The sequence below is a fragment of the Nycticebus coucang genome, chromosome 5, assembly GCF_027406575.1.
Source record: "Nycticebus coucang isolate mNycCou1 chromosome 5, mNycCou1.pri, whole genome shotgun sequence".
Taxonomy (NCBI): Eukaryota; Metazoa; Chordata; class Mammalia; order Primates; family Lorisidae; genus Nycticebus; species Nycticebus coucang.
The window spans coordinates 24,465,160-24,608,633 of record NC_069784.1 but is presented as its reverse complement, the minus strand read 5'-3'; the positions used below and the strand labels follow the sequence as shown (position 1 = coordinate 24,608,633).

Sequence of the window (143,474 nt, the reverse complement as noted above, 5' to 3'; positions counted from 1 at the left end):
TATTAACTCTCTAATAGCCCTATAAGGTAAGTACTATTATTATCCCCATTTGGCAGAGGAGAAACAGAGTCACTGGAGGTTGAATAACCTGTCCCAGGTGACAGTACTTTGTAGGTGGTGAAGCCAGAGTCCAACCCAGATCATCTGGCTCCAGAGTGTCTGCTTTGTTTGCCTCCATGTGCCTCTAATGAAAGGTAAGCTGGGAGAACAGCTTACTCTTCATAAGACTTCCTTGGCAAATAAGGGAACCACTGTCCCGTGAGTCACTGTTATTTAGAATTAAATCATAAGGCTGTTGAGATAATAGGCTAGATGGATGGTGTTAGCTCTATAAGCCAGAAGGGGCAACTGCAGGAAGACTTGGGTCCAACCAGCCTGAGGCCCAGGGTTACTCAGCCATAGGCAGAATCCCAGGGGCTGCAGTAACTTCTTCACACCCAACTGAGAAGACCTTTCCTCTGCATTCTGCCGGTAGGAGCAGCTGCAGCTGACCCAAGTTGGCCTCAGGAGGTAAGGAGGAGGCAAGATATTGGGGTTTGACCTGGCCAGTGGCTACTCTTCCCCAGAGCAGGGCAGAAACTGCAGCCAGGGCTATGGGGTGGTGATGATCCTACCTGCAAAGTGACTTCTGGGCAGCCTGGAGCTTATGAGATTCCTCTGACTAACCTGCAGAGGCTCCGGGATAATTGTTAACAGGGGGTGACTCTAAGACGCTTATTCATGGTGGCCTGCAGACTAGTCTTTGGATCTGGCCACCTCTGTTCTGATCCTGTCCCTTCCAGTAAGATAATATATCACAGCTAACTCTGGTAACTGTTCTGGCTGACTTCTTTAATTCTAACTCATTTAATTCTCACAAGAGTGCTATGAGGTAGAAAAATAGTTAACCATAATTACCCTGAAGAAAGGCAGCCACAGGGAGTTAACAACTTGCCATAAACAGGGAAGGGTGTCAGGCAATCGGGACTCCACAGAGTTGTGACCTTGACTTGAACCTGTACCCTAAGCAGGCCACGAAGGTAGCTGTGAGGGGAAACAATATTTGAACCATTTTATTCCCTTTCCTCCTACAGGGAAGGGAAAGTCTAAATAAATAATTGACATTAAATAATTGTATTTTGTTTAAGCACCAGAAAGGCTTGTTCCCAGGGCTAGGAGTAGATTTATACACCCACTCCCTGGGAGGTCGGTCAGTTTACCTTTATTTCTTGTACAAGAGAACCTGAAACACACCCAACATCAATGGTACAGGGAAATTGGTCCATGGATCCATAGTTATCACTACATTCCTTCTACCTACCCCTCAAAATGCTGGAGATAGAGATAGTTAAGTACCACACAGCCCACAGAGAGCTACTGCACACAGAAACCCTACACCCTGGGTTCCCACCCAAGTCAAGCTCACCCCCTTTCTCCTGGAAACAATGCTGAATGGAGATGACACCACCTAAAGTCAAACTTCTCAGTTTGGGAAGATCATTGGCTTAATCTGATAACCATTTTTTTTTCTTGAGACAGAGTCTTACTTTGTCACCCTTGGTAGAGTGCTATGGTTTCACAGCTCATAGCAACCTCAAACTCTTGGGCTTAGCGATTCTCTTGCCTCAGCCTCCTGAATAGCTGGGACTACAGGCACTCGCCACAATGCCTGGCTATTTTTGTTTTTGGGTGGTAGTTGTCATTGTCGTTTGGCAGGCCCAGGCTGGATTCGAACCTGCCAGCTCTAATGTATATGCCTGGTGCCCTAGTCGCTGAGCTACAAGTGCCGAGCCAATCTGATAACAATTTAAAGAATATAGAAAAGATGCCTTAAATAGAACCAGATAAGACTTGGCAGAAAGTGAATGGCTGGGCACACTTGTTGAATTTTGGAGCAACTAACCTTTAGGAATGGTGTGTGTGTGTTTTGTTTTTGTTTTTTTAAGAAAATAAAAGATGCTTTTGTTTTATCTGCCACAGTCCTTGAAGATAAGTAAACCATGAAAAAGAAAAGTGCAATGTCTAACAGGCTTTAAAAAATAAAAGCAAAGTATTGCTGCTATCCTAGTTGGAGCCACAGAAATGTTATTGACTCACACATTAATGTAGTCCCCCCAACTTGTACTTTTGCAGTTTATTCTCTCCATTATGAACAGATGGGTCACTTAAAAGTAGAATAGATGTTGTCACCCTCCTACCTAAAAGTCTGCAAGGACTTCCTATGCCACCCAGATAGGGTACCCCATCCTCACAGGGCTTTCGCAGTCCAGCCCTGACTCTTTGGAAACAGTGCAATGTCATGGCTAAGCTCTCCATGGACCTGGCACTCAGCTGAAATCCTGGCTCTGTCCCGTCACCAACTGTATGACTCTGATCCAGTGTCTCAGCTTTTCTGTCTTGTATTGTCTTCTGTAAAATGAGGATAATAGCACCCACTTCACAGATGCTTGGCACATAATGAGCGCTCAACAGCCGGTGGCTGTTTTTATTAGTACTTTTGACCTCAACTCCTCTACACTCCCCACCCACAGCTCCTTACGGTTCAGGCACACCAACCTTCTTTCAGTTCCTCAGATTTGCTACGCTCATATCTACATTTGGACTTTTGCCCTAAAGTGCCTGAATCTGTCCACGCTCCCCATGCCCACCCAGGCCTGCGAGCTGTTGACTTCCTCTCTTTTTTGGTTTCAGCTCAAGGCATCTCCACAGAGAGGCCTTCCCGGACTACCTGCTCTAAACTAATCCTAGGTCTCTGTCATCCTGTAGAAATTCCTGTGTTGATGGAAATGTTCTGTATACCACTAGCCACTAGCCACATGTGGCTATTCAGCACTTGAAATGTGGCTAGTGGGAACTAAAGAACTGACTCTTTCATTTCATTTTAATCAATTTAGACTTAAATTTAAATAACTACATGTGGCTACCATGTTGGATAGCTCTAGCCATTACCTGGCTTTACGGCAGTGGTTCTTAACCTTCCTAATACTACGACCCTTTTTTTTTTTTGTGGAGACAGAGTTTTACTTTATTGCCCTCGGTAGAGTGCTGTGGCGTCACACAGCTCACAGCAACCTCCAACTCCTGGGCTTAGGCGATTCTCCTGTCTCAGCCTCCCTAGTAGCTGGGACTACAGGCGCCCGCCACAACGCCCGGCTATTTTTTGGTTGCAGTTTGGCTGGGGCTGGGTTTGAACCCACCACCCTCGGTATATGGGGCCGGCACCCTGCTCACTGAGCCACAGGTGCCGCCCACTACGACCCTTTAATATAGTTCCTGTAGGTCACGACCCACAGGTTGAGAACCGCTGCTTTACCGTCTGCCTAGCACTTAGCACTCCCCCACCTTGTCTTTCTGGTTCATTTGTTGTTTGTGGTCCGCCTCCCCCAACTAGTAGTGAGCTCAGTGGAAGTGGGGGTTTTGTCTGCCTTGCTCATCACCCTGTCCCCCCATGTCTAGGAAAGCATCTGGGCCTTTGTAGGGGCTCATTAAGATTTGCTGGATAAATATGAATGCGTGGGCATATAAAAGCACTTTGAAAACCAAAACACAAACGCAATACATATTATCATGATATGTACATACAATTTGAAAACCTACCAAGGTGTTTCAATTTTTAAAAATTCCGGGTGTAGTGGCTCACGCCTGTAATCCCAGAACTCTGAGAGACCGAGGCAAGTGAATCACCTGAGCTCACGAGTTCAAGACCAGCCTGAGCTAGAGTGAGACCCTGTCTCTAAATATAGCCAGGCATTGTGGGGGGCACCCGTAGTCCCAGCTACTTGGGAAGCTGAGGTAAGAGAATTGCTTGAGCCCAAGAGTCTGAGGTTGCTATGGGCTAAAAATCCCTAACTCACACACAGATTGGATAAAAATTATTTTATTTCATTTTTTTTTTTTTTGAAACAGTCTCACTTAGTCACCCTGAGTAGAGTGTCATGGAGTCACAGTTCAGAGCAACCTCAAACTCTTGGTCTCAAGCAATCCTCTTGCCTCTGCCTCCTGAATGGCTGGAACTATAGGCACCCACCACAACACCCAGGTATTTTTTTTTTTTTTTTAATAGAGACAGGGTCTCGCTCTTGCTCAGGCTGGTCTTGAACTCCTGAACTCAAGAGATCCATCCACCTCGGCCTCCCAGAGTACTAGGATTATAGGCGTGACCCACCACATAAAAAAGTTGTTTTTTCTGTTCATTAGTATATTTTTTATTTCTCCAAATGAGATCCCTTATCGCACAGATTGTATAAATAACTTGCCTCCTACTTAGAACTGACTGCAGTTCCATTACCAGGTAACTTCTGAGCAGCCCATCTTCACGCTAAGTAAAGCAGGGCACAGATTTGAGCCCATCCTGGCCAGCCCTGGACCATGGACAGCAGGCTCCCTTTACCAGGCTATTTGTCCACTGCCTGGAGATCACTTCCCGGAGACCACTGCCCCAGCTCACCCGGGTTCAGGTCTGAAGCCTCCGAGGTGTGTGGACCACCGCTCTGTCATAAAAACATGCTATTCCTAAGGGGATTGTGGTATTCTGGAAATTAAAAACAAGGTGGGAGCAAGCTGTCGCCTTCCTGTGAGAGCAGCTGGAGCAGAGCTGCACTGAAATACAATGCCCAGGCTCCCGGGAGGGCTGTGCTCTGACCCATTCTGTGCCACTGGGCAGTGTGTGGTTTCTGAAGAGGGCTGGGGCTGTTACCTGACCTCCCGTCTTAATGAAGTGCTTTGACTTCATGTCTGCCGCCAAGAAAGCACCAGGACCGGAGCAGCAGAGTCAAATCAGAGCCCAGGGATGTCCCCACCAGGCAGGGTCTGGGCCTGAGTCCAGGGCCACCATGAACACAGACTTATCACCACATCCACTGCTCACAGGCAGGCGCCAGGTCTGGGAACAAGGCTCAGCTTGCTGTGCCGTGTGGCCATGTTCCCCTGACCCGAACCTGGGCACAGACAGGAGACAATTAGACTCATGTCTTTTTAAGACTCCTCTGCTCCTCTGTGGCCCGTGTGCTTGGATTTCTTGTCAACATGCCTGACTTGCCCTGCCTACATCCAGACCCACATCTTCTCCTCATAACATCAAACCGGATTCTCAGACTGTGTGCAAGGCATGTATGCAGGGGGCACACGTCAGGAAGGGATCTGTTTGGGTGTGGACACACCTGGGAGTGGCAGGAGGTGTCCAGGGACAGGTGTGTGGGCCCTAAGACTTTCCACCTGGGTAATACCATTAGGAAAGCCTGGTTGCTTTGAGTATAGGGCCCCAGGAGCAGTGTGTCCCCTCCCGACACCAGCCTAAACCACAGGTTCCTGTGTGGCTGGCGTGGGTCCTTCAGCAGCAGTCACCAGCCCTTCTCTGTAGCCACAGCCCACGTCTTGCCCTACCCTGAGGGGGGATCTACCAGACAGGTATCACAGTGTGACTGGTGACCCAGGGACACAGGGAGTGAGTCTTCTGCCTCAGGCACCCACTGCCTGACTAATGAGTCACCAGGAGAAGGTTGGCCCCAGGACAGTCCTCCGGATCCTGCCAGGTCCGTAGACACTGAAAATGGAGGCCAAATTGTCTTCCGAGAAGCCTGGGGGTGGGGCCAGAAAGTGGGCAGAGATGGAGACAGAGAGGGCCCCGTGATGTGATGCAGGCCCGGGGCCCTGCCTGGCCCACATGCTGTTGAGTCTCTGCGGTGTCTTTTTTCACAGTGGCTTTATATTTTCTTCACTTTTTATAAATGCTTGCTAGTTTGGCTTTATCTTTTTCAAGATAATACTGTGCCTGAGTGAAGAGGTGTCCTGTGCCAGGACCCTCTGCAGCTTTCCTCATTGTGCAGCAGGCCAACAGGTGTGGGGAGATGGGGTCATGTTTGGCACTGTCACCTGCCAGGGTGTGCCCTGACTTCTAGTCCAGTGGAAGAGAACGTGGCATGGGGTCGCTCATCCCACCCCACCTCTCCCAAAGGCATTTGGCTCAGAGAAGGGCTCTGGCCCCTCAGGGGAAGTGGGAAGGGAGCAGCAGTAACCATGGAGAGCACCGCACAGGCCTCCTTGAAGGAAAGGGGAGGCTCCCACAGAGCTCTGCGTTTGTGGTTGTTCAGTACTACAGGTGCCAGGTGGGTATTGTATCTAATTCCCAAGGGCCCCATCTTACAGGGTTGAAACTGAGCAGCGGAGCAGGGAATTTGCCCAAGGCCACCAGCTTCAAGCGGCAGAGCCAGTCCTCAGAGCCCAGGTTGGCTGACCCCGAAGGCTGTGCATTTAACCATCACACTGTCTGTCTCTCCCCGATGGGGTCCACTGAGGTCACCTACACCCCTGCCCAGCACCAGGTGCTGAGAGGCACAGCAGACACCTCGGGCAGCCCCTGTCCTCCACCGTCTATAAGGGCAATTTATGTCCCTCCCTAAGAGGTGTGAGAGTCAAAATCCCCTCCACTGATGTTGAGTTTCTTCCTGTGGAATTCTTCTGAAAGATGGCTCCCAACTGTGTCTGTTTGTTCTCCATAGGAGAATCCTGTAGGGGAAAGATTATCAAAATATTTGCCGGCCTTGCAGGGAGTATTCAGAGTCATTACTGGAGCACTGCTGGCCGTGAGAGGTGCCATGGTTCCTCCTGGCTTCTGTCATATTTGTGTGCCAAGGAGGGGAGAGGTGAAGGATGTCTGTCTGATCATAGGTAGAATTGAGAAATATTTAGTCTTCTGTGTACTTGAGGCAAGCTCAAGTACAGTGCAGATGTCTGTCAGTGGCACGTCCAGGTATCTAAGGATTTTCTAATTTGCAGTGTTAGGTGGGAGCTAAACTCTGAGCTGAGGGAAGTGCAGTGAGCATACTTCCCATGTCTTGGGTGTGCTGAGTCTGCAAGTGGAAGAAAGGGCCCTGGGTCTGATCAGAAGACCTGACAGCTTGACTGGCATAGCCAGGCTAGTCCCTTGGCTCTCTGGGCCAGTTTCCTCACCTGTGAAATGGGGTGAGGGCAGCCGGGGGTGGGGGATGAGCTTTCAGAGGCACAGCAGCATCTAGGAGCCAGGCTGTCTATGTCCCCTCCCTAAGAGCTGGGGGACTTTGGACAACCTTTCTGGGTCTCAAGTGTTCTCCTTTGTACTCTGTGTGTGAAAGAGAGGATGGAGCTATGTGTAATGTCTCTGGAACAGCTGACTTAGCTGTTACATAATAAGCACCCTGGAAACATCAGCTATTGCTACTTACAGCCCTTCCCTTCTCCCACATTTTATGAACTAAACTGTGGGTCTTGGCAGTCATTCTCTGAGAGCTGATGCTTTGGTTGGGCAGTGGGTTGGGAAGCTGGCTAGAGGAAAGAAGATCCATCCTTGCTGGAGTTTGAAAACAAGAAGGGGGTTGGGGAAGGGAGAGAACCACTGAGGTGCATAAGTAACTGGCTCATGAGTTCTTTTGCCCACCCCTACCCCCCTCATAAGGTACAGCTTTAAGGAGATGATCTCACCTGCAAAAAATCCTTGGGAATAGGGTGGGGGAGGTAAAGAGTGTAAGCCTGGGCCCCTGAGAGTGTCCTGGAAGTAGGAATAGGGAGAAGATTGTAGGAAGATCAGCTTCAAGTGCTAAAGCAGAACTGCTCAAGCTTTTTCTGTTCCTTTTCACTATTTTGAGTTTCTCCCCACAGGAAATGCAGAGTGGGGTTTAAAACACAAAAAACCCCCCATGTGTCAGAGCCAGACAGATGGGGATTTCAAATCAGACCCCTAAGGGTTGCCTGGTGGCCAGGGTTACTTTTTCCTTCTGAGGTTCAATTTCCTCATCTGTAAAATGGAGATGATACTTGTTTTACAGGGTTGTTGGGGAATCAGATATGGTGTATACAGAGCAGAGAGTAGGGCCTCAGAAGAGCTAGCCCCCAGCCCCCGCCTTACCCTCCATCTGAGCCTAAGAGAGTCCTCCACTTGCCTGTCCAGCTTCTGTACCAAGCCAAAAAGACAGGAAGCAAGATTCCCTTATGTTGTGTGCTGTTAAGCTTTTAGAACAAGGCTATAATCTTCCCCCAAGTTCCTAGGCAGGTTATAACCTGTAGGCTGCCATCAGTAGTAGGTGCTGTTAAGGTGAAAATATAAATAGTAATGAAATATGGAGGGAAAACTCAGCAGCCCCTTCTTACTTGGCATTGGCCACAGACTTAGCTCTGCAGCCAAGGTCTTAGCTGAGCACAGTGGTGGTCACGAGAGGGTGGGGATGCTGCCTCTCTTTACCAGGTGTCCTCCACTCCATTCAGGAATGGTCAGTAGAGGCCACAGTCGTGAATACATTGCCTTCTTTCCTCTGGCCCTGAAGGTCTTATGGCTGGGGTAAGCTGGGAGGAGTGGGGTGGGGGGAAGGGAGGAATAGGGCAAAATCATGGGCCTGGGCAGAATCCCAGCGGGCTGAAATCCTAACCCCTCCTCCAGTAGGGTCCTAGGGGCTCCCAAAGATCTTGTCATCTTCTGCCAGATCTTGGGTTCCTCTGACATTCTCCTGAGCTTTCTCATTGCTTCTGGCTGTGTCTTCTCCATTAAGGTTTTGACAATTTCAAACAGTGCCTTTTTGTAGATGAGAAACAGCCACCCTCTTTTCCCAGCAAATGCAGTTCTCCGCCAGTACATACAGCTTGCCATATTGGCGCATAGGCTGGGTTTCACCCCCAGTGGCTTCCCCAGCTGAGCAGTCTTGTGCAGTGAGCAACCCACACAACTGCATGGCTGCCCCCATTTTCCACTCTCTGCTTTAAGGGTCTGGCCTGGCCATGCTGCCTCTACCTCTACTGTAGCCCCTCCCATTAGCAGGGCCAGCTTTTAATGGGTTACAGAAGATAGCCTGGCACTATCAGTTTCTCCAGCTGTCTCTTCGAAGGAGTTTATGATCCATTCCAGGGCTGGGTCAGAGAACATTTGAAGGGCTCCACAGAGTCCAATTTGATATCATTTAGCACTCCAGGAGCAGGTGAAGGTCTGCCCTGAATCCTATGGACAGTGGGACTCCACTGCTTATCCAGAGGCTGAGGGCAGCATTGTCCACTGTCTCCAAGAGAATGTGCCCCAGACTGTGGGGGTTCTGGCGTCCTCAGTGTCAGCCTTCTTACCTGTCCTCCCAGAGGGCTGGCAGGTTGACACAATTATAAACAGCTCTCCTGAAGGCCTGCTCTGACATCTCAGAGTTCCTCAGGTGGTCAGGTCAGGGGCTTTGCACCCTCCCTCCCAGCTGGACTGTTTCCTCATCAGTGACCTGGCCCTCAGGGTTCAGGGGGCCTGAAAACATGGCATATTATGATTCTGTCTTTCCCTTTTTTAAACCTGTGGTTCCTGCCAGAATATCCAGACCACCTGTTTAGATGTGAACGGTTAGAAGCCAAGTTTCTGGCGGCTTTGCCAATAGCCAGGAGAGGCCACTCCCTCTGAAGAGCAGAACTCAAGGTGGGCTGAACCCTGGGTGGTCCTGGAGCTTCACCATGAGAGGCCAAGGGAGGGGAGGGCTAGGTGCAGGGGGAGCCAGCTCTCAGTGACTATGGTTGCAGCCTGGCCTGGGGGAGGCTGTGGAACAATTCTCAGACTTTACTTCTATAGATAATAGCTGAATTTGCCAGTATGAGCTGGTAAGTGCAGAGTGATTCAGGAACGCTTTTGAGGAGCATTAACCCAGCTGGACAGAGCCAGGAAAGAAGTTGTGGAGGATATGACGCCTGGGCTGAGGGAGGAGATTATGGGCATGATGGCTCGGAGGCCTGGAATCCAGGGCTAAGGAGGGGGACCCACTCCAAGGAGCCTGGATTTTAACTGTGTGTGGGAAAAAGCCCTTGAAGGGCTTTACATGGGAGGAGAGAGATCGGGTTAGGCTTGCATTTTAGAAACCTCACTCAGGGGTCTGAGCGCAACACAGATTGGAAAAAATAGGATGGGAGGGAAGCAAGGCCATGGAGGGTCCAGCGAGAGGAGGAGGTAGGAGAGGCTGTGGGAAGAAGAGGAGGAGAATGAGAATTTGAGGACTACTCAGGGACAAGTCCCCAGGCCTTGGTGAAAGTTGGGCTGTGTGTATACTGGAGTGGGGGGAGTGATTGGAGAGATAGAGAGAGATTGGAACCAGGATGGCTCCCAGGGTTCTAGCTTGGCCAACCAGCTGGATGGAGGTGTCCTCTCAATATATTGGAATCTGAGAGAAGGAACTGGTTTTGAGGCGTATGAATTTTGAACTGCCCGTGCCATAATCAACATTTAGCAGACCATTTGGAACTAAAGCTAAAGCTTAAGAAGCAGGTTGCATTAACTCTATGGAAGTGTGTGTGATGACCAGGGAAAGTGGGACAAGTTATACCCATTTTCAAGGTGGTTGAGGAAAGAGAACTCACAAGGAAGACCCACTAGAAACTGTCAGATAGGAGGAGAGTCAGGAGGAAATAATGCCTCAGAGGTCACAAGAATAGAAGCATTCGTGAAAGAGGGGGTGGCCAACAGTGTAAATGTAGTAGAAAGGCCAAGTAACACCAGGTCTGACGCTGTCCACAGCACCACGCACTGGACTAGTGTCATTATCAACCTCAGGAGGGTTTCAGAGAAGGGGCGGAGGCAGAGGCGACTGCAGAGAATTACAGAGCCTTTGGTGATCTCTCTGATGAGAGATCAAATAAGGATGGTAGATAGGGCCCGGGCACGGTGGCTCACGCCTGTAATCCTAACACACTGGGAGGCCGAGGTGGGTGGATTGCCTGGGCTCACAAGTTCAAGACCAGCCTAAGCCAGAGTGAGACCTCATCTCTAAAAATAGCCAGGTGTTGTGGTGGGCGCCTGTAGTCCCAGCTACTTGGGAGGCTGAGGCAGGAGAATCGCTTGAACCCAGGAGTTTGAGGTTGCTGTGAGCTGTGACACCACAACACTCTACCAAGGGTGACAAAGTGAGACTCTGTCTCAAAAAAAAAAAAAGGTGGTAGATGGGAGCATAAAATCAGCAAGATGTTTAGGGTGAGAGAAACTTAAATGGCCCAGCTGGAAAGCCAGCTGAGAGGGAGAGGATGAAGACACAGAGAAGGGAAGGGAGGCGATGGCTAGGGAGGTGGGAATGGGAGGGATGGTATCCCAAACGTCCTGGGTGGGTCCTACTGAACCCCAGGAGTGAGACGTGACCCTCTGGGGTTGAAAGGGTAGGCAGGCTCAGCGCCTGCAGCTCAGTGGTTAGGGCACCAGCAACATGCATCAGGGCTGGTGGGTTCAAACCCGGCCTGGGCCTGCTAAAACAGCAAAACAACAATGACAACAACAGCAAAAAAAAAATGATAGCTGGGCGTTGTGGTGGGTGCCTGTAGTCCCAGCTACTTGGGAGGCTGAGGCAAGAGAATTACTTAAGCCCAAGAGTTTGAGGTTGCTGTGAGCTGTGACACCATACCACTCTACCAAGGGCGACATAGTGAGACTCTGTCTCAAAATAAATAAAAGGGCAGGCAGAGAGGACGACTGTGATGCTGATGCTACATAGTAGGGGGAAGAGGGTGGGGAGGTAAAGCCTGGTGGCCTCAAATTCTAGAGGAAGTAGGGCTCAGCCTAGGTTCCAGGCCATGGACTGGGGGTTGGGCGAGCCTACAGGCTCATGGGGTTTCTCTGAAGATCTGATTTTAGCTCCTTAGGAATAGGAAAGGAGAAGATGGAATGAATTAATTTAAGGTTTGCTGAGTATGGTTCAGGATATGGTTCAGAATGGCAACAAACAAGCTCATATCATTAACCAGGGCTTCCAAATGGGCAGAGAAGGAAGAAGAAAGCTGGCGGGGTGGGGGCCTAATAGACCAAGAAGATGTCCATCCATAAAATTATTATGCTCAGAGGCTGGGTGCCAGGGAGCAAAAATATGGGAGGGTGAAGGGAATGCGGCCAGAAACAGCCAGAAGAATGTGCCTGTCAGGGGAGGGCAGCTCCAGGTGATAATAAGGCCCAGGCAGGCCGGGGAGTAGGCGGGTGAGTGGAGCACGGGCCAGTGGAGCACGGGTGCGGTCACTGACATTGGGAGGTCAGTTTGCTTTGAGTCCGGGGCATTGTAGGCGTTGTCACAGGACAGGAGTGGGTGGCTTTGAGCACTGTGGATGATAACAGGAGGGGTATAGTCCAGTGTTTCCAAATGTGTTTGATCACAGGACATGTGGTTAAACTCAGGTCCCCAGGACTCCACTTGCATCTCTCCAACTCAGACCACTAGGACCAGAGCCTGAGAGTCTGCAAGTTCAAGTCCCTGGGTGATCCTTCAAATCAGGCGAGTTTGAGAAGATTGAGGAAAGCGCAGAGGTATGCAGAGGGAGCTATAGAGAAGAATGGATGGAGAGGTTTGCAAGAGAAGGGAGAAAGAAGAGGCAAGGTGACCTCTTACAGAAGTCACCTGGGTCAGGAGAAGCTGCGGGGCGTGGAGGAGAGAAAGCACACTCTGGGGGTCACATGTTAGATGATGGCTCAGTCACTGTAGCCTGGGCTTCATGGCGCATCAGTCTCTGGAGAATCCTCCTTTCTCCCCTTGGAGATTCATGCAGAGCATCTCAGCATGCTAGAGCTGCCAGCAGACAGACAGGTACGTGGAACTGACAGCCCCCGGCGTGGTGTGATTCAGGAAGACCCTCTCTGCACATTCCTCACCTGGAATTCCACTAGGAACCAAGGAGGGCTGAAGCAACCAGGTGGGGAGGGAAATACAGGGGCTTTAGAATCCACGTCAAATCTGTGCACTAAGGTGCTGATACTTTCTAGACATGTGACCTTGGGCAACTCAGCCTCTCTGAGCCTCAGTTTCCTCATCTGTGAAACAGGGATAATACCCACCTTGAAGAGCCATGGTGAGGATAAATGGGCAAAGCACACAGTGCTAAGGGTAGGGGCAACGGGCAGAGCGTGGCGGTCACTGTCAGTGGCCCTTGGCATGAGAGCCCAGAGCAAATGAGAGAGGCTTGGGGGTGGGAGGAACAGGGGCCAAAAGGTGAGGGCCCTGGGGCTACTGTTGAGTTTCTGCTCCCTAACAGTCACCAAAATCAAGCAACCCACACAACAGTAAGATGCTTCTATAAACAGAGGCATCTTACCTGTCCTGTATTTTAACTTTGTTACCAGGTGGTAACAGTATAATATTTTTATATAGAGTATTTCAAGGGACCCCCTGATCCCTTGTCCCCAGCACCTGGCATTTTGGAGGACACTCTGTAAGTGATAATTATCAGTATCCTCTGAAATAAGAAACAGAAACTAGAAATTTAATCATCCGGATATGGTCCACAAGAAAGGTCAACATGACTCACTTCAGAATACATGAGGATTATTCATTAATTTCCTTCCATGTGGCGTTGTTTGTCACTGCCTGGTCATGCTGTGAGGAAGCATTGCTCTCACTCCCTCCATGTTCATGAACCTGAGACAGACGAGGTCACATGGGGATCACAGGGGCTCACTCTTCCTGGAAATGCTGACATCTGAGGAGTCTGCTCCCTCAGCCACACAGATGGGTTGTGCAGCGGGGAGGTGGGAGCACCCAATGGTTTTAGCCCCTCTCCCCCAAGCCTGGCACAGGAGAAAGGAATTTCCCCTGTACTGCCCGGGGGACAGCAGCTGGCATGGTCCCTCACTGCTGGGTGCTGAGTCAGGCCAGTGCCTCTTGCAGAAGTCACCTGGGAGACTTCTTAAAATGTGGGTTCTGAGTCAGTCGCTCTGGGGTGGGGCTGAGATTCCAAATTTCTGACGAGTTTCTGGGTGATGGCGAGGCAGCCGCCGCACAGCTCAAGGTAGGGGTGGGCTTTGCTGCTCTTACCTGTGAGACATCTGTGTGGTTTCCTGCCATGGGGAAATTCAAGGGTATGTGGAGGCTTGATTGTAGTTCCTGACCCAGTAGAGACCCTCACACACCCCCATCCTGGGTGTGAAACTCTGTTTAAAGTTCAATTCACAAATATCTGTTGAGTGCCTACCATGTGCCAGGCACTGTGCTAAAGCTACCAAACCCAGCCTGCTTGCTTCCTGTAAGACTCTGCCATTCTACACCAGGCCCAGGCAATTCACCCCCAAACTCTCCTAGTGCCTCTGAGGAACCAGGGTTCTCACTGGCAGGTGATATAGGCAGGAGACTCAGGGAATCCAGGCTAGGGGCCTCCACATTCCCACTAGATGAACTTGGTGGTTACTCTGTGTCTTTGTGCCTCCATTTTTTCATCTATACAATGGGCTTAATAGGCCAGGCTCACGCCTATAATCCCAGCACTCTGGGAAGCCATGGCAGGAGCATTGTTTGAGCTAAGGAGTTCAAGAGCAGCCTGAGCAAGAGTGATACCCCATATCTACTAAAAAATAGAAAAACTAGCCAGGTGTGGTAGTGGGCGCCTGTAGTCTAGCTACTTGGGAGGCTGAGGCAGGAGGATCACTTGAGCTTGAGGTTGCAGTGAGTTATGATGGCACCACTCTACCCAGGGCTTTATAACCCCCACCTCTGTGGGGTGGTTGAAAGGAGTAACTGAGATGACACATGCTAAGAGCTCTTAACTCAGCTGGTAAATATAGCAGCTATTATTTAAATTAAGGTTGTGGTTACTCCCTTAGAACCCTTGGTGCTCTGTCCCTCCTTGCAGTCACCTATACCACGTCTAAGGGTTTGACTCCTTATGCTTGACTGTGTTACTATTTGGAAATTATTCTTTTTGAGACACAGTGTCACTTTGTCATCCTGGGTAGAGTGCCCTGGCCTGGTCACAGGTCACAGCAACCTCAAACTCTTGGGCTCAAGAAATCCTCTTCCCTCAGCCCCTTGAGTAGCTGAGACTAAGGTGCCCGACACTATGCCTGGCTAGTTTCTCTGTTTTAATTTAATTTAATTTTTAGAGATGGCGTATTGCTCCTGCTCAGGCTGGTCTTGAACTCCAGAGCTCAAGCAATCCACCCACCTTGGCCTTCCAGAGTGCTGGGATTACTGGAGTGAGCCACCACACCTGGCCTTAGAAGTATATGTGTGTGTGTGTATATATATATATATATTTTTTTTTTTTTTTTTTTTGGAGACAGAATCTTATTCTATCACCCTCGGTAGAGTGCTGTGGCATCACACAGCTCACAGCAGCCTCCAACTCTTGGGCTTAAGTGATTCTATTGCCTCAGCCTACCAAGTAGCTGGGACTACAGGTGCTCAACACAACGCCTGGCTATTTTTCTGTTTGTCCGTGGCCGGGTTTGAACCTGCCACCCTCGGTATATGGGGCTGGCGCCCTACCCACTGAGCCACAGGTACCGCCCTGTTCTTTTTTTTTTTGAGACAGAGTCTCACTACGTCACCCTTGGTGGAGTGCTGTGGCATCACAGCTCACAGCAGCCTCCAACTCTTGGGCTTAAGCGATTCTCTTGCCTCAGCCTCCCAAATAGCTGGGACTACAGGCGCCCGCCACAACACCCAGCTATTTTTTTGTTGCAGTTGTCATTGTTGTTTAGCTGGCCCAGGCCAGGTTCGAACCTGCCGCCCTCAGTGTATGTGGCTGGCGCCCTAACCAATGTGCTATGGGCACCGAGCCAAGTTATTCTTATTATCTGGAAATGTTGGTACTGTCAACAGTGCCATTAAAAGCAGTTCAAATGGCCACTACCCAAAAGGAGTGCCTCACACCCACTGCGTGTGTTGGCAGGGGTGGCAGTGGGGTTCCTGTGAGGAAGGAACCAGGGAGGACAGGGCACACTGATGGCCTCTCCAGCCCTCAACTTGCGACGCCAGCTGCTCTTGTACTGCCAAGCACTTTGTTACTAACAGTGCAAGTGCCACAGGTTGTATGTAAATCGTTTGCTTAAAAAATAAACTGGCAGATGAGAGATTGTCTCTATCATAACACCTCTTTCACTCGCTTGCATTTCAAAGTATCTTTTAAAAATTTATTTTAACTTTTCATTGTGGTATTTTCTGAGCATACCCAAAGTAGAGAGAGAATAGTGTAACAAATTCCAGCTTTAATAGCTGTCACATTTTAGCAATCAAAGGGTTTCCTGAGTGAAAGGTGTGGGATCACATATCTCTGGCTCTCACCCAGGAGTGAGTTGTACAATATTTATGTCTTGTTGGAAAAAAGACAGAGAACTCTGGATCTTTCTTTTTGTTTTTCGAGACAGAGTCTCACTGTGTCGCCCTCGGTCATAGCTCACAGCAACCTCCAACTCTTGGGCTTAAGCCACTCTCTTGCCTCAGCCTCCCGAGTAGCTGGGACTACAGGTGACTGCCACAATGCCTGGCTATTTTGTTGTTGTTGTTGCAGTTGTCATTGTTGTCTGGCAGGCCTGGGCTGGGTTCGAACCCGTCAGCCCCGGTGTATGTGGCCAGCGCCCTAGCCACTGAGCTACCAGCGCAGAGCCAGAACTCTGGATCTTTCCATCTCCAGACACCATCAGTCACCATCTCTTCTCTCTGGTGAATAGGATAACAACTTCTACCTCACAGGGATTGACTGAACCTGAAAAACACACCCCCGGTTGGAGCCTCACAAATATCCCTTCCCTGGCTCCCACCTGACCCTGGTGCTCTGGAGTCAAATGTGAGGAAAGACCAGGCATAAGGCAGGAGGCTCACTACTGAGGGCTATGACCAAAGCCCACTTAAGCCACTTCCCCCACCCGACACCAGCCACCTGCCCATCAAGGCCACCTGTCTCAGACAGGGCAAATTGTGTCCTGCGTGAGGAATGATGACTGCTATAAAAATAAGCGCCATACCCGGCTGAGAGAAAGGGATAGTCATCTGACTCCAGGCTGTGTGGGCTCCACAGGGATGGGTCCGCCGCACTTGCCACTGAGTCAGTTTAGCTATGAAGTGTGAGGGAGCCCACTTTCCCCACTCAGCAACAGCAACATGTAAAGTGATGTAATAGTCCCCCCAAGAAGACTATTATTATTACCACTATCACTTCTATAATGCTTTCCTTCAAAGAGGCTGAAGTGACTGCTTCCCAATCATGACTCCCAACAAGGGCTCAGGCCTTGGGTGTCATGGGAAGAGGGTGGGACACAGCGTTAGAACATCTAACTATCAGTCCTGGTTGTTACATAATTGTCTTGGTGGCCTGGGAAATCCCTGAACCTCCAGACCCTCATTCTAAGAATTTGTATGATTTTAAAACTCTTATAAATGTTTTATTTTATTGGCTTCACTGGATGGGCTTTTAGGAAACACTGTGAAAGAGGTAAAGTGTTAATTTCACATTTTCCGCTTTCTCAGTTCAATTCCTGCTTTTCCCCAAGTCCCTCCTTCCTCAGCCTTGACGCGCCTGATGATGTTAGGCTGCCAATTAAGAATACAACCTGTAAATTCAGTTGCTTCGTTTTGTTGTTGTTGTTGAGACAGAATCCCACCCTATGCCCTGAGCAGATGCAGTGGTATCGTAGCCCACTGCAACCGCAGACTCCGGCTGTGGGCATCCTGCTGTCTCAGCCTCCTGAAGCCGCTGGGATTACAGGTGCTTGCCCCAGAGCCCAGCTGGGTTTTTCTTTTTTTTAATGAGTTGGTGTCTTACTCTTGCTCAGACAAGTTGTGAACTTCTGAGCTTAAGCAATCCTCCAGCCTCAGCCTCCCACAGTTCTGGGATTATGGGCATAAACCACAGTGCCCGGTTGTAAATTCAATATACATTAAAGGGATGGTAATTTGGGCGGTGCCTGTGGCTCAGTGAGTAGGACACCAGCCCCATATGCCGAGGTGGCGGGTCCAAACCCAGCCCCGGCCAAACTGCAACAACAACAAAAAAATAGCCGGGTGTTGTGGCGGGCGCCTGTAGTCCCAGCTGCTCGGAGGCTGAGACAAGAGAATCGCGTAAGCCCAAGAGTTAGAGGTTGCTGTGAGCCGTGTGACGCCACAGCACTCTACCCGAGGGCGGTACAGTGAGACTCTGTCTCTACAAAAAAAAAAAAAAAAAAAAATGGATGGTAATTTAATCTCAATAGAGGAAATAATCTGTATCATCAAGGCCCCTAAGTGCCTGGCTCTGACTATATTTCCCACAGTTCTCACAACGGTGTATGTGACCATTATCCCCACTTAACAGATGAGGAAACTGACCCAGAAGTAAGAGACTTGGTCAGAATCACACAGCTAATTAGCAAAAAATGGATTCAGATGCAGATGTGCCTGATTCTAAAAGCAGTGCTACTGATTTATCTATTCAATCTTTTTGAGGCACAAAGTCTGAGCCAGATGGCCTGGGTTCAAAGCTCAACTCGTTTACATGTTCCCGCGACCTGGGCAAGGACTGTGTCCTCCGTAAAAGGGGATAAGAATGGGATTATTCCACCTCATAGGATTATCGTCAGAATCAAATGAGTTAATGGACTTAAAGTGGCTCTCAGAAGGGTACCTGGCACATAGTAAAATGCAAATTGTTATTAATTATAGAAGCAGTTGGTACCTATCAGAAACAAATTCAAATAGTTTAGAATAACATGAAGGAAAAAGAAGGTCTCTTAGCTGTCAGTTTCACTTCTCAAACAGTTTGATGGGAAGAAATTCTTCTAGACCTTTTGTACATAATCTCACAGAAACACACAGAATTACAGAAGTTTGTTATTTTCGCATCAAAAGGGCAACTTGTCTTTTTCATTTCCTATTCGCAGCCACCTTTGAGTGTGGGTACCTACAGGATTACCTTGTTCGTATTAGCTGCATAGTGTGCCACAGCACAGATGCGCCATGATCATAGCACCTTCTACAGATAAACAATACTGCCGTGAGTGTCTTAGAATGTATACAGTAGCACGTTCAGGTGAGTGAGCACTCAGAAGTCCGACTTTGCTCTCAACGATTGAATGAATACATCCAAGCAAGGCAGGTTTCTCTGTCATTCTGGCTCCTGGTTCATTGGGGAACTGGTGAAGCTTAAAGGCTTTTGTTTCCTGCCTTTCCCTCAAACCCCCCCCCCCCCCTTCTGTACTAGAGCAAAGTCGCAAGGCTCGCTGCCACACCTGTCTCCGCCATAGCTGAAGCAGCCTGCAGCATCTAAACTGAGATCTTTCTCGTCATAACTCAAGATGGCAGCCACGTGGTCACTGCCACTGGGTTTTACATGTAATACATTTGTTTCCTCTTTTTACATTTCCATAGTAAAGAATTTTTTTTTAAAAACTCCTCCCTCTCCTTTGTTTTCATCAGCCTCACCAACATCAGTCTGTTCTCCAGTACTTTCCATCTCTCCTCTGTATTCCCAGAGCACAGCTCTCTGCAGCAGCTGCAGCCTGAGCTTCCCTTTCTCTGTCTGTGCCATGTTCCCTACTGGGATGTAAGATCTGGTAATGCGTTCATCTTTGTATCTATCTAGTGCTAGTGATGCTTAAAGGCTCAATTAACTTGGTATGTTTTCTGATTTATTTTTTATTTTTGTTTTGTTTTGGATTTGTTTTCTAAGTAACATTTTAATAATAACATATTATTATTGCTGCTTACTGCTAGAACAGAATGAAAAGGAGGCCAGGCACAGTGGCTTACACCTGTAATCCTAGCACTCCGGGAGACTGAGGCAGGAGGATTGCTTGAGCTCAGGACTTCAAGGTTGCTGTGAGGCCAACACCACTGCACTCTATCCTGGGTGACAATAGGGAGTCTCTGTTTCAAAAAAAAAAGGAAAAGAAAAAGAAAAAACTGAAAAGGAAAGCTGTGTAAATGAAGAAATTAAATCATCTGGAACTTCTATCCAGACACATTTTGGTGTATTTCTTTCCAATTGTTGAATAAATTAAGAAGCTAATTAATAAAAAGCTAGTAATTAGATTAAGGAAGTAAATGGGAAACAGGGTGCAGAATTTGGTAATAAAAGTCCTCAGATAGGTGGTTTAGATCTAGATAATCATGCCATCTCCAAGATGAGCATATATACACATGTATATATAAGGTTGGACAATAAAGTTCTTGAATTCATCCTGGAAAAAGTGCTACATACCTCATTACCAAATATCACTACAGTCGCCTCTGAAGTACATCCCTTGGGAAGCTATGCACTGATAACCAGGGCCTGGTCTACCCTTCAAAACACTTTTTCTAGGGTTAATTCTCAAACTTAATTGTCAGACCTTGCAGGACAAAAGCTCTAATGGCCATTCTGGAAAAAGGGTTTCAAAGACAAAACCCAATATAGATCTTAGAGTCCATAGAGTAACGGGTATCAAACAGCAGTAACAGGAATGAATGTGTAATTACCAACTGTGCCAAATTCCAGGAAGGAAAGGGTGCTGTAAGGTGCATATGACCAGCAAACCAACCTATCAGAGAAGGTTTTCTAGAGAGTAGGACATTTGAGCTGGGACGGGTTATTTAATTTATGGCAGTTCAGTCTTCTCACCAATAAAGTGAGGGTACAACCCCTTTGACTCAGAGACATTGCGGTAAGAGTGATGATCTGTAAGAACAAGCTTGGAAAATGCTCCCTGTACCTAAAACTGAGCATGTCACCCCAGCCAGAGGCAGCTGTTGTCTGTCTTCTACACCTGTCACCAGGCCAGGCAATTACTCAGTCTGTTAGGTGAAGACCTCTCATTATTCTCTTTCACCCAGCAAGGCAGCTGGGGTTAGACAGAGCTGGGTTAGCCATGGTTCTGCCATCTTCATCTTGTGTGAATTTGAATAAGTTACTTACGTGGTAAACTCACCTCTCTGATTTGTGAAATAACAGCAGTATCAGTTCATGGCTTAACATCTGTAAAACATTTAGCATGGTATTAGGCACGAAGTTACTCCTAACCAAGTGCAGCAATTGTTACTGTAATTGTTATCACTGATAATTATTAATTCTTGCCAGTTATTTCTCGGTAAGAAATTTTGCCCTTTCCTTTCAAAATTTCTTTTAATTTATTATTTTTAAAGACAGGGTCTTGCTAGAGTGCAATGGCATCCTCATAGGTCACTACAACCTCAAACTACTAGGCTCAGTGGTCCCACTGTTAGATAGCTAGCTAGATATGAGCAGAGCAGATGCAGTTAGGATATTTTGGACTGGTCTGGGTCAGGCTGACCTGGGCTGTTATAGGAATGAGGCTGATGAGTATGCAGGGGGTTTGTTATTATGACCTTGCTGGCGGTTTGTTTTGAGAATAGAGTTAATTAAGACCCTGACAGACTTCCCAGAAGCATTTGATACTCCTCAAAGATATATATAAAACCCAGAGCTGCACCTTCTAGGATGCCTGCAGTCGCTAGGATGGGCCCTAGCTTGCTGTGCAGGTCATTAATAAATTCTTTTTTTTTTTTTTGAGACAAGAGTCTTATTATATTGCCCTCGGTAGACTGCCACGGAGTCACAACTCACAGCAACCTCAAACTCTTGGGCTTAAGTGATTCTCCTGCCTCAGCCTCCCAAGTAGCTGGGACTATAGGCACCCGCCACAACTCCTGGCTATTTTTTGGTTGTAGTTGTCATTGTTGTTTGGCAGGCCCAGGCTGGTTTTGAACCCATTAGCCCTGGTGTATATGCGCTGAACTATAGGCGCCAAGCCAATACTTTCTTTTTCTTACTAAAACCTTACTGGTTTTCTTCAGTTATTTTAGTGACTACCTCAAGCTACCCTACAGATCTAACACTCCTGTCTCAGCCTCTCCTACCTAGGACTACAGGCACACACCACCAAACCTGGCTAATTTTCTTATTTTTTGTAGAAACAGAGTCTTGCTCTTGCTCACTTTTGGTCTCTATCAATCCTCCCTTCTGCCCTCCCAAAATACTAGGATTACGGGCATGAGCCCTCCATAGCCTTTTGATCAACGTCGCTACTTTGGCTTTCACGTCCATAATTCATTCTACTTGCTTACAGAGTGAGCTTCCCAAAATAATGGTGCTGCACATATCACCTCTTTTCTTTAATATTATGACTGGAAAAAGTATCTGTTCAGGCCACAAACAGCTAAACTTCTTAATATGGAAAGAAGCCCTAGAAAATTGATAAGAAAAAGAACAGCAAGTGGATAGAAAAATGGAAATACAAATAACAAAAAAGGAAAAACAAAGGGCCACTAAATGTGAAAAGATAAGCAGCCTCATTTTTTAAAAATAAATGCAAATTAATATTATGCTAGAATTCATATTTTACTCATCAAATTGGTAAAAGTTGAAGGTGTTATTAATAATACCTTCTGGCCAGGCCAGGGAAAATAGGCATTTTCTTACATTGCTGGGGATTATAAATTGGTACAACCCTTACTTATAGAACAGCGGTTCTCAACCTGTGGATGGAGACCGTTTTGTAACAATGAAAATACATCCTGCAGGGCGGCGCCTGTGGCTCAGTGAGTAGGGCACCGGCCCCATATGCCGAGGGTGGCGGGTTCAAACCCGGCCCCGGCCAAACTGCAACAAAAAATAGCCGGGCGTTGTGACGGGCACCTGTAGTCCCAGCTGCTCTGGAGGCTGAGGCAAGAGAATCGCGTAAGCCCAAGAGTTAGAGGTTGCTGTGAGCCGTGTGACGCCCACGGCACTCTACCCGAGGGTGGTACAGTGAGACTCTGTCTCTACAAAAAAAAAAAAAAAAAAAGAAAGAAAATACATCCTGCATATCAGATATTTACATTACAATTCATAACAGTAGCAAAATTACAGTTATGAAGTAGCAACGAAAATAATTTTATGGTTGGGGATCACCACAACATGAGGAACTGTATTAAAGGGTCACGGCATCAGGAAGGTTGAGAACCACTGCTTATAGAAGGTAATTTGGTCCATCTCAGAAAGGAGGCAGGAAGAAAAAGAAGATAATTCGGCATTACTTATCAAAATTAGAAAAGCATATACCCTTTGACTCAGCAATTTTACCTATGGAAATTTATCTTACAGATACACTTGCATATTTTATTCATTATAGCATATTTACAATAGGAAAGGATTGGCAATAAGCTAAATGTCCAGTGAAATACCACATCACAAAATGAAGAGGATCCCTTTGTACTTCTATGGGAAAATATCCAAGACATATTGTTCAGTGATAAAAAAGCAAAGTGTAGAATGATGAGGATGGTATATTTCTTTTTCGGTAGGGGTGGGGGTAAGAATAGACACACACACACACAGAAACTCTAAGTTATCTGTAGTGGGAGTGAGACTGGGCAGATGAGAGAGGGGATTTTTCACTGTGTATCATTATAAGTTTTGTGTACCATGTGACTATTACCTAAACAAAAATTATATTAAAATCACTCCCATTACTCATCCATGAACATATTTAGCGCCTACTACATTCAAGGCATGGGGTGGGGGCACACATGTGACTATGTAGTGGTTTGAAGGAAAGACCCACTGAACTTAAAGTTTAAATAGCTGATCCAAATTCCGGATCTGCTGCTGGCTGGTTATGCATCGTGGCACATCATAGGCACGCAACGAGGACGTAAGGGACAAACTCTAACCTTTCTGAATCTGTTTCCTCACATGTAAAATGATAATAAAGAAGCTTCCTATCTCACAGGATGAAGATGAATGCTAGAATGTGTCATCAATTCTACTGACTGCTGAGGAAACCTACTATGTGCCAGGCGCTTCACGGCTGGTATTTCCTTGACTTCTCACAGGAGCTCTTTGAGGGAGATACACATTTACTCACTTGGAAATGGAGGGAGTAAGAGGAAGAATGACTTGTCTGAGGTTGCTGTGGGTGTGACTTGTGTTCAGGTCTATGCTGCTCCACAGTTGACACTTATGCTTAGGGGAATTTTGAAAATCAAGAACAACCAATGTCGTGGTGGCGCCCGTAGCTCAGTGGGTAGGGCGCTGGCCACATACAATGAGGCTGACAGGTTGGAACCTGGCCCGGGCCAGCTAAACAACAAGGACAATGGCAACAACAACAACAAAAATAGCCAGGTGGTGTGGTGGGCGACTGTAGTCCCAGCTACTTGGGAGGCAGAGGCAAGAGAATCGCTTAAGCCCAGGAGTTTGAGGTTGCTGTGAGCTGTGATGTCATAGCACTATACCAAGGGTGACATAGTGAAACTGTGTCTCAAAAAAAAAAAAAAGAAAGAAAACCAATGTAAATTTTATCATTGTTTTCAGTGCCACCGATGAAGCAGCAGAAAAATCAGTACAGTCATTTCTGAGACTTCAATTTAGAAATATACCAGCTGGAGTGTTTGACATTAACTGCATTAAACACTTTGGGAGGCTCAGCACCTGTAGCACAGTGATTATGGTGCCAGGCACATACACCGAGGGTGGCAGTTCGAACCCACCCGGGCCAGCTAAACAACGACAACCGCAACAAAAAATAACAGGGCATTGTTGCAAGTGCCTGTAGTACCAGCTACTTGGGAGGCTGAGGTAAGAGAATCGCTTAAGCCCTAGACTTGGAGATTGCTGTGAGCTGTGATGCCACGGCACTCTACTGAGGGTGACAAAGTGAGACCCTGGCTCAAAATAAAGAAAGAAAAAAATACTTTGGGATACTTCAAACCAAGATTAAAGATTTATGCTTCTAATACTATATTCATAGAAAGATAAAAAACAAACCCAGAAAAACATTAGATAAGGAAAATGTAGAAAGTCATTCTTAAGGGTCTACACTTAGAATCTTAGAGATCTGCCAACAGTTCTTTTTTATATACCTAATATGGCACAATTTAAAAAAACATGTCTTGGGATAAAACATACAAGTAGTCATACACAATTTAATTAATTTTTATGAACTGAGAGACAGTTAACTTTTACTCATTGAGGCACACCCAGCTAACCAGTATCCGAACTAAGAAACAGAAAATTAGCAGCAGCCAGAATCTCCCTCTGGGTCCCCCTCCATCACTGTCTACCCCTCGAGATAACCACCATCCTCACTGTTAACATCTCAGGTATGTTTTGTATCTTTGAAGTTTGTGTACGTGGAATTATATAGTATGTGCCCATCTTTCACTCAATATTGTTTGTGACATCCATTTATCTTGAGCGTAGAAGTAGTTCACTCATTCTAATTATCATGTCGTGTTCCACAAAGTTTATCTTTCTTCTCTTGATGAACATGGGGGGTTGTTGAACACTTTTTGGTGAATATGTACATTTATCTCTGTTGGATATCTACCTAGGGGTGGAACTGCTGAGTCATAGGATATGTGGTATAATAATTTAGCTTTCATAGATAATACCAAGTGGTTATAAAATGTCCTCTTTCTTAAAAAAGTATTTATTTTAATAGAAATAGGGTCTTGCTTTGGTTGTCTGTGCTAGAGAGCAATGGCTAGTCATAGCTCACTGCAACCTCAAACTTCTGGGCTCAAGCAATCCTACAGACTCAGCCTCCCAAATAGCTGAGAGTACAGGTGTACACCACCATGCCCAGCTGATTTATAATTTTTTTGTTGAGACAGAGTTTCGCTATGTTGCCCATGCTGGTCTTCAACTTCTAGACTCAAGCAATCCTCCCACCTCAGCCTCCCACAGTGCTGGGATTACTGGTGTGAGCCCCACTCCAGACCTAAGACGTTCCCTTAGACTAGTAGTATTGTCAGACCCTTTAATTTTAGCCATTTTGATGGGTGTGTAGTGATATCACATTGTAGTTTCATTTCTGAAATGATTAATAAATTGAGAACTTTTTCATATGTTTTTGGTTTTTCCAGACCTGTTTATCCACACTTGAGAAATTCCTGTTGAGATAGTCTGTCTACTTTTTTTTTATTTTTTGGACAGAGTCTCACTTTGTCACCCTCGGTAGAGTGCTATGTTGTCACAGCTCACAGCAACCTCAAACTCTTGTGCTTAAGCCCCAAGTAGCTGGGACTACAGGAAATCACCACCGTGCCCAGCTATTTTTTGTTGCAGTTGTCATTGTTGTTTAGCTGGCCTGGACTGGGTTCGAACCTGCCAGCCTTGGTGTATGTGGCTGGTGCTATAACCACTGTGCTATGGGCACCGAGCCTAGTCTACCTACTTTTAATTGGATTTTCTACCTTATTACTATGTACTTGCTGACTTGTTGGTGTTCTTTATATAGTCTGTATACAAGCCCTTTTTGGATGTATATGCTGCAATTATATTTTCTTTTCTTTCTTACTTTTTTTAGAAAAAAATGTATTTGTTGCTCAAGTGCAATTATATTTTCTCAGTGTGGTTTGTCTTTGTACTGATGGTGTCTTTTTATACAGAAGCACTTAACTGTAATGTTCTCCAGTGATTCCCCCCCCCCCATTTAAATAAATGAGTACTATTAGGGCCTGGCAAGGTGGCTCATGCCTGTAATCCCAGCACTCTGAGAGGCTGAGGTGGGTGGATCGCCTGAGCTCAGGAGTTCCAGAGAAGCCTGAGCAAGAGCAAGACCCCATCTCTACAAATAGCAGGGTGTTGTGGGGTAGCCTGTAGTCCCAGCTACTGAGGAGGCTGAGGCAAGAGAATCACTTGAGCCCAAGAGTTTGAGGTTGCTGTGAGCTGTGACACCACTGCACTCTACCAAGGGTGACAAAGTGAGACTCTCTCAAAAAAATAAAATAAAATAACATAAGTACTATATGTGTTTAATACATCTATTTCTACGCAAAGGTCATGGGGACACTTTTGGATATTTTCTCTCCCCCTCCTTTCAGATATTTTTCTTTGGATATTGTTATTGTTTTGTCTTTAAAATCCATCTGGAATTATTTTTTTTTTCCGGTATGGTGTGAGGTAGGAGTCAAGACCCTTTTTTCCCCCTTGTGAAAATTCAGTTAATCCAACATCATTTACTGGAAGGGCAGACCCGTTTTTTTCCCCCGCCCCGTGCACACAGCAGTACCTTCGACATCCGTGTGAGTCAGGGACCACATAGTGCAGATCTGGTTTGGACTATTCCATGGTCGGTCTGTCTACCCTGGTACTGTTTCTAGGGCTGTATAAATGGGTCTTCTCTGATAGTGCAAGTCCTCGGTGGGCTCCGATTTTTCACCCACCAAACCATCTAAAATTGAAGGGCTATCTCCACTCCCCACTTTGCTTTCAATACGTCCACGCGAGTGCGGCTGTTTCTGTGGCTTGTTCATTTGTGGCCACCTGGGTCTTTGTCCCATCAAAGCCCTTTGAAACTGAAAGCCAGCCAGGTGTCTGCAGGCGAGTAAAGCAGATCTGCCAGGTAATTCAATAACGCCGGGAAGGGGGAGGAGTGGATTAGGCAAGGTTGTCTCTCGAGAGGGGTTCAGAAAGGAAGTGATCGGACTACAGATGAGGACTGGCTTCTCCAGGAGCTTTGAGAAGAGCCAAACTCTAAAATCCAGGAGAGGAGGGCCAGACGAGGTCACCAAATGTAAACGTCTCGGGGGTTTCTGCGAGGCGGCGCGAATCGGCTCGCCGGGGTGGGGCCGCGAAGCCGCAAATCACCAGTTGGGGGCCGGAGCGCGCCGCCCGCCCAGAGCCGCGCCTGCTGCTGCCCGGGCGGGGGCCGGGGCCGGGGCCGAGCGGGAGCCGCGGGGACCATGAGCCGCCCCAGCTCCGGGAGCAGCCGCCGCACGGGCGGTGCGAGGCGGGCGGCGCAGGGCGTCTGAGCCGCAGCCGGAGAGCGGGAGCGCGCGCCGGGAGGTGAGTGTCCGCCGTGCGTCCCGCGTCCCGGGGTGCGGTTCCTCCCGGGGCGACCGGGCCGCCCCCTAACTCCAGGAGGACGGGCTGGGAAGTTTGTTGGACAGAGTTAAGCTCTGGGGAAAGTATAGCCGGCGCCTGTTGGTCTTGTCCCCCAGCGGATTTGGCGTTGGGACCGGAGTGGCTAAAGCGAAGAAGGGGCTTCTGCTGTCCCAGCGCTTTGAACGCGCGGCTGGCACTCCCGGGACGCAGCCCGCGACGCGGGGCTATCTGCTCATTTGCTGTCGAGCGGCATCTTCCCGGGCGCTGGCTTCGCCGGACCCCCTGACCGTCCGGGTTGCTCGGCGGGTCACCCCCTCCCGTCTCATCTCTCCCCGCTGCTGCGGGACCCCCCACCCCGGCCCGCGAAGGCCCGGGGGCTGTGTAGGAAGCCCTGGGCTTGGAGGGGGCGGATTTCTCCTCTAATCTTCTGGGAAGTTTGCAAAGAAAGCGCAGCAGCCTGCCCCGTAACTGTTGACAACCTCTCCTGCCTCTCTCCCTTTGTTGAGAAGGAATGAATAGCTAGTTGTGTCGCTCCCTCTGCGTCTGAGAGGGGACGGGGGGAGGGGAGGGGACTGCAAAGGAAGGGAGGGACGGTGGGCGCGACGGAAAGAGATTCGGATGGCAGCCCATCCTTCCTTATCCGCTTAAGCGGAGGAGGCTTCCACCGCTTTAAAACACTTGGGTCAGGTGTGGACTCGTCGGGGAGGAGGTGGAGCGGGCTCGGAAGCAGCTGGCAAGACGCCGTGTCCCGTGGGCGTTGGGTCGTGGATGAGGTTTTGGGGGTGGCGAACTCTGGGTTTGGTGTTAACGCGCTTGAAGCAAGGTGCAAAAAGGGTAAATAAACGCTTTGGACTAATCTCCTGTCTGCTTTCCCTTAAAGCTACTAGATGAGACGGAAAGTAGAGCCGTGCCTTCAGGGACTCATTTAAACCTTGACTCTTATCTCTGCGCGGAAAGTACATTGGCTGAGGAAAGGTCAGTTTAAGAGCCCTTGATCCCCGCCCGTGTTTCCAGGGACTGAGGCGAGATCCGGCGGCAGGGGGAGGCCTCCCTGCTGGGATTGGGGCTCAGCAGGGCCCCAAGTGGGAAGGGGCTGCCAGGTGAATAGCTGGGAAGCCCACGGGCGAAGTGCTTGTGCGTGAATGTGCCAGGGGGCGTGCTGAGTGTGCCGTAAACACCTTGCCGTGCCAAGGGCTTCTTCGCTGCTCCAATTCCAACGTTTCTGCTGCTGAGAGGCCTGACATTTCCAGAATGACTAACCAAGATCGCAATCTCCTAGTCATACAGAAAGAACTGTTTGTCGAATGGATGCTAATCTTAAGGACCTTATCGTTTCAATCCTGTACTGTGTTGCTTGAAATATGATCTATAGAAGAATTATTCATACTTCAATCATTTGGCTAGACTTCTTAAGTTTATTTCAAAAATAATTAGATACTCTTAATTCCTTAACCCAAGCAAAACTTCCATTTTTAAGTGGATAAGCTAATTTTATATGTGAGCTTCTTCCATCTCCTCTCCCTGACTCTCCAGAACAGATCCAAATTGTAAATTTTCTGTCATGGACATAATGGGGCAGCTGAGGAGGTGACCTGTCCAGAGTTTAGAATATGATAAAAAAAGTTCCTAAGGCCCATAATCATGAGTTTAACTTGAAAATTCCCCCTTTCAGGCCAGGCACAGTGGCTCAGGCCTGTAATCCTAGCCCTTTGAGAGGCTGAAGCAGGTGGATCACCTGAGTCCAGGAGCTGGAGACCAGCCCGAGCAAGAAGACCCCCATCTCTTATGGGGGGTGCCTGTGGCTCAGTGGGTAGGGTGCCGGGCCCCATATACCAAAGGTGGTGGGTTCGAACTGGACCCTGGCCAAACTGCAACAAAAAAATAGCCAGGCGTTGTGGTGGGCACCTGTAGTGGGCACCTGTAGTCCCAGCTACTCCAGAGCCTGAGGCAAGAGAATGGCTTAAGCCCAGGAGTTGGAGGTTGCTGTGAGCTGTGACCCCAAGGCACTCTACTGAGGGCAATAAAGTGAGACTCTGTCTAAAAAAATAAAATAAAATAAAAAACCTGTCTCTACTAAAAATAGAAAAAAAAACTAGCCAGATGTTATGGGAGGCACCTGTAATCCCAGCTCCTGGAGAGGCTGAGGTAAGAAGATCACTGGAGCCCAGGAGTTTGAAGTTGCTGTGAGCTATGACATCATAGTACTCTACCTAGGGCCACAGAGTGTGACTTTGTCTCAAAAGAAAAAAAAGAGAGAGAAGAAAAAATCCCATTTCAGAAATAAAAGAAAAATCCAAATAAGTGGACTGCTTACTTCTGCCTCAACTTGCAAGATAGTCATTTTCTCTGAGACATGTTTGTAAAGGACATGAGTTGGGCTGCTGTTCACAAGCATTTTATAGCACAGCTGCTGACCAGGGTCAGGGCTATGGTAGAGGTTGTCAAGCTGTCCTTTGCCCCTGACATTCACGTAGGTCTCATGTTTTCTTATCGAGGTTGAGTCTTTGACCTTTGTATATATTTCAAGATCTGACGTTAGACCTGGTCAGGACACTGTTTTCCTGCACAGTAGAGAGAAGTGAAGTCAGATGGCCCAAGTCTCACCCAGGCTTTCTTAACAAAGCCTGCATATAGCTCACGTGTGTCTCTGTCCATGTCCAGGGGTTTGGGATCTTTCCATCTATTGTTCTAGGTTTAAACATTTACCTCCTCATCCTTCCCAGCTGCAGTCTTCCCTAGGGGCAGGGATTTCATTTATGATCTCTTACCATAACAGGGATACAGTGACAGACAAGGCAGAGGTGGCCCCTGCCCTACTCAGAGCACTTGCTGTCCATCAGGGGCTCTATAGGCAGGATCACATTTGATTTTTACAAACCCCTGAAATAGGTATTGTTAATTCATTTTTACAAATGAGAAACTGTCAGAGAGGTTGAGTAATTTGTCTTACTCCATATAGCTAGTGGCAGAGGAGAGATCTGAATTTGTAAATATCAGACTCCAAAGCCTATGTTTGGAACCATACCATTTTGATTTTTAAAAATCAAACAATGGGCCTGATTCGGTGGCTCACGCCTGTAATCCTAGCACTCTGGAAGGCTGAGGCAGATGGATTGCTTGAGCTCACAAGTTTAAGACCAGCCCGAGCAAGAAAGTGTGAGACCCCATCTCTACTAAAAATAGAAAAACTAGCCAGGCATTGTGGTGGGAACGTGTAGTCCCAGCTAGTTGGGAGGCTGAGGCAAGAGGATCACTTGAGCCCAAATCAGATGCTACATAAAAAGTATACGATAGCCAGGGACATCACAACAGATACATTTCCAAATAGAAAAAACATGGGAATCAGGGCCTGGAGACTTACGGTTAGTCTTCACCCCTCATTCCCGCTTCAAGGCCTTTGCTGTTGCCAGATCCACTGGCTGAAACTCTTTTCTTGACTGGTTCCTTCTCTTTTTTTTTTAGGTCTCTCTCTTCAAATAGGCCTTCCCAGTCTACCCTAATGTGAAGTAGCTCTCTACCCCCAACCAGTATCTTCCATCATTTCATCCTGTTTTATATCCTTCAGAGTGCTTACAACTTGGACATTACCTAGTTTATTTTCTCTATTTGTGTTTCTTTGTGGTAGTCAGACTCCTCATCACAATATAGACTTCCTGGGAGCAGGACCCTGTCTAATTTGTCATATCCTCAGCCCTGGCATACTGTAAGCCTCCAGAGAATAAAAATTTTGTGAATGAATCTTTATTTTCCTTATCTAGAAAAATGAACTAGGAACTACCAACATGTATGATTATTACTTATTGTTTCATCCTCCATAGAGTAATACTCCATGGAAGACGAACCTCATGGGGAGAGGAACCACCCCCTCTGTCTTGTTTGACACTGTTCCCAACACCTAGCACAGTGCCAGCCACATAGGAATAAATGTGGCTCCATAAATGTACCTGCTGAAGAATGAATGAATGCTTCTATTGATTAAATGATACCTCTCCATCATCACTTAGTTCTGTTACCCAGGTAAACAATTCTGAGAGTAAATTGCTCCAAAGAGACCTGCTAATCTAGCAATTCTCAGTCCTGATTCCACATTGGAGCTTTATCGATGTTGCCATTGTCCTACACACAGATGTTCTGATTTCATTGCTCTGGGTTGAGGGTTGGGTGTCAGGAATTTAAAAGCTTCCCAGAAGATTCTTATGTGCAGCCAGGTTGAGAGCCACCACTTTTCTTTTAGAACTCATTCCTGCCTTGGTCCTTGTAGGCTTGAAGCAGCCATGGTGAGAGACAGCAGAGATATAATTCATGGATATTGTAAGGTTTAAGAGGCACTTTCACATCTGTTATCACACCTGATAATAACAAGCTAAGGGATCTTCTCTCTGGTTTAAATATTCCCTTTATGTTGATGACTCTTAAAAATCAACACTTGCCCTCATTCCTAACTATGCGTCGCAGCAGTATCTAGGCTCCTTCTAGACTGAACTGTCTGCTGGTACTTCTTATGCAGAAGCTCCAGTAACGTGCTTGGGTCCTGCAGAGGCTCCCGGCCAAACTGCTGGGCATGTTACAGCATTGCACCAGCCTCCGGTGGCTGTAACCTCCTTCCTTCCAGCCAGAGACCTCAAGCTCTGATGTCTCCTCATCTGTCCTCTCCCCGGCCACTGGCCTAAGTCACGGTTTCTTATTGTTCCTCCAGGGTTGTCCCTGTCAGCCTCAGTGACCTCCCTACCCACTCTCTCTTCCCTCCAGAATTGCCAGAGTTATCTGCCTGGGTACAGACTGGATTCTGTCTCTCCCTTCTAGATCTTCCACAACACATAAAGTCGTCAAGTCCAGATACCTTGGTAGGGCCTTCAAGACCCTATGGTCTGGTCCTAAGCTGTGCTTCTTCTAGGACGTGCTTCTTGAAGTCTCCACTTGAGCTGCACCATGTGACTTGTAGTGTCTTGAGCCTGTGGGGACATTCTCAGGCCTTTATCCATCTGCCATTAGAGGATCCTCTTGGAGTTCTTTTCCTTACAAATTTCAACCTTTCAAAATGCTTTATCTCCATTGTTGCCCTCTCTGAGATCCTCAAGTCCTTTTATCAAAATTAATTGTTGTTTCTTCCAGCATAAGAGTCTCTATTTATGAATTATATTCTCTTCTAGAGTTCAGAGTCAGGAATTGGTACTTAAGCATCTTTGTTTCTCTGAGTGTCTTATATGAAGTAGGCACTTAAATGTTTAATGAATTTAAGGTAGGAAGGGGAGGTGTGAACATCCTTTGTTATCAGAGAATAAATTGAGGTGTGAGTAAGTGGATGAAGGGCATATAGCTCAATCTTGAAATCTAGATAGATCTTGAATAAGCACAGAGGAAACACTGCCCAGGACACTGGAGCTAGGATAACTTTTGCCCATCACACTAGCTTGGAAACAGACTTAATGGACTACATAGCCCTTTGCATATGAAGGGATTCTACATGCCTCCCCTACACAGGAGTTCTTAAAATTATTCAGGCCTGTCTATGAAGCAGGAAGGTGCAGATAGCTTGAATTGGCAAGTGGTATGCGTGTGTGTATGTACTAGGGTGGAAGAGTCCTAGGCAGTTTACGTCACTGGTGGTCAGGGCAGGGTGGGGAGTTAGGGAGTTTGGTTTCTTTTCTAATAATGATGATTAACACTGAGCAAGTGCTGACAGCGTGCCAGGTACTGGCCAGAACTAGGAAGGGCCTGCCCAGAACTCACCGTCCTGTTGTCCTGCACCTGCTGGGAGCCAGACCTTCTGTGTGGTCCCACTCAGATGTGGAGCAAATAAGCCCCACAATTGCAAAGAACTGAGAACAGGGTTAGATTGCATGCCTTGAGTAAAGGGTCTCCTAGCCCGCCCCAGCACGTGTGTGCCCCTCTTTGTTGTGCGTGGAACAGTGGAGCACATGTGCTGTGTTGCACACGCAGTGTGTTCCTTTGCGTGCTCTGCTGTCCTGCCCCAGTCCCACCTCTGTCAGCTTACGGAGACTTGCGTTCTTTCTTGGTTGTCTTCAAGCCACATCCTTTATGGAACTGACTCTTTCGTGGCGCTATTAAGTGAGGATTTTCACTGAAAGCCCTTCCTGGACTAATGCTATGGAAAGCATGATGTGCAAGGAATGGGGATGGGGCCTCAGAGCAGGCCCTAGAGCTATGGCTGCCCTCCTCGCCAGCCCTGGGGAAGGGCAGCGTGTGAGGCTTCCCTGTCCTTGGTGTCACCCAGACCAGAGTCTGATATAGCTACCAGCAAAGGACAGATTCTGGAGCCTATGTCTTCAGGGCCTAGTCCTAATTATTATTTGGGCTTCTGTTTTTTTTTTTCCTCTGCATGTTGGCCTTAAAAATGTGTTATACGATTTGGCTTAGGTCACAGCTATAGCTTGCTTTTGGGCGGTTGGGAACACTGTGTTCAAAGTAAGCATTTCTACTGGCTGTCATAGCTGGGAGTAATTGTTGGGGACGCTGCTACACACAACCTCACGTGGCATTTTCCTTTCCCTTTCCATGCTCCTTCTCCCCCTACCTTCCTCTTTTTTTTCTTCTTCCCCCTTCCCTTTTTATTCTTCCCTGATTGTACAGGTGCCCATGGGCATTGCCTGACCCTGCTGGTGGCAGGCAGGTTCCTGACCCCTTTAGGGAGAATGTACATAGTGTCCTGGCCCCAGTGGCTTTCCTCTGCAGCTGAGCCCTCTGATATATGGACAGATGCCCCACCTCCTGACCTCTGACCCTGGCCTGTCTTCATTAATTACAGTACATTGATTTATTTACAAGCACCAAGTCTTTGCAGGAAAAATTCTGTCCTATCATTCTGGGTAGCATAACTGAGAGCCGGTCTGGCACTGAAGACCTGCAGCTAAAGAATTCCAGTCATCTCCGCCTGTTCTTATTGATAGGATGGTAGAAATACACCAGCTAAGTATCCAACCATTTATAGCATTTCCTAGCATGAATTCCCAAAACCATGAGTCCTCCCTTAATAATCTTTTTTTTATTAGTTGCGTTTTCCTTTTTTCTTTTTCTTTTTTTTTTGCAGTTTTTGGCCGGGGCTGGGTTCGAACCTGCCACCTCCAGCATATGGGGCCAGCACCCTACTCCTTGTCAGCCTCAGTCATCTGAAATAATGAAATGGCTTATGTGCTAACAACTCTGAGAGATGTGTTTGCCCTGTTGGTTTTGCTGCCAACCCCGGAGAATTCCTCTGTAGGATCATAAAAGGAGGACGATGAAAGCCTGTGTGGTGGCTCAGCCTGTAATCTTAGCGCTCAGGGAGGCCAGGGCAGGTGGATCACCTGAACTCAGGGGTTGGAGACCAGCCTGAGCAAGAGCAGGCCATCTACTAAAAATAGAAAAACTAGTGGGCATTGTGGTGGGCATCTGTAGTCCCAGCTACTCGGATGCTGAGGCAAGAGAATTGTTAGAGCCTGAGAGTTTGAGGTTGCTGTGAGCTATGACACCAGGGCACTTTACCAGGACCACAGACTGAGACTCTGTCTCCAAAAAAACAAACAAAAAAGTTGTCTTCTAATGCTCTGTGAATATTTTTGTTTGTTGTGTGGCACATTTCCTCCTTCTTTTGTAAGTAGGACCTTAGATTTATACCTTCACTTTTCTTTCCCCCTTAGAGTTGAGCGTCATGGCTGCGGGGAAATTTGCAAGCCTCCCCAGAAACATGCCAGGAAATCACCAGTTCCCCCTGGCCTCATCCATGGACCTTCTGAGCAGCAAGACCCCCCTCTCTGAGCATCATCGCACAGACGCCTATCAAGATGTGTCTATTCACGGCACCCTTCCCCGGAAGAAAAAAGGCCCTCCTCCCGTAAGGTCCTCTGATAACTTCAGTCACGTGGGCACCCTCCCCCACCCCAAATCCCCGCGGCAGAACTCGCCCCTGACCCAGGACGTGGTCCAGGAGAACCCGCTGCAGGACTGGAAAGGCGAGACCTTCACCTTCAGGTAACGCCTGTAATTTTACAGGTGAAAATGCTTTGGCTTAGAAGGCTTTTTAATAAGCTTCTCTTTTTGAAAAATGTCAAACATATACAAAGTTGAGCAGATAATTTAATTAACTCCCATGCACCCATCACCCAGCCCAGCGTAGTTACCAACTCAGGGCCGGTCCTGTTTTGTCTGCACTCCCACCTACTTCCTCTCCTCTGGTGTTATTTTGAAGCACATCTCAGATCTTGTTTTATCTGTAAATATTTGGGTATGTGTCCAAAGATAAGGACTCTTATTTTTAAATATATACATAACCAAACTATAAAAAGTTATAACACTCCAAATTAACCATTTCTTAATCTTATCCAGTATTTGAGGGTACTTTAAAATCCATCTTCCTATTTCATTAAGTTCCATAAAAGAAAGCACAAATATTTTGTTTTTCATCATCTTATCATATTCTGAACTACACCCATCCAACTCCATAGAGATGTCAGGATATCTACAAATTAGGACTCGCAGCTCCCTATATTTAATTGTCAAAACTAAATTAAATAATAAAATTTTGTGTATGTATATCATCAGATCAGCTTCACAATACTTTGGAACAAGAATTGAAATTGATTTTTTTTTGTCCGTGCCAGGGATCTGGGCAAATGAGCCTTATGGCTGTAAATGCTTTTTCTCTGGGTCGGTAAGGAGCTTGTCTATAATTGGTTTCTGCCTGTTAGAGCTAGTCTGGAAACTGCACTCCTTTTCTAGTTGGAGAAGATCAGCAACTTTTGATCTTGATGCTATCAGGTAAAGAATGGGGCAGTTTCTTCTTTGGTTTATCTTTTTGTCTAACCCGGTAGCAAAGAAAGCCACTTTGAGCCTAGCTCATTAGTTTGTTTAATACCTTATATATTGATCTCCTATGTTCATTACAGTACATTGATTTTATAAGCCCTAGGGCTTCAGCAGGAAAATTTTGTCCAGTCCTTCTGATTATCTTAACCGTAGGGCTGGTGCAGCACTGAAGACATCCTAATAGCCAAATTATTGCAGTAATCTGCCATTGCCCTTTTACAGAATAGTGAAAATACACTGCTAACGGGGCGGCAATGGAGCATCTAAGCCGTGTCTTCTCAGAGTTTATAATCTATTGAGGAACATGGAAAATAAATACAAATAAATAACACAATTGCAGATTATAGTCAACACTACAGAGGAAATAGGTTGATATGCTGGAGATGTATTGGTGGTGGTGCTTTTGGTCAGGTGAACAGGTGTCTGAGGAGATGATATTTAAGCTAAGACTTGAATAATGAGAGAAGGCAGTTATGGGGCTTCTAGACTAATCCAGGCAAAGGGAAATTGAGTGGAAAATACTGGAAGTGGGAACAAGTTTGGCATGCTTGGAAAACCAAAAGGAAGCTAGCTGTTATGGCCTGGGGCTGGCATGTAGCAAATTAAGAGGAAAATGGTGTAGATGTTGGTGGAGAGCTAGGCAAATGAGGGTTCAGAATTAGTTTTAGTTTCATAATTGCAGTAGTACAAGAAGAAAATAACTAGAGGCCAATATATTTTCTTTAGGAAGTATTAGGAGCCCTAAATTGTTTATGATATCAGATTAGAAGGTTCCCTAGAATATCTTGGAGTTTAGAAGGCCCTAGACTTGCTCTTTAGAGTCTAGGTGAGTGATATGCCAGCTCAGAGAGCTGCTTGCTAATGGAAGTGCATGCCCATGCACAAGATTATCAATATCACATCATTGGCACTTACTGGGCAAGGATGCTGAAAATGACCAGCAAAGACAGATAAGTGTGACCTGCCTTAAATGCCAGGCTGTACCATGTAGTGTCAGAACCAACTGTCAGTTGGCTTACTGGGGACCACTTTGTATTTATTAACTTAAACTCTTCATTGAGTTAGGTATCTAGCATGTGTCAGACACCGGCCAATCACAGACTCAGTCTTTGAAGTTCTGAGGCCCTGGCTGGATGCCATCTCCTACAAGGGGAAACTCCACAGAGGGGGCTCAGGGGAGGGTGGTGGTGATGAAGTCACCCTTTCTTATCTTGAGGAAGTTCTTGATAAACACCCAAAGTCCAAGCTGTCAACCTGCCAGAAGTTCAAAGCTATCAGATTGGAAAACAGAATTGGACAGAGGTCAGATCTCTGTGAAAGATCTTATCGGAGAGTGGGCACAGGTGCTGAGTTTGAAGTTCAGGTGGTGGGGGACTTAACATTTGCTGATGATTCAGACCTACAGTAATCCAAATGCACATCTTTCTTTCTGGACTTAAGATATCTTAATTGTTAAGGATTAATACAGGAAGTTACAAATGCATAGTCTTCACAAATTGTGCTGAGGGAGAAGGTACATGGCTTTGTGTCAAAGGGCTATAAAGTCCTACCTCCCTGCCCCCACTGTCACTATTAATATACTCATTTTCCTAACACATTTTAAAAAATCTCTTGAGGTGTTCTCAAGTTTGAGGAGTTCAAAGTACCTCGTATTCTTCTATTTTCCTTTTTATTTTTTTTGAGACAGAGTCTTACTCTGTCACCCAAGCCAGAGTGTCATGGCATCAGAACTCACAGGAACTTCCAACTCCTGAGCTCAAGAGATCCTTTCTCCTCAGCCTCCTGAGCCTGAGTAACAGAGAGAGACTACAGATGTCTGCCACAATGTGTGGCTAGTTTTTCTAATTTTAGTAGCGCTGGGGTCTCACCCTTGCTCAGACTGGTCTTGAACTCCTGAGCTCAGGTGATCCACCCACCTCAGCCTCCCAGGATTACAGGCAGATTACAGGCATGACCCACCTTTTCTTTTTCCATTGAAATTACGAGCTGCCTCAATTCCTTTATGGAACCAGCCATGATGTAAACAAAGTTTTTATATATGGAAAGCAAGGGACAAATGGCCCGAATGAGAAACCAAGCCTCTAGAGAGGGAAGTTTTGCCTTAGGTGCACGACAGAAATACAGTCAGGGAGAAAGGGTAGGTCTCCTGCTCATTTCTCCAACAGTTTAAAGGAGCTATGAAGTACCAACCACCCACGGCAGCTTACTCACCTCTTTTTTCTTTTCATAGTGAATTCAGGGGTTAATTTCAGTTAACGGTGACTTCCCAGAAGTCGGGTTTGAAAACCTGGCACCTCCTCAGCTTGGGTGTTGGGGTACCCAACAGTGGTGTTGCCTTGCAGGGCCCAGAGCCTCTCTTCTCGGTTACCCAACCTACCTCAGAGGGAAGACCTCTGGACAAGTGCCTCCCTGTCTTGTGAAATATTCTGATTTGTTGAAAGTTTGCTCTTTCCCCAACAAATATGTTTAGATCATTAATCATTAAAAAGTCCCTTTTGGGCGGCCCCTGTGGCTCAAGGAGTAGGGCGCCAGTCCCATATGCCGGAGGTGGTGGGTTCAAACCCAGCCCCGGCCAAATAAAAAAAAAATAAAATAAAATAAAAAGTCCCTTTTATTATAATTGACTATTACTTGAACATCTACTCTGTGGGGTGCCCCAGGTGGTAGCAGGAGAGGAAGTCTCCTTTTTGACCTAAAAATTTCCATTCTTAAGCTGTCACGTGCACGTGTGTCACATATCCCTGATTATTAATATACATGTTAAGGTTTTAAAATATCTTAAAGGATATGTTTATGGTAACCTGTGTGAGAGACAGCACGTTTCATCATGAACAGTATCATCGTCTACAACTGAGAAGATGGATTCAGAGACGTTGAGGCGCCCAAGCTCATACTCTAGCGGGAGACTGAGCAAGGCTCAGTGTGCAGAGAGAGCTAGAGGGCCTTCCCCAGATACTGTACTCCACAGCCTCCCAAGAATGTTGGCACCAGCTGTAGGCATCCTCTGATCCTGTCTTCTTGCATGGGGTGGGTCCCCTGTCTGAATCCAGTGCCCCAGATATTGTCTTTGGGGAGAATAGAACCTTGGCTGCCAAGAGCCAGGCAGAAGGAAGGCCTTGGAGGAAAGGTTGGAGACCGTATCTCTTGGCTTTGTTATTGTCTTGGCTGCCCTTGGATGTACTTGTGGTTTTGAAATGTGGCCAGAGCCGGGCAGCTCTTAAACCTGCTGCATGATGTCACAGAAGGAGCCTTTGTTGTGCAAGTGGATTGGGCTTCTCCAAGAGGCCTGCAGACAGGATTTCCTTCTGACATTAGCATTCTGTTGATGACCCTTTGATTCATTTATCTTCAAGGATGAGTTTGTATTTGAATCTGAGACCTTCCCTGAGCTAACAGGGGACTGGTTCCTGTTGTAGTGGTGTCTGCATTGCCAGGGTGGCTCAGCGCTTGGAGACTGGTCAGGTCTTTTGTGTGCCCGTGGGTGTGTGGAGGCAGGCCTTCCCGGGAACAGCTGCAAGCGCCTAATTCCTTCTGCTGCTTGTGGTGTAGGAACAGGTGGTGGGACAATGTGGCGTTTCATTAGTTTGCATGAGTGGAGCTGACTCGTCACAAATGTTTTAACTGACAGTGGCCAGAAAGTCTGCAGAATCATCCCAAGTTGAAATCCTGTGCACTTTCCCAGGCAGTAAGTAACCTGTCATTTCAGTGTCAGAGTTTCAAAGGTAAAGCAAAAAGGTAGAAGGCCCAGAATCTTTGCAGACTTCTTTTTAAAACACTGACTCAAAGACCTAAGTCTGGGCTGTGCCTGCGCACTCATCTGAAGACTTGTTTCAGTTGTTCCTCTTCAGAAGCACCAAGTTCTAGAACTACTGCTTTAACAAATTAAGAGGTTCCCTCGACTGAGCCTAAGTCTTAGGCAGATAAACCAGCCCTTAGCTCAGAGTTAATCAGAAAGACCTGCAGGGTACAGTGTGAAGGTCTACGTACGTGCAAACACCTGCAATTTAGTAACACACAGGCAGGGCTGCTATCTACGGATTGGAAGCTTTTCATGCACAAAGGGATGGAAAATCTACTAAATAGATTTTAATAGAAGTTATACTTATTTAGTTAGTAGAGTGGACAATGACTTTTTCACAGCCCCAGTTCAAGAATGTCTTTAGAAAGTAATGTCCCATGGGCTGAATTTTTATTTTTAAATTTCAAGTTGAGTTTGACTAACATTTTGAAATGCAGCTGTTGCAGATGGGTTGATGTCTGAATACAGCTGTTGTGGAGGGGTTAGTGAATTCTGAGGAAGGGTGCCTGTCCGGGTCCAGTGGCCCCTGCTGAGGCCGGGGGTAGCTGGGTCAGAGGTGAGCTCAGCCTCTGCATCCCCCGCTGTTCTGGGTTGAAGGAGCCCAGAGAATGGGAAACGCCTGTAGGTCTACCAGCTGTCTGAGGGTAGTCCCAAATCCTGTACTGAAAAGGATGATTTGATCTAAAGGCCAGGATCTGTGCATTCTCAGCTGTTCTTCTGGGGAAGGTTTTTTTTTAACCAAATGCAAACTGTAACCGAGAAAATGATCAGAGAATTACACAATGCAGCCCTTGTTGAGTGGAGCTGTTCACCATCTCCTCTTGCCTCTCTTCCCCCCAAACTCCAGGCCAGACCTGCTTTAAATCTTGTTTTTTCAGGCCTCTCACATGCTATTTGGGAAAGGTGGAATTTTTTTTTTTTTTTTTGGTAGAGACAGAGTTTCACTTTATGGCCCTAGGTAGAGTCCAACTCCTGGGCTTAAGTGATTCTCCTGCCTCAGCCTCCCAAGTAGCTGGGACTACAAGCACCCACCACAACACCTGGCTATTTTTTTGTTGCAGTTTGGCTGGGGTCAGGTTTGAACCCACCACCCTCGGTATATGAGGCCGGCACCTTACCAACTGAGCCACAGGTGCCATCCGGGAAAGGTGGAATTTTTTTTTTTTTTTTTATGTAGAGACAGAGTCTCACTTTATGGCCCTCGGTAGAGTGCCGTGGCATCACACAGCTCACAGCAACCTCCAACTCCTGGGCTTAAGCGATTCTCTTGCTTCAGCCTCCCGAGTAGCTGGGACTACAGGCACCCGCCACAACGCCCGGCTATTTTTTGGTTGCAGTTCAGCCGGAACCGGGTTTGAACCCGCCACCCTCGGTATATGGGGCCGGCGCCTTACCAACTGAGCCACAGGCGCCGCCCGAAAGGTGGAATTTTTAATCTTGAGTTTTTCACATCCCTCCATCAATGTTAAAGAACATTGTAAACAGAAGGTATTATTATCTAGTTACAAATTACTACTCATGTCCTTATCACATGAGGATTTGGGAGCCATCCCAGCCTGGCCAGATATGCAAGCTGGAGAAGTCATTGTCGCAAGCCTGAAAAGTCACTTATGACACTCTTGATTGGAAGGAGACTGTCTTTAGGGGGCCTGGACTAGGTGGCTAGACCAGCTGGAGCTCCAGGGCAGATGGGCCTTCAGTTGACAGCCACCATGCTGCTTGCAGCTTTGTAAGGATATCACCCCGACTGTCCTCAAGAGACTAGCTGCCAGACTGGATGCAGAATTTCAACCTCTCTCTTCTTAAAGGCCCCCAAAGACAGGCATACATGGTCTTGTTTGAAGGACTGTGCTGTCTTTTACAAGATATGGAGGTCTGAGAAACTGTCCATAGTTGCCCCAGCCTTTATGCAGCTTGGATAGTCTGTAGTTCCAGATTCACTTGCAAATATATTAGCTAAAAGTAAAATTCCTCGTGCTATGAAGATGGGAAAAAACAAGACAGGTGATCCAGAGGACTTAGTTCATATCCCTATTTTTCTTCTTATTAGGGTGTCTGAACTAGGGCAAGTTTGAACTATAAAATGGGGGTGAAATAACCCCTCTGAGGAGTGCCGTGCAGGCTGTCACTGAATATGAAGGCGCCACTGACTGTCCCTGCTCTGACTTTCCCGCGTGAGTCTGGTACTTCCTCCTGGGAGTCTGCACTGAGCAGGTCATGTGCCTGCTCTTAGCTTCCACCTGGTCACCAGCAGTTTATTCATTTCTTGCTCAACTCTGATGGGGTACCTGACACCAAAGGCCACTTAAGCCTTTGCTTGGGATGTTGATGTGGCCATGGCCATCAATGAAAGCGGCTAGTGACCACGACACTGGTTCCAGTAGCCACACCTGGCAGCTTTGTGATTTTGGCTGAGTTATTTAACTTTTCTGAGTCTCCAGGTCCTCAAAGAGTGGCTCTGGAGATCAAATGTGACACATGGGAGGGCACCTGGCCTGGAGGAGGGGCTCTGCCTAATTGGTTTCCTTCCTTCCTTCCCTCCTTCCTCCTGGAGGGCTGGAGCTGGGAATCTCCTAATCCTCCTGTGTAACCTGAGATCACATTCAGTGCATGCAGCTTCTTTCCCACGTGTTGATGGAGCCTGGCTGGGGTCCCTCTCTCTGGGTCTGCCCTGCGGCAGTGTGTCTTGGCCAGCGCTCACAGGTTACAGGTGTAACAGCTGCGTGGTGCACTGAATATCAGCACACCGTTGTGCTAATACCCAGAACAGAGCCTGCTGTGTCAGTGACTTGGCCCTGAGCCTTGCTTGGTTATTCTTGTACATAATATCGGTGTCTTTGCTATTTATTCTTCAAGGCATATTTATTCAAGGCTCAAGGCCCTGAGCCTTGCTTGGTTATTCTTGTACATAATATCGGTGTCTTTGCTATTTATTCTTCAAGGCATTTTCAAGGTGTATTTGCTATATATTCTTCAAGGCTTGTTTTATTGTGGGCATTGTGCTACGTACCAGTGGGGAACGAAGTAGATGAGTGGCTTCTGTCCTTAGAGAGCTCCCAGTTTAGGGGCATTCTTGCTCCGGCTGGTCTTGAGCTCCTGAGGTCCAGCAATCCACCTGCCTCAGCCTCCCAAAGTGTTAGGATTTGGGGCATGAGCCACCATACCTGGCAATAAAATATGTTAAAATCAACTTCACTTTTTTTTTTTTAATTTGCTACTAGAAAATTTAAAATCACCAGCGGGGCTCACATTGTGTTTCTGTTGGACAGCACTGGTCTAGATCTTAGTAAGGAGTTTAGATTATCTCTCTGGGTCAAAGAAAACCCTTTAAAGGGTTTTAAGCAAGGAAATGGCATGATCAGATTCTGTTTTAAGAAGGTGGCTTCATCTCTGTGGAGAGCTGATTGAAGGGGAGGGTGGGCAGGGGGTGGTTGTAAAAGCCATAGAGTGCAGGTGGGGTCTGCCCTACGGTGGAGGAAGAAGAGATAAAGTGGGTGGTTTCAGGGTCTGTTCTGCAGGTAGACTGAAGGTTGGATGTGGTGGGCTGGGGGAGAGGTCCCATCAAGCATGGATGTAAGGGGTAGGGCCATTTACTGAGATGGGGAAGCAGGAGAGGGCAGCAAGTCTTCATTTGTTGGGTGCTTTTTCTTGGGGGGTGAAAGTAGATTGCTGGGAATCAAGACTTCTGCTTTGGGCATGCTGACTTTGAGATGCATGCACGTCTACGTGGAGGTGTTAACCAGCCAGGCAGTTGGTATTATGAACTATGGTATGAGTTAGGAGTCTGCCCAGAAATAAAATTAAAGCCATGGGAATGGATGCTGTCACCAAAGGAGAGGTCTAGAGATCTGTGTACAGAGAAAAGGGAAAGGACCCTGAGGAATCCCAGCATAATCTATGCCAGGGAGTCAGTGGAAGAGGTTGAGAGTTTGGCAGCAGAGAGGTGAGGTGGGGTTTGGATAGGGTTAGTGTTCAAAGGAAGATTTTTTTTTTTAAGATGTGAGAAAATAGTAGGAAAAGATTTCATCTTTTAAACTTATAATGTAAGAAAGGAAGTTTTTCCTTACTTGATTTTTTTTTTAGTAAACATGTCATGTTTTTTATTTGATTAAAACAGATGTGTCCCCAGATCCATCCTCCCTGGGGTCTGTGTCAACAGCAGTGATTATAGGTACGCCCATGGTCCTTGCCTAAGGCACTCCAGACATTCCCCAGTGCCCGTGGGCACTGAAGTTGGGAGTCAGGTCTTTGCCTGAGGGGTGATGGCTGTTTTTCCACCATTTGGGTGGCCGCCAGGAGCCACCAGGAGCACGGGAGCCTGCCCTGGAAGGTAGGTCAAGGGTATGTTCCTGTATCTGGTGGGCTAAAGCCTTCCTCTTAGTGGCTGAAGGATGTTACCTCAGAACCATAGCATTTTTTGTCTGCCTTTGAATTAGCTGAGAAGAAACCCGTATAAATGCGCTCTTTTAGGAGAGGGTAAGGAATGGTAGGGGGGTGGGTGGATGGGCTTGGTGGGAGTAGAGGAAGGGAAGATAGATAGCAGCCAAACAAAGCATCTGCTTTTATCAAAAGTGCTGTGTTTGGGCTTTGACAGCCTGAAGCCTGATGATTCACTGGTGCCAGACCCTCTGCGCCTGCCAAGAGACATATTGGCCTTGATACGGTTTTACTTGTTCTTACCCTATTCAATTTGAATGACGGCTGCCAAGTTGAGATTTCAACAGTGGCTTTTAGCTTCATGTTGTCACTAGGATTCTGCTGAGCACAAGTTAACCCATGACTGACTGGGTCGAGTTTTTATTAATGACTACTATTTCTACGAGTACAAGTCTTAGATTCGACATAGACTCACCGGAGGGACATACACAGGATATGTGGGTGGTGCTGTTTTAATTTGATTAGGCAATCTGCCTGAAAATGTGGTTGGATTTGCCATTCTTTCAGCCCAGGTCACAAACGGATTCATCAGGCATGGCTGTATTTTCAGATGAGATAGACACTGATTCATAGGAGCAGGACGTGGCTGTTGAAGTGAAAGAAGCAGGTGTTTCAGAAATCACCAGGCCTCAGAATCTCGGACAGCCGGAGTAGGAAATGTGTCTTTATCTGTGGCATCCTCTGGACTGTAAGAAGAAAGCTTCCCAAAGTTGAGGGCAATGATAAACCTGATTCAGTGGCCTCAGGCTCCAGAAGAGAAACACAGTTCAGGACAGCTGAACACAACACTAACAGTTCAAAAGGAGGAAGGGGTCTGTGACGCTTCAGGTAGCGCCTGTGTTTAAGGATGTGTGGGAAATCCTGCCTCCAGTCTGAGCCGCCATTTAAATGATTCCTCCACGTGGCGTGATGGGCCAGGGCCACGCTGATGTCTTCGTTCACAGGTACACTGAATATCTACCACGTGCCAGGCTTTGTGCCAGGTGCTGGAGAGTCACAGACAGAGAGGCCAAGTGTCTGTTCAGAGCCCTGGGAGAGCCACCTGACCTTTCCAGTACCTGTCCCCTTGCCTACTTTTCCCCTGGCCTGACTCCCCATTCACAGTGGAGCCCTTCGTATAGCCACTAGTTTGATAAGCAGTTGTGCTTTTTCTAACCCGTGACCTTAATATCCGAACAGACCTCACATTACTTTTTCTCCTTGACTTGGTGATTGTGGATGGTACTTTCTGGATGACCCTTCCTTCATAGCCTGCCTCCTCTGTGACCTTGGACCCAGACCCAGGAAAAGTCAGGCCATGCAACCGAGGAAGGCAGCTCTGGGCTGTAAATGAAACAGAGTACAGAGTGAGCAGAGGATTGTGAAAAATGCTAAGGGCAACAAAAAGGGCTTTCAGAAGTTATGTTTGGAACAGTAAGACCAAAGAAGGGGGTGTATGAGAGAAACCAAACTGCTGAGCTTCTGTGCTCTGGCTGGGAAGGGCAGGACAAGCGTGAAGGAAGAATTGCTGGTGTGGAGTAGATGAGGCCATGAGAAGAGGCTCTGCTGCTGCCAGATATGGTGAAGCTCCAAGGTCCAGGAAGACTGAGGGAGGGTGAGGCTGAGGTCCCCAATCAGCACAGTAACGCTGGGGGAGTATTGGGATTATGGGAGCTATAGGCAAAATGCAGGGGGATAAATATTTTAATTTTTTTTTTTTTTTGTAGAGACAGAATTTCACTTTATGGCCCTAGGTAGAGTGCCATGGCATCACACAGCTCACAGCAACCTCCAACTCTTGGGCTTGAGTGATTCTCTTGCCTCAGCCTCCCAAGTAGCTGAGACTACAGGTGCCCGCCACAACGCCTGGCTATTTTTTTTTGTTTTTGTTTTTACAGTTCGGCCGGGGCCGGCACCCTACCGACTGAGCCACAGGTGCCGCCCAATATTTTAATTTTTTAAAAAGGAGCTAGGGAGATGAAGTTAATTTATAAAACGATAAGCTTGACATTGATCTCAGAAAATATTCTAAAAAAAGATTTTTAGGATAGTGACTTTTGAAGACTTAGTAAAAGTAGGCAGTCACCATTAGTAGCTAGCAGGGTTTTGGTAAAATCAGGTCATGCCAGATGAACTTTCCCTCCTGGGACTCCTGGGTTGGAAGTGCAGAGGAATGTTGAGAAGGCATGCGTACAAATGTCAGTCGTTGACACTTTGCTTGGGGTGAGAGAGATCCAGGCTAGATGATAGTACAGGAAGCACGCTGGAGTCTGTGTCCTTAGCCCCCTTTTGGGCAATTAAAAAAAGTCATTGGACAGGCGGCGCCTATGGCTCAGTGGGTAAGGCGCCGGCCTCATATACCGAGGGTGGTGGGTTCAAACCTGGCCCTGGCCAAACTGCAACAAAAAATAGCTGGGCGTTGTGGCGGCTGCCTGTAGTCCCAGCTATTCCGGAGGCTGAGGCAAGAGAATCGCCTAAGCCCAAGAGCTGGAGCTGTGAGCTGTGATGCCACAGCACTCTACAGAGGGTGACAAAGTGAGATTCTGTCTCTAAAAAAAAAAAAAGTCATTGGACGATCATGTTGGTATACAGATCACATATGTGGATGACCTAAATCTGGGAGGGATAACTGACTAATATGTCAGAAGGATAGAAATGAGGTCCTCCAAAAGATCATGGTGTTCTGAAATGACAAACCAAGTCTAACTGGATAAAACTTTATAGGGAGAGACAGAGACATATACCGGTGTCCAAAAACATAACACGTGTAGTGAAAGGATGAGGCTTGTTTTAGCCACACATGAAACACATTCCAAGATGCAGCCTCAGAATAAATCAGCAGCATGCTCTGGCTTTCAAAGAAGCTCATCTGATTTTAGAAATATCACCTGAAGTTTAATATTCAGACCAAGGAAGTGGTCACACATGGCTGCCCCATTGTACCTGGTGAACTGTTTTGAACTCTGGAGTCAGAAATGGAAGATGAGTTAGTTCCTCCACTGCAGAGCAGAGAGCTTCCGTTTAGAGCCCTCCTGTTCTGAAGCAGATCTGTTGGTTTCATCGTTAAAGACTGTCCCTAAAATTCTTCTATATTAGTGAAAAGGGACTTCTCACATCATGTGTTTTTTGGTTATTTTGGTATTTTATTTTATTTATTTATTTATTTATTGAGACAGAGTCACACTATGTCACTCTGGGTAGAGTGCCATGGTGTCACAGCTCACAGCAACCTCAAACTCTTGGGCTTAAGCCATTCTCTTGCCTCAGCCTCCCAAGTAGCTGGGACTACAGGCACCTGCCACAACGCCTGGCTATTTTTGTTGTTGTTGTTTGCAGTTTTTGGCCAGGGCTGGGTTTGAACCCGCCACCTCCGGATTCCTTGAGCCACAGGTGCTGCCCCAAAATTTTAAATGTAAGATTTTTGTATGGTGCTTTCATATCCAGGAACCTTGCCTGACTCCTTATAAGCTGTATTGATTCCTTTGTGTTCTATGTAACCACCATGTGTGAATCATTACAGTTTTGTTCTCCCTTTTACAGTCCTTATACCTTTTATTCTTTTCCTTGTTTAATTGTACTGGCTAAGCCCCCCAGGACAGTGGTGAACAGAAGCAGCAGTAGTGGGCAACCTGGTCTTTCTGATTCATTGATTGATTTTAGTGATGCTTTCACCATTAAGAATGATGCTTGCTCAGGTTTTTGATAGACAGCCTTGGTTGGGTTGAGGAAGTTTTCTTTAGGTCTAGTTCAAGCTTTTTACCCCTGAGATTATAAAAAGATGATTTCTTTTCAAGTGTTCTTCATCATTAGATGCCCTAAATTATTTTTCTCCTTTAATTAGTGAATGTGCAGAATTATGTGTGTGTGTGTTTTTTTTTTTTTTGGCCGGGGCGGGGTTTGAACCTGCCACCTCCGGCATGTGGGACTGGCTCCCTACTCCTTGAGCCACAGGCACCACCCATGAATGTGGAGAATTGTATTAATAGATTTCTCATGTTAGACTGACTCTGTATTCCTGGAATAAACCTAATTTGATTATGATATATTGCTAAATCCATTTTTGGATTCGGTTTGTGAATATTTCGCTTTGGATTTGTTCTTACCTTTTCATGTATGAGATGAGTCTACCCTTCTCTGCTGCCTTGTCTGCTTTTGGTAGGTAAAAATTTTCATTGTTCTGTTTTCTTTATTATGTTTCAACTTAAACTGAACTCTTAATTTCAGTCTTTGTTTTCTTTTTTTTTGTAGAGACAGAGTCTCACTTTATGGCCCTCGGTAGAGTGCCATGGCCTCACACAGCTCACAGCAACCTCTAACTCCTGGGCTTAAGCGATTCTCTTGCCTCAGCCTCCCAAGTAGCTGGGATTACAGGCGCCCGCCACAACGCCCGGCTATTTTTTGGTTGCAGTTTGGCCGGGGCCGGGTTTGAACCCGCCACCCTCAGTATATGGGGCCGGCGCCCTACTGACTGAGCCACAGGCGCCGCCCTCAGTCTTTGTTTTCTAAAAATGAGCATTAGCCCTATATTTCCTTCAAAATACCACTTTAACTATATCCTGTATTCTGAAAACCCATATATGTGTACATACCACAAAGAACCAATCTTGTGTTATACCTATAAAATTCAATGAAAGCCTCAGGAAATTAGAAGTTCTTACTATAGGATTTTCATTTGCTTAATATGATAGACCAGATATTCTGAAAACTAAATAACATTTAAATTACAGATGTATGAGGCTGGACAATTAAGTTCATTACCTCATCATAGACAAAATGCTACAAACTAATACAACCTCTATGGAAAGAAGTATGGAGAATTCTCAAAGAAAGTTGACCTTCCATTTGATCCTCAATCCCATTACAGAGTATCTACTCAGAAGAACAAAAATCATTTTACCACAAGGACATTTGTACCAGAATATTTATTGCTGCTCAATTCCCAACACGTGGAATCAGCCCAAGTGTCCATCAACCCACAAATGGATTAACAAACTGTGGGAAACCATGGAGGACTATTCAGCCATAGGAAAAGATGGAGACTTTACATCTTTTGTGTTTACCTAGATGGAGTTGAAACACATTCTTCTCAGTAAAGTATCTCACAGATGAAAAAAAAGTGTCCAATGTACTCAATACTAATATGAAACCAATATATAAACAATTACCCACAGGAAAGAAAAAAACACAAGTATAGTTTAGTAAAGGGGAAGGGAGAAGGGAGGGTGATTGGCAGGATGTCACCTACTATGCACAATGTAAGAGTGTTCAGCACCCCCGGGGTGAAGGGCTCAACTACAGCTTGAACTTTACCTTAGAGTTGAAAAGAATGTAACCCAAACATCTGTACTCTCATATTTATCTGAAATTTAAAAAATAAATCAATTTTAAAAAAGAAAGAAAAATATTCCTTGGAGATATCCTTGGTGACTATCCCTATGGTCACCAAATGGCCAATATTCATTCTCCAATATCATGGTAGTGATATTCAGCGATGCGGTTATGTAGCACTTTTTCTAGGATGAGTTTGTGAACTTAATTGTCTGAACTGGTATTTTCAAAAACATTGGTGAATTCACAGGAAAATTAAATTCTTAAGCAAAACTCAGAAAATTAAATCCTCAAAAAGGAAGGTCTGTTTTAGTGAGATTTTGAGAACTTCCTAACTCACAATACCAAACGCTTATGGATCAACTGTCCTGTTAAGAGGGAGGAAATTCTCAGTCTGGTTACTGATGAGAAACAAACTACAATAGCAGACATATTATTTCTGTGACTCGACGTTCCTAGATTTTGAACATTAAAAAGTGAGACGCTGGAAAGAATGATATAACCAGGACAGACACAGTGACATTATTGAAACTTAATAAACTTAAAAGCAGAATAACAAGAGAGTCCGGTTTCACCCTGCTGCCTTCGCTGTGGACCATTTGCAGTGGGTCAGCGTGCCTGCCAGGAGGGGCTGTGGTGTCTGCCAGACCCTCCTTGTAAACAGAGACACGCACACCACGGATTCGCAAGGGTAAGGGTTCAGACTTGGCATAAGCTAAACAAAATTATTCTTTTTAAAAAAATCTTTTCATTTATATCGCCAAGTTCTTCTGTTTGTTTTCTGGTGATCTCTCTTGGAGAATATAAATCTGTGGTTCAAGGATTGTTTGCTGGACAGTCTTGTATGAATAATTGGATATTCTATTTCAAATAAAAGGCTGGGGAGATAGGGCCAACTGCTAATGGTTTTCTAGATCTCTGAGAAGGGAGTTTATATGTCTTCTTTCTGGTTACCTGGGATCATTCAGGTGGCTGCATGAGAAAGGGTGTGACATGGCACTTCTGCATTTACATAATTTTAATTTGGTTCAAGGTATTGCTTTTGAAAGCTTTGGGATTTGTAACACATGAACTTGGTGTTAGGCTACTCTCCTTGTGTTCCTTCCCTTGTCTCTTTAAAAAAAAGGAAGAGAAAAATATGAGGATATGTTAAGGATCCCTGGAGCACTGAAGCTAGAATCTGAATATAGGTGTATTCTCCTTTGCTCTCATAACAGAAGGAACAAGCCTCCCTTAGCAGGCCTTGCAGAGTTCATCTGGGGGCAGGGCCAAGAAGGGACTTCAGTTTTATTCTTTTCTTGGCTCGCAGGCCTTTTAGATGAAGAAAAGCAGCATGAGTCTGCGAGAAGTATCAAATATCTCTGTAGAAGATTCTCCAAGTGGTTTCCCTGAATATTTTTTTAGTCTTCTTTACAGAGAGTGCCTTTGGTTTGTCTCTGCTAACAGGTTATCAGGGGGGACTGACTCACTGCCGACGTCTCCCACAGGCCTAGCGAGATCAGTGTTGCCACGGCAGGGAGATTTACTGTGGGTTCCTAAACATGGTATGGTTTCTCTTGGCTTCTTTTTGTTTTTTGTTTTGTTTTAGGTTTTTTTTTTGTTGTTGTTGAAATAGAGTCTCACTCTGTCACCGTGGCTAGTGTGCTGTGGCATCATAGCTCACAGCAACCTGAAACTCCTGGGCTCAAGTGATCCTCTTGCCTCAGCCTCCTGAGTAGCTGAGACTATAGGTGGCTGGCACTATGCCCACCTAGTTTTTGTCTATTTTTAATAGGGACAAGGTCTCACTCTTGCTCAGTCTGTTTTTGAATTCCTGAGCTCAAGCAATCCACACACCTTGGCCTCCCAGAGGGCTAGGATTACAGGTCTGAGCCACTGAGACCGCTCTTGGCTTCCCTTTTTATAAAAAGGGATGAGGAGGGAAGTAGGGTTAAGGCCACTGTGCCGTTGCATAGCCTCAGTGCTGACTAATCAGCTGTACGTCTAACTGACTCCATCAACCAATGTTCCCGAGAACCTGATAATTTGCAGACAGATGGCATAATGCAGTTCGTCAGAACATCTGGCTCAAACCCCAGTTCCTCGTCTCCCTAGCTGGTGTCCTCTGCTTTGTCATCTGCAAATTGGAGATAGTACCACCTTCTTCCCGGTATTATGAAGATAAAACCTTCTAATTTATGTAAATCAGTTTAGAACAAAGCAAGTGCTTGTTAAAAATATTTTGTTGTTTTTTAAAAGATATTGCTTTTATTTTTTAAACTTGGGACCAGGTTTGAACCCACCACCTCCAGTATATGGGGCCAGCGCCCTACTCCTTTGAGCCACAGGCACCACCCTGTGTTGTTGTTTTTTAAAAGATATAGTCTCAATCCTAGCATTCTGGGAGGCTGAGGCGGGTGGACTGCCTGAGTTTACAGGTTTGAGACCAGCCTGAGCAAGAGTGAGATCCTGTCTCTAAAAATAGCTGAGTGTGTGGCGGGAGGTCCCATTTACTTGGGAGGCTGAGGCAAGAGAATCGCTTGAGCCTAAGAGTTTGAGGTTGCTGTGAGCTATAATGCCAGAGCCCTCTACCAAGGGTGACAAAGTGAGACTCTGTCTCAAAAAAAAAAAAAGATACGGTCTCTGCCCTCACACCCTGGCTTTCTCTTAGCTGACAGATGACAGAATGACCTTGTGAAGGCGTTCATCCCATTTTAAGAGGTGTTAGTTGTTGGAAAGCACTTCCCTAAGTGGGACTTAAATCTTCTTCCAGGTAGTCCTCTCTGCCGCCCCAAAACAGAGTATGTGCTGTTTCTTCCACACGGAAACCCTAAGCTGTTAGATGACAGCTAGGTGACAAGCTGCTCTTCCCAGCCTGAATATTCCTCTAACTTTCAGTTCTTCCCCCTCCCGTGTGGTTTCAATACCCTCTCTCTATCCTGGTTGTGGTTTTCTGGACCTGTCCTGGAGAGTCAAGGTTTTATTTACTCCCTTTCAGAGTATAAGTGAATATTCTCCATGAGCTCTGACAAATACCTCCTACCTCCTTTCATTTTGGTGTTTTTGATTTTGTTCTGTTTTTGCTTTTGTTTTGAGACATGGTCTCTCTCTGTTGCCTCAGGCTGGAGTATAGTTGTGTCATCATAGTTCACCGAGCCTCAAACTCCTGGACTCAAGTGATCCTCTTCCCTCAGCCTCCTGAGTAGCAGGGACTATAGGCACCACCACACACCCAGAAAATTTTTCTATTTTTAGTACAGACAGGGTCTTACTGTGTTTCCCAGGTCTCAAACTCCTGGCCTCAAGTGATCCTCCTGCCTTGGCCTCTCAAAGTGCTGGGATTACAGGCGTGAGCCACGGTACCTGTTCTGGTTCTGGTTTTTAATCTTCTGCCAATGTAGCCTAGGATCCCAGTAGCATCTTTTTTTGAGACAGAGTCTTACTCTGTTACCTTGAGTAAGTGTGGTGGCATCATCACAGCTTACTAGAACCTCAAAACTCCTGGGCTCAAGTGATTCTTCTGCCTTAGCCTCCTGAGTAGCAGGGACTACAGGCACACCCCACCGTCCCAGCCAATTTTTCTTCTTTTAGAATAGCCAGGGTCTCACTCTTGCTCAGGCTGGTCTCAAACTCTTGACCTCAAGCAAGAGGAGGATTAACATGCAGATTACCATCTGGGGTTTGAGCCAGATGTTCTGACTTCCTGCTCTGGCCTCCCAGAGCAGTAGGATTATGGGTGTGAGCCACCATGCCCAGCCCATCAGCATCTTTGATAACCACGCTGCTTCACAGTTCAACTTGGTTAACTAAATTTCACATCGTTCCCGCATTTGTCCCTGCTAATTTAGTTGACCAATTTTGATTGTGAAGTTTCATTTTGAATTGGAAGTTCAGAATTTATCAGTGTTCCATTTCGTCTGGTTAGATTTTTCCTAAATTATTTGGAAGGGCATTGGAGAAGACCTAATTAATGTTCTTTAATGCATGGCAGGTACTTCAAACAGTAAGCACCCTTATATTACTTGCTATGTGCCAGGCACTGTTTTAAATATTTTAGTAAATTAAAAATTTCACCTTTGTTCAGTCTCCACAACTACCCTGTGATACAAATAGTATTATTCCCATTTTACAGAAGACAGAACTGAGCCGTAGAGGGATAGTATTCAGATGGTGGGCTGTGTTCATGTTCACACAGTAATAAAGAGAAGTATGTTTGAACCCAGGTATATGGTTTCATAGCCTGTGCCCATAGTTCCTCAGGTAGAGTGCTTGTCATGTGAATGTGGTCACTGCATATCAAGGTTCTCATTTAAGGTATCATAGTAGTGTGAATAGATAGGGAGTTTGGATAGAGCACTTCTGTCTATGCTTAAGGACTTTCTAGGCAATCTGTGGTTTGTTGTTTATTTTTGGTGGGGGTTTGGGGAAGGGCACTAGTTGTTCAGTTCAAAACTAATCTACCTTACTCAACACTCAGTGACTTGGGGTCCCAACTCAGAAGTTGGGGTCATAATAACATCATGATTTAGCTGATAATCCAGATGTAATTTAATTTTAGCATTCCTTAGGTCAACTAGTCTATTCCTTTATCATGAGAGGAAATATAGTCAGATTAGTGGTTGTAAATCTCTTTTTTAGGTGTTCAGCATGTCACTTTTTAAAAAAAAATTTGCCTAGGATCTGCTGTTTTCACCAGACTTAGTTGTAAAATCCTTTTCTTTTCACTGTTTTGTTTCGCAGTCACACACTATTTATTTTTACTTATTTCCTTTCACCTTTTGAAAGTAGGAATGTCCCCTCCCCCTGTCTCTGGATGGGTGCAGTGGCTCACACGTATAATCCTTGCACGCTGGAAGGCTGAGGACAATAGATCGCCTGAGCTCAGGTGTTCAAGACCAGCCTGAGCAAGAGCAAGACCCCTGGCTGTACTAAGAAAATCTAGCTGGGCATAGTGGTAGGCGCCTGTGGTCCCAGCTACTCAGGATGCTAGGCAAGAGGATTGCTCAAACCCCAGGAGTTTGAGCCTGCTGTGAGCTATGACACCACCCAGGGCAACAGAGTGAGACTGTCTCAAAAAAAAAAAAAAAAAAAGAAAGAAACTCGCTGTACACTTCCTGAGTGAGTTCTCAGACTAAATCTGCAGCTGCCCTGTAGAACAGCTGGGATAACAATGTTGGCCAGGCCAGGCACTGTGTGGTTAGCAGTGTCCCCACACAGAGACAGGGTCACCCCGAGGCAGATGGCCTGCCCTCCCCACAACCCTGCTCCTCCACCCAGCGGTGCAGGCACCTGAGAGGGCTGCCTGCACAGCCTTGATGAGCTCCTCCCGCTTCTGTTTGACCTTCACCACAACACACTTCTCCTGGCAGAGGAGAAGGAAGCCAGGAGGTGCCCAGCAGTCTGTCCTCCCTCTGCCCCGGGCCCTCTGCCTCCAGCAGTTGGCTGTTCTCAATCTTCTTACCCTAGTTATTAGATTTTTCTTCTGCTCTTTAATTTTTTCTGCCTGGTTCCTTGGGGTCAGGGGTGGTCTTCCTTGCCCTCTGAGGGTCCCTCAGGGAGGGATTCCTGGGGGAGCTTGGATAGAGACCAGGGAGAGCAGTCTCCCTGGGTTGGGGCAAGGGCTGACCTCAGGGAGGAAAGGAGAACAAGGGTCTTTGGGGTAAGGTGGGGTTTCCAAATAGCTGGTCCTCATCCCTGCTGTCAGGACACCAGAAGTACTGTTAGGAATTAGGGAGTTTTAATCACAAATAGGACAGAAATCTAAGCCAGCACTCACTGATGGTTTATGGGAAGATGATAAGAGAGAGAGCTTGGAAAACAAACTCTAGACCTCTTCGGTCAATTCATGGAAAATTGTTTATTTCCTTCCTTCTTTTTCTTATTATATTCATCTCTTCCATTTAATACCTTGGTTTTGAATGAGTCTCCTTTTGAGTCCTCTGCTTCAGTCAAGCCTCATTAAAAGACCATCCCTTTTCATTTTTTAATGTGCAACTTCCATTTACCAAGAGTAGCTTTTGAAGAGCGACCAAGTTCAAACCACGTAAATGGTACACGTAACACCTCCTTCCTCCATCCACTATGCTTCCCACTAAAGTAGAAGTAAAACCCTAACCTCAAAAGCATTACTGTTATGTTGGCTTTCTGTGTGATTTTTACCAGATTTTAATCATTCATCCAGTGCAACATCCTGTGCTACTTGTCACACATAGAAATAGTCCACTAGCATACAAATATGTCTGAGTTTCAAGTGAAAAGGAACAGATATATTTCAAGAAAATAATATATAGAAACTTTGTCATAGCGCTGGCCTCTGATGCCGTTTCAATGTTTAGGGCGAGCCTGTGGTTGAGAGCACCTCTTCAGTTCTTTCTTCACTAACCGCAACCACGAATAGCAAAGGGAGAGTCTTTGAGGAAGCGGAGTGATATTTAGATGTGTTTTCTCTGAAACATCCAGTAGAACCTCTTCCAGTGTTGGAAATGTTCTGTAATTGAATTGTGTAATGCTGCTAGTCACGTGTGTCTGTTGAAAACTAGCCATGGGCTTAGTGCAACTGAGGAACTGAATTTTTTTTTTAATTGTTTGGGATTCATTGAGGGTACAAAGAATTAGGATACACTGATTGCTTTTGTTAGATAAAGTCCTCATAATTGTGTCCCATCTCCAAGAGGTGTGCTATACACCATGAACCCCCACCCCCCGCTCTCCTCCCCTCTCCTGGCTCCCTCATTCCCCTGCCCCCTACCTTAGCTATTTCTGGGTCTTGGCTGTCGTGAATAACGGTGCAGTGAATAGGAGAGTACAGACATCAGTATGAGGTGATGATTTCTTCGCCTTTGGGTCATAAGGAAATTCTATTTTTAACATCCTTACAAACTTCGTGTTTTCCCTGTTGGCTGTAGCAATATACATTCCCACTAACAGAATCCCAGGGTCCCTTTTCTCCATACCCTCACACACATTTGTTACCTTTTTATTTTTTGATAATAGCCATCCTAACAGGTGCGAGTTAATATCTCAGTGGTTTTCATTTGCATTTCCCTCGTGATAATGGTGTCGAGCACCTATTCATATACCCGTTGGCTGTTTTGGGGTCTTACTTGAAGAAATGTCTGTTCACATCTTTTGTTCATTTTTGATTGGATTGTGTGTTTTCTGCTAGTGAGTTGTATAAGTTCTTTACACATTTTGGATATTATCCCCTTATCAGATACATGGGCTCTGTAGGCTACCATACGGTTTTGTTGATCATTTCCTTTGCTGTGCAGAAGCATTTGGTTTGATGTAATCTCATTTATTTCTTTTGGGGGCTGAGCTTTTGGTATGCTATCCATTGATTGCACATTTTTTTTGGTAAACATATTTCAGCCTTACAGCTAACATATGCGTACTTATTTATTTAGAACAGTGGCTCTCAAAATGTAATCCATAGACCCCTGGGAATTCCTGAGACCCTGTCAGAAGATTCATAAGATCTAACCTATTTTCATGATGACACTAAGATGTTACTTGCCCTTTTCACTGTGTCGACATTTGCACTGATGGTGCAAAAGTGATAGTGGATGAAATTGCTGTGCCTCGGTGCAAAGCAGGCAGTGCCTTCCAACTGACCAGGACTCACTGCATTCCCCACCTCTTTGCTTTCACAGATCTTTTTAAAAAATCAGTTTCTCTTAAGAAAGTCTTTGGTGAAAAGGTAAAAAAAAAAAAAATTGTATTAAATCTCAACTCTTGAGTATACATTTTAAAAAATATTTTGTGTAACAAAATGGGAAGTAGATACGGAATGCTTTTGCTGCATACCAAAGTAAGACGGTCATCTGGAAGGATAAGCTCTTCTGTGCTCGGAGCGTGACCTATCTAGCCACTTTTTTTCATGATCTGTTAAGTCCTTGAAAAGTATTCTTAAACAGCTTGTCTTTCAAAGTTGTCTTCCAACTCTTATGACTCAAAGAACCAGAAAGGAAAATATAATTACGAGGTGGTCCTGAGACAGTAAGGCTGTAGAGGCAGCACAGGCCACCTGCCTCGTGGTGGCCCCTCTCTGTGTGGGCACACTGCTAACTGCAGCCAGCACTGCCTCAGGAACAAAGCACAGCGAGCTGTTGCCTGTCTGCTCCTGAGAAAGGCAGAGGTTTCTCCTGAGAGAATAGTTCAGGGAGTGTGGGGAGTTCTCACAGGCATCTCCAGAGAAAGGGAGGGAGGAAATATTTTGGCTTTTGAAGGGTTAAAGGAAAAGGATTTACAACCTGATCTGGTGGTTAAGGCAGAGATCCTAGGCATGATTGTAAACAGAATTACTAACATCATGACAGGTGGAATGCCTCAAAAAAGAGCGTTAAAAATTACAAATCATGACTATACCATGTATAATATGGGTATTTGATAGATATTTTCCCCATAAATGAATGAAATGAAGCTCAAGGAAAATGTTTGACAGTGTTAGTTGCCAGTGAAAAAAATCCAAGTTTTCAAGTAAAAATTAGAATTTTGGAAGAACTTGTATCTTCTGCCATGAACTTGACAGTTATTAACACAGTCAGCCTTTTGTAAATGAGGGTTCTGCATCTGTGGATTCAGCCAACTGCAGATTGAAAATATTAAAAAAAAATGGTTTGCTCTGTACTGAACATGTGCAGACTCTTTTCTTGTCATTATCTCCTAAACAATACAGTCTGGGGCGGCGCCTGTGGCTCAGTCGGTAAGGAGCCGGCCCCATATACCGAGGGTGGCGGGTTCAAACCCGGCCCCGGCCAAACTGCAACCAAAAAATAGCCGGGTGTTGTGGCGAGCGCCTGTGGTCCCAGCTGCTCGGGAGGCTGAGGCAAGAGAATCGCTTCAGCCCAGGAGTTGGAGGTTGCTGTGAGCTGTGTGAGGCCACGGCACTCTACCGAGGGCCATAAAGTGAGACTCTGTCTCTACAAAAACAAAACAAAACAAAAAAAACCAATACAGTCTAACTACTGTCTACATAGCATTTACATGGATTAGGTAGCATAAGTAATCTAAAGATAACTTCAAGTATATAGGAGGATGCGAGTAAGGTTATATGCAAACACTATACCGTTTTATACAAGGGACTTGAGCATCCATGGATTTTTGGTAACCTTGGGGTGGGGCAGAGGAGGGGACACTGGAAGCAGTCCCACCTGGATACTGAAGGTCACTGTCCCTTAATACCATCTCTGATGATAACAGCAGTTGTATTAAAGTAAAATGGCTCAAAATTTGGAATATCTGCATAACTCAGTAAACCAGTATTTTCCAGAAAACTGGTTACAGAATCAAACAAGGATAAAGCTTCATTCAAAGTGCAAGATATACACAAAAGAGTAAGAAATAGGGTTCTAGGTTCCACATGACACCTAATCTTTAAGAAACTGTCACTTGTTGATTTTTTATATGGTACCAAAGGATACCGTATCAAAAGCCTGGAAGCCTATTCAAATACCCTTTTCTTTTCCAATCGTGTATCTGTGTGAGGATGGATTTTCTTCATTTATTTCAGCCAAGACATGTCACACAACACATTGAGTGCAGACGTAGATATGAAAGTTCAGCTGTCTTAAAAAGCTTAAGATAGACATTAAAAAGCTTTTCAAAAATGTAAAATGTTGTCACACTTCTCACAAAATTTTTGTCATGAAGAATGTGTTTTTCATAAAAATGTCACATAAACATGAAATTCTATTTAGAAAAATGGTTTCTAAATAGAATTAGCATTTTGAAAATTTCTCAGATTTCATTTCTAATATCAATCCTGAATAGATATAACCCAAATAAACAGCAGCTCTTTGGGGGCCCTTAATAACGAGTATTAGAGTGTTCAAGGGATCCTGAGACCAGAAGATTTGAGAACCTTCAATTTGGACAGTACAAACCTATATACATATTTATCCATGTGTTAAGACATAATGTATATGACTATAAAGTACATTTTAAGACATACATAAAAATAGAAATGTGAGGAAGATAAAAAATAGCATTTCAATGATTCTGATATTTTTCTGTATTCTCAGGGCCAGACCACTGGGCCAAACAGTGGCTATAACCTAAAATATTCAGTAGAAAATCAGGGGGTTAAGTACTTAAAGGGGAAGCACAGCTAAAATGCTGCTGACACGATTTTTAGTCACTATATGGTTGGCTCCATGGTTCCAAAGCCTGATGACACGAGTGTGTGCACACGAGGGGGCGAGCAGAGCACCGACACCAAGGAGACCTCTCAAGTTGGGTGACTTGTTGCGCAGACTCCTCTGCTTTGGGAAGAGATGCCAGCTGGAAGGCAGAGTATGCCTGGTTTGAAGACAAAGACTGCCGTATACCCCTCTTTGAGTGCACTCGGAGACTGGACGGTTAAGCTTTTCTCCAACCCCATGGCCCTACAAAAGGATTCTTTTAAGAATAGAAATCTGTCTGCAGGGGGGTGTTTTGGACGCCAGCCCGCCTCTGCGCATGCGCTCGGTGCACAGCCCGGCGCAGCCACGGGGGATGGTTTGGGGTTTGAATCCGTTTCCATCTTGAGATGGGTTGTGTCCCTGACCCGTGGGGTCGGGACTGCGCGTGCCTGAGCAGTGGCCTCGCTATTCTTGTTCAAGAGCGCTGTGGTCCCCCGACTTTGGTGGCTCCCGCCCGAGGGTTTGGGGTCGAGCCGCCCTCGGGAGGGCGCCGCTCGCAGCCGGCGGGGTCCCGCGCCTTCTGCGGGGCGCTGCCTGTCCGCAGCCACCGAGGAGCCCCCTTCAGAGGAGAGACGAACCTTGCCGTGTTAGGAGCTTTTCTGTCCTTTTTAAACGGTCGCACCTCTGTGGGAATGCGTTGATGTTTTTGAGGTCTCTGAAGGCAGCTGTCTTTGCACAGTCCGGGTGGCGGGTCCCTCACCGTAACCCCGCGAGCCTTGAAAACTTACTTTTCCTGGCTCCTCCTCGTGCTCCTTTCACCTTGGTCACGTTCCCTTTCCCAATAAGTCACCCTCCTCGGTGCCACCTCTTATCTTTACTTTTAACTGTGTAGTTAATCGCAGTGTGTTACTATGATAGACGTAAGAGCAGCCATTAGATGGTGGAATAAAGCACAGAGTGCAAAGAAAATCAGGAGGAATTGCTCAGGCTTAGCCAGGAGTGGGCGGGTAACGGAGCCAGCAACAAGCGGGAAAAGCTCCACTCCCTCTGCCTCCACGGCTGGCCACTTGGGGCAGCCACTCTGTCCACCTGAGCCTCTGATTCCCTTCTGTCAGGGTGGGTTGGTCCTGCTGGGACCATTTGGGAGTTAACCTAGACACCATTAATGCTTGAAAGGGCCACACGTCCCCACCTCTGGTCCTGCTTGCCTCCCATCTCTCATCCAAGCTCTTTGCCTTAGACGTTGAGTTTTTATGCTCTAGTAATTCTGTAACTCCTGTGCATAAACAGTCTCACATCCTGGGGCCTCAGTTTGACAGAAGAGCATGTGGAGCTTCCAGACTGGCATCCTGGGGTCTCCCACCCACCCCACCCACCGGAAAACAATCCACATCTGCCTAACTTAAATGAGTAGGGTGATAGAATATTGGTAAAGTAAAGTAACATTTTACCTAATATAAGAGTATGTTAATCTTGTACATCCTTCGGATGGAAGTGGAAGACATTATTCTTAGTAAAGCATCACAAGAATGGAGAAGCATGAATCCTATGTACTCAATTTTGATATGAGGACAGTTAATGACAATTAAGGTTATGGGGGGGAGCAGAAAGAGAGACGGAGGGAGGGGGTGGGGCCTTGGTGTGTGTCACACTTTATGGGGGCAAGACATGATTGCAAGAGGGACTTTACCTAACAATTGCAATCAGAGTAACCTGGCTTATTGTACCCTCAATGAATCCCCAACAATAAAAAAAAATAATAATAAAAAAGAAAACTAAAGACAGAGAAATGGGGCAGGATAAAAGATACAGAAAAAAAAAAAGAATATGTTAATCTTAATTGTTTTCACATTTATATTTTCTCTTTTCAGGGAACCACATCTTATGGACCCAACTCTGGAATATGTGAAGGTAGGAACAGGATTTAACATGTAGTCATGACCTTGTGTGATAGATGGCCCGTTTTTAAAACAGTGTGGCCAAAAAAGCTGTAGTCCACTTTGTGTAGAAAGCTGGCTAGATTGTCTGATACAACCAGGAGGAAATTTGACTCTCTTTAAACCTTTTGTAAGTTTGATATGGTTTCCTGTCATTCTAGTGCAGGTCTAAAATCTTTTTCCCTTTATCTGGTATTTGAAGCCAGATGTGTTTTAAAATTCAGGATTTTTTTTAGAGAAAGGTGATATTGTCCATATATGTAATACTCTCAAAGAGGGCTAGGGTCAGTATCCTGTAATCAGACATTATTTCCATGGTAACATGAATATTCACAGTAAGAGGGATAAATAAATTACAAACGATTTTATGTAGTTCAGGTTATATTTTGCCACCAAATGAGATTGGATTAGTTTTGCTGCCCCATGAGCTATTTCTTTAACTGTTAGTTTTCAGAGTTCTCTGCATTTTGGAATGGTAGATGAGGAATTATGGACACGTGTTTAACTTCTGTGGCGGACTGAAGGTTCTCTGAGATTTTATTAGCTGTCCTCTCTCCACAGCTAATCTGGGACCAAGGAGTGATATGTTACTTTCCAAAGGGGCTGGCAGTCGATGCTTCTAAATATGCAATCCTTCTAAACAATATTTTCCTTCTGGACTGAAAGAAAAGATACTTCATACTGCTTCCCTCTGTCCCTGGGCCCATGCAGGTTGGGGGTGTGTATGCTTATTTTATTTTTGAGAACTATAATTAAATCTGGCACCTCCTACAAAAGAGAGAAGACTTATTATCACATTTAATGTCTTGGATTTATGACAACATATACTGAGGGTGTCAGAAAAATGTATACACATTTTAAGAAAGGAAAAAATCCGTATTAAAATTGTAATACTCAATATATACCGATAACAAAAGATGACTACAAGTCACATTTGAGCACCTCAAATTGCAGAAGTGTAATTGCAAGCGTCAACATTGACTTGAGTATTACAATTTTAATACTGTTTTTTCATTTCTTAAAACATATATACATTTTTTGGCACCTTGAGCATGATTACTTTTTAGAAGGAATCAGGACATACATGAGTTAGGTTTTAAAGAGCTTACCTCCTTAGAAGCCGCCTTCCATCTTTGTTAGTAAAAAGGCAGAACCCAGTGTCAGAGTATTCAGGCTGGTCACTTTTTTGAGTACCCATGCCTTCCCCCAGAGTTTTGGCATTTCCCCCCATCTCTAAACCAGAGGATGGGTGGGAAGGAGCAAGTTTGCCAGTGGAACCTCTTGGTCCTTCATTAGTTCTAATGAAGTTCGTTAGAATGAAGGTGGCTACTATTTTTCCCCTCTGTCTTATACCTGAGTGATATCTGAACTGTGTTTTCATGGTTACAAATGTGTAATCCTACCAGGAGGTCTGCCCCCCACCCTGAACCTGGTTAGAACTTTATAAATGGTATGGCTGCATTCCTCCCTGATGTACCTATGACATACGATTTTGGCCAGGTTGTGCACGGCAAAATGTTACTCACATAGACCACAGTTTGACTCGACTATAACATAAAAAGTGTGTTCTAGAATCATGCCATGTGTAAATCACAAGAACTCTTTAAAAATCACTTTATGCCATGTTTCAGAAATTGGCTGTCTCCCACCACAGGCCCAGTCAGGCTGTGTTCAGCAAGTATACGCCTTGCTTTTTCTTCAATAACTCGGTTTTTTCTTTTACAGAAGTTCAAACCCCTTTTAAGATAATCCAGTGGTGAATTCTAAATTCTAAAGCTAAACAACGATAATTTTAGAATGGCCTGATTTAGTATTATCTAAGCTATACATCTCATTCATGAATATTGATCATTATGAAGTAAATTGTATTGACAAAGAAGGGAATTGGGGAATTGGTAATGACTTCCATTTATCTGCCATTTCCCTGCCTTCTCTTGGCAGTGAGACACAATGGAACTGCTCTTTGGAGGTGCAGAGAGGTCTCTTTTCAAGAACTTTTGAGTTTTTCTGAAGGCCACTCTTTCTTTCTAACCTGCTTTGAATCTGGCCAAGCCTTATAAATCATGTGTCTATGTCCCTCCTGAATGCATCACACATTTTTTCCATTCTCACTTTGCCCTTGGTTTAGAGCAGTGTTATCCAACGTTTCTTATCACAGCACATTTGAACCTATAGTTAAACTTCCATGGCTTACTTAAATCTTAATAAGGGTACATGCGAAATTTACTAAATGTAGAATATAAATGTCTTAACACAATAAGAAAATGCCGTGAAGGCTATGTTAACCAGTTTGATGAAAATATTTCAAATTGTGTATAAAACCAGCACATTGTATCCCATGATTGCATTAATCTACACAGCTATGATTTAATTAAAAAAATAAAAAATTAAAAAAATAAAGAGAAAAAAATACTTACTGTGCTTCGAACTTCTTTCAAAAATGACTTAATTAATAATCTTTAAAAATTTTCATGGCAGGGTGGCTCCTGTGGCTCAAGGCTCAAGTAGGGCACTGGTCCCACATACTGTGAGTGGCGAGTTCAAACCTGGCCCCGGCAAAAAAAAAAAAAAGAAAAAATTTGCACGGCACAGCTAAGATCTTCTCACAGCACACCGGTTGAAGATCTCTAGTTTTTCTGAAAGCATGTTCATAGAGACCTCTGACCTAGAGGTCCAAGGGAACCCACATGTCAGTCTTCTTGGTTCAGCTAGTGTCGGCTGTAGCATTTGTAGACATAGTTGCCCTTTGGAACCTGCTGACCAGTACCACAGAGGCCTAAAAATCAGCGCCAGCTGGTGCCTTTTGGCTGGACATAAATCAGGGAAGGTGAGAGAGTTGTAGATAAAGTATGATGCAGTTTGGCTCCCTTGACTTTGACCTGTTTCTTCCCTGTGATCCTCTTATGTACTTAAAGCCCGTTGGGCATGCAGAAAAGTACAAATTCTAGGCCAGGCACAGTGCTAATCCTAACACTCAGGGAGGCCAAAGCGGGTAGATCGCCTGAGCTCAGGAGCTCAAGACCAGCCTGAGCAAGATCGAGACCTTGTCTCTACTAAAAAATAGAAAAACTAGCTGGGTGTTTTGGCAGGCACCTATAGTCCCAGCTACTTGGGAGGCTGAGGCAAAAGGCTCACTTAAGCCCAGGAGTTTGAAGTTGCCATGGGAGGTGATAGGTGTATGGCAGTCTTGCCTTGCCTGGGACAACAAAGTTGAGACTCTGTCTCCCCACCCCCCAAAATAGAAATTCTATATGAAGAAAGTTACATCATGCAGGGCCCTCTGATAGGGTTAGATTCATTGGCCTAAAAAACAAAAGTCCAAATGTCAAATTTTGGGGGAGTCATTGTGACCCCAGAATGGGGAGTGATCTGATTCCTGCCTGAGTCTGGGCAGTGGAAAGCACCCAGCCATGGCCAGCAGACAGCTGTCCCAATCCTGGCAGGAGCTCCAGTTCCACGCCTGCCTCTGTGTCCCTAAGTGCTACTCTCCTCTCTACCCAGAGACTTTACTTTTTTTTTTTTTTTTTTAAGTTTTTGGCCAGGGCTGGGTTTGAACCTGCCACCTCCAGCATAGGGGGCCGGAGCCCTACTCCTTTGAGCCACAGGCACCGCCCCACCCCCCCAGCTTTCCCCAGATGGAAGAGCACGTCTGGAACAGCCTCCCACATCTTGGGGTCTGGGGGAGATAGGGCGCTGAGGCTGCCCCACAAGGATGGTGGGTGATGGCACTGCAGCGTCGTGCACGGCAGGAGAGAACTGGCTGGAGAAAGAGTCCAAAATTGCATCCTGCCCAGTTTGCTTTCTGTGCCCTCCCAGCTCCCTGTCCTGTCCTGTGCCATTTGTCCTGTAGCACATTAACACTGCCTGAAAGGGGCTGGTTTCTTGGTTGCTTGGTTACAAGCAGTTCTCCTGTGAGGAATGGAGGGGAATGTGGAGGCTGGGAAGCCCCAGGGCCTTTCACCTTGTCCAGCAGGCTGGCTCCCTGCTGAGCCCCCCAACTGCACCAAGACCCTAAAGGCTCCATTTGATGTTTGGATGTGAGAGGAAAATAAATAGATGCAGAGTGGCCCAGGGCTCAGGGGAGCTCACTCTCACTGTTTCTCTTTCATTGCCGTCCTTGGAAAGGAGAGCTTTGTTTTTAGTTTTTCTTCTGTTTTCTTAGACTTCTCTGCTCTCAGGTTTTTGCTTTTTTGTCCACAGTCGCTCAAAACATGGTCATCTTGAAGTTTTGTTTTTAACTCTTTTGTGTAATCCTAGGGTCCTTTCCTGCAATCAGATGTAATTGATTCTCCTTCACCGTATCTGAAGGACTCTTCCAACTTGGAAAGGGGCCCCACCTCCCTCTTGCTGCTTACCGTGCAGTTAGTGACTTTGGCCGGTGGTGTATAGCTCTGGAATTTTCCCCTGCGTACCTAACATACCTACCCTCGATAAAACCAACATTTCTTTTTAATAGGAGGAAATAGTTTTTAGAGCCAGTAACCTTAGGCAAAATTGTGAAGGAAGAGTTTTGTCTTCTGCACTGCTCTACCTACTTATGGCCCCCATTGCATTCGGCCCTGCTTTTACCCCCATTAAAAAGTATTTACTCTGTGTCCAGTTTCTTAGACCTTGCTCCGGCAATTTGCTAGAGTATGTTGTGCTAAAACGTTAATAAACAGTAATAGCTCAGCATGTTACCCTTCGCGGATAGCATTCTAACCCCTAAGAATCCCCCAGGGAGGGGAGCTGGGTGCACACTCTGGTTCTAATTAGTAGCGTGACCTTGGACTTACCACCTTCTCTTTATGGGTTCCGTCTTTCCCACCACTAGAAAACCTTGGGATGGACTGATGTTCCTTCTAGCTTTGCATTTTCAAGATTCTGTATGCCTCTAATAGGCTGGAAGGGAAGGTTTTTTTTTAGCAGGTGGTAAGTTCTTATTCTTACTCTTGATCATAAAATTACCATATTGATTGGAAGGAGGATAGCATTTGATGTTGTAGCTCAGGCACTAAGACCAAAGACATGACATGGTAATTTCCCATCCACCCTAACGCTACTACAGAATGATCCCTGATGTTTCACTAGTGTAAGCCCTTTGGAACCTGTGAAACCTACTTTTACTCTCGCTCATTTATCATTTTTTTCATCCCCCCACCCCGCCAAACTGCTTCTTTGAGCTCCAGGAGCTGCCCCCAGCCCTTGAACTACATTTTATAAATTTATATTGTTACCTGTCTCCTTCCACTTTATACCATCTTCCTTGCAGGCTGAAGACTAATTACTTTTAGCCTCTTCACACACAAACCCTACAGTTATTTTAGTGCGTAGTCTCTTTTCGGGGGGTGGTTTAAAGTTTCTTTTATTACAGAAGGAAGTGATTGGGTGATTTTTCTTTAAGAAGAAATGTTTAATATAGATTTTCTACTTTAAATGGTCCTTTAAAAAGAGAAATTGAAACATGTAGCCAAGTAGAAAGAAAAAAAAAAATCTCAAGATGCCTGTTTGTTCCACACTAGTCGTTAGCAGGCAAGTGCTTTTTTTGTGGCCAGGCTGTAAACAGCAGGCTGTAGGCCTGGGGACAAAGGCCTGCTCCCCAGGCCCCATTGAGGAAGTGTCAGGGTGGAATGCAGCCTTTTGTTCCTGGCCAGGTTCCTAGTGAACAAATATCCTCTCTCTTTTGTAGTCAGCCTTGGTGGATCCTTGTTGGACCCACTGTGAGCTTTAATAAAATGACTAGCAGTCTCTCGGAGCTGCTATGCGGGGTAGGCACAGAAAGGACTGTAGCTGTTGTCCTGTGTTAGGGACCCAACCTGGCCTTCTCACTTCTCCCTCCGGAGTGCCCAGGGGGCAGTCCTCTGTGGGGCTAACTCAAGGATGCCCCTTCCCCAGGGGTCTCCTGGGTCTGCATGCTTTTCAGACTGGGCAATCTCTGGGGATTCAGTAGATTACCCAGCAGACCAAAGGAGTAGTAACTATGGGAATTCCAGCACCAAGAAGTGCCTTGGCTCTTGAGACCCTGGGGGAGAAGGGGCAGCCTGGCCTCAGCTCCCCTTTGTGCACAAGATGGCTACGGCCATGGTCACGGTTAAATAGCTGTCTTTGGGGAAAGCCTTTTCTTCCAGCAGGCCAGGAAAGCAGACCAGTCTGCTCTGAATTAGCCAGCTCACAAAGTCATGAAAGGGGCTTACAAAAACAATGGCACGCTGTACATTCCGTGAGATTTTAACAAGTTCTATGAACCCAGTGATGGGCCGATTGGCTGGCTTTGCACGTTTTTGCCTGAGTATGCACATCTCAGAGCCAGCACTGTCCCCCATGGGACTAGAGATCAAACACGGCCAGAGATGAATGGGGAGCAGCCCTGGTTTGCTGTGGGGCCCCCATGCAGGGGAACAACAGGGAGCTCCTCTCCAGCTTCTCCCACTCTGCCCCAAAACATTCTCTGCAGTGTTTTGGGGAAGCTAAGAATCACTACAATTTTTTACCAATGCTGAGGCAGGGTGGGAAGACAGAAGAATGGGGTGGAGGCTAGCTCCTCCTTCAGTGGAATGTTATCCTTCAGGCCATTTCTATAAAGTAAAACCTCATTGTGAAAACTCATGACCATATAAAGTCTGTATGTGCGTGTTTATAGTGATTTTATTCAGAACTGGGAAAAAGTGGAAACAGCTCACATGTCCTTCGGCTGGTGAGCAGACTGCAGTACACCCATGCAATGGCATACTACTCTGCCATAAAAATGAATAGATTGCTGATGGATGGATCTCACATACATTAGCTGAGTGAAAGTAGATAGTCTCAGCCCAGCACAGTGGCTCACACCTGCAATCCTAGCCCTCTGGGAGGCTGAGGCAGGAGTATTTCTCGAGCTAGGAGTTCAAAACCAGCCTGAGCAAGAGTGAGACTGTCTCTGCTAAAAAATAGAAAAATTAGCTGAGCATGGGGGCATGTGCCTATAGTCCCAGCTGCTTGGGAGACTGAGGCAGGAGGATTGCTTGAGCCCGGGAGTTTGCAATGCAATGATATATGATGGTGCCACTGCACTCTGGCCGGGGCGCAGAGCGAGACAGAGTGAGACTCTGTGTCAGAAATCCACCAATCAGCTTAGCAAAGCTTCAAAAGAAAGTCTCAAAAGGCCACATAATTACTTTGGGTGTTTCTATGACATTCTGGAAAAGGCAAAGTTTACAGTGACAGAAAACAAATTGATGGTTGAAAGGGGATGGGGGCAGATGTCAACTGCACAAAGAAACTTTTGGGGTGACAGAAATAGAAATACGTTGATTGCAGTGGTAGTTACCTGACCATGGCCATTTGTCAAAGCTCATAGAATTCTATTAAAAATGGTGACTCGTACTGAACACAAATTATGCTTGATAAGCCTGGTTTTCTAAAGCAAGCTAAAAAGCTTGTATTTTAACCCGTGAGTACTGCGACCTCAGTCAGGGAAATTTTCCATTTCAGGGATAGCAGATCCCTGATGAGATGAGCAAGTGCTGAGTTTATAGAGTTTTTACTCCATCGGCTCATTTAACAGATTTTTTTTAAAAGCATATGCCATGTGTTCAGAATTGTTAAGTGAGGTCACTTATGAATTCAGGAGGAAAGTGTTACAAGAGCCTCGCCAAAGATAGTGCCAGTGGGAATGGAAAGCCAGGCTGATGGGTGGCGGCCTTTTCAAGGTAGGATTAGACCCATTTCATTAGATAAGTGACAGATCCTGGCAGGACTTAAATGGTGCAGGTGAGGGAAAGGAAGCCAGGGGCAATTCCAGGAGCCACCCTAGTGCCTGGCTTCTTGGTAGAAGCTGGTCAATAAATATTTTAGGAAAGGAGAGTTCCATATAATGTTACCACAAGGACATGATATTAATTCAAGAGCATTCAGGGATATCTATAGGACAGGGGGTCAGCAAACTATAGTCCATGACCATATCTGGCCCACTGCTTGCTTTTTTTTTTTTGTTTATGGCCAAGTTAAAAATGGATTTATACACACACACACACACACACACATATTTGTTTGTTTTGTTTTGAGACAGAGTCTCACTCTGTTGCCTGGGTAGCATGACATGGTGTTACCCTAACTCACAGCACTCTCAAACTCTTGGACTAATGCAATCTACCTGCCTCAGTCTCCTGAGTAGCTGGGACTACAGGTGCCCAGCTAGTTTTTCCATTTTTAGCAGAGACGGGGTCTCACTCTTTCTCAGACTGGTCTCAAACTCCTATGTTCAAATGATCTGTCCACGTCCACCTCCCCAAGTGCTAGGATTAGAGGCATGAGCCCCCGTTCTGGCTGATTTTATATTTTAAAATGGCTTTTAAAAAGTTAAAAGAAGAACGGCAAATTATATAAAAGTCACCTTTTGTTGTGCATCACGTTTTATTGGAACACAGCCATGCCCATTTGCTATTCTGTATTGTTTATGGCTGTTCCATGCTATAATGGTAGGGTTGAGTACGGACGCTCCTCTGCTTACCATGGGGTTTACATCCTGATAAACACATTGTAAGTTGACGATGTCTGAAGTCAAAGGTGTATTTACTGCATCTAACGTACCACACATCATAGCCTAGCCTGCCTCATGATGCCCTGGGAACGCTCCCGTTAGCCTACAGGAGGGCAGAGGCATCTGCCAACACAGTACACTGTGGTGTGCTGGTTGTTCACCTTTGTGATGTGTGGCCAACTGAGGCTGTGACTCAGTTCTTCTGAGGCAGAACAGTTGCACAGTTTGGAGTGGGCGCTGGGATGTGATTGTGTCCCCTAAAAAGATAATGTTGCAGTCCTAACCCCTCCTGGCTGACCAGGGCAGCAAGAGGGTGTCACGCCGTGTACTACATGCCTAGCGAAAGATTAAAACCCAAAATTCAAAGTGTGCTTTTGACTGCATGAGTATCACTTTTGAACGCTTGTTAAATTGGAACCATCTGTAGTTGTGACAGTGTGACCTGCAAAGCCTAACAGAACCTTTTACTGAAAAGATTTGCCGACCACTGCTTTAGGCTATCTACACCTACACCTTTCCTTTTTTGCCTCCCCCCAAATATGCAGCAGACTTTCAACAAACTATTCTGTCCTTTCATGCTGACGCTTCTCCGATGTGGCCTTGCGTCTCAGACATCACCTATGTCTTGCCTGATGACACAGCAGTGAGGCTTTGTGCAAGTTGTGTGATTATTCTGGGACAGAATAATGCTGTTGCAACCCCAGGTGGATTGTGGGTGTATCTTGGCATCTTCTGGGGGTGCACTTCTAGGCTCTGAGCAGCGTCTCTCCTCTGCCTGATTCTGGCACCTTCAGCTGTTAGGTATGGGAGACAGAGCCCCAAGTGCTCCTGCTTGGGGCCTGTCTGGATAACTCCTCAGACCAGACATTGCTCTGCCAGAGCAGCTTGAGATAACCTTTTTTTAATGTATCAAGTCATAGAGAAGTGAATTCTCTGTGGACCTTTTGAACTTGGTGGTTTGAGACAAGCTCAAACCCTGAAGCTGCCCTATGGAAGTGCTTGAAGGATCCTGGGCGAGTGGCATAAGGCCAGAGTCACAATTTGTGGGAACTGGTTATTCTGTGCTGTAGGCATCAGCCATAAGGAGAAGCACTATTTATCCTTCCCGGTTCAAGGCATAGGATTCTTCTGAGACCACAAACTATTTAAGAGGTGGCAAAGAGACTGGAAAACTAATAGGCAAGCAAGAAATGAAATAAGGTGCTAGAATGCTGTTGTGGGTTGAATTTTGTCCCTTGAAAAAATAAATTAAAGTCCTAACACCTAGCACCTATGACTGTAACCTTATTGGAAATAGTCTTTGCAGATAGAATCAAGTTAGGATGGGCCTTCATCCAAGGACTGGTTTCTTTACAAGAAGAAGGTAATTTGGACACAGAGACACAGATACACAGGGAGAGGGCTTGGGACAACAGAGGCAGAGATTAGATGGGTGAGTCTATAAGCCAAAAAGCAAGCGTTGCCAGTAATCACTGGAAGCTAGGAAGAGGCCTGGAAGGACCCTATCCTTCAGAGAGAGCCCGGCCCTGCTGACAGTTGGATTTCAGGCTTCTAGATCTTGAACTGTGAGAGAATACATTTTTGTTTTAGAATCACCAAGTTCATGGTGACCAGTCCCAGCAGTCCTAGAGAATTAATACAGCCCCAAAGCCCTACCTTAGTCTTTTCTTAGTTATTTGACTTTGGACAAGTTACTAGATTTTTTGGAGCTCAATTTCCAGAAGAGTAAATGGGAGATTTTGAGAGGTAAATGAGAACATGTAAAGTCTTTAGCACAGCGCCTGCCTGGCCTATAGAGCACTCAGTAAATACTAGTTTATTTATTTATTTATTTTTATAGAGACAGAGTCTCATTTTATTGCCCTTGGTAGAGTGCTGTGGCGTCACAGCTCACAGCAACCTCCAACTCCTGGGCTTAGGTGATTCTCTTGCCTCAGCCTCCCGAGTAGCTGGGACTACAGGTGCCTGCCACAACTCCTGGCTATTTTTTTGTTGCAGTTTGGCTGGGGCTGGGTTCAAACCCGCCATCCTCAGTATATGGGATTGGCGCCCTACCCACTGAGCCACAGGTGCCGCCCAAATGCTAGTTAAATAACTATGATTCTGACACTCTGTGTGGCTGGTTGTTCTTCATTCAGATTTTCCGAACTCTGAAAGATCTTCCCTAACTTCCCTCTAAAGCAGCCCCCCAGTCACTGTTGCATTACCCTGTGTATTATCCTCATAGCACTTACTCCAAATTTTATTTATTTTTAAAAAAAATCTCGCTAGAGGGTGGCGCCTGTGGCTCAGTGAGTAGGGCGCCGGCCCCATATACCAAGGGTGGAGGGTTCAAACCCAGCCCCGGCTCAACTGCAACCAAAAAATAGCCGGGCGTTGTGGCAGGTGCCTGTAATCCCAGCTGCTGGGGAGGCTGAGGCAGGAGAATCGCGGAAGCCCAAGAGCTAGGGGTTGCTGTGAGTCCTGTGACAGCATGGCACCCTACTAAAGGCGGTAAAGTGAGACTCTGTCTCTACCAAAAAAAAACAACATCTCGCTAGAAAGTGAGTTCTGAGAGCAAAGGCCTTTTCTTTTCCTCTTAATATTTAGCAACTGGCCGTATAACTACCGGAAGCAAGGCACATTTAAATTGAGGGAAGAGGGAATGAGGTTGTTGGAAAGATTGTGACATCTCCCAAAGCAAACCTTCTCTAAGGAAGACAGACAAATGGCTAACAAACATATAAAAAGATGCTCATTGTCCCTAATCATCAGAGAAATGCAAATCATAATTACCCTGAGGTATCACCTAACCCCAGTAAGATTAGCGCACATCACCAAGTCCCCAAGCTGCAGATACTGGTGTGGATGTAGAGAGAAGGGAACACATTTACACTGTTAGCGGGTCATCTCCCAAAGCAAGTAACACTGACACCTCTAAAAACTTTCCAGAAATTCTGCAATGTTTTTGTTTCAAGACAGCAAGTAGGTTCCCAAACCTAACCTCAGTCAACCCTCTCTTGCCAACTTGACATGGGATATAAACCGTGAGTAGGATCACTGTTGCTGCCTTACATACTCACATACTTGGGCAGAGATATACACAGCTTTTAAAAGTGTAATTTTGGCAGCCGATATGGCTCAGGCCTTGGATGATCTTATTATCAAGTACAGCAGGGACCCAGTAACCCCAAATTGGGAGGCCACAGTTTGGAGCTCTGGAATCGTTTGCTGTTAAACTCTGCCCTCTGGTGGTAGCTGCACGTCACAACAGTGCAGCATGGTTCTGTTTTTAAACACTGGGAGCTTTTAAATGAAACAGCCTGTCGTCAAGACATTGTATCTCAACTTCAGAAAGAAGAGCTGTGTTCACAGCACATCAATAGGCATATTGTTTTCATTGTCTTCATACAATGCGGACTAAAATTGTCACGGCATTTTACTATTAGAATTAATTGTCTAATGTTCTTGAACAAAGAACTCTAAAATGCTTTATGGTGTAGGTAGATTTTGAGGTATGGGCTTGGCATGTGGCTTGAAGATTTGCCTATGGCAACTAAGAATTTTCCTTAGAAGAACTTGTATTTGAATTGTGCGTTTGTAACTGAAAAAAACCTGGCAGGTTGGCATGAAGGAAGCTGGTATTAGGTGAGAGAAGATGGATATACGTGTGTGGATTGATGGGGAAGACCCCAGGTCTGTGGGGCAGTGTGTGCCAGGATGGCAGAGGAGGAGAGGGCAGCAGGAGGATCTTGGGGGAAGCAGTTAGAACTCAGTATTTCTTGGAATGGGAAGAGAATGAGGAAGCTGCAGGTGTTCTTGGGAAATTTGGAGAGGTTGATCAAATTAAGAGAAGAATTTTATTTATTGGCAAAATAATATCTCACTACCTATTGCTTTGACACTCGCTTTTTTCAATGGACATCATTCTCTGTTGGGTATGTGGATGCACCTCCTTCTTTTGAATGGCTACGTGATATTCTGCTGTATGAAATACAGTTATATTTCACCGCTTCCCTGCTGACCTTTGGATTTCTGTGATGTTCTGCCGTTAAAAATGGTTTTGCAGCTAGTACATAGTCATTCGACAAGTATTTATTGAATATCTACCATGTGCTAGTCATTGTTCTCAGGGCTGAGGATGGAGCAGTGAGCTAACCTGTGGCCCTGCCTCTGAGGAGCTTATATCGTAGGGGTGGGGAGTGGAAGGAGCATAAGGAGGACAGCCAGGTCAGCCACGATCACTAATGATGACTGCGAAGCAGCGCAGATTCATCAGGGAAAGGAACCATGAAATGCTGGGGGTTAGGCGGCATTGAATTTTACATAGGGTGGGTAGGAGAGTCCTCGCTATGAAGGTGACTTTTGAGTGGAGGAGCAAGTCAACTGTGACGTCTGAGGGGAAGAGGAAGCAGCGAGGCCAGGCTGTGAAGCCAGCGCCCACCTCTTCTGTTGAGGAATGAGGCGGCTGCAGGGCTACAGGAGAGAACTTGAGCTGAGGTTGAGTGGTAGGAGCCGTGCGACAGGATAACAAAGGCGGACGAGGCAGATGGCACAGGGCCTGTTAGTCAGGGTAAGGACTTTGCCTTTACAGAGTGACACGGGGGCCATCTCAGGTTCAGTTCGGCTCTGTGCTGCTGGTAGACTGCAGGGGACAGGGGTGGAAGCTGGGAGACCAGGTAGGAGGCCACTGTGATGGTCCAAGTGAGAGACAATGGTAGTTTGGACCTGTGCTAGCAGGAGAGGTGAAGAGGGGGATTCCAGACATGTGCTGTGAAGGTAGAGCCATCAGAGTTTCCCGGTGGATCGGATGGATGTGAGGTGGGAGCAAAGAGAGTCAGGCCCCCTCCGGAAGGGTGGTGTTGCCGTCAGCTGAGAGGGCTCAGTGCGTGTTTGTGCAAGAGTTTTCCCAAGATAAAAACATAGGAGTTGAATGATTAAGAGTCACATACTAGGTCAAAATAAAACTTCTGGCAACTAAGAAGGGGCTTTTTGTTCGTTGTTTTCTCTGTTTCCAAATTTTCTCTAATGGAATTTTTATGACTGAGTTGCTTGCTAACATATTTCACTGTATCAGTGAGACCACGAAGAGCCATCAAACTCGTGGTGGTAAATACAGGTTCTTCAAAATTCAAATTTTCATTCAAAAGCTTACATTTTGTCGTTGGCAACAAATATCGTCAATTGTCTTCCTTGAAGGAACAGGCTTACTTTGTTCAGTTTCTTAGAAAATGGACCCCAAATAAATACCAACTCTGAGTAACCAGGTCTGTCAGACAGCCTCTGAAGTCAGAATGGCACTCCAGGAAAAAGCAGCTAGTTCAGCTCCGTGTCTAGTCGCAGAATTGCTTTTCCTCAGACACTGTCTGTGCTTGGATGTGCAGCAGACAGGCCTTCTGCCTCCTTCCTGTGGCATCAAATAGAATATTAAAGAGACACGTACTCAAGGGCTGAGATTTAATGACGTGAATAATGCATGATAATTCTGACTGCTTATTGAGGACGTCGTAGGTGGAGCTAGCTATTTTTTCTTAAATACTGTGGGGGTCAAGAGTGCAGTGACCAGTGGCACAGTTTGGTGCCTCTGCCTTGCTCTGTGCTAAGGCACCAGGAGTTAACCCAACCCATCATTGTAAATGTGAACCCAGAGAAATAGGCAGAAGATGTCCCTGTATTGTGCAAATAAGTTTGGGGCTCCTTGAGAGACTGCCATGGGCCTGCAGACTACGCTTTGAGCACGGCCATACCAGAGGGTCCCCTGCTACTTAATAGCTGAAAAGGAACAAAAATACCTACAACACAAATTCTCCTGCTGTCTAATCCTTTTTTTTCCCTTTCGCTAAGTTTATCTTGAAACCCTACTTGCCCGGCAATCGCATTTATACTTAAAGAGGCTGATAAGTAATATAGAAAAGACATTCAGTTTTCATTTAAATATAAGAAAAAGTTGAAAATCAATTCTGGAAGTAGGGTTTCTCGGCTGTGGGCCTGTTCTTTACAATGCAGTGGAGTGTGGGCCTTCAGGAAACACTAACTATCCTTAGCGTAGTGGAGTCATTGCCCATTATGATGTGCTGGAAGGAGCTGGGCCAGAAGCAGTTGCTTGTTGTGCTCTAATTGCTTTGTATTAAAACTGTGAAAGCCCAAAGCTTGGTGAGGCCAAGTCCTGGATTATGGCAAAGATGCTCTGCTTGAATGTGAAAGTGTAGTCAAGGGATAAATTCATCTGAGGAATAAATGTACTTGGTGCAGACTGAAAATGAGCGTCCTCCTGATCCTTAAGCTTTTATTAATTGCTGCAGCCTTTGCTGCTCTGGCCCCCAGCGTGGATGAGCTGGCTGAGCTCCATCCGTCCTTTATGTGAATGGAGATAAGGATGTGTCAGACCCTGGGAATGAGAACATGCTGTTTGGCCCTTCGAGGCAATTTCCTCTGAGTCCCAGCTCTCTCCAGATGGCCTCTAATTGTTTCTTGAATGACCCCAGTGTCCAGGCTGCAGGAACCTGGGCTGAGAGGCCATTTCACATATTTATTAGGCTGTGGAGCAGGACTTACTATATAAAGCTCCCATTCACCCTCTAAAAAGAGCTTTTTGTGCAGAAAAAAATGAAGCTGATGAACTGTTTCCTGTGACCACCAGTCTCCAGTTGGATTCTTATTTTTCCCAGGCTTAGGTGGGTGTTTTTTTTTTTTTTTTTTTTTTTTTAGAGATACTGTCACACTGACTAGAGTGCAGTGGCATCATAGCTCACAGCAATTTCAACCTCCTAGGCTCAAGTGATCCTCTTGCCTAAGCCTTCTGAGTAGCTGGGACTACAGGCTCCTGCCACAACGCTCAGCTATTTTTTCTATTTTTGTCAGAGATGGGGTCTTGCTCTTGCTCAGGCTGGTCTTGAACTCTTAAGCTCAAGTAATTCACCCGCCTCAGCCTCCCCGCACTCCCTAAGTGCTAGGATTACAGGCATGAGCCACTGCAGCCAGCCCCCAGGTGGGTGTCTTATGAAGGGGTCTTTGTGGTCCAGCTGAGTCCATCCAGGTCCACAACCCCCAGCCCAACCTCCTAATTTTCATGGCCTTTACCTGAAAGAAAGAGCCTGGGCAGAACAGGGTCAAGTTCTCTATCACCTGGCTTCAGAATGACTTGGGCAGAGCACAGGTGGTGTGAGTTGGGATTTAGTGTGCTCTGGGAGCCTCTGCTGGTTTGGGCTCCCAGGCAGTTCACGGTTTGAGGGAGAAAGATAACTCTTAGGGCTAAAGGGGGAACCAGCCAGAGGATGGCAGGGCTGGTGCCCCAGTGAGGGGCGGAACCTCGGTGTGCATGTTGTGGGTCATGCCTGTGTGGTTCTTAACTCTTTGGTGGGAAAGAGGGAAGAGTCCCTGCCTTTTTGTAAATACGACCTGAGAAGCACCAGCACATACACTTATTGTGCATTAACCTCCCAGGTGTTTGTGGACACCAGGCTGAGAATCCCTGTGCTGTCACCAGATGTTCACTGGGCCCCTGTCAAGCGCAGGGATTGTGCTGGGCGTTGGGATGGTGACGCTGAGTAAGACATGGGTCCCCCCGCCTTCTCCATGCTCGCTTCCTGCTCTTTTCTGCTCATCTCTTCCCCTCACTCTCTTCCTCTCTCTATTACAAGATAAATCTAATATATCCTAAAAAAAAAAAAAAAACAGACATGAGTCCTGAAGCCAGTAAACAAGGACACTTGTCATTGAAACGAGTGCTCCAGTAGCTGGACACTGGAGGGTAGGTTTGGAGCCAAGGTTCCTTCCTGGAGTAAACGGCAGTAGCAAAGGGGGAAGGAAACCCCTCCAGGGCCACATAGATGGGATCTGAAACTTCCAGGCCATGTCTACCTGGACTGTCTAGGGAGCAAATTGTGGAAAATTTGTGTGTAATTTGGGGATTATATAAACTTCCTGTCTTTTGACCTACAAAGAAGTCCTGAGAGTTGCCCTCCCATGTGATTGGACCTGGTAAAGTTCACCTGGCCCCAGCAAGGGAGTGTCTTGGCCAATTCCTCTGAATCAGGTCCTGTAATTTTCAGGTAACAGGATAGTCATTTGGAAACATCCTCCAGGGGCTAATGGTGGTGTTGTTGCCTCATCCTCAGGGTTGAGTGTGCAGTTGGTTGGTCGTTCCCCAGCCTAGGAGCAGGCTGGGTGTGGGAGCAAAACTCACACCTACACCTACAGTGCTGGGGACATTCCACCTCCATGAATCCCTCTCCCTCTTCCTGGGGACAAATTCATGTCCTCCTTTCCTTGAAAACTCAAGACAACTCAGTTCTTTCATGGAAGTCCCCAGGGTAGGCTGTAAAATACTATTAATTTCCACCCATTGCTGACACATGAGTGCACAGCCCTATTATTAATGGGCGTGTTATATGTGTGCTTTGTGCAACATGTTTATGTTGGCCCCTTTTTAGAATTTCTCAGATAATAGGGATCACATCTTACATGTGATTCCCAGTAGAGTTCAACACAATTATGTTACATCGTAATCTCAATTTTTAATCTCACACTGATAAAGTGAGCTTATAAACTCAAATTAATGATGTGAGCTAAGAAATTTACCACTGGGCAGGGAAGGGGCAGCGTAGCCTGGGTTGGTGACTCGTGGGAAGGAAAACATGGTTAGGGCTCTCAGTCTCTTGCATCTGCTCTCTCAGCATGCTGGCTACAGTCTGTCCAGTCAGCTTGTCCATGCCGTGGGGGGCACTTGGCTCTACACTGCTGGGCTTGTTGTTGTAAAACTCATGGTCTAAGGGGAAAGGGATCTGTCCCCTCTACTTTGCTAAATCCCACAGAAGGACTCTGATGGGTCTCATGCAGGTCACTTGTCTACTTCTGGACCATTCAGTGTTCCGTGTATGATTGACTTACACATCCATTTTAAGAATGAATACACAGGCTATTGAGTAAAGCTTTCAAATAACCACTATCTGTTGTTTATATCATTTCACCCCTAGATTTTTGCTTCTAATTACTTTTGCCTTACTCAGGGTACATATATAAAATGTTGGCACGTGAATGCCGGATTTTGGTTTTGACCTTTCAAGTCCTGTGGCCACCCTTCTCTAGTTTATCTCCCTCCTGGTTAATTTAGGTGCTGGATACCTTCTGCCTCCCAGTGTACTTGTTAGATTTATGGCTCTTACAGAGAAGTTACAGGTTGAGGGTGGAGGACACGGGCTGCAGATCTATAGTTTGGCCTTGCAAAGATTCCCACATCTGTTGACTAGTAGCTCCACCCCTGGAGAATTATCCAGATGGGTTTTTGCAGCTCTCCCTAGTAACTCTCCCTTCCAATACCCAGCCCTTCTCCCACTTGGGTTTATACTGCAAGGACAGGGATTGTATTGCCCACTAGCAAAAGGAATGCGTTATTCCCACCTTGGGCACCAGGAGGGGCAGATGCTGACCATCTGGATGTCACTTCTGCAGCAACATCATGCTTGGCAGCTGACCAGCTCAGGAAGTGAAGAAACTGGATCAGTAGGTTCTGATCCAGTTTCTTCACTTCCTGGACAGGGTTCTGTCCCAACTTCCCAACTGGACAGGGTTCTGTCCTTTCCATGCACAGAACCCTCTGAGTCGGCCTTTTCATGTAGAGCAGTGGTTCTCAACCTTCCTAATGCTGCGACCCTTTAAATATAGTTCCTCATGTTGTGGTGACCCCCAACCATAAAATTATTTTTGTTGCTACTTCATAACTGTAATTTTTCTACTGTTACGAATGGTAATGTAAATATCTGATATGCAGGATGGTCTTAGGTGACCCCTGTGAAAGGGTCGTTCCATCCCCAAAGGGGTCATGACCCACTGGTTGAGAACGGCTGATGTAGAGGAAGGGGCACAGTTCACGTTTCCACGTAGGACAAAGGCTGCCCCTTAGCCTCCGGTCCCTCAGCCACCTCGTGTGATGGGGCTCTGTCGCCCCTGGATCTTCTCAGGTTCTGACCTCAGCATCCGTCCAAACATGCCCTGCTCCTTCCTGTCAGTTGTGAGTGGACTGGGATCTCTGGGGTACTTCAAATGAGATCCACTGTCAATGTTGCCAAGAATATCTATCGCTTGGTTGGAGGGAGGGCTGCCTTCTGGATTTGCACAAGATACAGCGCTCCTGGCAACCAGGCGTTATCTGTGCTTCCATTATCACATCAGAGGGAGCTGCCATCCTGCGTCATGTTGTTTTAATTATTAACTCCCTAGCTGTTTGATCCCACATGTGAAATGGAGGTAGTAATGCCCATCTCCTCAGTGAGCATTTAGTCGGATGCCATGGTGAAAGTTCTCCGTAGAAGTGCTGGCTCCCGGAGGCCTTGCACATGAGGTGAGTGAGGTGCAAAGATGGTCTGTGACTCGTGCAGTCTTCCTGAACACACCCCTGAAGCCTGTGACAAGGTGGGGTTGCTGGGAATCAAACTTGTAGCTGTTCTGCATTTACTACGCCAAGTATCATACGCAAACAAGGCCCTTCTTCCAGCTGAGTGAGGGCCTGCCCTGCTCTCACAAGGGATTAAAGCTACTCCAGCAACTGTACAGAACTGTGACACCATTTGCCACAAGGCTGTCTGTTCCCTCCTCTTACCAACCACAGCCTGACCAAGACCCGAATGTGTCCAGGTGGCCAGCCCGCTGGGTGCTGTCCCTCTTCACTTGTGTCTGTGATCACCAAGGTATTCTCACTTACGCCCCCCGCTGGCCACTTAAAGTCTTTCTGGATCAGTAGGAATATTTTAGGTTACATCACTCTTTGAGAATTTGGTAAAAGTAATAATCCCTCTCCTCAATGGACAGATGCACGATAGTTTGTATATGATTTCCAGCAGCTCATGGGAGCTCCAACCACCCAGGTTAGGGAATTCTAGACTAGAATGACTCTCATGGCTATTTTGGCAGGATGCAGAATTATCCAGTCTGTCACTCAGATGCTATTTCTCATGATCAGCCTGTAACTATGGAAAAAAGATATTTTCCTAGTGAAATATTTAGCTCGGGTGGCTGGAATTTGCTTGATAACAGAGGAGAAGGGATTAATAAGCCCGTCCTGTGTCAAAGCTGGAATGACCGGGGTTAGCCTGACTCCTCCTCTCACTGGCTGTGATGCCACCCTCCGCCCTGGTTCCTGCCCGCCTTGCAGGCTGGTCCATCTCCGCGGACATTTGGCAGCCTTTCCAGGTGGAGGTGGTGGGTGGAAGATCGCACTGCCATTAGGGGCTTGATCGGAGGAGGTCTAGGCAGCAGCAGTATCTGAGGGGCACAGACAGAGTCTAAGAGGGCAGCTGGACAGAGGGGCACAGCACCTAAGGAGCCACACCGGACATGGTACCAGTTTCAGAAATGACTGGTGTCAGACAATCCAGTAATGTGGGCTGGCCAAGTAGGAAGGAGGAAGCCTGTGGGAAGTGGTTCTTTGGGGGAGCTAAACACCCGTGGAAGCTTGAGTCCCAGGGCTGGACTGGAGGGCTGTGAGGAGGGGGCAGCAGGCGGGGGCCTGAGGCTTCTGCAGGGCATCCGGCCAGGACATAGGCTGACTTCGGTTCTGCAGCCAGCTTGGAACCAAAGGATGGCTGGCCCCTGGGCCCCATGGGGGAGGGGCCAACAGGATCCGCAGTCAGACTGGCTCTGACTGGGGTACATGGAGACCTCAGTAGCTGTGGATAGACCCAGACACGCAGCCTGTTAACTCCCTAAATGACAAAGACCGTGGAGTAGAAAATCGTCTGAGACATCTGGGCAAGTGTGGTCGAAACTATTTATGTCATTTTAGTATGCAACTTTTAAAGTTAAAAGCTTTTGAAGCTAAAAAACTCTTAAATGTCTCTTATAATTCCCTGGCTTTTAAGGTTCAAGAGTTTCCTAAGTATTCCAGCTGGGATGCAGTCAGTGGTCGGTGGCCTCAGGCCTGGTGGTCATCCACGCTCTCCTTCTGGTGGTGGGGCTCCCGTAACCCGGCACGTGGGTGGTCATGTGCCCTGCAGGAGCATGGGGCACACAGGGTTCATTGTCCCTCCCTTCAAAGGAGGAAGGAAGCTCCCGTTTGCAGAGTGCCTGGTGTGTGCTGGGTGCCAGGCTCTTTATATGTCATTTCACTGATGCTCATAGGAACTTGGTAAGTTTAGGGAGGAAACTGGGGCTCAGAGAAGTTCATTCCCCAAGATCACCCAGCTAGCAGTCAAGACTGAGCCCACCATGGCTCTTCCCCTACCATCCTACCTCCAGGGGATGTTCCAGACACTGTAGAGACATGCAGATAGCCGTTTCACAGCTCCATTTTGGAAGTTGCCAGGTTGTAGGGGTGCTTGTGAGCCGGGGGAATAGGTGGACTAGGTGTCGGGGGAGCTGGGAGAGAGGCGGCTGCCCCTCGCTGCTGAGGGTCTCGAGATGGCCCTCAGCCATCTGCAGCAGCCTGCATGGGGAGGGGGGACTCTGCAGGGCTTTTGTGGTCACTGCTATTAGTTATTTATATAGCTCACACTTCTCGAAAGTGGCAGAAAGAAGAGAGAGAGAAGTGTACAGCAAGGAAAACCTAGGAACTGGATGACAGGAGACATGAGTGACGGCTCCAAGGGTGAGGCCTGGATAGCAAACGCAGAACAGGGAGCCTGGGAAGTAGGTGGCAAATCACCCCAGATGGGTAAGACTCCGAGGGGTGTATGGACACGCTTCAGGGAACCTAGGGATTCGTGTGAAATTTGAATAAAGCTTTGCAAGTGTGTGCCTTTTGCTCTAGAAGGAGGGTGTGTGGCTTTCACAGAATCTCAGAAAGGCCGAGACTGGCAGATAGACCGAGTCTGCTGTTCAGGCTAATGTGTGTTCTTTTAATTTGGCTTTAATGCTAAAAGCAGAAAATCGAGCTTGTGTAACATGGAATTTCTGGGATGATAAGAGCAAACAGGTGGTACTGGTAGAGGGCCGTGTGGGATGGAATTGTATGTGATGGTGTGAGAAAGCACAGCTGGGCAGGTACCTAACTTTGCTTCATATTATCCAGTTCTACAATTTTATTTTATTTATTTTTTATTTTTTTTTATTCTTCTTTTCATCACATTTATTTTTTTGCATTTTTTGGCCAGGGCTGGGTTTGAACCTGCCACCTCTGGCATATGGGACTGGTGCCCTACTCCTTTGAGCCAGAGGCGCTGCCCCAGTTCTACAATTTTAATAGCTGGTTAGAGAAATGGAAATTTGCCAAGGGGGACATTTGTGAAGACTGTACTTAGTCTCTTTGTCTGTGTGCTGGGCAGATCAATACAGCTTCCGGACAGAGACCATTTAACAGCCATAGTCTTTCATCCCCTTGAGGAATCTGGGGAAACTGTCAGACCGAGACGTGTAGGGCAGATACTCCTAAGTGCACCCTCTGTGAGCAGAGCAAGCAAACGTCTTGGCCACAGCAGTACACTAAGGGGCCCAGAGAGCTGAGCCAGCACTGCCTACCCTCCTCTCTCAGAGTGCATTTTGCATTCCCTTTTGGAGCAAGAATCAATTGGATTTGCATATAGGGAAATGTGTTGAACTGTCTTTGGCAGCTTCCGTAGCTGCTTAGTCTGGTGGGAAGAGGAGGTGACCTTTTGTTCAAAGCCCTCTCTTCTGCCCGCCCTTGTTTCCCAGCCTCCCCTCCCACCCCCCAGCCCTCTTGTTCTCTGTCTGAGGATATGTAATTCAGGTGCGTGATGTTCTACTGGCTTTTTCCTCCACAGAATCAAAGACAGGGCAGGTGCCTGGAGAAACCTTGGGTGGCAGGACTTCTGCTAAACTTGCCCTCTTTTCTGCCCAGGGCTTCCCAGGCACCTGCCACATTGCTATCCAGAGAGCTGGGCCCTTGGAGGGCATCCTTGCTGTGATGGTAGACTGGGTCAGGCCAGGCAGGTCCAGGCTAATCTTTGCCTACTTTCTAGGACACCAGGAGAAACAGAGCTAGTTTTGTCAGCTGTACTCCCTAGCTCATTAAAGCTGTCTTTGTTCACCGGGAGCCAGATCACTGGGGTTTAATGGAAGCCAAAAGCATTGATCTTTGGAGGAAAGAGGGTGGAATGAAGAATCTCAGTAGCTGCCAAAAGAGGTTTTGAGCTGTTTTGATCAATGACAACTGGTGCCTACCCCCCTACACACACTGACGTTCCGGGGGCAGGGATGGCTCGGCACAGTGCCTTCTGGCCATGGGCAGAGTCACTATCCTCAGGGCTGTTTAACAGTGCCCAAAGGTGCCACAGTATAAGGCTTGATGCCCTGATTCTGGGCTGGCTTTGGGGAGGGTTTGGGGCTACAGGAAGTCTTGTTTCCCAAATGCCCTAAAACACTGAAGAGCATTTACCTGATTGGCCTATGTGTGTCCTGCCACCTGCCCCCACCCCTGCTCCATGCTCCGTCAGAGAGAGGGTCTCCCTCACTGGGAGCTGGGTCCAGCCTGGGCCGCAGCGCTTTGGGAAAGGGACTCTGCTCGCGCCTGTCTTCTCAGCCGAAGGGCTGCTGCCAACATGTGTCTGTTGAATATGGCTGGCAGGCAGCTCCCGTTTCCATGGTTACTAAGTAGGGCAGGTTAGTATAAGGAAATACTGCCCAAGGAAAAACTGGTACGGAGAGCAATGCTTATGCAGGGGCCATCCTTTGACCTGCTTCAAAGATAAGGGGTATAACATGGGATCTGCAGTAATTGGGATTTCCTTCCAGGGTCTACCTGGCTGAACGGCCCTTTCACAAGTGTTTCCCTGGGTGCAGGGGAGTAAGCCTCTCAGACAGCCAGAGGGGGGCACTGGGGAGCACCCCTCCCTCCCTCATCAATCCCTGGAATTTCATTAGATACCCTCCCCTGTCCCCAGAAGGGCATGGTATTTGGAAAAGCCTGAATCTAAATCTGATTGGCCCTAAATTCCATGTACCAAATCATCAGAAAGTAACCCACTGCCCCAAGTGACAGCATTTTCATAATTGCAAGACATTTAAAAAAAATCTTTTATTTGTTTTCCCGTAGGATTAGATACCAGATTCTGCAGTCCGAGGCTGGAGTTTCCCCGTCCTTTGTTCTCTGCCGAGTGACATGCCATTCTGGGCCTCTGCTTCTTTGTAACTAGAATAGAATAATCATTGTGGGGAGAAAGTAGGGGAATTGATCAGCATGAGTAGGAGACATTTAAAAGCATAATAAGTCAGTGAAGGGCACTTTGCGAATTCATGCAATTATCATCTTTGGTTGCAGTAATAACACGTTATTTTAGTCTCTCTCTTTGGCTGTTTCTGGAGAAAATTGATTGAAACCTTTGAGTGCTGCTTCAGAAATTATTTTTGGTGTGGAACAAAAATAAAAGGTGCTTAGGAAACAGTTACCTAATAAGATTAGCCCATTCTTTAATCCTGGCAGAACAAATTCCTGGGGCATTTTGTAGATATTTTTTAGAGCAAACAGGGAAAGCCTCAGGTGGTAAGAGCTGTGATTCTACAATGTCCTGAGTGTCTTTTGTTGTTGCTCTGGCTCTGGAGGAAGTTACTGTATAATACTATGTAATTTACATGTCTGAGTTATTTGCATATTTGTTTTTAAGCATGTGTTTTCATTCATGATTTCTAGGGGAAGGATGTCAGAATTCCGAGGCCCTTGGCTGATGATGTCACTGAATTTCTGGCAGGATTTAAGGAGCTGCTCTCCTCCCTTTTCCAGGGGCTGGGATGGTGCTTTTCTTCCTGGGGGAGTTCTTTTAACCTGAATGAGTATTATTTTCTGCCAAAGGGCCATAGCAGGTGAAAACTGTGCTCCTTCCCTGATGGCTAATGTCCCGATGAGTCATCACCACAAAAGTACTGGGGCTGCAGGCCCAAGCTGCTCATATGGGCTCACCCTTTGAAGCCCATCTAATAGAAACAAGGGCCAGTCAGAAAGCGCTCCCTCACATGCACGGTACACAAGACCTTGGAGAACAGTATTAATCTACCAACTGGACGATGTGCAGAGCTGTTCCAGCTCAAAAACCCCTTTATTTCTAGCACACTCGGTGCCTGTTTCTAGTTCCCGGGTGAACTGCCCTGGAGTTCCCAGGACTGCAAACCTGACCTCCTGAGTCATGGAGGAAGAGCGAGGGAGGAAGCCAGCTGAAGGAGCAGAGAGGAAATCAGCTGCCCGGTTGTGTCAGTGGTGTCGGAGCCCAAATGGCCCCATCCCACGTTTGGCATGTTCCTGAGGCTGAGCCTCTGTACCTGCTCACTGGCACTGAGCAAACAAGTCCCTGTTTTTATAGACAGACTTGACCTAGTCCAAAGGCCGCAGCTCCTGAGGATTTGACTCTAATCCTGCTGGATATTTCTCCTACCTCCCTCGTGCCTCATCTGGTGTTGTTCCTCTCTGGACTGAATAGGTTCTGTTTCTTCCTCTTCACAAGTTTCTGCCTGTGTGAAGTTTTAAAAAGCTTCAGGACACATTCCATTTGGGAGTGGCCAAAGCCACAAAAAGTTAATATTTAAAACAGTAGGAGAGGAAGAGCTATATAGGCAGAAACTTGAATTTGATTTTCTTTTTTTTTTTTGAAACGGAGCTTCACTTTGTCATCCTGGGCAGAGTGCCGTGGCATCATAGCTCACAGCAACCTCAAACTCTTGGGCTCAAGCGATCTTCTTGCCTCAGCTTTCTGAGTAGCTAGGACTATAGGCACCTGCCGCAACACCAGCTATTTGGGGGTATGGGGAGAAGGGGGTCTTGCTGTTGCTCAGTCTCATCTCGAACTCGTGAAGTAAAGCAATCCACCTGCCTCATCATCCCAGAGTGCTAGGATTACAGGTGTGAGCCATTGCACCCAGCCCTTGAATTTGATTTTTTAAAAACTGAACAAAAAACTGAAAGAATAGGATTGTTGGGCATCCACTATAACTTGAATGAAAGAAGAAAAGCAATTACTTTCCCCTAAAGGTGTTAATGAGGCTCTTGGTGGGGGGTGAACACCTCTCACTAAAGGGAAATCTAGGAAGGGCCTTGAATGCAAGGATGTGTGCTGGCTCTAGGTTACGCAAAGTGAGCAGTTACAGTGATGATGAGTAATTAAAGTTAGGGAGGGGCATAGGACAAACAGTTGTGTCAGAAGTGGGCACAAAGTCCCCATCCTCCCAGCAGACTGCACAGTCAGGTGGGAAGGGCACAGGGGCTCAGGATGTTTGCTGACAGACTTGCTAATTAAACACCAAAAGGCAATATTGCTTTGCCAATAGTGATGGTGGTGCCAAGTTATCAGTTGCAAACTGGCTGCCAGGAGCATCCTAATTAAAAATAAACAGCTCTGGAGGTGGGCGTGGGAGAGTGAGGACAGGGAGCCTGCCTGAGTTACTCAGGACATCTAGGATTGCTCCTAGGGAAAGTCATGCCCCGGTCACTTTAAAGCCACCTCCTTTTCTCAGAGGAGGCTCTGTTTCATAACAAGGTGGTGTGGTATGTACAACTTGCCTGCTCCCTTACACCCCTGCGTGTTAGGGTGACAAGCAAACAGACAAAGCCATTAGAAGCAGATTGCATAGTGCCGTTTAGCCCCAAGAAGGAAAGGTTGCCTGGGGGGTTAATGATTTCTGCCGGGTCTCTAAATTGAGGGGCAGCCAAAGCCCAAGACCTTTTCTACGAGGGGTTAGAATTTCATCAGAAAGCAAGTCTGGTCACATGAGAATTTCTGGCACCGTGTGCATGGCAGGCTGGACACAAGCCTGCCAGAATTGAGTGAGTGGATCGTATTGGCTTCAGCAGAGGGGGAAAGTCCCAGACTGGCCTAGGAGAAGGAGCCGTCTGACTGCCCGGCCCCGGCCACGGACCGCGAGCCGGAGCAGGACGGCAGCTGCCGAGGGACAGGGCTCCGCTGTCCGAAGCCGCCTTTCTTTTAACCTAAGCGAAGTGTGTACTCCTGGGACTGAGGGCTGAAGGATGCCTAAGGATTGCAATGCTTTCCACGCCGTCTCGGCAGCTCTGTGCTGCTTCTATCACCGCAAGTCTTTCCTTGGAGTCAAGGTAGGTGTGGTTTGGAGATAAGGTACGTCTATGAATCTTTGCGGAGGCCCTTCTCGAAGGTCCTGGAAAAGGTTTGCAGCTTGCTGGCTGTAAGGGTAGAGGTACTTGCTTTGACCCCTGTGCATCTTCGTGAGCTCCTAGTGGCCCACCTCCCCAGCCGCAGGAGCCACCGGCACGGAACCAGGCTCCTTGTCTGCTTGGGGACAAAGCTGTTTTTCAGGACACTTTCAGTTTCCTTCGGCTGAAATTTTATACCAAAGTAGCTCAATAAGACACAGCTATCTTTCTCTCTTTGTCTCCGTCTCCCTTCCCTCATTTGTAATTTATGTGACGTGGCCAAGCCCCTTTTCCCTGCTAACCTGCTGGCCCGTTACATGGCAGTAATGTATATCGGAAAGAAACCACAGAACATCTTCCAGATGCAGCCAGCCTTCAGGGTTCAGAACTGTCTTTTTCACTGCTCACATTTTAACCTTTGTTACGAGACACTGATGCCAAAGGCTTTGTGTAATATGTCAATACACTAGCTTGATGAAAATATTCAGAGACCCTCCTTTGACTAATTCAAGACAAGGCTCCTGTTCTGTGTTGCCTGCCTGTGACGCATTGAGAATTAAAATTAATATGGGCTTTCACTGATGTTGGGGTTTGTCTGCCTCGGAGAAATCCTGTTGGCTGCAACTTGACTGTGGGCCTCATTTATTTATTGGAAATAGGAGTTGAAAGCTCTCAAGGAATTTTCCCCACCCTGAAGCACAGCTCTCTCTCCCAAGGGACAGACATACTCTTTGCCTATGAAAAGGCTACCGGAGTTTTGATGCGGTTATGATGCTCAGCTGCTTTCTTCGGAGTGTGCTTTAAAAAACAAATCTCAGGAAAACCACCTGTTAGTGTGGGAGAAACCCCCCCCACACAGTGGAAAAATATACTCTGAATGAGAAAAGGGGAACTGCTTCTGGTTTTCCTGCCTGGTTGGAGTGTTGAGGCAAAGTTGAACCATGCAACAGAATTCATTTTTACCGCTTTGTCAAAAAAATGTGTTGGAGGGTGAGTGATTAATCATCAGCTAAAAGTGTTCCCTTCCTGACTTGAGCGCCCTTTTCTGTCCTGGAGCCCAGTGGCATGATGCGAGGACCATGTGGTTTCTGGCCTAAATGTGGATCGTTGGCGTGTGGTGGATGAAGTCATGCCATTAACAGTGTTTTAAAGCTGTCAAAGAGAGACAGGCGGTCCCCAGGGAAGGGTGCACTTCAGGGATTGGCAGTAGGTTTCCACTCTAATAGAAGTCCTTCCATAAGCCAGCTTCTGCTAACTCAGCATTTGGTGTGTAAGGAATCGGCCCATGAGTGTCTGGATCTGAGGGATCAGATTCTGTATGGACACCCTGTGTGTTGGCAGTTACAGCCCCAAGGCCTGTGGGACAAGTAGTAAGGGCCACACAGTGTGTGGAGTCTTTTGGAACCACCATCATTCATCTAGTGTATCCCTTCCTGACCTCCCTCCCCTGGCCTCTCTTGGTACTTGACCGTTGGTAGAAATGCCTTCCTTTCCTCTCTACCCCCAGTTTGTCGAAGTCTTAATAGCACAGAGGAAGGACTGATTGGCTCACTCGCCAGAAATTGGAGCCTCAGTCCCAATGTAGGGTTCCCCTCCTGCCCCCCTCAAGAAGTGTTTCCCTGTTTTGTTTTACTTAGCCAGTTACTTGGGACAAAACTTCACGCCCAATCCCTCATCCTGCCACTGTTGCCACGATGATAGTGCCGAATTGCTTTATTGACTCCCACTTTAATTAGGGGTTCCAGATCGTGCTGCTCATAATTAGTTTCCGTTGCAATTAGAGTTTCAAAATTAAATTGGGATTGATTGCCTGATAGCAGAGAGGAAATAAAGCTCTGGTTCTTGACCGTGTATGCTGCTTCTCTTGGCACAAATGTCTCATACCAGAAATAACACTGTGGTAGCCATGGTAACTTTCTGTTTGGTCTAATCCATATCATCTTTGGAGAAAGTAGGATGTTATTAATAGTGTTTGTTGTATGGGAAGAAAACTAAAAATATAAAAACTCCTTCATGACCTGGGAGGCCAGTTATGCACGAGTGTTTTCAGGGAAGAAAGTCTTATTTGCCGAGCTCTTATGAAAATTAGAATGTATATAGGGGCCTCATACAGAGTTATGCAGAGACCCTGGAAAGAATTAAATGGGAAGCCAAAAAATGGAGAGGATAAAGGACAGCACACATTACTGGCCCTCGTAGCGCTGGGGCAAGATACAAGATGTTCTAGCCATGTTAAAGGTCATGACTTTAATACCCCATAGAGGTTCACAATAGAGATTCATCTCATAAAAGACCACTGAGTCTTCTCTGGGGGAAAAAAGGAAAGTATATTTTGAATAAGTCCAGTGGGTCGAAGCTTGTAATGGGTCATGGATATTCCAGATCCGTGGCATTCACAGACACAGTCACGTTTGAAAGGCTCTGAATGTTGACTGTGGCCTCATCCATGCACAGCACCCTGTTAGGTGGGGGTGGTGTAATGAGTGACAGTTTATGAGACATGGTTCCTGCCTTCTGAGGACTTATCACAAGAGCACTAGGCGATAGTATCATTTCATTATGTTTGCAAAGGCTTTCCAGTGTCTGAAAAGCCTTTTGGACCCTCAAAACTAGCTCTATGCGTTGAGCAGGGCAATAGTTTACCTTTTAAAACAATTTTTTTTTAATTTCTTTTTCTCAAGATAGGATTTCATTACGTTCAAGCTGGACTCGAACTCAAGCAGTTCTTCCTCCTTAGTCTCCCAAGGAGCGGAAATCCAGGTACATACCCCTGTGCCTGGCGGTTTGCCTTTTCCACAGGGGATAAATTGGGGCGTGGAGAAACAGCCTAGCAGAATCAGTGGGGAACCAGGAATAGAAATCAGATTTTCTGGGCTTCTACTATACCATATTAAGACAATTGAAATCTGAAACAAGATGAAATCGTGTCCTTTAATACTTCATCCTGCCATTCCGTTGCGAGAGAACAGTTCACGCCTCCGTTCACAGAAGATGTCAAGCTGGTTTTTGTAGACCCTTTTAAAAATTTTCTTCTTTTTTTAGTAACTCGGTATCTGGTTAGATAAAGTAGAGGATTCATGGGGCAGGCATTCCAGACCCAACAGCTTGAAAATTAGAAAAAGAAAAACACACTGGCATCAGCAGAAGCACCAAGAGCCAGGCCTGCTTAGAGAGGCAGGGAAGTCCAGGGTGCCACAGTCAGAACAGTGACGGAAGACTTGAGGTCCAGGCTGAGGAGCTGGAAATCATCATCCAGGCCTCCCTTCCCAGAAGTTACTCAGTATTTGAGGCAGATTTCCACTTGCATCCTGGTTGCATCCTCAGTTCAGCTTAGCAGTCATTGATTCATTGAGTGTGGTGCCTCAGATACACCAGGCCTTTTCCAGATGCTGGGGACCCAGTCCCTGTGTTATAGGAGTTTGGGGTCCAGTTGGGGAGACCTGCTGCAGTTCCACGCTTGATGGGCATTCTATAGATATTTATCGGTCCAGAAGGGCTGGAGAGGCAGCAGAGGGCAGCCAGGGACAGGACACCTTGAGGTCCCTGCTGAACTACAGAGAGAATTTGACAGGCAGCACAGCAGGCCCCCTGTCTGGAGCCAGCACTGAGAACAAGCCACCCTCTGGTCCCCTGTGTCTCCTATGAAGGGAGTGGACGCTAAGCGTGTACTTTCGTGCCAGGAAGTGCTGTGTAGTGGGAAGATCTTAAATCAGGTTGTTGCTGCTGTTGTTACATTTTGTTTTACTTTAAACCATTTCCCTTACCCTGAAAAAAATCTTAGAGCCCCTCTGAGCCCGTAGTACAGCCTGAGGTGTCACATCCTAGAGCACTGGCCTTGGAACTTGGTTTCATGTGAAACCGCCTTTCTGTGTGGTGTGTGTGTGTGGCAGGGCTGTCACTTCTCTTCCCCGTGGCAGATCCTTTGGTCTGTCTGTTACTGTGATAGCTTCGGGACTAGTGACACATCCCAGCTTTGATAAGGGCCTGAGTTGACGTTGTCATGTATGTGTCACACACCATCAGCACAAGCTGCATATGGTAGAAAAAGCCACAGGGAGGGGGGCGGGGGGCGGGGGAAGGTCTTTCCAAGTGACTCAGCCCCTCCTTGTGGTGGCTGCTAGTTGCTCATTTATCTCTCCTGTCCCCCAGTGAAGAAGCCCAGCACAGCTTGTTTTGAGAGACTTCAATGCATTCCTTTGGCATCCAGGGAAGGGCGTGCTAGACAGGCTGTGTCCTGGGGCCCCCTCTCCACCAGGCCTCAGAGCTTGGAGCCTGACCAAGGACTTATTTTTGTTGGATAGACCTGAGCGGGAAGCAGAGATGGGGCTGGAATCCTGGGAAAATTCTGTTAGTGGATTCAGCGCACAGGATTACAGAGATGGGCTGAGCTCAGCACTGGAGAAGACGCTGAAGAATCATCGTGCTTGGCTCACAGAGGCCTCTCTGCACAGCCAAAGTGAGAGGCCAACCGTGCACAGAGGACCCAGGCCTGCTGCAGGCAGGAAAATGTTACAAAGGAGAGCTCAGGGGCCTTTTAGCTGCTGGGTATTTTGGGGGTCCCCAGAGATAGCAGAAGAGTCTCAGGCTGTCTTGGTTGGGACGGAAAGAAGTGGCTTGTGAGGTTAGACACCACTGTATCATCTTTGTCCTCAACTGGATTTCCAGTGCTGTGAGCCGCAGTTGGAATCTGGAGTTGGCCATGAGAATGACGTCGTGGCTTATTTCTCTGGCTTATGAAGGAACTGTGATCAGCCTTTTGGTTTATACAGAGAACTCCTCTCTCCAGTGTCTACCCTAGATATGTGTATGCTTTTATAAAAATAGTTATGAATCTGGATTCCCAGTCAGATGGGATTTGAGGGATCATCTATGCAGCCTCCACTTGGAATTCATCTATCTATTCATCCCCCTTCCCCAGCTCACCCCCATAACGTGCCCTGAGGGCGTATGAGGAACAGTTCCCACCCTGAAGGAGCTCTCCTGTGTCTGGTGGGAGTGGGGACCTACAAGCAGCCCTCCCTGGGCTTGGGGGGTAGGTGCAAAGGCAGGAAGTAGGCACGGCCAGTTATGAGACGTGTTTAGCCAGCCACGGGCCAGGGGGCTTCCTGGAGAAGGTAACACTGCAGCAGCTGTGGGTAGAAAAGGCATGGGCCTCCAGTGGTGGTTGAGGACCAGTATTCAGGGCCTGTGTCTGGGAAGAGGTGGGACTTTTATCCAGGGCAGAAGGGAGCCAGTGAGCAGTTGGGCCGGGGAGTCGGGTGGTCTCTGCGTGTGTAGGATGAGTTTGAGGAACGTTCATGGCATCTTACCTTGCTCGTACCTCTGTCCTCAGCTGGGCCCCACCACTTCTGCTTGCCCTTGTTCAGCTCACTGCCATTTCCCTCCCTCCACTTTCTCTTCAAGCCTTGGCCTTTTTAACACTCATGACAAGATCCTGTTTCTCACTTTGTAGTCGTAGTTAAGGCCACCATCAGACGTGATCTTTCCCATTCTCCCCACTGCCACCGCGAGCTGCAGCATTAGCCACATCCATATCCATGACCCTGCTTCCTCCTCCAGCCTCCAAGGACAGAGCGTCCTTCTCGCTGATGAGGGCCAGCCCTGCCACGTGGTCCCAGGACCCCCCTCCTCAAGGACTCTCCATGGTTCTCTCCTCTTCCCAGGGACCTCCAGTCTCTTTCCACCCCCACCCCCACCCCCACCCTTTCCTCTTAGCTGATAAACTTGCTCTGGTATTTCCCATCCTGAAAAATCACCCTCATTTCCCTGTCTTCCTTCCTGGTCTCCATGTTCCCCACCCGCAGGCTGGTTAACAGGGCTTCTGGTGGCTCACTTCCCACTGGCCTCAGCCCCTTTACTCCACCAGCACCCTGCATAACCAAGTCCACTAGATGCTGTCCAGTCTGATTTGTCAGAACTCTCTGCTGCCCTTGGCACTGCCGGCCGTTCCTTCCTGAGACACGGCACTCCATTTGTGCAACTGGGTCCTTCCTGCCAGTCCTCCTCTGTCTCCTTAGATTTCTCTTTCTAGTCTGCCTTTAGCCAGCGTCCCCCAGCCCTCTTCTCAAGCTGTCCCATCTCTTCGGTGGGAGTTGAGATGGGATGCCCCTCTAAATTGAGGATTGCCAAGCTATGTCCCCAGTCAGCCCGTCTCCACAGCACCTGGACCCCATGCCCAGCTCCGCACAAATGGCCCATCAGATCCCCATCCTCTTCCACAAATATGCTCTCGGGCTTCTTGTTGGTGGTGGTGACCAGACACCTTTCTGGAAAGTCCATGCTGCCTTCTCCTGTTCACTTTCCACCTATAATCAGTAGCGTTGCCTCCTCAACGTCACTCTCATCTGGCTCTTCCTTTCCGTCCGTACCACCACTGCATTAACTCACACCTCATCGTCCCTTGCTTGGAATTCTACATCCTGTCCCACTGCTCCTCCTGTCCCCTTCCTCTTCGTGGGAAGTCATAACCCTTCTATCTGACATTTCTAGAGATGGAAGTATACTGTGTCCTAAAGGCAATGCATTCCCAATTGGAACAAGTCTGATGCTTAGAAGGTCCCATCTCATTTGAGTCAAAATCTATGCACCTGGGGCCTTGGTGTGTGTCACACTTTATGGGGGCAAGACATGATTGCAAGAGGGACTTTACCTAACAATTGCAATCAGTGTAACCTGGCTTATTGTACCCTCAATGAATCCCCAACAATAAAAAAAAAAAATCTATGCACCTGCAGTGCCCACCTTGTTCTGCAGTTAAGGGGACAAAACAGCACTTCAGATGCACATTCCCCGTCCAGATTGTGAGCATGTCTATTTTGAGTCCAAGTTAGTTGGTACAAATGGACACCTTGAAAAAGGAGAGGAAGTATTCTGGATTAGTTTCTCAAGGAAGTTAAACCAAGAATATTTGACCTGTCATCTTGAGACAATAACAGCCCAGGCCTTCAGCTGTTTCAGCACAGCCCTCATCTTCCCCTTGAGTCATTTCTGTACAGGCCAAATATTTCTAGTTCTTTATATACTTTGGGAGACTTGGATTCTAGTTACTACAAATCCGAGCAAATTATAAAAACATAGGGCCTTGGTCATGTTTTCTCTTAGGCCATGTAAACATTAAGCTCTCAGGAACATTAAGTGGATTCATGAGATCTGCCTTGTCTTGTGTTGAGTGCCTTGTCCCTTTCCATGGCATCCAGCAAGGTATTCACATTTTCAAATAGCTTGTTAGGACAGTTGAAGTGGCTCACACCTGTAATCCTAGCATCTGGGAGGCCAAGGTAGAAGGATTGCTTGAGGAGTTGTACTTTTCTTAGAGATAGAGTCTCACTTTGTCACCCTTGATAGAGTGCCATGGCGTCACAGCTCACAGCAACCTCCAGCTCTTGGGCTTAGGTGATTCTCTTGCCTCATCCTCCCGAGTAGCTGGGAGTACAGGCGCCCACCACAACACCCGGCTATTTTTTGTTGCAGTTAGGCCAGGACTGGGTTTGAACCCGCCACCCTTGGTGTATGGGGCTAGCGCCCTACTCACTGAGCCACAGGCACCAGAGCCCCAAGGCCAGGAGTTTTTTTTAAATTAGTTGGTCATGGTGGCATCTGCTTAGACTCCCCACTACTCCAGAGACTGAGGCAGGAATATTGCTGAGCCCAGGAGTTTGAGGTTGCTGTGAGCTATAATGATGCCACTTTGCACTCCAGTCTGGGCAACAGAGCAAGACTCTGTCTCAAAAAAACTCCATGTTAACCAAGATACTTGGGTGTCAAGTGCCTTTAGGTTCTCTCAAAGAAATATACCTTTCAAGTGACCTGTGAGTTGTGAATTGAAAGATTGAAAGTGGTGGAGTTGATATTTGCCATTTGGTTTCACTGCAGGCCTACTGTGTACTCAGCACTGACACGTGATGCCGTCTGTTCCAGAGCAGAGTTCTCTGACTCATTAGTCACAGTACTATTTTGGAGAGAAGGAATTTGAAAGTCGTTTATTCCACACCCCACACTGGAAGACTATCTGAACTTTTGGCTTTTCTCTGTATCTTTGGTATATCTTGTTTTTCCTTCCAGTTACCTGTCCTGATTAATATCTTTCAACTACAGTGCATTTTATTGATTCAGTATCTCCTTCATTCGAACTAGAATAAGAAGATAGTATTGGAATAAGTTGATTTTGATTTCTGTCATTCTTATTGAAGATCAAATAGGACATCTATTTTAATGAACAGCGACGTTCTAAATCACTTATAATTTGCATTAAGGTGTTGACTTACCAGTGGTCACGATTTCTGGCTTGGATCTCCTTGCATTCTGAACTCCAGTCAGTTGGTTTTCAGATCCTTTTATTGGGGTCTACCTGAACCAGGACACTCTCTGTTGTTTTCATCTCTGTAGATGGTAAGGAAGCCCTTCTATTGCTGAATGCAATCTCGCTGCCAGACTCAATGATTAATATTTCAGCTGCATTGTTTCATTTAACCCATGTGCTGACCCTGTGAGAGTGAGGGATGTGTTATTGGAAGTCACTGGAGGATGTGGTTTAAGAGAGCAGAGTGGTTTAGAGGGAATTTTCATGGGTTGGACTGGTATTTAGCTTTTATTTGAAGTGCTTCATTTCACTAGTCCAATAAATGATTAAGTGGGACCAGTGACCTTTGGCCTTCATCCCAAGGATGGCACATTGAGTTTCTCTTCCTTTTTTTTTTTTTTTTTGAGACAGAGTTTTATGGCATCACAGCTCACAGCAACCTCCAACTCTTGGGCTTAAGCAATTCTCTTGCCTCTGCCTCCCAAGTAGCTGGGACTATAGGCGCCCGCCACAATGCCTGGCTATTTTTTTGTTGTAGTTGTCATTGTTGTTTGGCTGGCCCAGGCTGGATTCGAACCCACCAACCCCAGTGCTTGTGGCTGGAGCCCTAACCCCTGGGCTATGGGTGCCGAGCGGGCACATCGAGTTTCTTGCTGGGAGGAGGCAGAACACAGGGCCCCCTCATGGGGGTGATTTGGACGTCTGCTCCTCAGTGGGCACTCCAGGAACTCGGGACATTCAGCAGGGCAAGATGTTAACAAATTTCCTGCTGGAAATCGCATTGTGTTTCAGTTTCTCTATTAATAGGGGAAGGTGAGTCACTGCCCCCCACATCCCAGAGCTCAAATATGAGTAAGACTATAGGTATATAATACTTTGTCAAAAGAGCCACAGACATGGCGGGCACCCTTGCTGGGGTCAGGCAGAGTGGAAGGAGTCCCATAGTGACATGCGTGCCCTGAGCAGGTCCACCAGTATGCAGGTGACCTCTGTGAGGGGAAGAAGCCACATTTGCTGGGTGTGCTGCATTCTCTCAGCTTACAATTCCTCCTGAAGTTTCAAACCAAAATTAGTCTCCTTCAGTGAGAAATGATGTTCAGGCCCTTGGTGTTCTGTCAAAGTAAAACAGAGCTTCCAAAGCAATAGCTTCATGATCCGGCAGGATGGGAATGTGTGAAGGAGACCTTGCCCAGAGAATGACTGTGAACCAGAGGTGACAGGAGTTTAACATCAGTGGAGCCGGGGGCAGTGATTCTAATGTAATTAATTAGTCTGGCGTGGAGAATTGGGTTACTGCTGCCTGCTTGCGCGTGCTCTAAGACTCCAATCTGCACAAATTAAAATTAAATTAGTATTTTTTTAGTTTGCACACATGGATAGCAGAATTTTAATGGGAAGTTCTTAGATCCTTGAGAAGCAAGGAGTCCCACAGATACCCTCTTTCTATTTCCTATTCATGGCTTCTGATCCTCGTTTGATTAGAATTATATATGGTTTGATAATGAATAAAATGAAATCTCTTGGCTTTGGGCTCTGTGGGGGTTTCGATGGTATTTTTCTGTCCACACTTGAGTCTGATGGCCCCCATATCATCATTCATCTGTGAAGAGGAAAATCATATACAGTAAGAAAATGAAGCATCTTAATTTCACAGCAAATTGCAAATCAGTTTTTAATGGTGCTGGAGTGGGAATCTGGTCTACAGTGTGATGCATTACATGGGTCTAATTACAAAATGGTAAAATGGCATCAAGACTCTTCTGCAGAATCTTAGCTAAATATGAGATTCTTTGTAGAATTTGAAAAAGAGAAATTTATACCAAGGTACTTAAACATTAGCATCAGATTCATTGAAGTGTTTCAGAGAGCTGAAACTCACTGAGATTTTTGTGGAATCCCTTTGCTACTGATTCCTTCCTGACCTCAGATAAGGTAGAGAATGCTGAGGACATGGGCAGGACCACCCAGTGTTTATAGCTGTTCATTCTCTTCAAATGCCTTGTCTCCTCAAAAAGGCTGCGAGTGTTGGGGACATGGAGCCCTCCTTCCACACCTACCACATCTGCGTCTCCCTCCCATCTACTTGGGGAGGCACAGCAGCGTGATTTAAAATTGGACTCTCAAACTCGTGATTTAAAATTGACCTCCTAGGCCCGATGCAGTGACTCACGCCTATAATCCTGGCACTCTGCGAGGCTGAGGCAGGCGGATTGCTTGAGCTCAGAAGCTGGAGACCAGCCTGAGGAAGAGTGAAAGCCCATCTCTACTAAAAATAGAAAACCTATCCAGGAACTGTGGCGGTACCTACAGTCCCAGCTACTCTGGAGGCTGAGCTAAGAGGATCCCTTGAGACCACAAGTTTGAGGTTGCCGTGAACTGTAACACCAAGGTATTCTCCCCAGGATGTTGAAGTGCAAGTATGTCTCAAAAAGTAAAGTAAAATAAAATAATAAATAAAATAAAATTTGCTCTCCTAACCTCCTATAGCACTTTGACCCCAGGATGAAGTATGGACAGGTTAGGATCCCAAGCCTCTAACTTTACTGGGCTTTCACATCAGTATTTGAAGGAGACAAGGGGCCCAAGTGAGGCCAGGGGTCTTCATCTGTCAAGACCCCAACCCCTCAACAGCAGAGAGGCCACAGGAACACACCCAGGGCCTCTCTCTTCTAGCCCTTGGGATGCCTCCGTGTGGATTAGAATAAGATACCCTTTCCTCGAGACACTTTAGTGCCTTCTGCCAGACCACTGTTGTAATTAACATACAAATCTGTGCCACCTCAGGTACAGTGCCACATGTCTCGGACCACTGGCCAGCCACCGTGCGTCCCTGGGCAAGGCCAGGCAGGAATACCCAATACCCTGCATTTCCATGTGGTTTTATGTATGAAGTAGGGGACATAAAATTTGAATTTGATTTTTTTTTCCTCTTAGAACAGCAGTTCTCAACCTGTGGGTCATGACCCCTTTTTAACAATGAAAATACATTGCAGCATTAGGAAGGTTGAGAACCACTGTCTTAAAACTTTTATTTTCAAAGTTCGTTATTTAAGTAAAGGTTTTGGCTTTAATCATAGTTATTAGTATAAGAAACTATCCTCGCATCCCAGTGGGCAAAGTAGGATTGGTGAGTTCAAATCTCTCTTCATTTATCTTTGGATGATGAGAATTTATTTTTAGGTAGGCCACAAAGCCAGCTAATGTCAGTTCAAAGCAAAACAGAACCAACATTTTGCTTCATTACCAAGTTTTAGAATTGCCACAAACACCACCCCTGTTCTTTCTGTTCTACCTCAGATTAAAACATCCGAGGGCTTGCACTAAAAGTTACTGGACTTCAAACTTGTGGAGAACTGGATTTTTATATTTTGGCTGCAGGCAGGGGTTAGAGCCGCAGAAGTAACTGGGACTTATTTATTCTTTGGGTTCGTGATTAACTTATGCACATTTTTGGCTGTAAAAATACCAACTAGGTCTTTAAAAGTCTTTTATATACTTTGGACATCAACTTGGCCACTGCTTGAATTTAACACAATTTAGGGGACTCAAAGGGGGAGAGTTTCCGAATATTCCAAAAACTGCAAGATGTAGCAACCTCCTTCAGAGTGAGGCTTCTGCTTTTGTGTCTTGTTTATCAAAGGGACACTTTGGGGGCAGGGGGAGTTGGGTTTCTGTATATGTTGACATTTGTTACGGACGGTGAGGAACAGGACTCATGTCATCACAGGTCTCGCCTCCCAAAAAGATGGGTGAGGGTCCATCTTTTTGGACCTTTGCATTGCCACAGCTTAGGCCACTGGATGTCCTTCATAGCATCACCCCGTGGGGTTTTGCACCTTGAGCTCCTTGGAAGATGTGGGCTTCGCTTTGAAATTGGACCAATTTTGCGTGATGGGCCAGAACTCTAGTCAGCCTTTTAATTTGTTTGTGATCATAATTTCTAGATAAGGTTTTGAGAAAACCCTGACCCATGGAGTTGTTTTGTACAATTGGATAGGCCTGGACTGTTGCTGATTTCTCCCTCAATCTAATAAACTGTTCCCAGGCTGGAGAAAGGAAGCTTTTGTGTGAAAGTACTCTGGGTGTTGGGGCTGGGCGCTCCTAACTGGAACGTAATAGCCCAGGAGCTTACTCATCCTCTGTCCTCTCGCCTCCTTTTTTTCATCACATATTCCCTTCTTCTTTTTCTTCATTCAAGGAAGTTAGTTTCCAGGCCTTGATTCTAAAATAAATAAGTGACTAGAAAATCATCGCAATTTTTAAAACTCAGCAAAAAAATTATCAACAACTAAGTGTCGAAGACCCTAAAGGGGACGTAATATCTTGCACCCGGGGCTCTATCACCTGTGTTCTTGTGCACATGGGAACCTCAGAGCTAACTGCATGCACTTGTTAATGTGGAGATACACTCAAAGTGCTTGACTTGAGTCATGGTGTGCCTTACAGATGATCAGCTTCCCCTGTGTCTACAGAACCACTTAGTGCTACTCAAAACCTCAGGAACTGTTGACTTTGAACCGAAATAAACAGAATCAACAAACTTGTGTCTAAATAAAAATTGACTGTTCAATGTCTGGTTTATTTATTTCATTAGAACTAAAGTCTTCAAGGCCCTATTAGCTCTCAAACTTTCTGATAGATTTTATAAATCTTTTTTTTTAATTCTCCAGTGAAGAAACTTTCCATTGTGTTGCTAAAAGTCATCTTTGGAAGAAAGTTCAAATTCCACACTGTTCTAGGCAAGTGTGGTGCCAGGCGCTCTGTGTGCCTGGGGTCACACGGTCCTAGGAGGTGGGAATTGTTACCCCTGCCCTTGTGCATACAGAAACAAGCTCAGAGAGGTCTAGAAACATGGCCAAGGTCACTTGTTCCTGACCACCTCCCAAACTCTCTCCTTTTCTCCATACCCAATGACAAGGAAACTGCCAGATGAAGGGCAAGTGGTTCCACTCAGTAAGTGTTTGCTGGGCACCGCTATGTGAGCCAAAGGCAAATGAAGCATGGCCTCTGCTGGGCCTTCAAGGGCACAGCCTGCTTTGTCCATCTTCCCTCGGCTCCCTAAGTCCTGGGCTGGACTCTAGCCAGGCTGTGCCGTTGGTACCTTTACAAATGTGTTGCTGTCTATTGGACCACACAACAGGGGGTGGAGGATGAATGAAAGGGATGGTATGTTCAGGGAGCTGTGGTTCCTGCATCTAGGGCCCTGGGTCAGGACACCTTAGCAAGTTAGCTTGGGGCCAGGTGGCGGAGAGCATCACCTATTAGGAAGGCTTTGAATTTATTTGTGGGTGACTGTGAGCCCTTGGGAGCATAGCCAACATTTCTCTAGGCCTCAGTGCAGCCCACAGACCCAAATAATTTCCCCAACATTTAATGTCACGAATCTGCTGACTTGTGGACTCCTTTTTGCCCACCTTTCCCACCAGTCAGATCTCTGACCAACATGGGGCCCCCAGGGATGCCTCATATTTTCATACACAGCCCTCTTGGGAGCTGGGCCTCCTGGCAAGTTCAGAGCTGAATCCTGCGCATGCAGGCTCAGTATATGGCAGCTCCCTGGGGTTATAAGGCTCAGAGATCTGAGGGGACAGGGCAAGATAGGTGTCTGTGCTGCTTCTGGCACAGGCCTGAGCTCTGGCAAGAATGACGAGACATTAGAAGCCCATGGATTTGTGGGGGTGAGGGGAGGCTGAAAGAGACCCTGGATCTCATGTGAGCCATAGCTGGGGCACCCTACAGTAAATCTCTGAGCCTGGGGGTGGTGCTGTAAGTCTGGCCGTGATGCAGGTGGCCGCCTGTAGGACCAGAGACAGGACGTAGGGAAATCATTAGGAGGCTATTTGCAGACGTTCTACAACAGAACAGTGATCTGGCCATGGGCATTGGTGAGAAGTGCAATCAGGACTTTCTTGGTTAGTGACGGCCAATTCTGAGGGTTTCTGGTTTGGGTAATGAGGACAAAGGAGGTGCCAGTGGCTGGGAGCAGAGGTGAGGAGCTGCTTTGCAGAGGGTGAGTTCTGTGTATCAGGATTGGCATCCGAGCTCTGAAGTAGATCCTGGTAAAGGTCCCTACCAGGCACCAAGCCTAAGGGCTAGAGATGGAAATTTGACCATCATCAGCATATTTCAAAAGACTCCAGTGGCCTCTGCCTCCAGCCCCGGCCCCACCCGCCCCATTCTGCTCCCTGCAGCCAGATTGATCTCTCTAAAGGCATCTTCTTTTTGTATTTGCTCCTTTCCTGGGCAGAGATTTTCAATGACTCACTGTCTGGAGTACGAAGGTCTAAGCCCTTAGTCCCCATTGCCTGGTCTGCCCAGCTGATTCCTGGATCAGGACTGCCTTGGTCATGAGTGACAGGGACCCACTCGCACTAGCCTAGGCTACAAGGGCTGTGTGTGCAGGGACACCTCCATCTCTTGTTTCTTTTCTCTTTGTGTGCTGGCTTCTTTCTCTCAGCCCACCCTGTCCACCTGGCAGGAAACACGGCGGCAAGGAAGCTTTCCATATGTAATTCTCATGATATTTTCCCCAGAATGGGATACAGCATCCTCTTCCCTAAGTTCCACTTAGACAGACCCCAGGTCAGATGCCAGCCAGTGACGGTCAGGAAGGTGAGGTCTGAACCACATCCTTGGAGTGAACACAGGGCTTTTCTGGGGGGAAGAAGGGCTTCTGGACATACATAAAATATACATATAACATACCCATTGTGATTTCACATGCATCACCCCCTCCTCCCAAGCCGGCACCTCCATCCACCCAAGCCCAGATCTTTTTTTTTTTTTAGACAGAATTTCACTATGTCACCCTCTGTAGAGTGCAATAACGTCACAGCTCACAGCAACCTTCAACTCTTAGGCTTAAGTGATTCTCTTGCCTCAGCCTCCCAAGTAGCTGGGACTAATAGCTATATTGTGTCCTCCCAATAGCTGGACACAACGCCCGGCTATTTTTTGGTTATAATTGTCATTGTTGTTTGGTAGGCCCAGGCTGGATTCGAATCTACCAGCTCTGATGTATGCGGCTGGCACCCTAGCTGTAGAACTATAGGCCCTGAGCCAAGCCCAGCTCTTTTTGTCTCCCTCAATTCAAATGCCCCAGTACCCTGCCTCTCTGCCTAAGTTTTATCCTCAAGGTCCAAGCCTGAATCTACAGACCTTCCCTACTCCTCCCCACCCCTGTGAAGCTGTTCTCCAAACACACCTGGGCCCATGTGACTTTTCTCATTTGGGCACAGGTGGAGAGCACAGGACACAGGACGGAGAGTCTGGGTGACTTGCCCTGGCTGCAGAGCTGGGGGGGCGGGGAGCAGATCACAGGGCAGGCAGTCCTGTGTCCAGAGCCCTGGCTGTGCCCTCCTTGAGGGTGGGCACCAGGGTGTCCCTCCCCTGCTGTGGCCTAATGCTGGGCACGCTGCTCAGTCACAGTGACCAGAGCAGGTTCTCACCCTCTCTCTGTCGACCCCAGTTCCTGAGCCTGGGACAGGGTCTTTCCTGGTGATTTGCACCGTTGAACATCTTGTGGGAAGTGGGAAGCTATTCTTCCAGTCAGGCTAGAATAGAGTGAACATTAATTAGAGTACAGATGCATCTTTTCCTAATGCTCCCGTACACTACATGCAAATGAGGGTCTGCAGCTTCCTCTGGGGCTTCCGACAGATCCACCAAGTGCACTCTCCCCCTCCCGTCTTAGGCAGTCTCGGGCACTGGAATCTTCTTCCTCTGGGGCCCTTTGTTGTGCTAATTTGAAATGCATGTGCTGATGCTCATGCAGAAGGCCCCAGCTCCATTCCTCTGGCTTTTTCTTCCTCAGAAAGCTGTTGAAATGTGGGTTTCCGTGTTAATCGAGGTTCCCAGCACGTCCGCAAAGCTGGCTCTGTGCCTCCAGAACGTGTTTTCCAATCATCTGTGGGGCTCTGGCTATTCCAGCCTGTCAAGACCGGACTTGCAGAGGCCCTGTGGGGCTGCAGAGATGTTCTTTCCAGATGCAGCGTTCTATTTGGGATTTTCGGAGCTGGCCCAGCAAGCTAGGACCAGCCTCCCCCGTGAGCAGAGAGGACTGAAAGGACCTGGCAGGTGGCCGCTGGGCACTCAGGCACCAGGCTGCTTCCTCACCTGCCTCCCGCTCGACACCGGCCTCCTTGAACCTCCTGCATCAGGCCTTGAACATGAAGCAGACGAGTAGTGTCTCCTATGAGTCTGTAGTCAAAGTTACAGTTGGTGCTTTGTGCCAGGACATGTGAGAGACAGCGACCCATTTATTCCTTATTAACATCTCAGAACACACCTTCTGGGGGCAAGACACGATTGCAAGAGGGACTTTACCTAAAAAATGCAATCAGTGAAACCTGGCTTATTGTACCCTCAACGAATCCCCAACAATAAAAAAGAAATAAATAAATAATTAAAAAAAAATCTCAGAACACATCGTTATACTCTTTTGCAGATGGGGAGCCTGAGGATCTATAGAGAGTTAATGTCACTAGCTCAAGGCCACACAGTGCTAAGGCCATTGACACAGACCTGTGGACTGAGGTAGCTCTTAAACACGGCTCAGTAACACCTGTTGCTATTGGCGGTATTAAAAAGCTAGAGATAGGAAGGACATAGCTAGCCTCAGATTCCCATGACAAGCTCCAGTTACAGTAACTCAGGAATTTTCTAACTTCAGTTTAGTGGGGCAAGTGTGGGCCTCGTCCATCCGCTGCGTTTGCCTTGTCAGCAGACCACCTATGTCTCATCTCAGACCCCAGAGCTCATGACTGGGAGGAAGGGGAGGGTTCAGAAGTGGAGCCCTGTGGGTGGGAAGCCGTGGCACACCAGTGATTCACCCTCCCTCCTTTCTTAGCTCTCTTTCCTGCTCAGGGTACACTTATTACTTAACTATGAACATGGCACCTCTTCTTACTCTCGCCCTCCCCAAAAAGGATTACTATCAAATTTCCGGTGGGTCAAATTCAGGCAAGCCTTGGGGTAGAAGATATGGGCCCTCCCTGCCTCTTTGTCTCCTAGTGGTCGTGGGTGGATTAGGTCCCTGGAGTGAAGCTGGCAAGACCCATGGGCAGAATGTTCTTGATCCAAAGCCAGGCAGCTTCCTTTCCTCCGGAGGTTGAGCCCACAGCTGCTCTGCGGGCTGGTGCTCAGGATGGTGGGAGGCTGTGCCGAGGCAGTGAAAACCCCACCCATAGACATCACCTCCTTCCCCTCAAGAAGCTGGGAAGACAAGAATTAGACACACCTTCTAGGAACGTGGTTCAAATTCAGGGACAAATAGAGAATTTGATCTGGGAGAAACAGTTGTACTAGTAATATAATGTGATCATCATTAATGTTTCTAGCATTTGTGTGAGAGCTTGATTATTCCTGGGTGTTCTTGCTGTCTCTATCTCTGCCTGACAACTGAACACACGGTCCCCGGGGCCAGGGAGCCCTGCATTTGCCTCACCGTCCACTTCCTGAAGGAGCATGGCTGTGCTGCATGCTGTGGGCATCTCCACGCCTGCTGCCCCAGGCTCAGAGGGATTGAGGGTGGCTTGGGTTCAAGCCAGTCATGGAGGCACATTGAACTTGGAAGATGGCTACAGAAACAAATGCGAGAGAGCTGATAAACAGAGCTCGGAGACAGGGCTGTAGGAGCGGGACGGCACTGAAGGATGTGCTTGCTTTCATTTTCCCATGATTGGAAGCAGTTGGAATGCTGGGACCTGGCATCTTATTCTGTCCCTTCCCCTGCATAATTCTGGGCTATCCAAATAATAACAATGTACATGAATACTATGTGAGTAATATACCCTTCTCTACCGTCCCTCAGAAGTGTAGCAAGGAAGGGCAGAATGTTCTTAGGGCATTAGTAGAGTCAATAAGAATTTAGATCAAGCGCAGAACACTGATGGCCACACGAATGGGATGAGATGTTTGCTGAGGGCAGAGGTGCTGTCATACTGCCTTAAATCGCTAGAATTTGCTTTGTAGCCAAGATTAAAAACTTTGGGTCTAGGCCATGGCCCAAAATGGTTGCATTTCAGAGGAAAATGCAAATTCCTAGCCATGGGCAATGGCTGTTGCTTGTATTCTCAGCACTTTTGGAAGCTGAGGTGAGAGGATTGCTTGAGGCCAGGAGTTAGAGATCAGCCTGGGCAACATAGTGAGACCCCATCTCTGTAAAAAATAAAAGTAGACGAGCGTGGCAGTGCATACCTGTAGTTTCAGCTACTCAGGGGGCCGAGGCAAAAGGATCACTTGAGCTGAGGAGTTCAAGGCTACAGTATGATCAAGCCACTGCAGTTACCCTGAGCATCAGAGTGAGTCTCTGTCTCAGAAAAGAGAACCAAAGTCTTCCCACATGGCAGCAGTGAAACAGAAGGGTACACTGTCATCGAGAATTCAGAGTGTTTGGGGGAAGCCAACAGAATTCTGCCAAATGTCACAGACATGTATGGCCAGTCAGGTGAAGCAGGAATCTCATTTCTGGTCCCGAAGGAGCTCAAATATTGATCATGGGCTAGGGATGGTGGCTCATACCTGTAATCCCAGCACTCTGGGAGGCCTAGGCAGGTGGATTGCCTGAGCTCAGGAGTTCAAGACCTGGCCGAGCAAGAGCAAGACTCCGTCTCTACGAAAAATAGAAAAACTGAGGCAAGAGGATCTCTTCAGCCCAAGAGTTGGAGGTTGCTGTGAGCTATGATGACGCCATGGCACTCTACCCAGGGTGACAACTTGAGACTCTTATCTCCAAAAAAAAATCAATCACAATGTTTTCAGAGATACGAATGGACCCAGGGACACTTTTTACCACAGTTTCTTATATGGTCACTTATCACCAACCATGGGGTTTATAGCTCATCAAAATACTTATCTATAGAAGTAAAATCATAGTTGGCAAGATCAAGTTCTCATTAAGTATAGGCAGTGGGAAAAATAAAAGTTGTGTTAATATATGTGATCAAAACAGTAAAATTCTGGGAGGCACCAGCCCCTATGTGTCTCTTGAATTGCCATCTTTTTTGTAGGGAGACGCTGCCCACACTGTCTATGGAGGCTCCCAGCGGCAGGCGACACATCTCACCCCTGTCCCTGTGCTTAGACCAGCCCTGCTGGCTGGAAATAAAAAGCCCTTGGCAATCGCTTGCTCATTCCGGATGGTCTCTCCTGCCTCTCTGCTTCCCTCCTCCCCTTTTGAAGTACAAGTCTAGGCAAGTGTGGAACCTTCAGACTCTTCACAAAGTATGCAAGAGCTTCAGGGCAGGGTCTTTGAAGTCTGGTCTTCCATCCCAAGATTACTGGGCAGCATCTGCTTTCTCCTTCCCTAGGAACTGCCCTGCAGGACCCTGTCCCCTCCAGCACCCCCTCCCCACAGTCTTCAGGTTGTTCTCTAAGGAGTTAGGACAGAAGTAACAAGATAGCTGATTTTATATTTTCAGTAATGAGTATAAAACAGTATAATCTCCAAACCCGAAATGAAAGAGTGATGCGTGTAAAGCACAGGAAGGAAACAGCACTGCTGTCAGGAGCGGTGCTGAGCAAGGCGGATGGAGAGGGGAAGCTGTGGTCTGGCGCTGAGGCACCAAGAGGAAGGAAAATGCAAAGATACCCACGGAAATCGCTTCATGGATCTGAACAGATACATGTGCAGTGAAGAATTACACAGACCCGCTGTACATTTTCAGAGCTCAGATGGAGAAGGGTGTGGCAGGAGGGATTTAGGCTAGGCATCCGGACCACTCGCCGGGTGGCGAAATAGGATTAAGATTTAGCTCAGTGGCCTCTGATAGGAACACCCAAAATCACAGGTTTCAGTGAGATAGGAGATCACAAAGAGGGGCAGCTGTCCAGGCCCGGGGTGCTGGCCTCAGCTCTCAGGGACCCGCCTGGTTCAGGGCATCCACCCTCTCATTTCTAGGGCGTGTCCCCTCCTTGTAGTCCAGGATGATATAGGAGGCCCCCTCTCCCCTTGGAAGTCCCGCCAACACTGCAATTTACCTTTCCTTGGCCGGAATTTAGTCACATGACCACGTCTCCCTGTAAGACAGTGGTTCTCAACCTCCCTAATGCTGCAATGTATTTTCATTGTTAAAAAGGGGTCGAGACCCATAGGCTGAGAACCGCTGCGTAAGAGATTGAGGAAGGTCGTCTTTTAGCTGAATGACAAATAACGTGCTCAGTGAAAATAGGGCTTCAGATAATTTGAGAGAGAGAATGGGAGAATCTCCACCACCAGGAAAAGTCACGGATCTTTCTTATCCTGGAGTAGCTGTTCATTTAGCAAATACCAAGTGCCTGATATTTTCAGGCACTGCTCGAGGACAGTGGGGAAAAGGGATTTCTGTTCTCATGAAACTTACAGTCTAGTGGGAGGCAAACCGATAATATATGAACAATCAATGCGGCTGGTTGCCAACCTACCTTCCATACTTAAGCGTCTTCAGACGTAGCAGAACCTCACTAATGATGGAGCAGGCAGTGTGACCTGTTATGGCCTGAGGCCTGTGGATGTGATGGGCAGCCTGCTTCAGTGTCTCTGATGCAAATTCGGTTCCTGAAATACTTCTGGGCACCTGCCCAGAGAGAAGAGGAGGGCGAAGTAGACTTAGCTGGAGCCCCACCCAGACGTCAGCCAGAGCCATTCTCAGCAGGCCGCCTCGTGGGCCAATGTGTGCAGAAACCCCAGAGGGTAGGAATCCCGCCCCAAAACACTAAGTCTGTTTTTGTTTTCTTTGGTGAAGAATTCTGGGCTCTTTCCTTGCTGAGGTGTGAAACCGTCTGATAAGCAATAATTTTGTGGCTCCTGCGAGCATTTGGAGAGCAACCCAGGGAACTTGGGAAAAACCACAAGGACACAGCCTCTTCCTGTTCATGTGACCACCAGTGAATGGTCCCTGAGCCTGGTTTATGCTGGGAACTGGGAAGGTGTCCAGGCCAGATCACGTGTTATAAGCAGGCATGGGTTGTGCCCACTCACAGCTCCCTGCTGTGGCCGCTGGGAAATGCTCTAGACCAGTGATCCTCACGCTACCTCAGGACAAGGACCAGGGATTTTTGTTTGTTTGTTTGCAGTTTTTGGCCAGGGCTGGGTTTGAACCTACCACCTCCAGTATATGGGGCCAGTGCCCTACTTCTTGAGCCACAGGCCCCGCCCAGGACCAGGGTTTTTTGTTGGTAGTGGTGGTAGTGAGTTTCAATTTCCAATCTATCATGATAATGAAATATTAGAAAAATAAAAAAGACATGGAAAATATAAACAGACGTATTATTTGACTCAAGAAACATAAAATTGCTCTGTCCAATTGCTCTAAAAGTTTGTAAAGCCTAACTCAGTTCCTGAATTTGAGTCTGCTAACAGCAAAGAATTCAGGGCCCCTGCTCCCAGCCTGAGGACTGCTCCCAGGGCCTCACTGCGCCACAGGCCCAGGATCTGAGGCCAGGCAGGAACTCAGGGCAATTCTGAAGGAAAATGAGGAAGGTTCCCCCTGAGAAAAGAGCTGCCCTCCCTACACGTGCCCCCCAGTCTGTCTCATCTCTCCCTGGCCCCTCCTGCCCAGTAACTGCTTCTTGAGTGGACTCTCCTATGGTGGTGAAAATTTTATTATATACTTGTGGCCAGAAAAATGAAAGGTCACAGCTAATTGTAATCATTATCTGGCCTCCCCTACCTGAACACAGCTTTTGGCCTACACTGGATGTTAGTGGAGCAGCAGAGTAGGTGGTGTTTCCAGCAGGGCGATCTCACTGTTGACCTTGTGTTCTAGTTCTCCAAGGAGAGGCATGTCATGGACAGGACCCCCGAGAGGCTGAAGAAGGAGCTGGAGGAGGAGCTGCTGCTGAACAGTGAAGACCTTCGCAGCCACGCCTGGTACCATGGCCGCATCCCCCGACAGGTGCCTGTCCTCATCCCCACCAGCACACACCTGCCAGCTCCCAGGCAGCGTCCTCCTCTGAGGCCACATGGGAGTGCGCCCCTGTTTAGCCAAAAACAAAGCAATAGAATGACTCAACTTGGACCCGTCTCTTGGGACCTTGGGAAGAGCTAAGGTCAGGAACTCAGAGTGTATTCCATGTGCCCAGTGAGTGTATGAAGGGAAAGTCAGTGTCCTGTGGTCTCCAGAGTTGACGGGAGACAGCAGCCTCAGACACGGGAACCTGAAATGCAAGCATCAGATAATTGAACTCCTGGCCATGTGCCTGCGGTCCACACCTCAGAAATGGCCTTCCTTTTTAGGGAAGTGGCTTGACTTCAGGAGAAGAGAGAGTATCATAGGGGTAGGTAGCCCAGACCAACAAGGCTGCCTGTGCCCTAATGGGACCTGCAGTCCCTCCATCCTTCCCCTACCATGTCCTGTGACCCAGAGACGGGAAAGAAGAGGAATTATACCAGTGACCACAGACTCGTGGCTGGGAATGGTGTGATTGCCATTTGAGTAATCACCAGTAATGTTATTTTACTGAATACTATAAAAATTGAAAAGTAAAATAAATCTACAGAATTGAGGCAAAGAATTTCACCTGGGTTTTTATCATATATTTTATCTGGCTAATCATTAACCAAGGACAACATGACAGGAAGTGTGTGGGCAGGGCTGGGGAGAAGGGCATCGGGTAGTGAATTTTTTAGTGTAGCAGATTTCTCAGCACAAAGAAATAATTCTTATCCTGACTTGGTTTTTTTTTTTATGTTTAAAATTGATAATAGAAAATAGGTAGCAAAAAGAAGGAAATTAAACTCTTATCCATAATTCCCCTTCCTGGAGATAACCCCAGTGAACATTTTGATACATGTGTTTCCACCCAGATTTTTCTAAATCAAATAGGAGATCGTACTGCAAGTGCTTTTCTGTAGCCCATTCTATTCATTTCTTACGTCCTGGGAATTTTCACCAGCTTTACAGTATTCTTCTGTGCCATCTTACATTGTACACATATGTGCACCACAATTTATTGGACTTTTAGGGTGTTTCTAACACTTTGACCAGAATTCTTTTTTTTTTTTTTTTTTTTTTTTGCAGTTTGGCCGGGGCTGGGTTTGAACCCGCCACCCTCGGCATATGGGGCCGGCGCCCTACTCACTGAGCCACAGGCGCCACCAAACTATTATGTTGATACCTATAATTATTTTCACAGCCTCAATTTCAAGAAATGAAATTTCTGTATGAAAACGTATTTTTAAAGCAAAGATGCAATTTTGAAATAACCATAGTAGCCTTCTATTTTAAGCTAATAGAAGTATACCATTGATCGCATGTTGGAAGGGCCCAGAAAAATTGTCGAAGTTTATAAAACTGATAACTGCCCAGCGGCGCCTGTGGCTCAGTGGGTAGGGCACTGGCCTTATATACGGAGGGTGGCAGGTTTGAACCCGGCCTCGGCCAAACTGCAACAAAAAAATAGCCAGGTATTGTGACGGGCGCCTGTAGTCCTAGTTACTCAGGAGGCTGAGGCAAGAGAATCGCCTAAGCCCAAGAGCTGGAGGTTGCTGTGAGCTGTGACTACACAGCACTTTACGGGGGGCAACAAAGTGAGACTCTGTCTCTAAAAAAAACTGATGACTGCCACAACCATTCTTTTTACCATGTTCATAAAATTTGTTTACCGTTTGTCCTAAGTATAAATTTTCAGCAATATATCAGCCCAGACTGGATAACTGGACAATAGTTACAGCTATAACAATAGTTACAGCTCACATTTTACCCCCATCAATCTTTGTAGCCATCTGTATTATCCCTGTTTTACAAATGATGTAACTGAGCTGCACAGAGATTATTTGACTTGTGCAAAGTCTCAGCGCTAAGATAGTCAGACCACAGGAACCACCCATCTACACCACTGTATAAATTCTCCTTTTATTTTTCTTTATCTCTTTTTTGGAGGACTTTAGGTTTTTTTTTTTTTTAATTTATTTTTATTTTTTTATTGTTAAATCATAGCTGTGTACATTTGTGCAATCAAGGGGTACAATGTGCTGGTTTCATATACAATCTGAAATATTCTCATCAAACTGTTCAATGTAGCCTTCATGGCATTTTCTTAGTTATTGTATGTAGACATTTGTATTCTGCATTTAGTAGGTTTCGCCTGTACCCATTCTAAGATGCACCGTAGGTGGGACTTTAGGTTTTTTGTTTGTTTGTTTTTTCGGAGTCTCACTCTGTCACCCTAGCTAGAGTGCAGTGACATCATCACAGCTCACTGCAATCTCAGACTCCTGGGCTTGAGGGATTCTCCTTTCTCTTGAGTAGCTAGGACCAGCTAATGGCTAGTTTTTTAGTTTTAGTAGAGACAGGGTCTCCCTCTTGCTCAGGCTGGTCTCGACCTCCTAAGCTCAAGCAACTCTCTCATCTGGGCTTCCCACAGTGCTAGGATGACAGGCGTGAGCCACCAGGTCCCACCATGCCCAGCCCCTTACTACAGGCATCACATCATCTTAGTGAACGATTTGGAGCATCTTCTGTGTTCCAAGCACTGTACTCGTGCTTTGCATGTTACACGTGGCAACAGAATAACTTTGAGATGACAGGCCCCAGCCTGACTTTGTTCCCGTCCTTCTATCCGGCAGTTGGGGTGTCCAGGACCCCCACACGTCTCTGGTTCCACAGTCCTACATGGGGCTCCTCCTTTGTAACTTGTTGGGGAGGGAAAATCAGGACACCCCACCCCCTGGGCACACATTGGCTCATCTCTTATGTTCTGTCACTTCAAATCCTTCAAGTCTGTGTAAATATCGTCATCTTGTGACACCTCCCTGATCATGCTATTTTAAAGCATAGTCCTCATTCCCTTCCAAACGCTGTCTGCTGTCCTGATTTGCTCTTTCCTTGATTTTACAATGTCTGACATACCCTAGCTGTTGTTTATCTGTGTTTACTATCTAGAAGCTTTGCACTAAGAATGGGAGCTCCACGTGGAGGCTCTGGCCTGCTTCAGTTGCTGCCACATCCCCAGGGGCACTTGGCATCTAGTAGGTGGTCAGGGAGTAGTTCCTGCATGAGTGACTAGATCTTCTACCGAGTTGACCTTTGAGACACTAGAGATCAGCTGAAGAAGGGAGTCACAGCGTGGCCTCTGTTGGTGCAGAGAGGTGGGTGGTGATCAGCTTGTACTAGGAAGGTGAGCCTGCTTTTCCTACTCCTCAATAACCGTTTTGTCCCAAAGGTGTCTGAAAGCCTCGTGCAGCGAGATGGCGACTTTCTGGTTCGCGACTCTCTGTCCAGCCCTGGAAACTTCGTCCTGACTTGTCAGTGGAAGAACCTCGCCCAGCACTTCAAGATCCACCGCACAGTCCTGCGGCTCAGTGAGGCCTACAGCCGCGTGCAGTTCCAGTTTGAGAGGGAGAGCTTTGACTCCATCCCCGGCCTGGTGCGCTGCTACGTGGGCAACCGGCGCCCCATCTCCCAGCAGAGTGGCGCCATCATCTTCCAGCCCATCAACAGGACGGTGCCCCTGCGGTGGCTAGAGGAGCGTTATGGTACCTCCCCGGGCTGGGCCCGAGACAGCAGCCTGGCCGAGAGGAGGCCAGACGTGACCAAGAGGCTGAGCTTCACCATGGGCGGCGGCCAGGCCCGAGAGCAAAACGTACCCAGGGGAAACCTCCTCAGGTGGGTCAGGGGCTCTGCAGGTGGCATCAGGGCCACCTAGGGCCTTGGGGTGTCCAAACTTAGTTAGGCAGATGAGGCATTCACTCTGGGACAGAAAAATAAGAGATGTTGGTGAGGATGCCTGTTGCTAGCAGGATAGCTGTCAGGAGGCCGGGAATGAATGGCGCAGGAGCTGCAGGGGACAGGCCTGGCTGATAGGATGACCCGTGCGGGGACAGGATTCCAGCTGGTCTGAAGGCCAGGGGAAATTTGGGTAGATGGCACAAAGGGGAGGGTGTTCTAAGCAGGAAGAGCTGGGAGAAGAGCTGGGAGGGAGGACGTTCGGCTGCAGCAAAGGCTCTGTCCAGGCAGCCAGCAGCCCTAGGCTTCCAGAGGTAGCCCCAGCCGGGTCATGTGGAGGCCTTGATGCCAGGCTGAGGGCTTTGAGGGAGCAGCAGAGACTTGACATCGTGAATGTGATGCTCTAAGAAAGAAGTAGACAGCGATGTGCACAGGGGCGAGGAGGGAGAGAGAAGAGAAACCAGGGAGCGAGTTGGAGTGTCCAGCCTGTGACAGTGGAGCAGAGGAAGAGTCCAGAGCAGCAGGGAAGTCGGAGACCGCAGGAGTGACCAGGACCGGGACACTTGGAGGAAAAAAACCTGAGATATGACTGAGTGCTTCCTGAGTGCCAACTTTCAGTAGCAGTTTGGGGACCCCGGAGGGGGTTAAGACTAAAGTCTTAGATTAGGGTGTGGTCCACACGGAAAGGGTGGTTGGCTCAGCAAGAAAGGTAAGATTTCTAAGATAGGAGAACATGAAAGCTGTCATCTCAGCCTTAAGGAATGGGGGAGAGAAGAATTCAGAGAACTACATGGAAAATCAGCCCCTCAAAACATCACCGAGCTGAGGCACCCTGCTGTCGTGGGACCTGGCCTTTGTGGAGCTGTGAGTCCTCGTGTGTTACCTAACCGTCGTGGGAAGGGAAAGCAGGGAGGAGGCGGGTGTGCAGGGCATGACCAGCCCAGGCCCTGGGGCACAGAGCAGCCTCCTCCAGCTCCCCAGCTTCTAAGCTTATACCCATAAACCAGCATGTTTGATTCCACTCACTGGTTTTCTTTCTGGACCATGAGCAAATGTCACAATCTGTAATTTCTATACTGCCAAAATCCAGAAGCAAAACACAGGACCCTGTGAGTGATGCAGATGGCAGCTGGTAGTACCTGGAGGCTCCAGGACGTGTTAGTCAGTGTCTGGGTGTGGCCGCAGTAGCTGGAGCCCAGGTGCTAACAACACACCAGTCATCTGTACCTTGGGCAAACAATTTAACCTTTCTGGGCCTCACTTTCTTCATCTGGAAGATAGGGCTTGTGAGAGTTAAATGATTTAATATGTGCAAACACTAGGAATGGTGCACGCACCTAGTGGGTGCCAGGGACATGCTGATAATCATGGTTATTACTGGAGGGGAGTAGGATGTAAGACTCAGGGCATCACAGGGGACGTGGCCGTACCTGATATTCAGCAATCCTCATTTGTGTAGTAATAGGACTGTATGTAAGATCCCTTGAGGCCAGGCATGGTGGCTCACACCTGTAATTCTAGCACTTGGGGAGGCTGAGACAGGAGGATCACTTGAGCTTAGGAGTTTAAGATCAGCCTGACCAAAGGCGAGACGTGGTCTCTACCAAAAATGGCAGAGATTTTTGTGTTGTGGTGAGCACCTGTAGTCCCAGCTACTTGGTAGGCTGGGGCAGGAGAATTGCTTGAGCTCAAGAGTTTGAGGTTGCTGTGAGCTATGATACTTGGGCATTCTAACCTGGGGCAACAGAGTGAGACTCTGTCTCTAAAAAAAAAAAAGAAAGAAAAAAAAAATCCCAAAAGATACCTTAAAACATTGAAGGGGTACCTTCTGTTCCCTGCTGGAGTAGGGTTTGGCTACTGCATGGTTGAAGTGGAAGGCGATGTCATGAAGACAGTGAAGGCCTATCTGGCAACCCGCAGAGCCACTGCTCAGTCTGGCTTTGGGAGGAAAGCCTCCTCGTCTGCCTTTAGTGATCTGGTTTAAAAACTAATTTCTTTCTAAGATAAGAAATGAAAAAAAGGACTAAGAAAGTCTCTAAGTCAACAAGACAGATGGAATGGAGCCACTTTTCTGCTTGCCCTTTGGAATGCAGAACCCCCTAAGTCTTGTCACTGCTCTGCACAGGCAGCAGGCCCAGCAGTGTCTAAGTGGGGAGGAGGACTAAACCAGAAAGGTGGCCCCATGGCCCTCTGCCCTACCCCGCCGCCCTTCAGTGCCTCTCCACCTCCCACGTCAGCCCCGGTCAGTTCTGGCCTGCTCCTCCCGCGCTGACGTCGGGCCAGCTGGTTGGCTGGCCAGCAGCCGGCCCTGGGCAAAGGTGTGTGCTCCCAGGCAGGTACCAGGCCCCGCTCTTCTGGGCCCTGGAGTCTGGCGATCGATTGCTGTGGTCACTGCGTAAATATCTCTCTTGGAAGTCATTTCCTTTTGGAATTTGCCCTCTGTCTTGCCTTATCTCTGAGGGGTTGCTGGAATTTCTCTGTTGCTGGGAGTTTGGGGATTTTTTCCATTTGTTTTTTCTTGGGTGCTTGCAAAGGTAGAGAAGAACTTCAAGATTTCTGTGACGTAAGAATGTTCTGTGCTTGAGGGAGGCCCAGTTAAAGTTCAACTTCGCTGGAACTGTGCCTTCTCCTCTGGCATGAGTTTCTGGTGCCCAGAGCTAATTAGCGAAATCACGACTTGAACTAGAAGGGGACAGAGGAGGAAGGAGTGGCCAGTTTGTGTGAAGGTTACCTTGCGCCTTTACCGTGAGGTTGTGCCCTGTGCCCCTCAGTCACCACTTGGTAACATGCTGGTACCTTTGACTAGCTCAGCAGCAGGAGGCTGTCTGTGGAGGCTCCCAGTGCCACCAGGAGGATGGGGACACCAGCCCCCCTGGGCTGTGCTGCAGGTTATTTGGGAGATGCTGAGATTTGCTCTGAAATGGAAGCTGCCCCCCAGCTTCTTTCCTAGCTGTGACAATGAGAAGCATGTGGAAAATGCATGTTGGTTAAACAAGTCATCCCCCTGGGTCTGGAAGTAATTTTAGGCTCTGTTAAAAGTACACATTCCAGTTCCTCAGATTTTCTCAAGAGTGCTTTACTCTTTTTCTCAAGAGTAAAACTTTTACCCTGCTCTGTTCAACAGGATGGAAAGGCTCAGAGGAGGCATCCTAGGACATAGCTGCCTAGGGCACAGGGCACAGGGCTGGCACGCACAGCCCAGCCCTGTACTGATCGCCCCATCAGTAATTTCCTCCTCCAGCGAACATTCCTTTACTGTTAGGGTATGCTGGAACACAGGTTCTGGGCAATTTTCTTTCTTTCCTTCCTTCCTTTTCCTCTTTTCTTTTCTTTCAACTTTGCATGGTGTTGTCTAAAGGTTTTAATAACATGTTTCTGTCCCGTCTGTCTTTTGTTTCAGAAATAAAGAGAAGAGCGGTAGTCAGCCAGCCTGCCTGGATCACATGCAGGACCGAAAAGCCTTATCCCTCAAAGCCCACCAGTCAGAAAGTTACCTGCCAATCGGTATGGCTCGGGGATTTTCAGGGAGGAGGGTTGTGCTGATGGCGATTTCCTCCAGGCAGTTGCCTGCTTGTTCTAGTCATCTAACTCGAGACTGACTGAAGCTCTGTGCCTGCAGCGTGGAGGGGAGGTGATCTGCAGAACTGATCCAGGAGCAGAGACTGAGGTCGACACTTAGGGGGCGTCGGCTTTTAAGCCTCAAAATGAGCTTTTGTAGTGGAGGAAGCTGAGGCACAGAGAGGTTAAGCAAATTGTCGAGAGTCACATAGCGCCGGAATCCAGGTTTTCTGATTTGAAGCCCATTTGATAACTGAGGGCCTTCATGACAAGTTCCTGGCAGAGGCTTTGGTGGGGAGTTCAAATCTGGGGCTTTTGGAAGATCTTCTCCACTGTCCTTTCAAGGCAAGAAAAGTGATAAGGCCTGGGGTGTAGGGAAGCCCAGTAAGCAGTTATATTAGTAGGACATGGGATTCTCACTATTTTCATAACCTTTCTTGGGACCACAAAGCGATTTTCCTAATGTCCTTTTGTAACTGCTTCCCTGCGGTTATCACAAAGCCCTCCTCTCCCCTCCCTGTGTTTCTCGCTCTTCTGTGAAGCTGGTTTGGTCCACCCTGGCTTTGAGGGTGACTCAGAGCCCTGCATGCCTTGTGGCTAGTGATTTTCTTAGGGCAAGATCACATTATTTACACCTTCCAATCCCACAGAGTTTTCTTTAGAGAATGAAAATTGAAACCCCAGGGCATGAGTGGAGGGCTGGGGAGCTGCCACTCTGGTTTTGTTTGTTTTGTGTTCTCCACACAGCTGTGCTCTCTCTGACCTTCTTTTATTCCCCACAGGCTGTAAGCTGCCCCCTCAGTCCCCGGGAGTGGACGCAAACCCCTGCTCCAACTCGCCTGTGTTCAGGACGGGCAGTGAGCCCACTCTGAGCCCGGCACTGGTTCGCAGGGTGTCCTCGGACGCCAGAGCGGGGGAGGCACTGCGGGGATCCGATAGCCAGCTGTGCCCAAAGCCCCCCCCAAAGCCCTGCAAGGTGCCGTTTCTCAAGGATCCCTCATCTCCACCCTCCTGGCTCAACTCAGAGGCCAATTACTGTGAACTGAACCCAGCCTTTGCCGCTGGCTGTGACCGGGAAGCAAGGCTGCCCTCGTGCACCCAGGGCAGCCGTCCTGAACTGCTGCCGGCCAAGCAGAACGGGGCTCCAGGCCCCCGGAACTCTGGCATCAACTACTCCATCCTTGATGGCAGTGATGGGGAGAGACCATGGGAACCTCCGGCCGTGCAAATGGACAAAGAGGACGAAGAGGGCGAGTTCGTGATGCCCCGGCTGGAGACTGTCTCCTCGTTCAGGCCCAACGACTTTGAGTCAAAGCTCCTTCCTGCTGAGAACAAGCCCCTGGAAACAGCAATGCTGAAACGTGCAAAAGAATTGTTCACCAATAATGACCCCAAGGTCATTGCCCAGCACATGCTGAGCGTGGACTGCAAGGTGAGAGCTCGGGAGTCGGGTTTTACTCTGGTTTTCAAAGGTTTGGAAGAGGAGACAGGCCTGGTCTCACTCTGCCTTCTCCTGTAACTGCTTTGCTCATAGGAAAAGGCTGATGATAACACTGGTGTGGGGATTTACTCAAGGGGTGGGAACCACAAGTCAGGACAACCTTTGCCCAGGCAGGAAGCTTGTAAAACTCACCTTGGATAGGGCGGCGCCTGTGGCTCAGTCGGTAGGGCGCCGGCCCCATATACCAAGGGTGGTGGGTTCAAACCCGGCCCCGGCCGAACTGCAAACAAAAAATAGCCGGGCGTTGTGGCGGGCGCCTGTAGTCCCAGCTACTCGGGAGGCTGAGGCAAGAGAATCACTTAAGCCCAGGAGTTGGAGGTTGCTGTGAGCTGTGTGAGGCCACGGCACTCTACCGAGGGCCATAAAGTGAGACTCTGTCTCTACAAAAAAAAAAAACACAAAAAAAAAACCTCACCTTGGATGGAGGGTGGCAGCTGCTGCTGGGGCCACCCCCACTCCGCTGTGTTAGCAGCTGCTACAGAATTCTTCTTCCTCCCCTGGCCTCAACTCCCTCAGAAGTAGAAAACACCAAAGCCAGGGAGAGTGTGTTACAGATGAAAATGTACTTTCTAGAGTAGAACTTGAGTTATTTTTATTTCATTATACACTACACTTAACATATATTAAATATTTATTTTGTCACTAAAATAGTCTTTAGTATAAATAAACATTTTTAAAGTTACCTTGATTTTTTTGTTTGTTTTGTTTAGACAGAGTCACACTCTGTCACCCTGGGTAGAGTGCTGTGGTGTCACAGCTCACAGCTACCTCAAACTCCTGGGCTTAAGCTGTTCTCTTGCTTCAGCCTCCCAAGTAGCTGGGACTACAGGTGCTTGCCACAACACCCTGCTATTTTTAGAGATGAGGTCTTGCTCTGGCTCAGGCTGGTCTCAAATCCGTGAGGTCAGGCAATCTACCCATCTTGGCCTCCCAAGTGCTGGGATTACAAGCATGAGCCACCGCACCTAGTCCTTTTTTTTTTTTTTTTTTTTTGAGAGAGAGTGTCTCACTCTGTCAGCCTGGGGAGAATGTCATGGCATCATAGCTCATAGCAACCTCAATCTCTTGGGCTCAGGCAATCCTCTTGCCTTAGCCTCCCAGTAGCTGGGATTACAGGTGCCTGCCATGATACTCATTTATTTTTTTTGTTGTTGTTTGAGGTTTTTTTTTTTTTGTCTATTTTTAATAGAAGACAGGATCTCACTCTTGCTCAGGCTGGTCTCAAAACTCCTGAGCTCAAGCAATCCACCCGCTAGGATGGAAGCTCAGCTTCCCCAACTGCTAGGATTATAGGCTTGAGCCACCGTGCCTGGTCTTACCTTGATTTTTTACAATACTTGATTTAGAAAAAAATGTAAACTACGGATTAAAAGAAAAAATTAAAATCACACAAAATCCTGGTGATCATCATCGTCAACATTTGGTATATGCACAATATTATGTAATTATTTGCTCTACATACAGATACATGTAAATAATCGCATATAATTCATTTCCCACAGAAATGACACTACCCTGTACACACTGTTCTAAACCCTAATCTTTCATTGAACATATCACAACTAACTAAATGTTTTATTTATTTAGACAGTTTCAAGCTGTTGCCCTGGGTAGAGTACTGTGGCATCACAGCTCACAGCAACCTCCAACTCTTGGGCTTAAGTGATTCTCTTGCCTCAGCCTCCCCCTTCCAAGTAGCTGGGACTACAGGTGACCCCAACTACACCCAGCTATTTTGGGTTGTAGTTGTCATTGTTGTTTGGCAGGCCTGGGCTGGATTTGAACCTATCAGCTCCGATGTATGTGGCTGGCGCGTCCTAGCTGCTTGAGCTACAGACGCCGAGCCACAACTAAGTAAATGTTCACATCATCATTTTGATAGTAAGCATTTCATTCAGATGTGAGTGGCTTTTGTTCACAGGTGGTCCCAAAACAACTTCATCCTTCAAAGAGGTACAGTCATCCCTTGGTACCCCTAGAGATTCGTTATTGGAGTTCCAACAGATACCAAAATCTGCGAATATGCAAGTCCTTCATAAAAAGTATATGAAAGGATGTGTGTAGGTTATATGCAAATATAACCATGGGCACATTCTGATTTTGTGAGAACTTTTTTTGCCTTTTTTTTTTTCTGAGACAGAGTCTCACTGTGTCACCCTCGGTAGAGTGTCGTGGCATCACAGATCACAGCAACCTCAAACTCTTGGGCTCAAGTGATCCTCTTGCCTCAGCCTCCCAAGTAGCTGGGACTACAGGCACCCACCACAATGCCCGGCTATTTTTTTGTTGTAGTTGTCATTGCTGTTTAGCTGGCCTGGGCTGGGTTCGAACCTGCCAGCCTCGGTGTATGTGGCCGGTGATGTAACCACTGAACTACAGATGCCAAGCCGACATGCATGTATACATGAGTGGTTTTTTTTTTTGCTAATCAGCTTTCTTTAGTGTTTGTGTAACGTGTGGCCAAAGACAACTCATTCTTCCCACGTGTATCTGAGAAAGAAAAGGTTGGACACCCCTGCATAAATTATCTCTAGATTACTTAAAAAATTAAATGTAGTGTAAATGCCTTGCAAATAGTCATAATACGGTATTGTTTAGGTAGTAAAGACAAGAAAAAAGTGCACATGTTCAGTACTGACTCAACTTTTTCAAAATATTTTCAAGCCAAGTTTGGTTGAAGCACAGATTCTGAACCCACAGTTAAGGAGGACCACTGTATTCTAGACAATAGGTGTCTCAGGCTGGGTTGGACTTAGCTCCCCCTCCTCAGTAGAAGGAGGCCCCTGGGCATTTAAAGGAGGGATTTGAAACTCTTTTTCATTCATAACTCAGTAAAGTCAATTAGCTTCAAAGGTTAAGGCTTATTTAAGAATTGGGTTTTCCTTCCTGAGTCAGGAATCCTGGCAGGAAGTCCAGTCTGTGGGCACTCACTCCCCAGGGAGTTAAGAACAATTTGGCTGGATGTCCTTGGGCACTGCTGTAGGTAGTCAGATGATTTGCTGAGTTAAATCCTTACCTCATTTTAAAGCAGCTGAACCTGTTCGGGAGGTAATAGGATTGAGGATTTCTGTTCTAGTAATTCAGCTCACTGGGTTCTGGATCGGAGAATAGAAACATTTCAATAGTCCAGGGGTGAGCTTCTAGCCTGGCATGAACCTGCCTGGGTTCTGCATAGAGGATCACCTGGAAGAAACCCAGGCCTGGGTTTACAGAACAGCCCAGTTCCCAGGGGAATGAATCCTTTCATGGCCTTGACAGTAGTGTAAGAGGAGGAGAAATGCCTGCCATTTTTTGCAGGAGATCTGGAACCTTCCCACTACCTTTGGTAGCCATGAAACTGAAGCCCAACTCTATTCTCAGTTGAAGAGCATGCAGTCGCCCTCCTGCCTGCTGTGGGGTGTTTGGACCACCTGGTGGGGCGTCATCCCATGTCTGCCTTTAGGCAGCCAGGCAGAGCCAGAGCAGGAGCCAGCGGGACTGGCCCAGTAGCCCCAGGGCAGGGCTGTCTTCCCTCAGTCATCCCTCCCAACCCTACCACCATTTCCTTATTCTCTTCCTGGAACCACTGACTTCCAAGTAGGTACAGCCAGCACCTCTAAGAGGCAAGTAAAATAAGATCTGTTGTTTTCCACCCCAAATGCAGGGGCAGTCCAGATGGGGCCACTCAGGAGCTGAGAGCAGGCGCTGGGCAGCATCTTGGCCCTATTTGCTGGCTCCCACCCATGCGGGCAGGCACCCAGGGGGGCCGTCTGCACAGTAGGTGTTCCTGCTGCCTGCCCTGTAGATGGGCACTGCCCTGGCCTCACCTGCCCGCATCTAGAGTGCAGCCATTCTCCCACTAACTTGCTTTTGCCCCTAGCTGGAAGTTAGGCCTAGTAGTGAAGAGCTTGGCCCCTGCCCACACGGCGGCCCAGCCTCTCTCTCCCCATCTATAAGGAATCTATAAGGAATCCTGACCACACAAAAGGCCCAGGCACCTTGCCTGGCCCAGAGTGAGCACAGAGTGTTTGCCAGTGTTGTGTGTTTGACCTTGATTGGCAGTGACTGTGTTTGGCCAGAAGTGCCTTCTGGCGTCAGTCCTGGAGACACCTGGCGGCACCTGTGCCACCCTGCCCTGCTGGGTCTGCTCATAGTAAATGCTCTATAACTGCCGTCCTTCCTCTGTGTCTGTGAGCTGGGCAGACCTTTCCCAGGGCCTAATCCAGGCCTTGCAGAGTGAGCGCTGGAGCAAGCAGGTGCGGCCCTAAGAAAGTGACCTAGGGATGACACGTTTATGCTGGAAAACACCAGACTGGAGGCTTCTCTCTCCCAGAGCAGGGATTACCACATGCCTGTCAGGTCTTCCAGAAGAAAACTGAGTCAATGATGAGCCTTTCGATCTTGTCACACCAGTGCAGATCAGAGGCTTGCCCTCAGGATGCAGATGTGGCCACTGACAGAGGAAGCTGTCAGCACAGCTGAGGGAATGTGGTGGCCTCCGGCAGTGGAGCATGGCGTAATTCTCTTTCCCTCACGGCTGATGATTCACAACTCGCATTTTCAAATAGCTTTGGGGGCTTAAAGTCATTTGAGTCCTTTGCAAAGTCCTTGAGAAAAGTAATCTTACTAGTTGTATTGGAAAGGGAACACTGAAGCCCAGAAAGTGCAAATGTGAGTCCAGAACACAGGTGAAGTCTGCATCCTGTTCTCGGTTCTGATGGCCGATTTCAGGGGCTTATTCCCTCAGGGTTGACAATGGTCCTTTACTCACCACAGAAGTTAATATAGGCTAAACTTCCGGATGTTTCTTGTGGCCTATTATGAAGACATCCGCACAGCTCATATGCCTGGGATAATTCTGGTCAAGGATAAGTCCATCAGAACAAGTAACTGTCTCGTGCCCAGGCTTGGCTGGCCCTGTCGTACCCGATGATTGCACTGTTCATTCCTCCTTGTGCTGTGAAGCCTCATTAGCCCCGTTATAGAGACACTAGACTCAGTAGTGATGTTTCTTCATAACGTAATAAATAACTATGAAAAGTCAACTAATTCCTGATTCTGATAAATTGTCACTACATACTAAAACTGAGGTGAGGTGAGGGCTAGCCTGCGACAAGAAAGATTTTCTTTAAAGCAAACCTCTCAGGAGGAGAAGTGGGTGTGTTGGAGCCCACTGGTTTCAAATCACCATACAGCGTCTTTGATAATTTCCAGACGTCTGGTGTGTGATCACAGGTACTAAGAGCCACCCTGTTAAGTGAGAATGTGAATGGCAGAGCCCACAGCAGAAGGGAGCTTGGAGGAGACTCTGCTTCTCCGCTGCAGGGGATTGGTTGGCTCTACACACACGCAGCCCTGCTGTCGGCAGCAAAATGTCACTGCAGGATCCCGCCAGCATCAGACCAAAGCTTAGAGGACCAAACTGGGCAGAAACACTGAGCAAGTCTGCAGGTTCCACAGACCAGTGGGTGCCCCACCTGGCCTTTCTCGTCCCCCTGGGTTTTATATTCTAGTGTGTGTTAAAATTCCCCAAATATCCCATAAGGACCCCTGCCAGGTGCTGCAGTAAGACATACCTACGCTGTCTGGATTCCAGACATGTGCTGTCACATGCTGCTTTGTGCCCGGAGAAACCACTCACTGACCCCATGTGTCTTGACGTGGTTCTCTTAGGTTGCTAGGATACTTGAAGTCTCTGAAGAGATGCGGCGGAACATGGGCGTGAGCTCAGGGCTGGAACTCATCACTTTGCCTCATGGACACCAGCTGCGCCTGGACATCATCGAAAGGTGAGCAGTGCTGTCCCTTGCGTTTCTGACCCTTCCAACTCCTTGAGGGCATCAGAGCAGAGAGAGGCCAGCACCAGCGCTGCCTCAGAATAGCACTGCCACAGGGTGCATGGCACCGGGTCACTCTTCCCAGAAGCCAGAGCCAGAGAATTCCTGGAGCTGCACGTGGGGACACCACAGTACAAGTTGGGAGAAAGAACATAACTGCCCCTGCTCCTGGAGGGGGCGGGTGGGGAGAGCAGTCTTGTCTGAAGCCACTGGCTTGTGGCTGTGTGAGCAGAAGTCACAGGTCCTACAGACTCAGGGTGGAGCTGTGCGACTTGGGGTGTCCCTGGGTCTCCTGCCCCTACAGCCCCACCTCAGTGAGCTGCGTCTCTCTGGAGTTTAAGATCACTTGAGGAGGCTTGGCACCCATAGTACAGTGGTTACAGCACCAGCCACATACACCAAGGCTGGCAGTTCAAACCCAGCCTGGGCCTACTACTAAACAACAACTACAACAAAAAAATAGCCAGGCATGGTGGCGGGCACCTGTCATCCCAGCTACTTGGAGGCTGAGGCAAGAGAATCGCTTAAGCCCCAGAGTTTGAGGTTGCTATAAGCTGTGATGCCACAGCACTCTAACCAGGGCGACATAGTGAGATGTCTCAAAAAAAAAAAAGATTGCTTGAGGAACTAAGTGGGAGTTTGTGGGAAAGGTGGAGAGGAGCAGAGTCCAAACAATGTTTTCTTTGAGGGATGGACAAATGGGGAGGCAGAGGTCAGGGGACAACGTGCCCAGCTGGGCCTCTGGAGTATCCCTGCCCTCTTCTCATGAAAGCCAGGGCCTGGATGGGCATTGAAACACACGAGCGTGAAATGTGAGGTGTTTAGAAATCAGAAAGACACCAACAGTGAGGTATGGGTTTAAGAAAAGAGGTGCCAGACTAGATTTCCATATTTCCACAAAAGCTAGCCTTATTGATGCATTAAAAAAAAATTAAAAGTTGCTTGGGGCACAATTCTCTTGTTATCTGAAATTTTCTGGTTTTTCTCTAACCATTGTCCCAGTTGCCATGTCTGTGGCTTTCCTTGGTGTTCTAGGTCACAGCACTGTTCAGTACTTTACATTACGACAGAAATACTCTTATCTGCACTGGCCGTTATAGTACCACCAGCCATTTGTGGTTCTTGGGCACCTGAAATGTGGCAGATGCAACTGAGGGACACTTTTTAGTTAGTATTTAGCCGTGGGAGGCTAGTAGCTAGCGCAGTGCTAAAATGTCAGTCCTGGAAAGTCAGCATTGCATTTCAGATGATCTCGGAGGGGTTGAAGCAGCTGCTTTCAAGGTTCCTTGGCTATAAGGCAGGTACAGCGACTGCCATGTGGCCGGGGCTGTGCCCTCGAGCTGCATTCCATGGAGCATTCCCAGAGTGCTGAATTGAAGCCATGTGGGGAAGAGCTGAAGAAGTGGCCAGGCTGGGTTTGCTCAGGCACACCTGCCGTGTAAGGCCTGGAGAGGTTCAGACCCCACTTCTGCGTTTCCCTGCTTGTCCTAGGTTGTAGCTTCTCTCTCTGGGTGCCCCCTTCTCTCCCAGGGGCTTCCCCCATCCACAGAGGTGAGCTGTACCAACACCCTTCCCTGTTCCTCGTGTAAGACAATTCAGCCTGAAAACTCCCCAGGTGGCAGGCCTGAAGAATCCAAGCCTTATTTCACCAGTGTCATTAGGTGCACTGGGACACGCGTTCTGGGCCCAGGTCAGGGCACAAGTCTGAGGCTGCTCTCGTGGCTATTTCCTGATTTTTCACTCTGGTCAACATCCCTGTCTTTCTTCTTTTGATTGCCGCTTGGCTGGGGTCTCACTCCTTAGCTTGTTTCTTATCCAAGGTTGACTTGAGGGATCTGCCTACTATAGCCTAGAGTGAAACCAAGATTATAGGAGTCCTGAAGATCAAACAAATGATATGCAAAATCACCCTTTATTTTTAATTCACTGCTTCACCCAGCCTAGGCTGGAAACATCCTTCATGTAATCTTTGAGTGTGTCCTATTGCCAACCCTGGAGCACTCACTACACACTTGCCTTCCTGAGTTATTCTTCCCCTGGTGGCATCCTCAGGTTTTAGTCACGTGCTGGTTGAGTGAATGGATATAACCATTTAGCTAACCACTGTATAACACCAGGCCTTACAGGAGGGGTTGAGAACCTGTCATTTATTAAGGGTCACTAAAACTACAAACACAGAAGAATGAAACACTGAAAAAAAAATTGAACGCAACATGGGAAGTTAGTTTACTATTAGTTTAAAATTTTTCTACCCAATGTTAACACTTTGCAAATGAATAAAACTCTTCAAAAAATACAAATAATAAAAGTACACTTTAGGAAAACTAGCCAAGTGTTGGGGGAGGGGGAGGTGCCTGTAGTCCCGGCGCTCGATAGGCTGAGGCAAGAAGATCGCTTCAGCCCAGGAGCTTGAGGTTGCTGTGAGCTATGAAGCCACAACACTGCCCAGAGTGACAAAGTGAGATCCTGTTTAAATAAATAAATAAATAATTAAAATACGCATTGGGTCTATGTTTGGGTCCAGTAATTAGTAAAGACAACAAATCAGAGAGAGGAGATAACTGGAGAAAAGGGAAAGAGATACAGGCCCATGCCTAAAACGGACCAGGACAGAGGGAGAGGCACACACAGACAGCTGTAATAACAACTGCTATTTCCTGGGTGTCTGCCCGTGGCCACCCTAGTTAATTTTGCACCCAGGTCTCCACTTCTCAGAACCCTCCCTCTCATTATACAGATGAAGGGGCTGAGTGGAGCAGTTCACACTGTACACACGTGCACACACACACTCAGAGGTGCGTAGTGCTGGGCACCAGCTCAGGAAGAGTGAGAGAGAGACCAGCATGCCAAGGCCCCAGAAGAGCATGGCCCTGGAGTCACATCCTTATTTTTTTTAATCTTTTTTTATTAAATCATAGCTGTGTACATTGATATAATCATGGGGCATCATTCACTAGCTTCACAGATGGTTTACCAAGTTTCACATATACCCTTGTAAGATGCACCGCTGGTGTAATCCCACCAATCCCCTTCCCTCTACCCACCTCCCCCCTCCCTCCCCTCCCTTTCCCCCTTCCCCCTATTCTTAGGTTGTAACTGGGTTATAGCTTTCATGTGAAAACCCTAAATTAGTTTCATAGTAGGGCTGGAGTCACATCTTGAACTCTAAACATTCAGGACAGAGTGACCCTGGAGTTCCAAAGCATGTTGTATGTCAGTGACCACAGCTATAAATTGGGGGCTTCAGCCCCAGCACTCGTCCACAGCCTGGATGAAATTTAACTAAGGCAGTTCTGGTCCATGGCAGCCACTGCCTGGGTCCTGATTTACAGAGAGAAGGAAAGGAGGTCGCAGTCTGTGCTTCCTGCCACCACCTGATCCCATTTACCTTAGTTCCACTGTTATGTAGGGAAAAGATCCCCCTGCTTCCTGTTCTGAGTCTGTGAGGTTGGCCCAGTCAGTCCATGATGAGAAAAGGGAGGATTGTTGGGGAAATAAGGTTTTGATTTTATCAGGGTCTGACCTGTGTAGGCAAATTCTTGCCCATCATCAGCTGCTCAGTCTTGTCCACATGTCCGAGCCTTTCTGGCCTCTGGCCTGGGGCTGCAGGACACCTGTCTTAGCTCCTCTTTCCTTCTGTGTTCTGACGCCTGAGGACATCTTATTCTAACCTCTTCCCTGGATCAAACATACCCTCCCATTTTTTCTGTCTTTTCCGTTCCCAAGTCCAGGGGGCTCCTTGGAAGTAGTCTGGGCTTCCCCGAAGAGAGGATTCCCAGTGTGTTTTGGGGGGCCCTGCTGCCCCCCCATCCCCCGGACCTCTCATGGTGGCGGGGGGGGGCGGGTACAAGGAGCTCCAGGCACCTCTGAGCATCTTTGCCCAGGGAAGACCTTCTTTATTCCCTTCAGCTCATGGGTGAACTTGCTCTGTCCTGGGGCATCTTGCTTCCATTAGCTGCTAGGGTTGGTCTCTGTTGAACCTGGCCGTCCAAACTGTTTGCAGCCAACACAGTTAAGAGCAAGCAATAAATGATGCAGAACAGTCCTGTTCGGGTCAATTTGGTTTCATTTTCTTCTAGTCCTGTGGGCCCTGGGCCTGACCCCTCATCTCTTCCCTCTCAGACACAACACAATGGCCATTGGCGTTGCAGTGGACGTCCTGGGCTGCACAGGCACTTTGGAGGACCGAGCGGCCACCCTCAATAGGATAATCCAGGTGGCTGTGGAACTGAAAGATTCCATGGGGGACCTGTATTCCTTCTCAGCTGTCATGAAAGCCCTGGAAATGCCACAGGTAAATTTCCGCTTGCTTTGTGAGGCCCCTCAGGGCTGTGTGTACTGACTGCTCTGCAAAGGGGTCCACCACCAGGCTTAGCAACCCACGGGCTATTTTAGTCTCAAAAAGTAAATTGAATCTTAGTGGAAGCTGCTTCAGTTAGTGGGCCACCAAGAGCACTGCCCTGAGTATTTTGCCTCTGCTTTTAAAAACAGTGGATGATGGCTGACAGTCTGTGCTTTCTCTTTGATGTACAGTAACAGTATCATCCTCACGAACATTCAGTGTTCCTAGAGAGCCAATTAGGGTGAGACATCTGGCTGAAATGTGTAAAAGAGACTGTTTCCATCCGGGTCACCAGGAGTGTAGGCAGTTGGGGATAATGACTGGGAAAATGAGACATTTGGTGAGCTTTTTCAGAGATCCTTAGAGTGGTTTATCTCAGGTACGGTCCTCAGGTTACCTAAAACAGACCCCTGTTAAAAAACTCCCAGCCCACCTGCTGTATAACCCCCTCATTAAAGTTTCTGAAATTGGGCATTTGAATTTATCTGCTTTGACAGGAGTTTTTCAGGATGAGTATCAAACCTGAAAACCTGTATTTGAAATCAAACAGGCCTCACAGAGGAAAGTCACCCTGCTGTCTGTACTGCTCAGAACCAGCTTTCCTATTTCTGTTCTTCCAAGTCCTGCATGCTTGGAGGACTCAGTATGAGATGACAGTCCTGCGAGCAAAACCTGTGACCAGTAGCATCAGATCTGCTGGTCATGTAGCTCAGCTATTTTACAGCCACCAATGGTCTCAGACCTGCCAGGTGCTCACTGAAAATCCATCATTGCCACCAAGGAAGGCAGCTACATTCACCTGTCCCCCACGTCAGCATGAGGCAGGAACACGATTTAAAGCATTAAAACAAGGTCACCTCAAAACCAAGAAGCTGAACAACCTAGTGCCTTCACCAGGAATTTGGGGGGATCAATTCCAGTTATAATATCTACAGAGCTTTTAAAATTCTTCAGATTGCTGGAATTTTCTAGGATCCCTGTTTGAAAAAGGCAACCCATATGTTCTGCCATGATTTCAGGATATATACTGATTTCTATAGCAGGGTTTATAATTTTTCATTCACTTGTTTTTAATTACATCATCTTTATTTCCTCTCACCCATTACTGCCTAGAATTTTGACAGCTGAGCCAACAAGCTAGGTTGATGCCCGAAGCCTAGAGCTTCCTCCGGGATGATAAAGGGGGTGTTCCGTGGGGTCACGTGGTTGCTGTCTGACATGGGTTAGGGGCTTGTCCCAAACCACCACCTTCACAGGCCTTTGTAAGTGGCTCCTTCCTCCTTAGCAGTGTCAGACCTTTCCTTTCTGGAGCCCTTTAGCGAGCAGATAACAAGGTTATTCAGGGCCTCATGGTGAGCAGGAGCCAATGGGGAGGGGAATCCCCAGGGGACAGTCACATGTCTGTGTCACCATCCAAACCTGCCCTTGGGGTGGTGCCTGTGGCTCAAAGGGGTAGGGCGCCGGCCCCATATGCTGGAGGTGGCGGGTTCAAACCCAGCCCTGGCCAAAAACTGCAAACCTGCCCTTACCCTATAGCCATATACGCCACCGTCTCTGCTCAGCTGCTGGTGTGGAGAGAGCACACCCAGGAGATGAGCCTAACCCAGACACAGGCTTCCTTCAGATGCTCCAGGGAGTGGGGAAAGAAGGGATCTCAAGAAGAGAGGGCAGCGTAGGGTGGGCAGAGGACCAGCAGCCACAGCCTTTTCTTCCCAGCGCACCAGCTGGAGCTGACCCTTCTTACCTCCCTCTTGGGATCCCTGAAAGCTCTTGCCAAGGAAATGAATCTCAGCTCTGCCACTTACCAGCTGGGAACACTCGGTCAACTTACCTAATCTCTTCTGTTTTCTGATCTGTGAAATGAAGCCAAAATACTTGCCTTATGGGGCTCCAGGAAGATTAAATGAAATTCTTCAAATACTTAATGCAAAGTGTGCCCTTCTTTGTTTCCTGTGAACCTTGGGGCTTAGGCTTCTTAGTTTCATGATGCGAGTGGGGGACCGTTTATCTTAGAACAGTCAGAGTCAGTGGCAGATGTTGGTGTTGACTAAATCCTTCCAAAAGAAGTGAAAAGAGGGCGATGCCTCTGGCTCAGAGGAGTAGGGTGTTGGCCCCATATGCCAGAGGTGGCAGGTTCAAACCCAGCCCCAGCCAAAAACTGCAAAAAAAAAAAAAGTGAGAAGAGATGAGTAGTGACGTCGCACGGTCTGGGCAGCTCTCTGTGTGCCTCAGCCACTGTGTACGAGCAACACTAAGACGCCTCCTATCACATTTCTACATCTTCATGTTGTTACCACCCTACGTTGGACAGTTACCAATACCTATCAAAATTTAAAATAAACTCTTCGTCTAGAAGTTCCACTTCTGTAAATATATCCTCCAGATATATTCACATACATACACTTTGCAAAATCTTGATGAGGTAATTTTATTATGCCAAGATGTATTTAAAATTCTTATCTATAGGCTAAACTATAGTGTCTCCATATGGTGGAATACTTAAAATAAGCCTGTTCTATATGTATATCTATGGAATGATTTCCTAGTAAGGAACTGAAAAATGTATGTTGTCTATGTATGTATGTATGTATTTTTTATGATTTTTTTTTTTTTTCAGTTTTGGCCAGGGCCAGGCTTGAACCCGCCACCCCTAGTATATGTAGGCGCTGCCCATATATGTATTTATTTTTGAGACAAAGTCTCACTTTTGCCCTGGGTAGAGTGCTGTGGCCTTGTAGCTCAGCAACCTCAAACTCCTGGGCTTAAGTGATCCTTTGCCACAGCTTCCCAAGTAGTTGGGACTAAACATGCCCACCACAATGCCCAGCTATTTTTAGAGACAGGGTCTCACTCTTGCTCAGGGTGGTCTCAAACAACTGAGCTCAAGTACTAGGATTATAGTATTGGCCCACCTGTATTTATTTTTAAAGGGGTATGTCGCACTCTGGGAGGCTAAGGCAGGTGGATCACCTGAGCTTAGGAGGACTTGGAGGACTGAGGCAGGCTGAGGCAGGAGAATTGCCTAGGTCCAGGAGTTGGAGGTTGCTGTGAGCTGTGTGATGCCACGGCACTCTACCAAGGGTGAGCAAAGCAAGATCCTGTCTCTACTAAAGATAGAAAAACTAGATGGGCATTATGGTGGGCCCCTGTAGTCCAAGCTACTTGGGAGGCTGAGGCAAGATCGCTTGAGCCCAAGAGTTTGAGGTTGCTGTGAGCTGTGACGCCATGGCACTCTACCCAGGGTGACTGAGTGAGAGTCTGTCTTAAAAATAAATGAATAGATAAACATAAAAGGGGTGTGTATACAAACACACCACGTGAGAGGACTTATCTCTGAGATGAGCCATTAGAGCAGCACAAAAAGAATGGACTGGAGGGCGGCCCCTGTGGCTCAGTGAGCAGGGTGCCGGCCCCATATACCGAGGGTGGCGGGTTCAAACCCGGCCCCGGCTAAACTGCAACAACAACAAAAAAAAAATAGCCGGGCGCTGTGGCGGGTGCCTGTAGTCCCAGCTACTAGGGAGGCTGAGGCAGGAGAATTGCCTAGGTCCAGGAGTTGGAGGTTGCTGTGAGCTGTGTGACGCCACGGCACTCTACCGAGGGTGATAAAGTAAAACTCTGTCTCTACAAAAAAAATTAAAAAAAAAAAAGAATGGACTGGGATGGGGGATTGCTTTTTCTCAGGACTGTCTTTTGCCATGTGGATCCTATTCCAAAATGTAAGCAAAAAGGTAATTTTTTTTTTTTTTTTGGCCGGGGCTAGGTTTGAACCTGCCACCTCCGGCATATGGGACTGGCGCCCTACTCCTTGAGCCACAGGCACCGTGCCGCTAATTTTTTTTTTTTTTTTTTGTAGCGACAGAGTCTCACTGTACCGCCCTCGGGTAGAGTGCCGTGGCCTCACACGGCTCACAGCAACCTCCAACTCCTGGGCTTAGGCGATTCTCTTGCCTCAGCCTCCCGAGCAGCTGGGACTACAGGCGCCCACCACAACGCCCGGCTATTTTTTTGTTGCAGTTTGGCCGGGGCTGGGTTTGAACCCGCCACCCTTGGCATATGGGGCCAGACTCACTGAGCCACAGGCACCGCCCCAATTTTTTTTTTTTTAAACAAAGTCTCACTCTGTTGACTAGGATAGAGTGTAGTGGCTTCATGAGAGCTCACTACAACCTCAAATTCCTGTGCTCCCTTCTTCCTCAGGCTCCTTAGTAGCTGGGACTACAAGTGCCCACCACCACGGCTGGCTAGTTTTTCTATTTTTTGTAGAGACAGGATCTCGCTATTACCCAGGCTGGTCTTGAACTCCTGGCCTCAAGTAATCCTCCTCCCTCAGCCTCCCAATGAGCCACTGTACCTGGCTGTAAAAACTAATTTTGCCTTTTCCAGAATGAGAACACTGTTCTTTCTTCCAGATCACAAGGTTAGAAAAAACATGGACTGCCCTGAGGCACCAGTACACCCAAACAGCCATCCTCTATGAGAAACAGCTGAAGCCCTTTAGCAAACTCCTGCACGAAGGCAGAGGTGAGCGCAGCAGGCAGGGAGCCTGGGGGGGGGGGAGGGGGGCCTTAGTGCCTAAGTCCCACTGGCCCTTTTGTCAAGCGTTCAACAGGGCAGATTATGAGGCTATGAGTTACTGCAGAACTGCTGTTGGCTCATCAGGACTTTCATCAGATAACAGCATTGTTTGGAGAAGGTCTACAGTAGTGACAATTCACAGGCTAGGAGTCACCTCATTCTGTGCCTAACTTTGAAAAAATATGTTATGGAAAACTCTACTTCTTGTTCTTCAGAGTCTGCATGTGTTCCCCCAAACAATGTGTCAGTCCCACTTCTGATGCCCCTTGTGACCTTAATGGAGCGCCAGGCAGTCACTTTTGAAGGCACTGACATGTGGGAAAAGAATGACCAAAGCTGTGAAATCATGCTGAACCATTTAGCAACAGCCCGATTCATGGCAGAGGCTGCAGACAGCTACCGCGTGAATGCCGAGAGGATCCTGGCAGGTAGGAGCCTCCGGGTTTGTAAGCTACTGTCTAATCTACTCTGTGTAGTAACTGAAATGAAGGAATGAAAGAGCTTGGAAGTTCTCAATTAGAAAAATACCAAGGAAGGAAGAATATCATAAATTCCATTTCTTATTTGACTGATCATTACTAGCTCTTAATTCAAAAATGATTTCAGTGACCTATTTCTCATTTCTGTGTCTTCTGCTGTGTCAGTGGCATATAGTAGAAGTTCATAACTCAGGTAGGTCAGATTCGAAAAGGTATTGCACCAAGATGAGGAGGCAGAGTTTTATCTAGACCTCATTTATCTGTACTCCTATTACATTTTTTTTTTTTGAGACAGTCTCACTCTTATGCCCCAGACTAGAGTTCCATGGTGTCGTAGCTCACAGCAACCTCAAACTCCTGGGCTCAAGCGATCCTCCTGCCTCAGCCTCCCAAGTAGCTGGGACTACAGGCACCTGCCACAACACCCAGCTAGGGTCAGACTGGTCTGGAACGCCTGGTCTCAGGCAATCCACCTGCCTCGGCTTCCCAAAGTGCCAGGGTTACAGGCGTGAGCCACCGCGCCCAGTCTGCACGCCTGTTCCTTCCTGGTCACACTGTCTTAGCATGAGACACCTTCTGGAAAGTGTTGGGCAGAGTGTTGCATAAACTGATCTTTCTTATAAGTACTATGGTAATAGAAAGGAGCTTTTTCAGTTAGCATCATAAACATTTGCCACAGACATGGTGAGCGTAGCACTACACTAACTCGATACCCTCCAGGTGCTTAGAGGCACTGAAACAGGTGTATCAGCACACCCCGGGGACGGTTTCTCAGAAAAACATCTCCATCACTATTAAAGAACACAAGTAGCCAGAAAAGAGAGATGGAAAAGGATGGGAAGTCCACTCAGAAGGTCTAACAGAAGCAGAGCCGTTGAGAGAGCTGAAGAAAGAGCAGGAACAACAAGTACGTGGGTGTGGGCTAGTGTAAATCAGGGCCTCAGGGATAGCCGGCGGGCTGCACAGGGGAGTGGGCACAGCTGGGAGGGGATCCGTGGTGAAGCACAGCCAGTGAGGGGTCTAAGCAGGGCAGGGTATCACCTGGTCAGATCTGTGTTTTGAAGTGAATTACCCGGCATCTGTGAGGAGGAAGGCTGGAAGGCCTGTTGGCAGAAAGACCATTTAGGAAGCAAGTGCTAGACAGAGACTTTGCCAGTGCAGTCATGAGGGATGACTGTTTCCTCTTACTACATTTTAAAAATTGTTCAAGGACCACAGTTTGATCCACAATGCTAATAACTATGTGGTAAAAGAGAGGCCTATTCATTTCATCCTGAAAGAAGGTTGTCACCTCAGACCATATACCTGTTTCTTTGTTTCCCTCAAAAAGCACTCCAGCATTAGCCAGGTGGGACTCAAACAATAAAAGCACATAATTCAACTAATTGTTTAGAGTATGTTCTTATACAAAGCCAATGAATATATTACATTGGATATTGCATGAGCCAATATATCAGGATGGGTTTTGACAACAGTGGGCCCAAAGCTGTTCTACAGCAAGTCACTTTAAAGGTAGCTGATGGAATTTTTCAGTTGATCCTGCCACAAGTTTGTAAAGCAGGTTCTCACTGCTAAAAGTGACAGTGAATATAGTAAAGGCAGAGATTTGCTCACCAGCATCCTCCCGGGGTAGAGGCTCAAAGCATGTTCACTGAATGAATGGAAGTTCAACTGGCCTTTGGTTGTTTATCGATCAAGGATATTCTAGCATCATTAGGAAGAAAAGGTTCACATTGTCCTTTCCACAACCAGAATCCTGTGATCTAGAGGGAAGGATTACATTTAATGACAAAGCTAACTACTCCAGATATAATAAGGATGAAAACCACAATTCTTTGCCTAGAGGCTTCCTGCTTCTCTAATAAGCATCTTTGGACTTAAGTAGACAGAATCTTCCCTGAAATCAGAATAGAGTCAAGAAACAAGGCCACACACATGGCTATCAGTTGGTTTTTGAAAAAAGAGCTGAAACTATTGGATGTCTTTATGCAAAAAAAGAAATCTTCACTCTAGGAGGCTGAGGCGGGTAGATTGCTTGAGTTCAGAAGTTTGCGACCAGCCTGTGCAAGACTGAGACCCCATCTCTATTAAAAACAGAAAAACTAGCCGGGTGTTGTGGCAGCACCTGTAGTCCCAGCTACTTGGGGGGCTGAGGCTGGAGGACTGCTTGAGCCCAGGCGTTTGAGGTTGCTGGGAGCTATGACACCATGGCGTTCTACCGGGGGCAACAAGTGAGACTCTGTCTCAAAAAAAAATAAATCTTAATCCTTGTCATACTGTACACAATTACTAATCCAAAAATAGATCATAACCCCAAGATATAAGAGCTAAAGTATAAAGCTCCTATAAGGAAATACAGGAGAAATTCTTTGGCCCTTGTGTTATGTTGAGATTTATCAGGACGCAAAAAGCATGAACCTTAACGGAAAACATTGATAAATTTAAATTTTAAACTTTTGCTCTTCAAAAATACCCAATTACGATAGTGACAAGGCAAGACTAGGAGAAAAGACTTGCTAAATGTATGTCTGATAAAGGATGTATATCTAGAATATATAAAGAATTCTTACAAATTCTAAGTAGGACAAAAAATGTGAATAGACACACAGGAGATATGCAAATGACAACTGCAGGAAAAGCTTCAACTCTTAGGGAAACAGACATTTAAACGGCCATGAGCTGCCACCACGTACACTCCCTAGAATGGCAACATTTAACAGGAATGACAAAAATAGGCCAGGCCTGGTGGCTCACGCCTGTAATCCCAGCACTTGGGAGGCCCAGGTGGGTGGATTGCCTGAGCTCCCAGGTTCGAGACCAGCCTGAGCCAGAGAGAGACCCTGTCTCTAAAAAATAGCCGGGTGTTGTGGCAGGCGCCTGTAGTCCCAGCGACTCGGGAGGCTGAGGCAAGCAAATTGCGTCAGCCCAAGAGTTTGAGGTTGCTGTGAGCTAAGATGCAACGGCACTCTACTGAGGGCGACAAAGTGAGACTCTGTCATCAAAAAAAAAAAAAAAATCTAACTAAGGGTTGGCAGCTTGTGGTAAAACTGGGATCTTCCTATGTTGCCAGTGTAAATATAAAAGTACAGCTATTTTTCGAGTAGTTTGATGGTTTCTTTAAAAGCAAACATTTACTTACCCATATGATCCAATGTTTCTAGAGAAATAAAATCATGTCCACGTAAGCGTTCACGACATTATTCATAGTGGGCAGAAACTGGAAACAATACAAATGTCCATCAGGTGGTGAATGGATAAACAAAATGTGCTGCGTCCAGATAACTGTCTACTCTTCAGCAAGAAAAATGAATTATTGATAACGTGCAATATGTGGAATAATCTTAAAAACATCATACTGAGTGAAAAGGAGTCAGACATTAAAAAGTCCACATCGGATGATTCCATTTATGTCAGATTTCTAGGAAAGGCAAAATAGTAGAAACAGAAAAATCAGTGGTTGGCTGGGGTCTGGGGTAGGAAGCAGGATTGACTGCGAAGAGGTACTAGAGGGCGTTTTTGAAGTGTTCAAAAACTGGTAGTGATGGCTGGGCAGTTGTACAAATGTACCATTATAAACTGCACAGCTGAAGTAGGCGTATTGAATGGCATGTAAATCATACCTCAGTGAAGTTGTTCAAAACAAACAACAGAAAAACAGGGTAACATGAGCACTCCTTCCTTCCCCCAGCACTGCCACCCACAAGGGCGTGTCCGCACGGCTCCACGCCAGCATGCTTAAGTGAGCTGAATCGTTATTCTCTGAACTAGGCAGGTCCTTGAGGTTGGGGCTCTGCCCACCCGTGTCCAGAGGAGACCCTGCAGTGTTTTTAAGTTCTGAGAGAATCTGAAGTTCATTTTGATCTTAACCAAGCAAGTTTCTAACACGATGTTTTTAGCAGAACTGAGGTAACTTTCTGGGTGGTTTTGTTTTGATTAGGTTTTCAACCAGATGAAGAAATGAGCGAAATCTTGAAGACTGAATTTCAAATGAGATTGCTGTGGGGCAGCAAAGGTGCACAAGTCAATCAGACAGAGCGATACGAGAAATTCAACCAGATTTTAACTGCCCTGTCACGTAAACTGGAGCCGCCTCCTGTAAAGCCGGCAGAGCTTTGATGACTCTCCAGAGAACCTTAGGATATTATTTCAAGCATCTCCAATTTCTTCCTTGGGAAGCTTACCATGTGATAAGTAATAACGTGCAAATCTGACAATATGCAAACCTTTAGTATCCATAGGATATTAAACGTGTAAATTGCACAGATCACACTTATTTATGAAAGGTTAAAAATTACTACTGATTTTTAAGTGAATGGTAATTTATTATTAAGGTAAAAGTTGCTAATGTTGATCAGCTAATTTAAGAGAACACCTGGCTATGCTGGCTGGTTGCTTTCTGTTATGGCATTTGACCACTTTAGTTTTAATTTCATGTCAGATGAGTGTAAATAAATAGAAGAGTTTAAAAGAAAAGCATGAAACGTTTCAGAAGGTATCAGTTGTATGATATTCTTTAAATAAATATGAAAAATGTAAATAGTCATGAATGAAAATATATCTTTTTGTGAAACAGTTGTATCCAGTCTCTTTAATATAAAACAACTTATCAAAGTATTATAGGCTATCTCCTAACCTCCTACGGCACTCTCTCTGCTAGCCACTGTATGCCGATAGGAAAGCAAAACTGATGAAAGTGGCATGAAAAGGCTGCTACTTTAGGAGACAGAATGGTGACACAAGATAGCAACGGCTCCAGAGGACCTGGGTTCCAACTCAAGCTATGGTGCTTGCTGGACTTTGGCCAGATTTGCCTCATTGAGTCCCACGTGCAGCATAGAACCTTATGCAAACTGAGCTCCCAGGTGCTGCTGTCACACTTGACCACTTCTCTTCAGGTATTTCCAAGTAAATCACCTGTTGTCATCTAGCTGGTAAGTACAGCAATGAGCTTTCTAGGTTTGTTTTCTAGGTTTATGACTTTCCAAAGGGGATACTTTCTAGTTTATTGCTATCCTCGCCAGGGAATACAAGACTTTCAAATATTCTAGCACCCTGCCACCACCCGTCAAACACTTAACAATTTGTTTTATTCTTCTTTTAAATAATATTGGGACCATACCACATGTTATATCCATCTTTCCTCAAATAGGCTGTAAAAATTTCTCCACAGTGTTAAAATAGCCTTTGAGAAAACATGGCTTATTGCTTCTAGAAGTTACACTGTAACTTAACCATCACCCTGTTGTTGGTCATCTTAAATATGCTGGACTTAGGATGAGACTCTCACTATGGTCTGTTCAATACAATGGAAATATTAATTTCAAATCCTGGACTCTTATTTCCATTAATGTGGCCTAGAATCATGAGGCCCTTCTCCCATGTTTTAAAGGCATCATCACATTGTTATTTTTTATCTGTTGAGAGGAACCAAAGCACACTTCTATTTCTGGCCAGATAGTGATTCATATCGCCTTAGAATGCCCTCTCACTATGTTTAATAAACATACCTTTTACTGTACAAACCTGATAAAATGAAAAGAGGTAAATCCCCAAGGAACAACCGTCCCCTCCCCCACCAAAAGTACAGCAAATTTAAGTCAACTCCGTGTGACAACTAGAAACCTGAGTAGACCTGGAGGCAAGCATTAGTATCAGCTCAGTGAATGAGAGACGGTGTCCTGGGGGAGCTGAACATAAAATGCCTCCACTAAATTAGGCACCCTTAAAGGGTCCCCGTTAACAGGCTGGGAAAAAATCCAGGTTGCCGGGAAACATATCTGTCTTCACATACAGCTCTAGGAGTAAAATAAATGTAATGATGATAGTCTTTGATGGGCATTTACAACCCCAAGCTTGTCCTCCTTCAGGTCTGGAGAAAAATGTATAAAACCCCAAACCAAAAAATTAGTTTATAGTAGTTCCAGTTAGTGGTTCCTACCAGACATAAAAGCTCATTGTAAACTGTCATTAGAAATTTAATATATAACAGAGTGATACTACTGATCAGTGGGGAAAAGGATGACTTTTTAAAATAAATAATTCTTGAATATTTGGGTAAGCAAATGAAGAGAAAGAATGGTTCCTTACCTCATGTCAGACACCGAAATAAAATCTAGAGGAATTAAGAACCTACATGTGAAGGGCAAAACCGTAACACTTTTAGAAGAAAAATGAGAATACCTTTTTTTACTTTGAGTCAAGAATTTCTGAAGCTAGACAGAAAAGGCATTTATTATGAAATATTGATTAATCTGCATTAAAATGAAGAACGTCTATTCATCAAAAGATAATATAGAGAAAAGGAGCAAACAGAGATCTTACCAACGTGTAAAACTGACAAAGGGATCCGCGTGGCAGGCAGCCTCCAAGATGGCCACCAACGCTCCCTGCCTCCAAGATGGCCACCTACGCTGTCCCTTCCCACAGTACCAGGGTTGGTCAGCAACCAAGAGCACAGGGCAGAAGTAATGGCATGTCCTGTGTGCCACGTGTGAGGTTAAGTTATAAAAAGACTGCAGCTCCCATCTGGAGTCTTGGATCACTCACCCTGAGGGAAGCATCTCCTATAGTCCACATACCAAGGAATTGAAGTCTCCAGCCAACAGCCAGCAAAGAACTGAGGTAGGCAGCAAACACTCGAATGATCTTGGAAGTGGATGTTCCAGCCCCAGTCAGAGTCTGGAGATGACTGCAACCTCATGAGAAACTGACCTGGTGTCAGCTGGCTATGCTACACAGTAAGAGAGAACTACCACAATTAGCATCTCATCCACAAGAACGCCCATGAATGTGTTAAGACAACCACATAAGAAAGTGGACAAGCTGGGCACTGTAGCTCAGTGTTAAAGTGCTGGCCCTTTAGGCTCAAAGCTCACCAAGGCCTGAGTAAGAAGGGAAAAAAAAAATAAAACAGCCCAAGCAAGAATGAGACGCCCCTCTCTAAAAGTAGCCAGGTATGTGGTGGGCGTCTGAGGCAAGGGGATCACTTGAGCCCAAGAGTTTGAGGTTGCTGTGAGCTATGATGCCATGGCACTCTACCAGGGGTGACAAACTGAGACTGTCTCAAAAAAAAAAAAAAAAAAAAAAGGAAGTGGACAAAGATGAAAACAGGCTTTTCACAAGATGGAAAAACACGATAAACATGAAAAGAAGCTCAACATCAATAATCAGGGCAATGTTCTTTTACAGCCTTTGAACTGACAAAAAATTGAAGTCTGAATCCTAAGTATTGGCCAGGATTGTACCCCTTATATAACACTTGTAGCAGTGTAAAAATGTTATAATAATTTGGGGAGGAAAATGTGGTATTATCTTTTAAAATTGAAAATATAACTCATAGCTTGGCAATTCTTCTAGGTATAGACCTGAGAGAAACTCTGACATCAGTCAACATGCACGTGGATATGCATAAGCAGAATTGTTTCTTACCAGCAAAACTCAGGAAATAACCCAAATGCCCATCAAGAGGATAAATTGTATATACAATGGAATACTATACACAGTAAAGTGAAATATGCATAAACGTGGATAAAGCTTAGAAACAATGTTGAAGGAAAAAGCAATCTCAAGACAATAGAATATTCAAAATGTTTGATAAGTGAGATGTTACTAAATATACCAATGTACAAGAGAACAAATGAAATTCCTTTTATTCTTTTAATTATGTAATAAATATTTACCAAGTGATAAAATCACAAATCATTCATCAATTACTAATAATTTTCAAATCATTTGTTTAAACAAACTGGTTGGTACAAACTTTTGTTTGGTATGGCTGTCACCAGCTGAATGATACCCCTCCAATTCAGCACAGGGAAGGGATTGCAAACTTTTTCAGTGACTTCCCCCTTTAAATTCAGGTATTAACTTACTGATGTGCCGTCTGGCCCCTGAAGTGAGGGGACATGCAGCTGATCCCCATCTCACCGCTTACCCTCATTAGACAGCATTGTACCATCTGGGTGCTGGCTACATGCCAAGGCCTGTGGTGCCCACTCCAGAGTGCAGAAGGGAGGAGGGAGTGACATGAGTGGGGGCAGCTGATCTTGGTTTGCCAGAACTGGGAGCTTGTGGTTTCTGCCTGTCTCATTCCACTCAGACTGTGTCCCCCACTCCAGCCAATCAGGAAACCACCACTGACTGGCTAGCCGCCAGCTATGACACAGCGCAAGGCAGAAAGGGAAGGAGGGGAGGACGGAGACACTGGGCAAGTCTGCTAGGGCTTCTGCTGGCCTGAGTCGCACTGGCTTGGTCTGAGGGAGGGAAGGGTGGACTTAATGGAGGTGAAGAGGACAGGCTAATGTGATACTCCTATCTGGAGACCACCCAAGGGAAGGGGAGAACATACGGGAGTTGGGCGGTGACGTGCAGGACATTGTCTTCTGGGTAAAGTCCTTCTCCTTACACCTCTTTGAACATACAAGGCGGACCGCTCTCCACCAGAGAATACGTTGCCAAAATAAGACAAAACTTAGGACCCAGTGCGGTGGCTTGCAGCTATTTGGGAGGCCAAGATGGAAGGATTGTTTGAAGCCAGTTCAAAATCAGCCTGTCTCTACAAAAGTATTACCTGGGCCTGGTGGTGCATACCTGTAGTCCCAGCTTCTCGGGATGCCAAAAGCAAGAGGATCACCTGAGCTCAGGAGTTTGAGGCTGCAGGGAAATATCGTCAAACCACTGCACTCCAGCCTGGGTGACAGAGTAAGACCCTGCCTCTTTAAAACAAGAGCCCTTTGAAAACCATGGAAGGGGCCAGGACTCATGCTCCCTTCCAGTCTCCTCAGCTGCTTCAGAGCCCAGAGCTTTCCCCTCAGTAAGCAGGGTGAGGCGTTTCTTTGTGGGAGACTGAGGTGGGTTGCCAGGGTCCTCACTCACCCTA

The 143,474-nt window shown here is 46.8% G+C and overlaps 1 protein-coding gene across 7 annotated transcripts; it reads left to right on the top strand.

The window, feature by feature from the left end:
* Positions 1-27,061: 27,061 nt before the first annotated feature.
* Positions 27,062-139,166, top strand: BCAR3 (BCAR3 adaptor protein, NSP family member). Of its 7 annotated transcripts, XM_053590306.1 has the most exons (13): positions 27,062-27,441; positions 28,361-28,455; positions 35,118-35,448; positions 61,797-61,836; positions 110,423-110,551; positions 113,820-114,262; positions 117,723-117,826; positions 118,663-119,312; positions 125,034-125,149; positions 129,320-129,491; positions 133,952-134,063; positions 134,333-134,545; positions 138,534-139,166. In XM_053590306.1, the coding sequence occupies exons 3-13, from the start codon at positions 35,129-35,131 to the stop codon at positions 138,710-138,712; spliced, it is 2,478 nt and encodes an 825-aa protein (XP_053446281.1). In that variant the 5' UTR covers positions 27,062-27,441; positions 28,361-28,455; positions 35,118-35,128; the 3' UTR covers positions 138,713-139,166. The 7 variants fall into 7 exon arrangements, with proteins under 7 accessions (XP_053446281.1, XP_053446282.1, XP_053446284.1 ...); XM_053590307.1 differs by lacking the exon at positions 28,361-28,455; XM_053590309.1 differs by lacking the exons at positions 27,062-27,441; positions 28,361-28,455; positions 35,118-35,448; positions 61,797-61,836 and adding an exon at positions 87,788-88,321.
* Positions 139,167-143,474: the final 4,308 nt, after the last annotated feature.

Coding starts and splice junctions, on each gene's coding strand:
- BCAR3 (XM_053590307.1), top strand. CDS start 35,129: ATGGCTGCGGGGAAATTTGCAAGCCTCCCCAGAAACATGCCAGGAAAT. Junction 35,449..61,796: donor GGCGAGACCTTCACCTTCAG/GTAACGCCTGTA, acceptor TTCTCTTTTCAG/GGAACCACATCTTATGGACC. Junction 61,837..110,422: donor CAACTCTGGAATATGTGAAG/GTAGGAACAGGA, acceptor CTTGTGTTCTAG/TTCTCCAAGGAGAGGCATGT.